At 37.6% G+C, this 128533-nt stretch overlaps 4 protein-coding genes across 6 annotated transcripts; all 4 read left to right on the top strand.

Moving 5' to 3' along the window:
• Window positions 1–737: 737 nt before the first annotated feature.
• Window positions 738–37268, top strand: CTSS (cathepsin S). The gene is made up of 8 exons (XM_057745810.1): window positions 738–879; window positions 1818–1944; window positions 7786–7908; window positions 9353–9502; window positions 11730–11957; window positions 12970–13135; window positions 14006–14108; window positions 36550–37268. The coding sequence occupies exons 1-8, from the start codon at window positions 854–856 to the stop codon at window positions 36647–36649; spliced, it is 1023 nt and encodes a 340-aa protein (XP_057601793.1). The 5' UTR covers window positions 738–853; the 3' UTR covers window positions 36650–37268.
• Window positions 37269–48361: 11093 nt separating this feature from the next.
• On the top strand, window positions 48362–65092 carry HORMAD1 (HORMA domain containing 1). Its single transcript, XM_057749313.1, has 14 exons — window positions 48362–48394; window positions 49499–49643; window positions 51027–51090; window positions 51523–51559; window positions 53171–53191; window positions 53456–53482; window positions 55144–55211; window positions 56852–57003; window positions 58159–58418; window positions 59890–59956; window positions 60036–60112; window positions 60830–60913; window positions 62933–63004; window positions 64401–65092. Exons 1-14 carry the CDS (start codon window positions 48362–48364, stop codon window positions 64476–64478), a joined length of 1185 nt encoding a protein of 394 aa, XP_057605296.1. The 3' UTR covers window positions 64479–65092.
• A 1206-nt stretch (window positions 65093–66298) lies between these two features.
• Window positions 66299–99843, top strand: GOLPH3L (golgi phosphoprotein 3 like). 3 transcript variants are annotated; one of them, XM_057722357.1, is made up of 6 exons: window positions 66299–66446; window positions 66909–67045; window positions 68286–68480; window positions 85342–85473; window positions 86674–86788; window positions 97637–99843. In XM_057722357.1, the coding sequence occupies exons 3-6, from the start codon at window positions 68298–68300 to the stop codon at window positions 98062–98064; spliced, it is 858 nt and encodes a 285-aa protein (XP_057578340.1). In that variant the 5' UTR covers window positions 66299–66446; window positions 66909–67045; window positions 68286–68297; the 3' UTR covers window positions 98065–99843. The 3 variants fall into 3 exon arrangements, with proteins under 3 accessions (XP_057578340.1, XP_057578331.1, XP_057578348.1); XM_057722348.1 differs by lacking the exon at window positions 66909–67045; XM_057722365.1 differs by lacking the exons at window positions 66909–67045; window positions 85342–85473.
• A 14245-nt stretch (window positions 99844–114088) lies between these two features.
• ENSA (endosulfine alpha) lies at window positions 114089–121008 on the top strand. The gene is made up of 4 exons (XM_057722334.1): window positions 114089–114286; window positions 115951–116076; window positions 117345–117511; window positions 120252–121008. Exons 1-4 carry the CDS (start codon window positions 114230–114232, stop codon window positions 120265–120267), a joined length of 366 nt encoding a protein of 121 aa, XP_057578317.1. The 5' UTR covers window positions 114089–114229; the 3' UTR covers window positions 120268–121008.
• The last annotated feature ends 7525 nt before the right edge of the window (window positions 121009–128533 follow it).

The following is a 128533-nucleotide window of genomic DNA, read 5'->3' as shown; positions in this document are numbered from 1 at the left end:
GTAATGATATTGTGTCTCCATAAATTTATATCTGTATGTGTATTAAGCTTTATTTATAATATATTTAGTAATTCAATATAAATATAACAATTTCAATAAAAACTGACAGAATTTTTCAGGACGCTTGATAAACTGATTTTTAAAATGCATATGGAAAAGTTAACAGGCACAAAATGTTAAGACAACTTTGGAAAAGAAGAACAAACATAGTAGTGGCAGGGGTGACTTATCCTGTTAGACATCAAGGCATATTCAAAGCTATTTTTTTTTAATTTCAAAGCTATTTTAATTAAAACATGTGGTATTGAAGGGGCAATGGATAAAAGAACAGATCAGTGAGCTCAGAAACTGACCTACGTAGAAATGGGAATTCTCATTTGGGTGAGAATTAGACAACACATCATGGATGAGTTGTGTTAAAGAGAGTAAGATAGTTTTTCCTAGGAAATCATGGAGGAAACTGGGATTTCAGGAACTTAATTCTAATTTCTTCATAACTAAATTTTTCCATCTGAAAAATTGGTGTTTTTAGGTTAAGTGAATGATCAAAATGATGAGCGATTAAAGGATAAACCTGTACTGGTGTTATTTTGCTGAGTTTGTTCTATTGATCTCCTCTACTGGGGGCTCTTTTTGATGCTTTACTGTACCCACCTTGTTTCCAAAACCACAGGGAGAGAGCCGGAGGTAGCAGATCTAGTTAGATTTTAAATGAAACTGAAATGAAAGTCCACTTCCTCATTGTGGATACCTCATGTGACAAGTTCCAATTTCTTTTTAAAGTCACTTTAACTGAAGTCTCTTTGCTGCCTTCGAAATCTTTGGAGAGAGCCCACCATCAAGCATTCTTAGAATGGGAGCACCTGCTGCTTCTATCATGTATGTACTATGTGTTTTTTTTCTCCTACTTGCTCCTTAAATCCTTCATTTGCTTTTTTAGCTTGCTCTGCCTGCCAGGTTTTACATCGTTTGTTTCAGGAAGTAAACTAAAAATCATTGTCGCTCAATTTGCCTCTTCTTTTTTTGACTGAAGTTAATCTATTTTTGAAAAGTTAATGTCTGTTTGAACATCTAAAGCCCGAGGCTGACACATAGCTTTCTTTGGAATATAATTTGAAGATTTACATGGTTACAAATCCAGCTGTTTTGAATTAAAAAGAAGTGGAAAAGAAAGTAGAATCCAATTTGAGGGAGTTAGTCACTAACTTTTTGTTAAAGTCTCTTTGTATTCAATGTAGAAGTTATGTTTCCCAAAGTAGTTAACTACGTCTCTTGAAATAGATATTTTTAGGGGAAAAAAAGGTAAAAAGATAAAATGATCCAAGGATGTGAAAGCAGTACACAGGAGTTGTCTTTTAACTATCTCTGAAGGTTGTGGATAGACCAGTCCAGTTAAGAAGAGCTTGTGTATGCAGAAATTATGAAGATAAACTAATTTTTCAAAGGTTTGCCTTCTAAAGGATTTTTTTCTTTGCGGGGCTTGGGGTTAGATTTGTTGTCAAATCCTGTAAAGTCCCTGCTTCCTCACCTCCACATCCCCCCAACCTTGGATGTAAATTTGGTTTACCAAATATGAGGAAGTTTTTTGAAAATCACTTTTAAAGTGCTACTAAGAATTGGAAGTGGTATTTCAGACAAAAATGTGCAGTTATTCTCTGTCACTATATAATCCAGAAAGTTTCCTGCATAATTCTGCTTTGTAATATTCCGTCACTTTGACAGACTCTGCATGGCTACTTTTTGTTGTGAAAAAAAAAATATGGTCACAATAGATGCAGCGAACAGCTAATCTTCCTCTGTTCCCTTTCCTTTAACAGGATGAAAACGCTGGTGTGGGTGCTCCTGCTGTGCTCCTCTGCAATGGCACAACTGCACCAAGACCCCACCCTGGACCATCACTGGGATCTCTGGAAGAAAACCTATGGGAAACAATACAAGGAAAAGGTAGATGGGTTGCCACTTGAACAATTTGCTTTTACTCATGCACTTTCCATATTCTGACAAGTAGTGTTTTTTTTTTATTTATTTTTTTATTTTTTGGGGGGTACACCAAGTTCAATCATCTGTTTTTATACACATATCCCCGTATTCCCTCCCTTCCTTGACTCCTCAAGTTGTGTTTTTGATAAATGTTACACACTCTTTTCTTGCCAGATTCTACTCTTGGTACTAGAGATACATCATGAAACAAAACAAAGTTCCTGTTTTTATGGAGCTTATATCCGAAAAGGAGAGACAGGAAAGAAGGAAATTAATAAGCAGATATATAATATGATGCAGGCAGTAGAGAAAAATAAAGCAAGGCGTGGGGGGTTGGAAGGGTCCTGGGTGATGGCTGTGAGGGGTTAGGAGTGATTACTTTACACATATGACAGAACGGTCAGGGAAGGCCTCATATAAGGTGACATTTGCGCAGAGGACTGATAGAAGCCAGGGACTAAGCAAAGTTGATAACTGGAGCGCAGGTCCCAAGCCAAGAGGGTAAGAGTGCATGTTTGAAGAACAAAAAAGCCTGTTTCAGTCCCTCACACAGATAAGCACCGGTAGATGTTATTTCTAGACTCTCACTTCCCACTTTGAATGTTTGTTTTTATTTCAAGACATACTTTTTTTTTTAGGCGCTTTATTGGAATATAATTGCTTTACACTCTTGTACCAGTTTTAGAGGTACACCAAAGTGAATCAGCTGTATTTATACATATATCCCCATATTCCCTCCCTCCCTCGACTCCCCCTCACCCTCCCCATCCCGGCTCTCTGAGGCATCACCCATCACCAAGTTGATCTCCCTTTGTTATACAGCAACTTCCCACTAGCTATCTATTTTACAGTTGGTAGTATATATATGTCTATGCTACTCTCTCACTTTGTCCCAGCTTCCCCTCACCCCCCGACCCCCCAACCTCGTGTCCTCCAGTACATTCTCTGCATCTACATCCTTATTCTTGTCTTGTCACTGGGTTCATCAGTACAACTTTTTTTTTTTTTTTAGATCCCGTATATATGAGTTAGCATACAATGTTTGTTTTTCTCTTTCTGGCTTACTTCACTCTGTATGACAGACTCTAGGTCTATCTACCTCATTACATAGAGCTCCATTTCATTCCTTTTGATAGGTGAGTAATATTCCATTGTATATATATGCCACATCTTCTTTATCCATTTATTTGTTGATGGGCATTTAGGTTGCTTCCATGTCCTGGCTATTGTAAATAGTGCTGCAATAAACATTACGGTACTTTTTTTTGGATTATGGTTTTCTCTGGGTATATGCCAGGAGTGGGATTACTGGGTCATATGGTAGTTCTATTTTCAGTTTTTGAAGGAACCTCCAAACTGTTTTCCATAGTGGCTGTACCAACTTACATTCCCATCAACAGTGCAGGAGAGTTCCCTTTTCTCCACACCCTCTCCAAAATTTATTGTTTCTAGATTTTTTGATGATGGTCATTCTGACTGGTGTGAGGTGATACCTCATTGTGGCTTTGACTTGCATTTCTCTGATGATTAGTGACAAAGCATACTTCTTGATTGATTTTAAGACCTTAACCCTGGTGATTCAAATAACCACATCCTATAGCTGTATAATATTTTTGAGTTTTTCAGCAAGGATTATGTTTTTACCTATTTGATGTATGATTTTTGTATAAAAATGCTGAATTATTTTCTTTCTTTCGTTCTTTGTGCTGGGTCTCAGTTGCAGCAGTTGTGCTCCTTAGTTGCAGCTTGAGGCTCTTTAGTTGCAGCACGTGGGCACCTTAGTTGTGGCAGGCAGGCTCCTTAGTTGTGGCATGCAAACTCTTAGTTGCGGTGTGCATGTGGGATGTAGTTCCCTGACCCGGGATTGAACCTGTGCCCCCTGCATTGAAAGCCCAGAGTCTTAACCACTGCGCCACCAGGGAAGTCCCTGAGTTGTTTTCTTAGTAGTGATGAATTTCACCCTCACCCACTCCCCTTTAGCACCAGACCTGTAATTTCAATGTTAACTAGAGTTAGATGTGCAGTTAGCATCACTACCTGGTTAAATGAATGTTATCTCACTTTTTAATGATTCCAGTCCATCAGGAGGAATGAAAATGACTTTAGATTAGTATCCTACCATTAAAATGTATCTCAAAGTTCTCTTGTTTTTTTCCTTTCCTATACTTCGTTAGATTTATTTTTTTCTTTATTTTTTCACTCTAGTGGTTTGGAAGTATATCTGCACATTTCCGTTACTGGGGTAACAGTAAAATCTTGCTCCAAGACAGAGGGACTGCATCCAGACTCACTACCTAGAACCAGGCCCTAGGCCTGGGTTTTAACACTCAATAAAATGATGCAGAAAAGAGTTGTTGCTGACTACTCATTGGGCTACAGCTTGTCGTAAACTATGGCCTTGGGAGTAGGGGTGAGGGTCAGTGATTCTAGGAGGCACCATGTACATTGTATTCTATGTAAACAAAGCTCCTGGAGGGCAACAGAATCAATAGGCTGAATATGAATTCACTCTGGATAAAATTAAGATAATAGGACCAAAATTATTTTTAAAACTATGTATAATGGAATAACATCTACATGAATGAACAAGAAATTGTGAAATGTATTAGAAATCCAATGAGAAATCTCAGAAATGAAAAAAATATAGTCGTTGAAATAAGAACTCAATACAAAGGGGTAAACTCCAGACTGGAAAGAGCTGGATAGAATCAGCATCTGGAAGGTAGTACTGAGGCATTCACCAAGAAGGCAGCACACGAGAATAAAAAGGAAAAACTGAAAGAGATGAAAGAGAGTTTGAGTCTCCAAAATCCATCTGATGGAATGGTGGAGAAGCAATATTTGAAGAGATACCGGTTGAAAATCTTCCAGATGTGAAAAAAATGTTCCTGAGTCTTCCAGTCAAAAGTGCTTTCCAATTAAAAGTACCCAGGAGAGGAAAATAAAGAAACCCATACCCACGAACATGTCATGAAGCTGCAAAACATCATAGAGAAAGAGGAAAATCACAAAAGTTACCAAAGTTAAAAACATTGTAACAACTAGACTGGCAACTGACCTGTAATCTGCAATAACAGATACCAGAAGACAATGGAGAAATATCTTCAAATAACTGAAGAAAAAGAGCTAGAAATTTATAATCAGCTAAACTATTTTTCAAGTGAGGGTAAAAAAGAAGACATTTTTATTTATTTATTTATTTATTTATTTATTTATTTTTTATTTTTTGAGGTACACCGGGTTCAATCATCTGTATTTATACACATATTTCCGTATTCCCTCCCTCCCTCGACTCCCCCCCACCCTTCCCGTCCCAGTCCTCTAAGGCATCATCCATCCTCGAGTTGAACTCCCTTTGTTATACAGCAACTTCCCACTGGCTATCTATTTTACAGTTGGTAGTATATATATGTCTATGCTACTCTCTCACTTTGTCCCAGCTTCCCCTTCACCCCCAGCCCCCCCAAACCTCGAGTTTTCCAGTCCATTCTCTGCATCTGTGTCCTTGTTCTTGTCTTGTCACTGAGTTCATCAGTACCATTTTTAGATTCCGTATATGTGAGTTAGTATACAATATTTGTCTTTCTCTTTCTGACTTACTTCACTCTGTATGACAGACTCTAGGTCTATCCACCTCATTACATATGGCTCCATCTCATTCCTTTTTATAGCTGAGTAATATTCCATTGTATATATATGCCACATCTTCTGTATCCATTCATTTGTTGATGGGCATTTAGGTTGCGTCCATGTCCTGGCTATTGTAAACAGTGCTGCAATAAACATGATGGTACATGTTTCTTTTGGGATTATGGTTTTCTTTGGGTATATGCCCAGTAGTAGCATTACTGGATCATATGGTAGTTCTATTTTTAGTTTTTTAAGGAACCTCCATATTGTTTTCCATACTGGCTATACCAACTTACATTCCCACCAACAGTGCAGGAGAGTTCCCTTTTCTCCACACCCTCGCCAACATTTGTTGTTTCCAGATTTTGTGATGATGGCCATTCTGATCGGTGTGAGGTGATACCTCATTGTGGCTTTGACTTGCATTTCTCTGATGATTAGGGATGTTGAGCATCTTTTCATGTGTTTGTTGGCCATCTGTATGTCTTCTTTGGAGAAATGTCTATTTAGGTCTTCTGCCCATTTGTGGATTGGGTAATATGCTTTTTTGGTATTAAGCTGCATGAGCTGCTTGTATATTTTGGAGGTTAATCCTTTGTCCGTTGTTTCATAGGCAAGTATTTTTTCCCATTCTGAGGGTTGCCTTCTAGTCTTATTTATGGTTTCTTTTGCTGTGCAAAAGCTTTTAAGTTTCATGAGGTCCAATTTGTTTATTCTTGATTTTATTTCCATGATTCTAGGAGGTGGGTCCAAAAGGATCTTGCTTTGATGGATGTCATAGAGTGTTCTGCCTATGTTTTCCTCTAGGAGTTTGATAGTGCCTGGCCTTACATGTAGGTCTTTAATCCATTTGGAGTTTATTTTTGTGTATGGTGTTAGGAAGTGTTCTCATTTCATCCTTTTACATGTAGCTGTCCAATTGTCCCAGCACCACTTATTGAAGAGGCTGTCTTTTTTCCATTGTATATTGTTGCCTCCTTTGTCAAAGATAAGGTGCCCATATGTGTTTGGGCTTACCACTGAGTTCTCTATTCTATTCCATTGATCTTCCTTTCTATTTTTGTGCCAGTACCATACTGTCTTGATCACTATGGCCTTGTAGTATAGTTTGAAGTCAGGAAGGCTGATTCCACCAACTCCATTTTTCCTTCTCAAGATTGCTTTGGCTATTCGGGGTCTTTTGCATTTCCATACAAATCGTAAGATTTCTTGTTCTAGCTCTGTGAAAAATGCCATTGGTAATTTGATCGGAATTGCATCGAATCTGTAAATTGCTTTGGGTAGTACAGTCATTTTCACTATGTTGATTCTTCCAGTCCAGGAACATGGTATGTCCCTCCATCTGTTTGTGTCGTCTTTGATTTCTTTCATCAGTGTCTTAAAGTTTTCTGCATACAGGTCTTTTGCCTCCTTAGGCAGGTTTATTCCTAGGTATTATCTTCTTTTTGTTGCAATGGTGAATGGGAGAGTTTCCTTCATTTCTCTTTCTGCTCTTCCGTTGTTAGTGTATAGGAATGCAAGAGATTTCTGCGCATTAATTTTGTATCCTGCTACTTTACTAAACTCATCAATTAGTGCTAGCAGTTTTCTGGTAGAGTCTTTAGGGTTTTCTATGTATACTATGATGTCATCTGCAAAGTGTGACAGTTTTACTTCTTTTTTTCCAATTTGGATTCCTTTTATTTCATTTCCTTCTCTGATTGCTGTGGCTAAAACTTCCAAAACTATGTTGAATAATAATGGTGAGAGTGGACACCCTTGTCTTGTTCCTGTTCTTACAGGGAATTCTTTCAGTTTTTCCCCATTTAGAATGATGTTGGAAGAAGACATTTTTAAAAGGCCTATAATGATTAAGTGAGTTTATCACTTACAAAGGATATACTTCAACAAACTGCAATTAAAAAAAAAACTTTTTAGCATATTGAAGAAGTTCATTGTGTATATCTAAAATGATATTAATCATCATCAGAGCAATTAAGAGGAAGAGTTAAGACTAGTGTGCAATTTTACCAGTTATATTGGATATAATCATTTATTTGCATACTCCCAGATAGATCCACATTTAATAGAATGCTTCATATTATGTTTGTGTTCATTATTGAACACATTTGTACAGGATTCAGATTAACAATGTTCTTTTTCCTTATATTTTATTTTTTTATCCTTATATTTTAGAATGAGGAAGTAGCACGGCGTCTCATTTGGGAAAAGAATCTAAAAACTGTGATGCTTCACAACCTGGAGCATTCAATGGGAATGCATTCATATGATCTAGGCATGAACCACCTGGGAGACATGGTAGGTAAATTATAAATAATCCTATTTGCATCTCTGGGTAAACAGGATTTCTGCCTCCCCAAAGGCAATTTGAAGGTAAACAAGAAAGGAGTGTTATCTATATGTGTGTAAAATTAGAAAACAGAATTTAAGGACATTAGAAGTTGTACAGATTCCTTATTTGGTCCTACTGTGATCGCTTTGCTTAACAAATCCCTTCTTTATAGGAATACTTTAAACTCACAGACCACTATTACTTTTATTTTTAAAATTCTAGAAAGCATCACCTAAAGGCTACTCACAATATTTTAGAATAAGTTACCATAGTTATGTAAGTCGAAATTGATAATTTAATGTTGTCCACCTCCTTTCTTAATAGGGGAGTGTGGGTATTTAATATCACAAATAATCTCCCATTAGTTTTTAGATTCTGTTCTACCCTACAAAACTTTTTCACTGTGGCCAAAATTAAGAATCATAGTACCCCTTGGAAAGGAACACCATAAGTAGATTAAATGCAGGAATCTCTTTTATAATTCTTTCTCACAAGGAAAACCAGTTTGGTCCATTTTTTAGAGAACACTTTTATAAAATTCTGCCTTGTTTTGAACCAAAAACCTGCCTCTCTGTAACTTCCAGTTTTTATCATTTTCTTCTTCTTCTTCTTCCCAATGCCTAACTGGGATGTTAACAGCAAAGTGTAAGACTAAAGAGACCCAGCTAATTCACCTACCAGATAGTTACCTATGTTAGTCCTAACTACCACTAGTTTTTCTCAGTTGTTAAATAAAAGGGTGAGTCAAAAATTATCTGCACTCTGGTTATATTAAAACTTCTGTTGGCCACAATGTCTTATCAGCGCTTTCTGTTCAAGGCTACTATCTCCCCAGTCACTGCTGTGCAGCTGTGATCATGTTACATCAGTTCATCTGTAACTGCGATGCAAGCAAAAATGGATGTCCCACTTGTGATTTGCAAGAAAGAAGAGCAGCGTGCAGTGATTCATTTTTTGTGATGTGAGGGTGCGCACGTCCCCATACTTCTGCCCGCACTGTTGACACTCTGCAAAAACTTCATTTTGAGGTGTTAAAGCATCCTCCCTATAGTCCTGATCTTGCTCCATCAGACTTTCACCTGTTTGGTCCCCTGAAAGCAGCCCTATGAGGACAAAGATTCACTTCTGATGAAGAAGTGAAGACAGCAGTGAATTCATGGCTCACAGCTCAGCCTAAAACATTTTTTAATGAGGGAATATGAAAGCTTGTTGACAGATGGACAAAGTGTATTGAAAAGCAAAGAGATTATGTCAAAAAATGATGTATTTGTCTTTTCTAAAAGTTAATTAAAATAAGTCTACCACCAGAGTGAGGATAATTTTTGACTCACTCTCGTATATTCAGTTATAATTATCAGCATATTGAAAAGACAGATATAAGTGAAATGAGCTATCTATGTATCTTTGTAGACCAGTGAAGAAGTGATATCTTTGATGAGTTCCCTGAGAGTTCCCAGCCAATGGCAGAGAAATGTCACTTCCAAGTCAAACCCTAATCAGAAATTGCCTGATTATCTGGACTGGAGAGAGAAGGGATGTGTTACTGAAGTGAAATACCAGGTGAGTATTATCATCCCAGGCCTCTGTACTCCAGGTAGAGATCTCTCTTCCTTAAGTACTCAGTCTAGCTACATAATTTGGCAGTGAATCTCATAGTCTCTTACGTTACTTTTTTTTTTTGGCTGCGTTGGGTCTTCGTTGCTGTGCAAGGGCTTTCTCTAGTTGTGGCGAGCAGGGGCTACTCTTCGTTGCAGTGCATGGGCTTCTCATGGCGGTGGCTTCTCTTGTTGTGAAGCACTGGCTCTAGGCACTCGGGCTTCAGTGGTTGCACACACTGGCTCAGTAGTTGTGGCGCAAGGACTTAGTTGCTCCGCGGCATGTGGGCGGCATGTGGGATCTTCCCGGACCAGGGCTCAAACTCGTGTCCCCTGCATTGGCAGGCAGATTCTTAACCACTGTACCACCAGGGAAGTCCCCCATAGGTTCTAAGTGTTTGCTGTTCTTGTCTTCCCAACAACATTGTGAGCTCCTGGAGGGCCAGGACCACATATCACACTTTTTGTATTCCCTACAGTGCAGAGAACACCAATGGTTAGAGCCACACTAGACTAAGCAAAAAACTGTGAACTAAGCAAATAGGTCTTTAAGACAGATTTCTAGTGTTCATGTTATTCGTCAGCTGCACTGGACACTCCACCAAGTCAATTACTTGAGAAATAGTGTCGTGTGTGAAAGAATTTCAATCAGGAGATTTATTCCTCCACCTCACTTATGAATTTCAGGGTTAAAGGAGAGGAGAAAACTAGAGCTAAGAGTGGCCTGTAAATGGTGCCGGTCAAGTTAATTCATGACTAGGCTTACATTATTAGAGTAAGAAATATGGGCTTTATAAATTTGCTCCTATGTTTTTGTATTTCCTTTAATTTGCTTGTAAAAAAAAAAAGCTACAAAAATTCTACATTAGGGACTTCCCTAGTGGCTCAGCGATTAGGACTGCACTCCCAATGCAGGGGGCCCAGGTTCGATCTCTGGTCAGGGAACTAGATCCTGCATGCGGCAACGAAGATCCTGCGTGCTGCAACGAAGACCCAGGGCAGCCAAATAAATAAATAAATTTTTTTAATCATTAAAAAAAAGAATATAGAATGTTTTTAAAAAATCCGAAATTAGTTATGGATAACTAAGGATAAAACCTTGGAGGTTGGGATAAGGGAGAAGAATCAGTGTCCTGAGTAGCTGCCCCAGGTTGTGACCAAAGAAGAATATAAAAATTAAGAAGTGAATGATGCTGCTAATCTCTTATTCTTTTTTACCTAGATATTTTTCTTTCAACTAGTTTTGGGTTTCTTACTGGAGCCTCCTAAAATAAAAGTTTGAGAAGACCCCATAAACTACATATCTAGTGTTAACTATAAATAATTTAATGAAATCCTTTCTCTGAGTGCTTGCATTTTAATGGGTGATTTTGCTTGGACCAAAAGCAAATTGAATTTGCTTCCTTCCAGTAGAGACCAAAGTAGGATAAGGGGAGGAGAGAGAGAGAGCAATCATGATATGACTTAAAATATTCTGCACCTTTTTTTTTCAAACTGTACAAGGTCTCTTTAATGCCAAAACCTTTGCTTTTTAAAAAAAATCTTTATTGGACTATAATTGCTTTACCGTATTTGTTAGTTTCTGCTGTACAACAAAGTGAATCAGCTATATGTATATATATATCCCCATATCCCCTCCCTCTTGAGCCTCCCTCCCACCCTCCCTATGCCACCCCCTTAGGTCTTTTTAAACTAAAGCAGCTTTGTGTTTTTCTGTTTGTTTGTGCGTCCCTGTAAAATATCTTATGACCAAAAAAATTCTAAAGCAAAAAATGTCTGAAAAATGCTAACCTTGTGATTGAGGCATCATTTGGCAGGAGGAAGGGTATTTTAGGTCAAGGGAATCATCCCAGTTCCTCTCAAAATCACTTAACTGTTAGCATTTTTCTCCCTTACTATGGGATGTAAATAGCTGGGATTTGGTACAGTAAGTACTGTTTCTTAATATGTCTGAATATGGCAATTTTGCTCTGAGCTCAGCCATTCGTAAATATTTATTAAGGTTAGACCTTGCCCAGAGAACGATAAAGTGTTTAGTCTTCATTGCCCCTAAGGGAAGAGGAAACTGTTGTCGGGGGAGCTGTTCCTGGAATTGCTGAAAGTGCTGACATGTTGGAAGCTGCCCAGTGGGTGTCACGGAAGTCATCCTTACTGACTCTATGATTGCCCTTGTGACTTTGTCTCTGTTTTAGGGCTCTTGTGGTGCTTGCTGGGCTTTCAGTGCTGTGGGAGCCCTGGAAGCACAAGTGAAGCTGAAAACAGGAAAGCTGGTGTCTCTGAGTGCACAGAACCTGGTGGATTGCTCAACTGAAAAATATGGGAATAAAGGCTGCAATGGTGGCTTCATGACAGAGGCTTTCCAATACATCATTGATAACAACGGCATCGATTCAGAAGCTTCCTATCCCTACAGAGCCATGGTGTGCCACAAGCAAACTTTTTGTGCTGCCCTTTGACCTTATGCTATCCTTCCAACTCACTGTACTAAACTTATCATCAAGCCAATTTGCTTGAGAAGCAGGGTTGCATGGTGTGTATGTGTTGTGCGGGGTGGGGGGGGAACGAACTTTGATCAAGACTTCTTAAATTCTCGAGAGTTATGCAGCAGCCTTCTTAATTTATCAATGGCACGATGATTTTTTAAACAAGCAAGCAGAGTTGATGCTTAAAAATGGATTTGCAGCAACGCTTCCTTAAAATTCCTTCTGTATATCTGTCTGGTATTTAAACTTTTTTGTCCCACAACCTCCTATGCTCAGATCTTCAACCACACACTTCTTCTACCTACTAAAAAGCTAAATAATGCTCTCCTCTTCCTTGCAGGTTCATCACACGTTTTGTTAAATGATATAAGCAATATATCCATATGACAGAAAATTTAGAAGAGATAAAAAATATCACTTAAAAACCTCCTATCTTAACCACTATTATTTTGAATATTTCTTTCAAGGTCTTTTTCCTTTTAAGCATTTTTAAAACATACTTGTATATACAACAAACATGAATTTGTAACCTCTCGTTTCTCACTCGAAGTAAGGTGTTTTTAAACCAATATTTAAACTGCAGATCGTCTTGTAGATATTATACCATCAAAAAGATTTTAAAGCTCTAGTCTAGAATCTTGATGTAGTATTCCCCAACAATCCACCTTAGAGTCTGAGAGACACTACCCCGGCAACTTCTGCGCACATGAAAATGTACACAATTTAAAACAATAGAATAGTTCTGTATTTCTTCTGTTATTGGTGAAATATAGAACTATTAGGGTTTGGAAGATTTTACTTTTCTTTCTCTAAAAGGAAGAAGGAGACTTAGACACTTGAAAAAGACTAAATGAGGAAAGAAAACATATTTGAAATCCAGATTAGGATACTGTCGATTTATAAAGGAAGTCGAAGTACACTTTTGATCTGATTTATTCTTTTTCCACAGGATGGAAAGTGCCGGTATGATGAAAAAAATCGAGCTGCCACGTGTTCAAGATATATTGAACTTCCCTTCGGCAGTGAAGAGGCCTTAAAAGAAGCTGTGGCCAATAAAGGACCTGTGTCTGTTGCTATAGATGCGAGCCATTCTACTTTCTTCCTCTACAGGAGTGGTAAAAACCCAGACATGTTATCCTCATGCTTTTTACTGCCTTTGCACTGTAAGAAAGAATATTCTCCTTCCCCATCACTATGCTTCTGATTGCTTAGATTAGGTTAAACGGAATCCTCTACCTCGTATCATTTCGTGTACATATTTTTATATCCAGATCTAATTAGTAAAGTAATACTTGTCAAAATTTACCAAGACTACATGGCAGGTACTATGCTAAATTCTTTCTGTGTATTAGCTTGTTTAATCCTTATAATAACCCTATTTTACAGATGAAAAAACTAAGTCTTAGACAGGTTAACTTGCCTAAAGTCATACAGTCTGCAAGTGGTCAGCTGGGATTAGAAACCGTGCTGCCTGCATTCAAAGCCTGAGCTCCCAGCTGCTGTAGGCTCCGTGGAGTGTAGGTGCACCGCAGCAGGGTACAAGGAGGATGCCCACACACAGTAGAACATTGTATTAGACAAACTAGAAGGTTATCATCTTTTTTTTTCTTTTTAAACCTCACCTTAAAGATCATTTAATATAGTAAGGGATGAAAATGTATAGAACAATTTAGGAATATATACAAAGAAATACAATAACATAAGTTAAAAAATAATTAGAAAAAGGTGACAGTTCATCAAAGATTATTTCTGAGGGAACTATGATTAGACTGATGCCAAACTTGGCCAAAAAAATCAAAAACCAAACAAACAAAAAACCGTGACAAATATAGGCGTTGATGGCAAAGAATGATGAACTCTAAATAGTTTAAACATGAGAGCATATGTTCCTGACATATATCCAAAGCAGTCTAATAAAATAGCATTTTCAAATGTCCTTCATTGCCACACATTACTCTTTTTCTCTAAGCATATTTTATTTTCAGGTGTCTACTATGACCCCTCCTGCACTCAGACTGTGAATCATGGTGTACTAGTGGTTGGCTATGGTAACCTTAAAGGGAGAGACTACTGGCTTGTGAAAAACAGGTAATGTACTCACACTTTAATCTATACTTAAGTCAAATCAGGAATTTGAGGGAGCCTCAACAAATGCTTTCTTGTGATTATGATGTGATCATCATGATACTGAAAATGGTGAGTATTTATAGCTTCTTATAAAGTGACACTCTAAATTGCTCAGAATTCATCATTTCCTGTTCTGCGGTCAGCACTTTGTTTTCATGATTAATCTTCTACGATACCTCTCTGATCATTCATTGTCAGTCTCCTTTATGAATACCCGTTCCTCTGCTTAACCCCCAGCTGTTGGTCTTTCCTCCAGGGCTCCGTCCTCTGCCCTTTACTCTTCTTATTCTACATCTTTGTTGGATACAGTCATTCTATTCTTATGATTTCAGCTATAACTATATACTGATGGCTTTCGAGTCTCTAGCTCTAGCTCTGACCTCTGCCCTGAACTTCAAACTTACTTATCTGACACTTGCACTTCCATGTATCTTAGTTTCTCCAAACTCAACATGTCCAGGAAACCCAGGACCCTACCTACCATTTCGTTCCTTCTCAGAACTTCCCATCTCACTAAAAGGCAACACCACACCACACAGTTACCCTATTAGATACTACGGATTTGTCTTAGATCCTCTAGACCTAATCAAGCAACAAGTCGAACTAATTTTACCTCATTATCTGTCCTTGATTCTGCCCCCTCTCCATTTCTTCTATTATTGTTCCAGTTCAGACATCTCTTACCTGGACTACCCCTGTAGCCTTATAACTAGTCTCCTTTACTCTTTTTTTTTTAAAGAAAACTTTAAAAAATTATTTTATATAATTTTTAAAGGTTACTTTCCATTTACAGTTATTGGAAAATACTGGCTATGTTCCCCAGCTTGTACAATACATCCTTGAGCCTGTCTTACACCCAATAGCTAGTACCACCTGCTCCCCCTCCCCATGGGCAACCCCCGACGTTTGTTCTCTACATCTGTGTCTGCTTCCTTTGTGTTATACTCACTAGTGTATTGTATTTTTTAGATTCTACATATAAGCGATGTCATACAGTATTTATTTTTCTCTGACTTATTTCGTTTATCATAATGTCCTCCAAGTCCATCCATGTTGCTGCACATGGCAAAATTTCATGCTTTTTTATGGCTAAGTAAAAAAGGCATAAAAATATGGCTTTACATGTGTGTGATATATATATATATATCTCTCACATTTTCTTCATCCATTTATCTGCTGTTGGACACTTAGGTCGTTTCCATGTCTTGGCAATTGTAAATAATCCTGCTATGAACATTAAGGTGCATGTATCTTTTTGAATTAGTGTTTTTGTTTTTTCAAATATATACCCAGGCCTCCTTTACTGTTTTTTTTTTCTTTCTTCCTCTCCCCGCCCACCCGCTGGCTCCTCACGTCCTTTACTCTTAAGTCTGTCTGTTATACTGCTTCCAATCCAGTTTGTCTAATTTAAGTCTGGGCTTATTCCTATTATACGTAGTACCATTCAGTATAAGATGAATGTTCTCTAGTAGAAAAGACGAGTCGCCTGTTTGGTCTCTACCTGCCTTGCCAGCCTCCGTTCCTGGCACTTGCTCACACTTTTCATTCTAGTTATATTGAAACAGAGACAGTTATAGTTCCCATACATATCATTTTATTTTTAATATCTTCATAACTTGGTGATGCTGGCCCCTCATCCTTTCTCCTCACTTGGTATTCCTCCTTACCCTTCAAAACCAGCTCAGGCATTATCTATACCAGAAAGTTTTCCCTAAATCCTTGGGCTGGGCAACATGTCTTTTTTCCTATGCTCCTAAAATGTCCTATGCATACTGGAGTATTTTACACATTATATTTAAGTTGTATGTTCACCTATCACTCCCATATCCTGTACATGCCTTTGGGGCAGAAATTGTGTCTTGTCTTTGAATCCTCAGCACAGTATGAGGCACCTAACAGACACTCAACACAGGAATTCACTGACATCCATTCAACCCATAAACAAAAGTAATATAGCATCCAGAGGGAAAAAGAGAGGATATGTGAAGAGTGGAGACTAAAACGGGTTTGAAGTTTCTCCTTGTATTAGTTTTCCAGGGCTCCCATAACAAAGTAGCACGAACTGAGTGGCTTAAACAACAGAAATTTATTGTCACACAGTTCTAGAGACTAGAAGTCAGAAGGGCTGTGAGGAAGACAATTTTCAATGCCTTTCCGCTAGCTTCGGAAGGTTTGGTGGCAATCTCTGGCTTTCCTTGGCTTGTAGAAGCATCACCTGTTCTCTGCCTTTATTTCCACATGAATTCTCCCTATGTGTATGTGTGCTTCTGTCCAGTTTTCCCTTTTTATAAGACATTGGTCATATTAGATTAGGGCTCGCCCTAATGACCTCATCTTGGCTAATTATATCTGCAATGATTCTATTTCCAAATAATGTCACATTCTGAAGTACTGGGGATTAGGATTCCAACATATGAATTTGGAAGGGACATAATTCAACCCATAACCCCCCTCAAATCTTTACTGGAAGTACCTAGTCTACAAATCATAAATAAACAAACAAAAAGGTACTTTCCTACGTTTTTCACATTGTGGCCCACAAAGATGGTAATATTTGCATGGCCCACTGGGAAAGTAGTTGAGGGGATTAACATCTTGGTTCATTTGTAATCCGTTCACAGCACTGATCAGCTTGGTTCTAGACCAGTGATAACTTTTTTAAATGGAGCAGTACTTTTTCTCTCTCTCTCTCACACGCACATACACGAAAGTGAGTCAAAAATTATCCGCTCTCTGGTTATATTAAAACTTCTATAAATTCTACAGCCAGAGTGCGGATAGTTTTTGACTCACCCCTATATATATATCTCCTGTTTACTCCCTACAGTAGATATTCTAAATTCTCTTCTCTATTGAAGTTTCTTCTTGAAGATCATATATCTTTTAGGGTTTTAATTCAAAACCTCTTCTCAGCACTTATTAATTAACAAGCATTTACTAGACATCTACAATATGACAGACATTATCTAGGCCATGGAAATACAAAAATTAATAAGAAATCATCATCCTATCCTGTAGGGGCTCACAGTCCACTCGGGAATTAGATGTATTTTTAAACAACAAAATACAACACATCATGGTATAGTATGTCTAAATGGCTGTGGGGGCCATGGAGGAGGAGATGCCTAACTGCCTAAAGCTCCACAGGGAAGGCACTACTTACACAAGTTTTCAGATGAATGGAATTGCTCATATGTTGGAGGAGGGAAATCAGTTGCTCCATGACCCAAGAAGGATATTCAGTGGCACAGAAATGTGAGAGATGTCTCTGCTTTATAAACTCTCTACTGCATTTATTTCTGTGACATCTATGACATCCCACTTTCCTGGCTCGTTTTGCTATGTGAGCTTTAGCCTCATTACTTACATTGTTTTCTTCCACCTGTCCCTTATGCTCTAGCTCTAGCTATGCCAAAGCTAACTCATCTGATCTTTGAGCTTCATCTATTGCCATTATGTGCATGGTCCCAGTTCACAATTTCTAAAAATTACCTTTCTACTAAGCAGCAGATTTTTATGTCCAACTTCCAACTTTAGCTCTACTTTAAAAATCAAAATTCCCTACCCAACCTACCCTACCACCACTCACAACACACACACATACATTCTCTCTCTCTCTCATTCGACATATCTGAAATCAAATTCCCCCGCCCCATGTCGACTCACCCTAAATCCCCCATCCATGAAAATGATTTTAGAATTAGTTCAAGGGAAAATTATTCTCTATTTTGAGTAATATATCACAATCTTCAGATCATCAAAGCCTTGATATCGTCTTGGGCTCTTCCTTCTCTCCATAAACCCACACAGCCCTGTCCTTTAGGCCTCTGAATCCTATGTTATATGTATTTTCTCTTATCCATTCCTAATGACATTATATAATTCAGATTCTATTCTCACCCAGCTATGGAAGTATCTTCTTAAAATATATATCATCCAAACCCATGGTCAAAATTCTAAATAGGCTACCATTTTCATCAAAATAAAGTCCAGACTCCTGGCCAGGCATTCGAGGGTCTCCACTCAGTAGCTTCCAACATAGCCTTCTAGACTTTTCTTCACTATATTCTCATGTACCCATACTCACACTCTGGCCACAGCAAACTACTTTCTCATCATTCCCTAAGTTTAGAGACACTTAGCTATTTCTAATTTGTTACTTATGCCATTTCATTTGTCTGAAATGCCCTTAAAGCCCATTGCTCCCTATGGAAACCCCACCGTCTGAGGTGAAACGGGCACCCTCATGCATCCTAGTGTAAGGGTACATTTTTACAATCCTTCTTGAAAGCAATTTGATTATATGAATCAAGAACTTTTTAACTGTTCATATTCTTCTTCCAATTATTTCCAGTTCTTGGAATCTGTATGAAGAAAATATCCTAAATTTGGGGAAAACTTCATACCTGATTTATGTAAATTGTGGCATTCTTCTTCTTTAATAGTGAAAACTAGCAAGGAACCAAAAATGCCTAACAATAAAGATAGTGTTAAATAAACTATGACATAATCAGTCCATGTATTAGAAATTACGTTTATTCAGACCATTATTAATAACCTAATAAAATACTTGGAATATATGTTTAAATGGAGAAATACATACATAAATACAATATTTCTATATAGTATAAGTATTAAGTTTAAAATAGTATACCCCATTTCTCTGATATATGTTATACTAAAGGACCAGAAGGAATTCTACCAAATGTTAATAATAGTTGTCTTTGTTCTACCTTTATGTGTTTTCAAAATTGTCTTTAACAAACCACTCATTACTTTTAAAATGAAAAAACAAAAAACAACTCATTAAAAAATCCTATTCCTTCTTCAAAACCTACCTCAAATGCTATCTTCCCTACCCCATGCATTTACTCAGAATTGTTTCTCTAACTTCTAACCTTTAGCAATACTTTATAAATTCTATTACAGTATTTAACAAATTGTGCCTTCTGTTACTGCTATTTCTATAAATTAGGCTCCTTTTACTAAACTATAAACTCCTCAAAGGTAGAACAGTTTCTTGTTCATTTTTGCATCTTTGTTTGTACACTGATTCAACATATATTGACTACCTACCAAGTGCCAAGCACAGTGCTAGGTAATGAAAAATACAGCCTTTATATCATCCTTCAATATACTCATAGTTTAAAATCTAGAAAACAAGGAAGTCAGGAAACAGGTAGGTACATGTACAGACCATCGCAATAGAATGTAATAAATGCTAAGATGGAGGTACTCATTCGCTGCAGTGGAAGCACAGAAGAAGAGTACATGGCCTAGCCTAGGGAGCGTGGGAAGGCCTTTCAGCTAGATGATTTGAGTGAATCTTGAAGGACGAGAAGGAAATAGCCAGACGGGAAAGGGCAATCAGAATAGAGGAAGGTAAATGTGCCAAAGTCCAGAACTGAGAGAAAATAAATGAGTTAAGGGAACTACATGTTCTTTTATAAACATTGTAGTGTAAGGAGCCTGTTAGAGAGAGAGGTGAGATAGGAAGGGAACAAATTATGAACAACCACAGCGATTGCTGGGACTAAATCCCAACAAGGACAGATTGGACATGGTCATGAATTCCAGACTCCACAGAGGCTGACTCAGACAAAACCTTCTTATATCATCAAATTTGTTCTTAATGATTTTTTTTTTAATTTTTTCTATTTATTTATTTATTTTGGTTGCATTGGGTCTTCATCGCTGCTTGCGGGCTTCTTCTAGTTGCAGCGAGCCGGGGCTACTCTTCGTTGTGGTACGTGGGCCTCTCAGTGAGGTGGCTTCTCTTGTTGTGGAGTACGGGGTCTAGGCACATGGGCTTCAATAGTTGCAGCACATCGGCTCAGTAGTTGTGGCTCACGGGCTTAGTGGTTTCGTGGCATGTGGGATCTTACCAGAGCAGGGCTCAAACCTGTGTCCCCTGCATTGGCAGGCGGATTCTTACCCACTGTGCCACCAGGGAAGTCCAATGATTTCTTAAAAGGTTATACTCTATGTCATTCTATGTCATTTCCAATGCTTAAGTAAAAGAATGTGGAGTCTTCCTCTATTTGGTCTCTTCTTTTTTATCTTCCTTTTGTTTATACTTAATCTTTTTTGGTATGTATATAACACTGATCCATGTCCCTGAATTTGTGTCCCTTTCTGGGCATGCATATTTAGCTTCTTTTTATAACACACTATAGCATAGTAAGTAAAAGCATTAACTTTGAAGCCAGGCAGACCTTGCCTAGAATCTTAGCCCCTTTATCGTCTGTGTGAACTTAAACAGGTTATTTAGTATCTATAACTTTCAATTTTCCCATTTGTAAAATGGGAGTAATAGTTTCAAGATTACAATAAGGATTAAACAAGATAATGTATGTAAAACACTTAGCACTTAGTGTCTGGCACATATGTCCAATAAATCATAGTTATTATTTTTATTATTATTCCTTCTTTGAATCTCTATAAAGAGAATACAGTCTGATGTAGAGAACTATGCCCTCAGTAACATCCCAACCGTAAATACAGTTATAAGTTTTGCAGAATGCTCTCATAATGTCTAGCAATATAGGCAAATGATTTAATACCAAAGCATAACTGAGTAAAAATTATTTTATGGGGGCCAAAATAATGCAAAATACCTGATTATACAACCCTCTGATGGTTCGACTTAATCTAGGAATAAAACTAGAGCATCTAAGTGAGGAATGATGAAGTACATCTCCCCAAATGTTAGGCAGTAGAGATTTTGAGGTTAAACTGCCTGAGAATATCTTTAAGTATTTGGCTAGATTATGTTGCCAATGATGGGCAGGTCCATAAATTTAGAAAGCTAGCTGAGCTAGAGATACAACTGCTATGTACTTAGAAAGTTCAGGATCCTAATAAGGACACATACTTGATCAGAAGGCCACCCCAATCTAAGGGACTGTCCACAAGACAGACCAAGATTGTCTTTGCCAAAAAGAAAGGGAAGAGTTTAATTTGATATATAGATCAGTGAGTAATGAAGGCTCCACAGTTATTGGGCATAAGACAACTTTGGCCTGAGGGAAAAAATTAAAAGTGTTACCTATGTGCCTGTTAGAACCTTAAACACATGCACGCACGCAAACATACACACCAAAAAACTAAGTAAGCACCCAGGATGCCTTTAAGCAATAGCTGGTGAACTCTCTAAGATAAACAGTTGCAAAATAGATGGGCCTCTAGGTAATGCAGTAAGTTGATGGATTAGGTTGGGGGTGTATGCAGAAATGACTCCTCTTCATCCAAAAGTGGCATTAAGGTTATTAAAATATAAGTTAGAGGAAAGAATATATTCCATTTTCCCTCACTGAAAACTGTTGTCTGATCTTTCAAGAGAGCCTGATCTTAAAGTAGAGTTAGGGTACACATTTCATACTAAACCTTATAGGAATCTATATTAAATTCATACATACTGCCTCTTCTCCATGGAATCAAAGGCTGAAAAAAGATTTAAAAAGAAAAAAGTTATAACCTAGTGATTTTTCTTAGAGATTTCTCTATAAAGAGATTAAGAATGTGCGCATTGATTTATAACTCAGAACAGGTATTTATTACACCACTTCACTGAAATCACTCGTGCCGAGATTGCCACTCACTTCCATTTTGCCTCGTTAAACAGTTTTCAAGTCACATCTCACCTGCCCTCTTAACATTTGATGTATAATTACTCTCTCCTTTCCGAAACACTTTCTTTATTCGCCTTTCAGGGGACCACATTCTCCTGGTTTTCTTTCTACTCTACTTCTCAGTCTCCTGAGTTCCTTAGTTCCTTTTTTTACTTCTTATTGCTAAATATTAGACTTCCCAGGCCTCAGTTCCCCGCCTCCCTCTGCTCACTCCTTAGGTGATCTCATTTAGTCTCCTGGTCTTAAACACCATGTATGTGCTGATGACTCTCACCTTTGTATTTTTAGCCCTAATCTCTCCCCTGAGCTCCAGACTCCATGTCCAGCAGTCTACCATTTGACCTCTCCACTTGCGTGTCTATAGGCCTCTTCGACTTAACATGTTCAAAATAGCACTCTTGACTCCTTGCTACTGTCTCAATTTTCCCCATTTTGGTAAATGCCAACAGCATTTACCCCAGGCCAAAACATTGGAGCCATCTTTTCTTTCTTCATATGCTACCCTACATCTAAGCTATCAGCAAATCTGGTCATTTCTACCATCATTAAATTATCCCAAATCTTATCATTTCTCAACAGCTGTACTGTTACCACTCTAGTTCAAGCCACCCTTCATCTCTTTTTGTCTATTGCAGTAAATCTTCCAACTGATAGTCACTTTCCCTCTTTTTTTGCCTATAGTCACAGTAGCCATTATGATCTTTTTTTAAATAAGAAAGTAGATTTTATTACTGTCCTACTCCAAACCCTCTAATGGCTTTCCTTCCAATTCATAATAAAACTCATGGCCGGGAAAAGTGTGGCATTACCTGGTATCAGCCTGCCTCTCCAACCACCTCTCCAATTGCTCTCCTCTCTCTCACTCAGATCTAGGAACACTAGCCTTGTTGCTGTTTCTCCGACACACCAAGCTTATTCCCAGCTTTTTCCCAGGTCTTTGCATCACTTGCACTTTCACTTTACTTAGATCTTTGCTTAAATATTTCCTCAGATAAGCATCCCCTGACTACACGATCTAAAATGTAGCCCTGGGGAATTCCCTGGAGGTCCAGCGGTTGGGACTCTGCGCTTTCACTGCTAGGCCCAGGGTTCAATCCCTGGTTGGGGAACTAAGATCCTGATAGTCACCCAGCATGGCCAAAAAATAAAATAAAATAAAATAAAATTTAAAAAATTTTTAAAATAAAATATAGCCGTGACTTCCAATATCCTGTATCCCCTTACCCTTTATTTTTCTTTCACATCATATCATATCATACCATATATTATGCATTTCTTTGTTTATTATATGTTCCTCTTATAGAATGTATAGGCTGTAAAAAGACTTTGTCTACCTTGTTTACCTCCATAAACTTATGCCTAGAATAGTGTCTGGAACAGCCTAAGAAGTTCAAGGCTGCAATTTATTTCAAAGGAAACTGGCACATATTTTAGAAGGAATATCTAATAAGTCAGTAGTCTATAATGCAGGGAGAAGGTAGGGGGACCAGCCCTCCTGCTTTGTCACCGAATAAGGAGTTTCCCAGGCCACAGGACTTTTTTTTTTAACTTTATTTATTTATTTATTATTTGGGGGGGGCGGGTAACACCAAGTTCAATCATCTGTTTTTATACACATATCCCCTGGACTTTATTTTTAAAATCAGGACAATCCTAGACAAAGTGAAACTGTTGGTCACCCTAGAAAAATACTACATATTTTTAAAGGGGATGGACTCCACTTGAGTCCAATCAGATGGACTTATACTTGGATAACAACAAAAATAGCTACCTCTACTTGTTGAGCATTTACTATAGACACTGTGCAAGCACTTTAAATACATTTTCTCATTTAATTTTTTTAAAGAACTTTTATAGAGATACAGTTAACAGACAATAAACTGCATATATTTAGAGTGTACAATTTGGTATCCCAAACTCCCAATTCATCCCCCCCCCAACCCACCCCGCTTTCCCCACTTGGTGTCCATATGTTTGTTCTCTACATCTCTGTCTCTATTTCTGCCTTGCAAATTGGTTGATCTGTACCATTTTTCTATAGTCCACATATGTGTTAATATATGATATTTGTTTTTCTATTTCTGACTCACTTCACCCTGTATGACAGTCTCTAGGTCCATCCATGTCTCTACAAATGTCCCAGTTTCATTGCTTTTTACAGCTGAGTAATATTCCATTGTATATATGTACCACATCTTTTTTATCCATTCATCTGTTGATGGACATTTAGGTTGCTTCCATGTCCTGGCTATTGTAAATAGTGCTGCAGTGAACATTGGAGTGCATGTGTCGTTTTGAATTATGGTGTTCTCTGGGTATATGCCCAGCAGTGGGATTACTGGGTCATATGGTAGTTCTACTTTTAGTTTTTCAAGGAACCTCCATACTGTTCTCCGTAGTGGCTGTATCAGTTTACATTCCCACCAACAGTGCAAGAGTGTTCCCTTTTCTCCACACCCTCTCCAGCATTTATTGTTTGTAGATTTTGTGATGATGCCCATTCTAACCGGTGTGAGGTGATACCTCATTGTAGTTTTGATTTGCATTTCTCTAATAATTAGCGATGTTGAGCAGCTTTACATGTGCCTCTTGGCCATCCGTACGTCTTCTTTGGAGAAATGCCTATTTAGGTCTTCTGCCCATTTTTTGATTGGGTTGTTTGTTTTTTTGATATTGAGCTGCATGAGCTGTTTATATATTTTGGAGATGAATCCTTTGTCTGTTGATTTGTTTGTAAATATTTTCTCCCATTCTGAGGGCTGTCTTTTCGTCTTGCTTAGAGTTTCCTTTACTGTGCAGAAGCTTTGAAGTTTCATTAGGTCCCACTTATTTATTTTTGTTTTTATTTCCATTACTCTAGGGGGTGGATCAAAAAAGATCTTGCTGTTATTTACGTCAAAGAGTGTTCTTCCTATGTTTTCCTCTAGGAGTTTTATAGCGTTTGGCCTTACGTTTAGGTCTTTAATCTATTTTGACTTTATTTTTGTGTATGGTGTTAAAGAGTGTTCTAATTTCATTCTTTTACATGTAGCTGACCAATTTTCCCAGCATCACTTATTGAAGGGGATGCCTTTTCTCCATTGTATATCCTTGCCTCCTTTGTCATAGATTAGTTGACTGCAGTTTATCTCTTGGCTTTCTATCCTGTTCCATTGATCTATACTTCTGTTTTTGTGCCAGTACCATACTGCCTTGATCACTGTAGCCTTGTAGTATAGCCTGAAGTCAGGAACCCTGATTCCACCAACTCCATCTTTCCCTCTCAAGATTGCTTTGGCTATTTGGGGTCTTTTGCGTTTCCATACAAATCGTAAAATTTCTCGTTCTAGTTCTGTGAAAAATGCCATTGGTAATTTGATCGGGATTGCATTGAATCTGTAAATTGCTTTCGGTAGTATAGTCATTTTCACAATGTTAATTCTTCCAATCCAAGAACATGGTATGTCCCTCCATCTGTTTGTGTCATCTTTGATTTCTTTCATCAGTGTCCTATAATTTTCTGACTACAGGTCTTTCACCTCCTTAGTTAGGTTTATTCCTAGGTATTTTATTCTTTTTGTTGCAGTGGTGAATGGGATTAATTCCTTAATTTCTCTTTCTGATCTTTCATTGTTAGTGTATAGAAATGCAAGAGATGTCTGTGTGTTAATTTTGTATCCTGCAACTTTACCAAATTCATTGATTAGCTCAAGTAGTTTTCTGGTGGCCTCTTTAGGATTTTCTACGTATGGTATCATGTCATCTGCAAACAGTGACAGTTTTACTTCTTCGTTTCCAATTTGGATTCCTTTTATTTCTTTTTCTTCTCTGATTGCTGTGAGAAGGATTTCCAAAACTATGTTGAATAGTAGTGGTGAGAGTGGACATTCTTATCTTGTTCCTGATCTTAGAGGGAATGCTTCAGTTTTTCACCATTGAGAATGATGTATGCTATGGGTTTGTCATATATGGCCTTTATTATGCTGAGGTAGGTTCCCTCTATGTCTACCTTCTGGAGAGTTTTTATCATAAATGGGTGTTGAATTTTGACAAAAGCTTTTTCTACATCTATTGAAATGATCATGTGGTTTTTATCTTTCAATTTGTTAATATGGTGTATCATATTGATTGATTTGTGTATATTGAAGAATCCTTGCATTCCAGGGATAAACCACAGTTGATCATGGTGTATGATCCTTTTAATGTGTTGTTGGGTTCTTTTTTTTTAAATTATTTTTTTGGGGGTACACCAAGTTCAATCATCTGTTTTTATACACATATCCCTGTATTCCCTCCCTCCCTCGACTCCCCCCCACCCTTGCCGTCCCAGTCCTCTAAGGCATCATCCATCCTCGAGTTGAACTCCCTTTGTTATACAGCAACTTCCCACTGGCTATCTATTTTACAGTTGGTAGTATATATATGTCTATGCTACTCTCTCACTTCATCTCAGCTTCCCCTTCACCCCCCCACCCCCCCAAACCTCGAGTTCTCCAGTCCATTCTCTGCATCTACGTCCTTGTTCTTGTCTTGTCACTGAGTTCATCAATACCATTTTTAGATTCCATATATGTGAGTTAGCATACAATATTTGTCTTTCTCTTTCTGACTTACTTCACTCTGTATGACAGACTCTAGGTCTATCCACCTCATTACATATAGCTCCATCTCATCCCTTTTTATAGCTGAGTAATATTCCATTGTATATATATGCCACATCTTCTTTATCCATTCATTTGTTGATGGGCATTTAGGTTGCTTCCATGTCCTGGCTATTGTAAACAGTGCTGCAATAAACATTATGGTACATGTTTCTTTTGGGATTATGGTTTTTTTTGGGTATATGCCCAGGAGTGGGATTATTGGATCATATAGTACTTCTATTTGTAGTGTTTTAAGGAACCTCCAAATTGTTTTCCATAGTGACTGTACCAACTTACATTCCCACCAACAGTGCAGGAGAGTTCCCTTTTCTCCACACCCTCACCAACATTTGTTGTTTCCAGATTTTGTGATGATGGCCATTCTGATCGGTGTGAGGTGATACCTCATTGTGGCTTTGACTTGCATTTCTCTGATGATTAGGGATGTTGAGCATCTTTTCATGTGTTTGTTGGCCATCTGTATGTCTTCTTTGGAGAAATGTCTATTTAGGTCTTCTGCCCATTTGTGGATTGGGTTATTTGCTTTTTTGGTATTAAGCTGCATGAGCTGCTTGTATATTTTGGAGGTTAATCCTTTGTCCATTGTTTCGTTGGCAACTATTTTTTCCCATTCTGAGGGTTGCCTTCTAGTCTTATTTATGGTTTCTTTTGCTGTGCAAAAGCTTTTAAGTTTCATGAGGTCCAATTTGTTTATTCTTGATTTTATTTCCATGATTCTAGGAGGTGGGTCCAAAAGGATCTTGCTTTGATGGATGTCATAGAGTGTTCTGCCTATGTTTTCCTCTAGGAGTTTGATAGTGCCTGGCCTTACATGTAGGTCTTTAATCCACTTTGAGTTTATTTTTGTGTATGGTGTTAGGAAGTGTTCTAATTTCCTTCTTTGACATGTAGCTGTCCAATTGTCCCAGCACCACTTATTGAAGAGGCTGTCTTTTCCCCATTGTATATTCGTGCCTCCTTTGTCAAAGATAAGGTGCCCATATGTGTTTGGGCTTACTTCTGAGTTCTCTATTCTATTCTATTGATCTTCCTTTCTATTTTTGTGCCAGTACCATACTGTCTTGATCATTATGGCCTTATGGTATAGTTTGAAGTTAGGAAGCCTAATTCCACCAACTCCATTTTTCCTTCTCAAGATTGCTTTGGCTATTCAGGGTCTTTTGCATTTCCATACAAATCGTAAGATTTCTTGTTCTAGCTCTGTGAAAAATGCCATTGGTAATTTAATAGGGATTTCACTGAGTCTGTAAATTGCGTTGGGTAGTACAGTCATTTTCACAATGTTGATTCTTCCAATCCAGGAACATGGTATGTCCCTCCATCTGTTTGTGTCATCTTTGATTTCTTTCATCAGTGTCTTAAAGTTTTCTGCATACAAGTCTTTTGCCTCCTTAGGCAGGTTTATTCCTAGGTATTTTCTTCTTTTTGTTGCAATGGTGAATGGGAGAGTTTCCTTAATTTCTCTTTCTGCTCTTCCGTTGTTAGTGTATAGGAATGCAAGAGATTTCTGTGCATTAATTTTGTATCCTGCTACTTTACTAAACTCATCAATTAGTGCTAGCAGTTTTCTGGTAGAGTCTTTAGGGTTTTCTATATATAATATCATGTCATCTGCAGAGTGACAATTTTACTTCTTTTTTTCCAATTTGGATTCCTTTTATTTCTTTTTCTTCTCTGATTGCTGTGGCTAAAACTTCCAAAACTATGCTGAATAATAATGGTGAGAGTGGACACCCTTCTCTTGTTCCTGTCCTTACAGGGAATTCTTTCAGTTTTTCCCCACTTAGAATGATGTTGGCTTTTGGTTTGTCATATATGGCTTTTATTATGTTGAGGTAATTTCCTTCTATGCCCATTTTCTGGAGAGCTTTTTATCATAAATGGATGTTGAATTTTGTCAAAAGCTTTTCCTGCATCTATTGAGATTATCATATGGTTTTTATCCTTCAATTTGTTGATATGATGTATCACATTGATTGATTTGCATATATTGAAGAATCCTTGCATCCCAGGGAAAAATCCCACTTGATCATGGTGTATGATCTTTTTAATGTGCTGTTGGAGTCTGTTAGCTAGTATTTTGTTGAGGATTTTTGCATCTATATTTATCAGTGATATTGGTCTGTAATTTTCTTTTTTTGTGACATCTTTGCCTGGTTTGGTATCAGGGTGATGGTGGCCTCGTAGAATGAGTTTGGGAGTGTTCCTCCTTCTGCAATATTTTGGAAGAGTTTGAGAAGGATAGGTGTTAGCTCTTCTCGAAATGTTTGATAGAATTCACCCATGAGTCCATCTGGCCCTGGGCTTTTGTTTGTTGGGAGATTTTTAATCACTGCCTCAATTTCTGTACTTGTGATTGGTCTGTTCATAGTTTCTATTTCTTCCTGGTTCAGTCTTGGAAGATTGTATTTTTCTAAGAATGTATCCATTTCTTCCAGGTTATCCAATTTATTGGCATATAGTTGCTTGTAGTAGTCTCTCATGATCTTTTGTATTTCTGTGGTGTCCGTTGTTACTTCTCCTTTTTCATTTCTAATTCTCTTGATTTGCATCTTCTCCCTTTTTTTCTTGACGAGTCTGGCTAATGGTTTATTAATTTTGTTAATCTTCTCAAAGAACCAGCTTTTAGTTTTATTAATTTTTGCTATTGCTTCCTTCCTTTCTTTTTCATTTATTTCTGCTCTGATCTTTATGATTTCTTTCCTTCTGCTCACTTTGGGGTTTCTTTGTTCTTCTTTTTCTAATTGTTTTAGGTGTAAGGTTAGATTGTTTATTCGATATTTTTCTTGTTTCTTCAGGTAGGACTGTATTGCTATAAACTTCCCTCTTAGAACTGCTTTTGCTGCGTCCCATAGGTTTTGGGTTGTTGTGTTTTCATTGTCGTTTGTTTCTAGATATTTTTTGATTTCCTCTTTGATTTCTTTAGTGATTTATTGGTTGTTTAAGAGTGAATTGTTTAGCCTCCATGTGTTTGTATTTTTTGCAGTTGTTTTCCTGTAATTGATATCTAGTCTCATGGCATTGTGATCTGAGAAGATGCTTGATATGATTTCAATTTTCTTGAATTTGCCAAGGTTTGATTTGTGACCCAAGATGTGATCTATCCTGGAAAATGTTCCATGTGCACTTGAGAAGAAAGTGTATTCTGTCATTTTTGGATGGAATGTCCTATAAATATCAATTAAGTCGAGGTGGTCTAATGTGTCATTTAAAGCTTATGTGTCTTTATTTCTTTTCTGTTTGGATGATCTGTCCATTGATGTAAGTGGGGTGTTCAAGTCTCCCACTATTATTGTGTTCCTGTCGATGTCCCCTTTTATGGCTTGCCTTAGGTAGTGAGGTGCTCCTATGTTGGGGGCATAGATATTTACCATTGTGATATGTTCTTCTTGGATGGATCCCTTGATCATTAGGTAGTGTCCTTCCTTGTCTCTTGTAATAGTCTTTACTTTCAAGTCTAGTTTGTCTGATATGAGTATTGCTACTCCAGCTTTCTTTTGACTTCCATTTGCATAAATATCTTTTTCCATCCCTTTACTTTCAGTCTATGTGTATCCCTTGGTCTGAAGTGGGTTTCTTGTAGGCAGCATATAGAAGGGTCTTGTTTTTGTATCCATTCAGCCAGTCTGTGTCTTTTGGTTGGAGCATTTAATCCATTGACATTTAAGGTGATTATTGACATGTGTGTTCCAATTACCATTTTCTTAATTGTTTTGGGTTTGTATTTGTAGGTGTTTTCCTTTTCTTGTGTTTCCTACTTAGAGAAGTTCCTTTAGCACTTGTTGTAAGGCTGGTTTGGTGGTGCTGAATTCTCTTAACTTTTGCTTGTCTGGAAAGCTTTTGATTTCTCCCTCAAATCTGAATGAGATTCTTGCTGGGTAGAGTATTCTTGGCTGTAGATGTCTCTCTTTCAGGACTTTCAGTATATCCTGCCATTCCCTTCTGGCCTGCAGAGTTTCTGTAGAAAGGTCAGCTGTTATCCTTATGGGTTTTCCTTTATATTGTTGTTGGATTCTGTTGGCTAGTATTTTGTTAAGGATTTTTGCATCTAAATTCATCAGTGATATTGGTCTGTAATTTGCCTTTTTTGTAGTATCTTTGTCTGGTTTTGGTATCAGCATGATGGTGGCCTCATAAAATGAGTTTGGGAGTGTTCCTTCCTCTGCAATTTTTTGGAAGAGCTTGAGAAGGATGGGTGTTAGCTCTTTTCTAAATGTTTGATAAAATTCACCTGTGAAGACTCTGGTCCTGGACTTTTGTTTGTTGGGAGATTTTAAATCAGTTTCAATTTCATTACTTGTGATTGGTCTGTTCATATTTTCTATTTCTTCCTGATTCAGTCTTGGAAGGTTATACCTTTCTAAGAATCTGTCCATTTCATCCAGGTTGTCCATTTTATTGGCATATAGTTGCTTGTAGTAGTCTCTTATGGTGCTTTATATTTCTGCAGTGTCCATTGTAACTTCTCCTGTTTCATTTCTAGTTTTATGGATTTGAGTCCTCTCCCTCTTTTTCTTGATGAGTCTTGCTAGAGGTTTATCAATTTTATTTATCTTCTCAAAGAACCAGCTTTTAGTTTTATTGATTTTTGCTGTTGTTTTCTTTGTTTCTCTTTCATTTATTTCTGCTCTGATCTTTAGGATTTCTCTCCATCTACTAACTCTGGGTTTTGTTTGCTCTTCTTTCTCTAGTTTCTTTAGGTGTAAGGTTAGGTTGTTTATTTGGGATTTTTCTTGTTTCTTGAGGTAGGATGGTATTGCTATAAAATTCCCTCTTAGAACTGCCTTTGCTGCATCCCGTAGGTTTTGGATCATTGTGTTTTCATTGTCATTTGTCTCTAGGTATTTTTTGATTTCCTCTTTGATTTCTCCAGTGATCTCTTGGTTGTTTAGTAGTGTACTGTTTAGCCTCCATGTGTTTGTGTTCTTTACAGTATTTTTCCTGTAATTGATTTCTAATCTCATAGCGTTGTGGTCAGCAAAGATGCTTGATACGATTTCAATTTTCTTGAATTTACCAAGGCTTGATTTATGACCCAAAATGTGATCCATCCTGGAGAATGTTCTATGTGCACTGGAGAAGAACGTGTAATCTGCTGTTTTTGGATGTAATGTCCTATGGATATCTATTAAGTCAAGCTGATTTATTGTGTCATTTAAAGCTTGTGTTTCCTTCTTAATTTTCTGTGTGGATGACCTGTCCATTGGTGTAAGTGGGGTGTTAAAGTCCCCCACTATGATTGTGTTACTGTCGATTTCCTCTTTCATAGTTGTTATTATTTGCCTTATGTATTGAGGTGCTCCTATATTGGGTGCATATATATTTATAATTGTTATCTCTTTTTCTTGGATTGATCCCTCAATCTTTATGTAGTGTCCTTTCTTGTCTCCTGTAACATTTTTTATTTTAAAGTCTATTTTATCTGATATGAGTATTGCTACTCCAGCTTTCTTTTGATTTCCATTTGCATGGAATATCTTTTCCATCCCCTCACTTTCAGTCTGTATGTGTCCCTAGGTCTGAAGTGGGTCTCTTGGAGACAGCATATATTTGGGTCTTGTTTTTGTATCCATTCAGCCAGTCTGTGTCTTTTGGTTGGTGCATTTAGTCCATTTACATTCAAGGTAATGATCAAGATGTATGCTCCTATTACCATTTTCTTAATTGTTTTGTTTTTATTTTTGTAGGTCCTTTTCTTCTCTTATGTTTCCCACTTAGAGAAGTTTCTTTAGCATTTATTGTAGGGCTGTTTTGGTGGTGCTGAATTCTCTTAGCTCTTGCTTGTCTGTAAAACTTTTGATTTCTCCATCGAATCTGAATGAGGTCCTTGCTGGGTAGAGTATTCTTGGTTGTAGGTTCTTCTCTTTCATCACTTTAAATATATCTTGTCACTCCCTTCTGGCTTGCAGAGTTTCTGCTGAGAAATCAGCTGTTAACCTTATGGAGGTTCCCTTGTATGTTATTTGTCATTTTTCGCTTGTTGCTTTTAATAACTTTTCTCTGTCTTTAATTTTTGTCAGTTTGACTACTATGTGTCTTGGTGTGTTTCTCCTTGGGTTTCTCCTGCCTGGGACTCTGCGCTTCCTGGACTTGGGTAGCTACTTCCTTTCCCATGTTAGGGAAGATTTCAACTATAATCTCTTCCAATATTTTCTTGGGTCCTTTCTCTCTCTCTTCTTCTTCTGGGACTCCTATAATGCAAATGTTGGTGCATTTAACGTTGTCCCAGAGGTCTCTTAGGCTGTCTTCAGTTCTTTTCATTCTTTTCTGCATCAGTGATGATCACCATTCTGTCTTCCAGGTCACTTATTCGCCCTTCTGCCTCAGTTAATCTGCTCTTGGTTTCTTCTAGTGTATTTTTCATTTCAGTTATTGTGTTGCATATCTCTGTTTGTTTGTTCTTTAATTCTTCTAGGTCTTTGGTAAGCTTTTCTTGCAACTTTTTGATCTTTGCGTCCAGTCTTTTTTCATAGTCCTGGATCATCTTCACCATCATCATTCTGAATTCTTTTTCTGGAAGGGTGCCTATCTCCTCTTCCTTTAGTTGTTTTTCTGGCATTTTATATTGTCCCTTCATCTAGTACAAAGTCTTTAGCCTTTTCATTTTCTCTGTCTTTCTGTGGCTGTGGTTTTCAGTTCCACAAGATGAAATACTGCTGACACTGCTTGATTCTGCTGTCTGCCCTCTTGTGGAGGAAGCTGTCTAGGAGGCTCGTGGGTGCTTCCTGATGGGAGGGACTGATGGTGAGTTGGGCTGGGTGGGCGGAGCTCAGTGACACTTTAATCTGCTTGTCTGCCAATGGGTGGGGCTGTGTTCCCACCCTGGTGGTCATTTTGCCTGAGGCGACCCAGCACTGGAGCTTACTGGCTCTTTGGTGGGGCTAATGGCAGACTCTGGGGGGGCTCACGCCAATGAGCACTTCTCAGAACCCCTGCCACAAGTGCCCCTGTCTCCTTGGTGAGCCACAGCTTCCCCCCACCTCTGCAGGCAACTCTCCAACACCAGCAGGTAGGTCTGGTTCAGTCTCCTATGGGGTCACTGCTCCTTCCCCCTGGGTCCTGGTGAGCACACTTTTTTGTGAGCCCTCCAAGAATGGAGTCTCTGTTTCCCCTAGTCCTGTGGAGGTCCTGCAATCAAATCCCACTGACTTTCAAAGTCTGATTCTCTGGGCATTCCTCCTCCCATTGCTGGACTCCCAGGTTAGGAAGCCTGACATGGGGCTCAGAACCCTCACTTTAGTGGGTGGACTTCTGCAGTATAACTGTTCTCCAGATTGTTAGTCACCCACCCAGCATTTATGGGATTTGATTTTAACGCGATTGCACCCCTCCTACCATCTCATTGCGGCTTCTCCTTTGTCTCTGGATGTGGGGTGTTTTTTTTGGTGCGTTCCAGTGTCTTTCTGTCGATGATTGTTCAGCAGTTAGTTGTAATTCCGGTGCTCTTGCAAGAGGGAGTGAGCGCACGTCCTCCTACTCCACCATCTTGATTGTTGTTGCCTTTCTCATTTCATTTTTAAGGTAATCTATGAAATAGGCATTTTATCCCCATAACACAGAATAGGAAACTCCTGATACCAAGAGAGTTAAAAAACTCGCCCAAAGTTGAACACTTTGAGTGAAAGGGCTATACAGTTAATAAAAATAAACAACTTCACAAGCACTGGAATGAGAGTTTGGAACTGACCTTGTACAGTTCTGAAGACAAGAATTTGTCCTCAAATATTTACTTAGCTTGAGATTTTCAGCTGTATTTTTTAAAGGAGGGTTAGCAGTACTCAGCCAAAAAGAGGTCTGGGATCTTCTACAAAGTTCGGGACAGTTGATCTTGTCCAGATACCGAATGGGATCTGGGACTCCTAGATCTCACTGACTGAGTTCATATTACTACAAATAAGAGCCTCAATTCAACTTTCATCACCAGTACTTAGGTCTAAACTCAGCTCACCTAAAATTTTTTACCTATTTTTTTTAAGCAGTGAGATAACTATATAGTCAGATATAACAAGATACTAATTATATAAGATCCTGGATGTTCTGGTTTGAGTTTCATTCCCCATACTACCTGACTCACAGGAAGAATGTAGACACAGGGAGAGTATAAAAGTGTAGGCCTTGGAATAAAACAGTCCTAGATTTGAACACTTGCTTCACAATTAACCATCTGTGTGACTTTGGGCAAGCCATTTTACTTCTGCCTGTTTTTCTCTTTAGTAAAAAGATGATAAAACCTACCTCACAGGAGGATGATTAAATGAGATAATATATCTTAAGCTGCTTAGCACAGAGTAAGTGCTCAATAAGTAGTAGCTATTGATATTAATAATAGCTCAGCCAGAATTCATTATTGCTTTTGCCTATCAAACTGGCTACTAAAAAGCACTGCACCCATTGATGAGAGGTGACAGTGGAGTCTGGATCTTATTCTCAAGGTGAGGCGTTAAAGGAGTTAAAGCAGGGGAGTGGCAATAAATGAAAGGAATCAAAATCGGAGCCCAGGGAATTCCCTGGAGTTCCAGTGATTATGACTCATTGCTTTCACTGCTGAGGGCCTGGGTTCAATTGCTGGTCTGGGAACAAAGATAAAAAAAGGAGTCCATAAGAGAGTTTAAGAAAGAGTGACCAGAGAGAAAAGAGAACATCAGGACACAGCAGTATCTTAAAGCCAAGAGAGAAGTGAGGTGCGAGTGGACAACTGTGTTAAATGGTACAAGAGAGAGAACTAAGATCTGAAAGTCCAGTGAATGGCCTATTGAAGCACAGCCATTTTAAATTATGCCACTTGTCTTCTTCCAATAAACCATTTCTTAGTTTCTCCAGTGCATACAAAAACACAACCTTCCTTTGAGTCCTGAGCAAAAATTTGCAATGGTTTCCATTTACTTATGGATTTAAACAAGTTCCTCAGTCTGCTGTTCTAAGCTCTGCACAATATGGCCCCAAAGCAACTTTCTATCTTCTTTTCCCACTGCTCCCCTAAAGATGTTCAATTTTCCTTTCAACTAAATTTCTTGCTGCTCTCCAAATACAAATACAGTTTTTCATGCTTTTAGTTGTATCCTAGTTATAGCACAATTCATACACAATATGAATTCTGCCTCATATTATAATTATTTGTACACCTACAATTATAAAATCTCAGAACTATAAAGAACTTCACAAGTCATTTCTCTTACAAGAATTTTGTCAATTTTTTCACTAGTATGTGAAAAAGGGAGAGAAAAGAATACTTTGTGTGAATCTTTCATAAATCTAAATTTATTTGACTCAAAGGACTATCCTTAAATTAGAGATTATGTCCCCTTAAGTTTTGTTTTTGGTGTTATAATGTCTTTTCTTTTACAATATGATGGTGATAATAAAGGTTTTTTTTTAATGTCTGTACTCGCTAACTTAAAAACTGGTAACTTTATGTCAATCTACAAAATTTTTTGAAATTCTCAAAGTCCATGAAATGAAAAAGCGAAGAACCATTGGTGTCCTCTAACCCTTATCTGACCCACGAATTCCCCCTGCAACATCTCTGACAAGTTATGTAAATCTCTGATTGAACACTTCCAGTGCCAGGGAGCTCATCTCCTCCCAAGGTAGCATACTCCATTTTTTACAGCTTTAACTGTGAGCAAGGCTTATCTTATCTCATCTCCACTTCCAGGTCAAAAAAGGTGGTTGAGAGCTGCTCTTTTTGAGAATCCCCTGCCCTATGCCCTTTTCCATAGTGGTCTCTCAAAAATATTTCCTAATTGACACTCTCTAAAGAAATTGAAGTTTGATAGGAAATCATCACCTATGATCCTATTACGCAAAAACATTTAAAGATGGGGTCTTGGAAAGGATAATAAAACTCTTTCTCTGCAGAAGTAGGAGGATTTAAAGGTTTGGGATGGACCTTATATTGTTTTCCTTAGGTATTAAATCTGTTCATTAATATAACATTAAAACCTACCAAAGCATCCTGTGAAAATTGCCTAAAAGCCCTGGGGGAAATTATTATATTATTTTGTTCTAATTTTGTTTTATAGCTTTTCATATACAATCACTTTAGGAGAAAAGCAATCTAAGAGATAAAAAGTTGATAATGTGATCTGATTATATTCATTTGTAATTTTGTTACTTCTTTTTCTAAAGCTGGGGCCTCAACTTTGGTGACCAAGGATACATACGGATGGCAAGAAATAGTGGAAATCACTGTGGGATTGCTAATTTTCCCTCTTACCCGGAAATCTAGAGGATCTCTTTGTTTTATAACAATTCAAGGAAGAAGAAACACTTTCTCACAATTTAATTTTACATGCTGTAACCAGTAGAAATGTGTGTCATGATCAATGCATATTTACTGTACTAACAGAAAATATAGTTTGATTTATCTACTTTTTTAACTTTGCAGATCTTGGGAAAAAGTTTGCTAAGTAAATGAATAATGCACTATAGATATAACTGTATGAAAATTCATCAACCTGAGACAATCTGTCGTGTTTGTCATTGTCTTATTTTATTTGTCGTTTTAAGTCCCCTGATATCCTGTTGAAACTTGATGGCATATAGATGCTTAATAAATATCTGTCTTTTCAACTTTGTATCATTACCACATACTATTCTTTTCTTATTCTTAGGTAACTATTGCAGTCAATCATGAGAATATAAATTGTAGGATCCTGGTGATATGCTATGGCAACTTTAATGGAAGAAACTATTAGGTTATTAATGTCCTGAGGTTGTACCTTTGTACATAAAAGGACTCAGTAATTTTTAAAAAATAAATGGTGTCAAAGTAGACACATGCTTAAGAGACTGTTTTCAAGCACTCTGTAATAATTATTTTAATCAACAATAAATATATTAATTCAGATTATTTTTACCTAGTCATTAGTAATTTGGCCAGTACCTTTTGGGGGCAAATAATTAGTCAATCTAAAAAAATAACCAAACTGCGTTTCTTTAAAAATATTCCATTACTCATATTTTTATGAGCAATTCAAATAGATATTCCTCACAACTGCTCTAGATTAGTAGACAGGTTCTGAAGAAGTAGCAGGAATTTTAAATTTTATAAGTTCATGTCTATGACATGAGAAATGTATGGGATGATGTCATTAGTATATCTTAAACTGAACTTAAACTAATTTCACTATCTTTAGTTCCCTTTCCACAAAGTACATTTTTTTCCTTTTTTTTTAAGCTCTTTATTGGAATATAATTGCTTTACACTCTTCTACCAGTTTTTGAGGTACACCAAAGTCAATCAGCTGTATTTATACATATATCCCCATATCCCCTCCCTCCTGCAGCTCCCTCCTACCCTGCCTGTCCTGGCCCTCTAAAGCATCACCCATCAAGTTGATCTCCCTTTGTTATACAGCAACTTCCCACTAGCTATCTATTTAACATTTGATAGTGTATATATGTCTATGTTACTCTCTCACTTCATCCCAGCTTCCCCTTCACCGCCCCCCCCCCCAGCCCCGTGTCCTCAAGTCCATTCTCTACATCTGCATCTCCACTCTTGCCCTGTCACTGGGTTCATCAGTACCATTTCTTCAGATTCCAAATATATGAATTAGCATATGGTATTTGTTTTTCTCTTTCTGGCTTACTTGACTCTGTATGACAGTTTCTAGGTCTATCCACCTCATTACATATAGTTCAATTTCATTCCTTTTTATGGCTGAGTAATATTCCATTGTGTGTATGTGCCACATCTTCTTTATCCATTCATTTGTTGATGGGCATTTAGGTTGCTTCCATGTCCTGGCTATTGTAAATAGTGCTGCAATGAACATTATGGTACATGTTTCCTTTGGATTATGGTGTTCTCCGGGTATATGCCCAGTAGTGGGATTACTGGATCATATGGTGGTTCCATTTTTGGTTTTTTAAGGAACCTCCAAACTGTTTTCCATAGTGGCTATACCAACTTACATTCCCACCAACAGTGCAGGAGAGTTCCCTTTCTCCACACCCTCGCCAACATTTATTGTTTCTAGATGTTTTGATGATGGCCATTCTGATCAGTGTGAGGTGATACCTCATTGTGGCTTTGGCTTGCATTTCTCTGATGATTAGTGATGTTGAGCATCTTTTCATGTGTTTGTTGGCCATCTGTATGTCTTCTTTGGAGAAATGTCTATTTAGGTCTTCTGCCCATTTGTGGATTGGGTTATTTGCTTTTTTGGTATTAAGCTGCATGAGCTGCTTGTATATTTTGGAGGTTAATCCTTTGTCCATTGCTTCATTGGCAAGTATTTTCTCCCATTCTGAGGGTTGCCTTCTTGTCTTGTTTATGGTTTCTTTCACTGTGCAAAAGATTTTAAGTTTCATGAGGTCCCATTTGTTTATTCTTGATTTTATTTCCATGATTCTAGGAGGTGGGTCCAAAAGGATCTTGCTTTGATGGCTGTCATAGCGTGTTCTGCCTATGTTTTCCTCTAGGAGTTTGATAGTGTCTGGCCTTACATGTAGGTCTTTCATCCATTTTGAGTTTATTTTTGTGTATGGTGTTAGGAAGTGTTCTAATTTCATCCTTTTACATGTTGCTGTCCAGTTTTCCCAGCATCACTTATTGAAAAGGCTGTCTTTTTTCTATTGTATGTTCTTGCCTCCTTTGTCAAAGATAAGCTGCCCAGATGTGCTTGGGCTTACCTCTGAGTTCTCTATTCTGTTCCATCAATCTGCCTTTCTATTTTTGTGCCAGTACCATACTGTCTTGATCACTGTGGCCTTGTAGTATAGTTTGAAGTCAGGAAGCCTAATTCCACCAACTCCGTCTTTCCTTCTCAAGATTGCTTTGGCTGTTCGGGGTCTTTTGCGTTTCACAAAGTACATTTTAAAGAACAAGAATTGCTCGCTATAAAAACATGGTAATAATATACGACTATCATCAAAAGTGTAGGGAAACGTAATTTAAAAATATTCAGTTAGAAAAAAAGTATTTCGTTGGTTAGTCTTTAATTTTTATTTTGCCCACAATTTTTCAAGCACTGTAAATGGAACAAAAACATAGGTTCTTAACCTTTGTCAATCTGATTAAGCCTATGGACACCTTCTCAGAATAATGTTTTTAAATCCATAAAATAAAACACATAGGATTACAAAGTGTGGTGAATATTGAAATACCGCTATTAAATTTTCTGAATATAAATTTGTGTAGAGTAATGGTGGAGGAATTGGTAGAGGTAAGCAGGACACCAAGCCTTATAATGCAGGAAGCAATGTTTATTGTACCGGTACAGGCCCAGTGGATTCACATCCAAAGACTGAGCCCCGAACCAAAGGAGAGCTTCTCCTTTTATAGACCAGTTCCTGTGCTTTTGGGAGCCTATAGCTATGTTTATCTATGCAGAAGCAATGTATAGAAGCCAGAGTGCATATGTAGTTTTTCCTTATCTCCTTGACCCAGATGTTTGCACTGCCCCTGGCAGGGTCTTGTGAAAGAGGCCATAAGTTATTTATTCCCTGGGGCTTGCATTTTCCTATGTTTGCCTTGTCCTTCCCTGTTTTTGTTATTAACCTGCCTCAGTAATAAACATACTTCTTTAAAAATGCATTAAATAACAAGTTAATAACTATCTTAAATTTGAAATAGTGACAAGTATAAATGATATTTGAAGATACCTGAAAAAACTGTAATGTGATGTGAAAATATGAGTTTTAGTGATAGAATTACAAGTATTGCTAATATTATTGTGGTTTATGGACTTTGTTCAGATTTGAAGGAAATGCTTTCGCTTAGAGGTTAATGAAAATAAAGATATTATCTTTTTTCCCCATAAAAATCCACAAATTTTCTGATTCTATCCATGGACCCTTTAGGAATCTGTGGATCCCAGGTGAAGAACCTCTGAACTAGCAAGTAGAATAATGAAATATTTAACAAAAGTCTTTATTGTATGTCTAACATAAGGGGAAATTTTAAGTCATGAGTAATTTCAAATTTACAGAAATAAAAAGCCTTTTTTTAAAAAATAAAAAGTTTACACAAAAAATAAAATAAAAAGTTTAAATCAAAAAAAATTTAAGAAAAATCTTATTCTGAAAATTGTATATTGGGTGACTTGAAGAAAACAGAAAGAAGGATACTAGCTAGAAGATACTACAGCAAGTATACATGTGATGATAAAACCCTGGGCAAATTTAGTCACTGTGAGAAAAGGAAAAAATTAAAAACGAATCAAAAACAAAGAGCAAATCTGGGAGTCATCATAGAAGTTGACAAAGCTTTTAACTAGATAAAAAAGGTAAAGAAACAAGAGGAATTAAACATTCCAGAGCTGGACAATTCCATTAAAAACATACAAGAAAAATATGAAGACAGAGACTTACTTCTTTGGAAAAAAATATTCTTCTCTTACTCTTATCTAGATGAGAATCTTGATGATCCTTCAAATATGCATATGTACTTTAACTTACCAGAGGGACTATATAAATCTGAAGGTCTTTTTTTAAAATACATTTTTATTGGAGTATAATAGCTTCACAATGCTGTTAGTTTCTACTGCACAACAACGTGAATCAGCCATATTTATACATATATCCCCATATCCCCTCCCTTTAGAACATGTCTGTCTTTAAAACAAAAATAAAAGCAGTCCTTAAAGGACACAACTGTTCAAGATGAATCAATGTATCTTTGCTGATGCCTCCCGCCCCACTACCAACCTTCAATTCATCCTTCAACCAACAGCCAGAGTGAGCCTTTAAAAATATAAATTAGATAATATCTTTCCCAATTGTAACCACTCAATAGCTCCCATTATACCTGAAACAAAACACAAATTCCTTAACACTGACTGTTAAATTCCATATATCCTGGCTTCCCGGTCTCACCTGGAGCCAGTTTTATGTATTCGCTGTGCTTTTGCCATACTGGCCTTCCTTCAGTCTCTGAAGCACTTCCTACTTTAGCACTTTTACAGGTATTGTTTTCTCTGCCCAAACTACTTCCCCTGCACCCCACTTCTGGTTGTAACTCAAATGTTACTTCCTCAGAGAGGTCTTCCATGATCCACCTTCCCATCTAAGTTAAGTTTCCCCGCCTTTGACTTTCTCATTAAATCTGGTGCTTTTCTGTCATAACACATATCAAATTGTAATTATATGTGTATTTATATACTTATTTATATAACATCTCTCTCCTTCATTAGATTGTAAGGTCAAGGAGGGCAGAAATCATGACACTTTGTATCTAGAATGTAGCATAGTGCCTGCCTTATTTGTTGAAAGAAAAAATGAATGAGTGATGAATGAATACAAAAGAATGACCAGTACATTGTAAGTGTTAAGAGTAAAAATATGTCCTAGTTCTTTCATAGTTATGGAACACCAACACTTTTGGAAACTATTTTAAAACTTCTGTTAAAATTTAAAGGAACCCATTATTCCATACTTCCTTTCCCTTCCTCCCTCTCTCTTTCCTGCCCCTACCAGGCCTGTACTTTGATCTGGATTTTGTTCCTCTCTGCTCCCTGCTTCACCAAGATAAAGATAATAAACAAGATTGCTTTAATAAAAACAATGTTACACTTTTATAATATTTGAGTAGCTGTCAGTTCCTGAGGGTTTTTTTTTTTAATTTAATTTTTAGAACTAATATATTCACACGGCTCAAAAATCAAAAAGTATTGTAGGGGAAGAAAAAAATCTTTTCCTACTATCCTCCTGGGTTCTCCAGCTGGAGCCCTGTAAATTGGATTGACGAAAGGCAGATTAACAAGATAAAAGCATACACATTTATTTGATATAAGTTTACATGACATGCGAGCCTTTGAAAGGAAATGAAGACTGGAAGAAACAGTTAAACTTGGGCGTTTTTACACTAGGTTTGATGATGAGTGGAAAGTCCTGGGAAAATGTCATAGGAAAAACAGGATGAGCCAGGGGTGGTAAACTCGGGGGAAGTTAGCAAGGCCTGATAAGTTCAGAAATGTTCAGGAGCATCCCTCGTCTTTGGAGATAAGGATGCTCCTTTCCTCCATGTATAGGGAGGGCACTACTCACATGAGGGTCTTATGACCTGCTTCAGAGGAGAAGGGGGGAGGCCAGAGAATCCTTCCAGCACCTGCTGTTTCTATGAACTTCTTCAGGGGGAAAGGAACAGAAAAAAAGCGTCCTTTCTATACCTGCCATTCCTCAAATTCCTTCAACTTAAAATACTCAATATGCCAAGATGCCATATTTTGGGATAGCATGTTCTGAACTCTGTCAGTATATAATAGTCATTTCTCATTATTTGCAGTAGTTATTGGCAAATAATACCATGAACAATGAACTATCAAATACAGAACTATTGTTTCTAGAGGAAATTCAGGGTTAGATTCCTATAAGACCCTGGTCACAACATTTTCATCAACTGGTTAATACATAAGCTTCTTTTATGTATGTTTCTGTTTAAAGACACCTAATTTAATATATTTTGTTGATTCATTAATATTGAACCCACAGCCAACAGCCTGGACAAAGCTTACCTAACGTATTTTCTCTGTAAGGCACATCACAATTTTCTCATGTTTAGGAACACTAGACAGAATCAACATTAGACAGAGCCAGCACTATCTATTTTAAACAGCAAAATCACCCCCCCCCCAAAAAAAAAGACACAAAAATGCAAAAAACATGGTACTAAACGGACCTCAAAAAGGACACTTGTTTACAATATGAAAGCTGAAACAAGAAGGCAGAGCATCAACTTGTCCAACTTCACTAAAGAAGAAAAGTCAGTACAAGTCAGCACCTGGATAAGAAATCACCTATGCAGACATTGTCAATTCTCCTAAGGGCCCATTTATTTATTCCTGAAAGTCATTTGTTCTCCCATAAGTGCCCCTCTGCCCTGCCCTATCCCCTATTAAGATGGCATATAAACTTCAAATTCTAACCACATCCTTGAGTCACATTTCTTTATAAATTCCCATGCAAACATATATAATTAAAATCTGGGTGTTGTTTTTTTCTGTTTTTTTCTATTGCCAATCTAACTGCTGTCAGTTTAATTTTCAGACCTCAAGTACTAGACCCAAGAGGGCAGAGGAAAAGCTTTTCCTCCCTAACAACTTCAAATAGCAAATAAATTGTATAAATAAATTGTATAAAAATTGATCCATAGTACATAGATATGTGTTTGTTGGCAGTGCTTGTGTAATGTAATCAAGAATTTATCAATTTCTAGACAACAAAAATGCTATGTTCCCCACAGTACCTAGCAGCTATTATTAAGCAATTCAGAGGTATATTCAAAATGGTAGTATGATTAACACTATGCATTGTTGAAGAATGTTTTATAGTGAATATCTGTAAAACCTGAACATCCTAGTCTCTTAATATTTTAAAAAGCATTAATAGTTTTAAGTCAGGGATGTCCCTGGTGGTCCAGTGGCTAAGACCCTGAGCTCCCAATGCAGGGGGCCTGGGTTCGATCCCTAGTCAGGGAATTAGATTCCACATGCCTCAACTGAGACTTTGCATGCCACAACTAAAGATCCTGCACACTGCAACGAAGATCCTGCATGCCACAACTAAGACCCAGTGCGGCAAATAAATAATGTTCTTTAAAAATAGTTTTAAATTAATGATAATTCTTTTAGCTGTCTCTTCTAGTATTTACCTTCTGATATATTTGTACTGATATTTTTTGACTTAATTTTAAGTCAAAATTGTGTAATCTATATACGAGGGTGAGTCAAAAGTTATCTGCACTCTGACTGTAGAATTTATTTTAATTAACTTTTAGAAAAGACAAATACATCTTTTTTCAGCATAATCTCCTTACTTTTCAATACACTTTGTCCATCTGTCAACAAGCTTTCATATTCCCTCATTAAAAAATGTTTTAGACTGAGCTGCGAGCCATGAATGCACTGCTGTCTTCACTTCTTCATCAGAAGTGAATCTGGGGGACGTCCTAGGTGGTGCAGTGGTTAAGAATCTGCTTGCCAATGCAAGGGACACGGGTTCGATCCCTGTTCCAGGAAGATCCCACATGCCTCGGAACAACTAAGTCTGTGTGCCACAACTACTGAACCTGTGCTCTAGAGCCCATGAGCTACAACTACTGAAGCCAGCATGCCTAGAGCCTGTGCTCCACAATAAGAGAAGCCACCACACTGAGAAGCCTGCGCACTGCAAAGAACAGCCCCCACTCACCACAACTAGAGAAAGCCTGCACCCAGCCGCAAAGACCCAACACAGCCAATAAATAAATAAATAAGTAAATAAATTTATTAAAAAAAAGAAAAGAGCCAACAGAAGTTTTAATACAACCAGAGTGCGGATAAATGGTAGTTGATATTTTAGATCACTTACACCAACACCACCCATTTCTCTACTCTCCTCCTCAAAATACAGTCAGTGATACAGTTGGTTAAATCAGTTGGATATTGCATTGAAGGAGTTCAGAACACACCACCCCCAAATATGCCACTCTGGTGTATTGACTACTTTGAGTTAAAGGCACATGAAAAACAGCAGCTGCAAGGACATTCTGACGTTCCTTCTCTTAAAAGCAGGAGATCAAATTTCCATTGAAAGATGTCCTTCCTATTTCAGAAGGAAAGAGACATTCTCATCACCAAGGACATGCAGTCAAGGCGAAGATAAATCTGTACAAACTGTTAAACAAACCCTTATCTTCCTAGTCATTTCTCCACTCATTTAACTACCCCAGCCTGATTCCCTTTGCCTAGTCACATTTTCACAGTTTACTATTTGCCCAATTCAATATATAAGCATTCAACTCTGCTTCTTTGGGTCTTCACGTTTCTTGTGACGACTCCCAAGTACATGTAAAAATATATATAATTAAAACTTGTATGTTTTCTGCTGTTAATCTGCCTTCTGGCAGTTTAATTCGTAGGCCCAGCCAGAGACCCTAAGGAGGTAGAGGAGAGATTATTCTTCCCCTACAGCATTATTATGATTCTATCATTCACAAATAGCTCTTTTTTTTTAATTTTCACTTTCTTTTTATTTATTTATTTTTAATTTATTTATTTATTATTTTTTAGGGGGTACACCAAGTTCAATCATCTGTTTTAATACACATCCCCGTATTCCCTCCCTCCTTCAACTCCCCCCCACCCTCCCTCGAGTCCCCTCCACCCTCCCCATCCCAGTCCTCTAAGGCATCTTCCATCCTCGAGTTGGACTCCCTTTGTTATACAACAACTTCCCACTGGCTATCTATTTTACAGTTGGTAGTATATATATGTCTGTGCTACTCTCTCACTTCATCTCAGCTTCCCCTTTACCCCCCACCCCCCCCCAAACCTCGAGTTCTCCAGTCCATTCTCTGCATCTGCGTCCTTGTTCTTGCCACTGAGTTCATCAGTACCATTTTTAGATTCCGTATATGTGAGTTAGCATACAGTATTTATCTTTCTCTTTCTGACTTACTTCACTCTGTATGACAGACTCTAGGTCTATCCACCTCATTACATATAGCTCCATCTCATCCCTTTTTATAGCTGAGTAATATTCCATTGTATATATATGCCACATCTTCTTTATCCATTCATTTGTTGATGGGCATTTAGGTTGCTTCCATGTCCTGGCTAAAAATAGCTCATTTTCATTTTTGTTTTTTGTATAGTTCTTAATGACTCAAAATAAATTTAATATGAGGAACTATATCATAAACTTAATATGTCATCATTAGGTGATCTAGTGACTCCCTGTCTGCCAGCACTGAAATTACTTGTGATCTCATCTCAGGAAGCCAATGTGATCTAAGCTGGTTTTCTCATCTCTAAAATAGGTGTAATACTTGTGTCATCCTCAGAAGGTTCTTGGAAGAAGCAAAGTAAAGGTAACATAGAAGAATGAGGTAGTGAATGTAAAAGCTCTTTGTAAACTGTTGACCTGGAACAAACAGACTGCCAGATATTTTTCCAGCAGAAATGAGTTTATTTGGGATCATCAGAAAATCGCAGATCTGGGTCTGAAACCTGGGCCAGCCACGTGGAATTCCTTGCAGAGCACAGGAAGGAGAATGCTTTTATAGAGAGAAAAAGGAAGTTGGTAAACAAAGAGTCTATGGCTTTTCTTTGCCTGAATCCTTGCCAGGAAAGAAGAGGAGCCTTTCCTGTTGGGCTCTGCTCTGTCAGGGCATGAGAACTCTCCATTCAGATCCCCCAACTCTATTTAATTTAGGTTTCTGTTTAATTATTTACAAAACTTTAAGTGTAAGGGAAATATAAAGCAAAATAATTAGACCAGGGGATTTTTCACTATTTTTGACCATGGAAACAGGGTTCTGGTCTTCCGTCGTCTCCTAACTGACCCTGGAAAAATCATTTCATATCTGGGGTGGCTGTTTTCTCACTGGTAATGCAGACATGTCAAAGTTTATGAATGATTAATACATGTCTACACTACTAACACAACTTACTTGCACATATAACAATCTGCAAACTAAGAAGTTTGTGTTACTAGACAATCTCCAACTACCTACCAGCTCTGAGTTTATTATTTCGCTTCTAAATGAGACATTAAGTATAGTCAAGCTATCACTGTCCCTACAGACTTAGCACGGTAGAAACATCTAAGTAGGAAACCTGCTAGAGAAGCTGGTTTCCTGAAGACAGGACACTGTAAAGCGGGAATGCAATATGTGGTAGATCCCATAACAAAACCAAAAGTTAGAAAACAATCAGAAATTAATATGATTAATTAAATGGCCGTTGAGAACACTTTGGTCACTGTAATAAGACTATGTATATTGGGAAAGCTTAGCACATGCAACTAACCTTCCCCTGCTGGCATGTGGCTTTTGTGGCTGAGACGACGCCATCGGGCTTTCGGGTTTCCCAGCGCGCTTTGCTGCTGCTCTTGGCGGGAAAGGTGACCTCGACCGGGGGTCAAAAGGCTACTGTCTCGCCCCCGCGGGCAACCGTTGAAGGAAGGCGCATGCGCATCGGGCAAAGCGCTTGCCCCGTAGTGCTGCTCTCCTGGTCGCTGTCGCCGGACCCTCAGACTTTATGTAATATACGTTTGTTTCATTTTTGTTTTCTTTCTTTCCTTTTATCCCCCTTTCCTGTTATTTTTTGCTTTTTAATGTCTTTTTCTGTTACCCCCCCCCCCCCCACCTACTTTTAAGTTTCTTAAGGTTTTAATGGTGAAACCTTCGGGGGAGGAGGAAAATGTATACCTACTTATTTTTCACAGAGGTTCTTGAGAATAGGTGAACTCTGGCATCCAGTCCAGGCCTTATCGGGATAAATTTAAATGTTTACAGTAAATAGACTCTCCTGTGAATTCTTCTAGATGAATTGTCTGGTTAAGGGAAATGAAATTGGGACCAAAAAAACTGAAACATTTCAAAATATCAAAGAATATTTTGACATTCTTAGAATCAGATTCTTTGAGTCAGATTTTTTGGACTTGATTCTCAGAAATGAGAATCTGAGAATCAGAATCAGTCCAAAAAAATCTAGAATATTTTCTGTTGCTCTTTTATGGTTGTTCCACAGAGTAGGACAATATGTTATATCCAGAGCCATGCTCAGGTTCAGGGAAGGAAAGTTACCTGATTTGGTCATTTTGAAACTACAAGTTTAAAACAAAAATTAAAAGATTACTTTAAAGAATTTGGCAGGGGCAGTTTTTCATTACCTACCTGTGCAATGTTGTCAATGTTTGAATACTGTGAAGTGAAGAAAAATAGATTATGCTTTTTTAAAAAGGTCTTTTAAAGAGCGTTCTTAATAACCCTTTTATGTGAGGCTTGCTAGTCAAATGGCTTAAAATCAGCACTTTACTCAAAAGAGTTCTGTAGCAAAATGAATCTCTGTTTTCAAGGATTTTATTTTAAGTTAAAAAAATACTCTCATTTAGTCACATAAAATTCTTTCTGACTTTACATGTAGTAAACTAGAGATTAAAAATAAGATCTGAATGTTAAAGCTTGTATTTGTGTCACAAGGTTGAATTAAAGAAAATACTTTATCAGAGGATGGCCACTGCACAGTTGGACAGAACTTCCTTGGTATGATTTCTTGTGGTTTTTTAAATATAATCTTGTATTTTAATATGGCTAATTTTATTGTTTCTTGAAGTCTCAACTGTTTTTATGTTTGAGTCGACTCTTTGAGGATTTTAATGATATCAGTAAACTCAATGTGTTAAGAAATGAAGATATTTGCTAAACTAATTTGAATTAATGGAGAATTCTATTGGATGCTCGATGCATTGCATTAAATTGCTGGTTCAAATTCTTTACATAAGGTATCAATGAATGCTATTATGTTGCTTTGATGAAATTATCTCTAGTAGCAGTCCACTCCTAGAAAATGAATTTTTATGCCCCACAGATAAAATTGTCTTCTCTTCACAGATCTTGGATTACAGTTAACCTGTGTTAAACCCAGTGACTAAAGAGAAAATCAGTGTTATCTATCCATGTATTATGCAGTTACAGTTAACTTGCAAGGGGATTTCTAACACAATTCTTAAGCACTTTTTGCATGTTACGTTTGGGCTTCTGCACTGGAAACACCCTCACATTTTAGAAGCCACCCTGATTTTGGGGGGATTACTAATCACTATGGTTAAGAATTCTTTGGGAAAGTATCATGCTTATGGTAAAAGCATTAATAAAAGCATTTTTAAAAAATAAATTTATTTATCTTTTATTTATTTATTTGTTTGTTTATTTATTGTATTGGCTGTGCTGGGTCTTTGTTGCTGCATGTGGGCTTTCTCTAGTTGTGGCGAACAGGGGCTACTCTTCACTGTGGTGTGCAGACTTCTCACTGAGGTGGCCTCTCTTGTTGTAGAACACGGGCTCTAGAACACGTGGGCTTCAGTAGTTGCGGCACATGGGCTCAATAGTTGTGGCTCACGGGCTCTAGAGCACAGACTCAATAGTTGTGGTGCACAGACTTAGTTGCTCTGCGGCATGTGGTATCTTCTTGGGGCAGGGATTGAACCCATGTCCCCTGCATTGACAGGTGGATTCTTACCCACTGCGCCACCTAGGAAGTCCTAGTAATAGCATTTTTATGGTAAAAAATTAGATCTACTTTTAAGTTCAGGAAGACTGTATTTTTAGTAAATCTAATTTAAATGTTTTAATTTCCCTTGAATTTAGAGTGCATTGGTATTTCCCAATAAGATATCAACTGAGCATCAGTCTTTAGTGTTAGTGAAGAGGCTCCTAGCAATTTCAGTATCCTGCATCACGTATTTGAGAGGAATATTTCCAGAATGTGCTTATGGAACAAGATATCTAGATGGTAATATAATGTTTAAAGACTTTCTTTTTTTTAAACATGTTGTTTTTATTTTGGCTTGCTCTGAAATGGTAATTTTTGACTTAGAGATTTTGTTTTTATAATAACAGCTTTATTGAGATATGAATTGTATATCTAACAATTCACTCTTCACTCAAAGTGCACAATTCATTGATTTTGGGTATATTCACCACATTCAGTTTTTGAACATTTCATCACCTTAAAAGGAAACCCCATACCCATTACGTCACTCTCCACTTCCGCTACTTCCCAGTCCTAGGCAACCACCAATCTGCTTTCTGTCTTTATGGATTTGCCTATCTAAACATTTCATATAAATGAAATCATACAATATGTGGTCCTTTGTGACTAGCTTCTTTCACTTCACATAATGTTTTTAAGATTCATCTATTTTGTAGCATGGATTAGTACTTTTTTTTAATCGCTGAGTAATATTCCATTATGTGAATATACCACATTTTATTTATCCACTCATCAGCAGATGAACATTGGGTTGTTTCCGCTTTTTGGCTGTTATACATAATACCACATTCATGTACAAGTTTTTGTGTGGACATCTAAGTGATTTTTTTTTAAGTATATTCAATACCTTTGAAAGCACTTAATCATAAAAATTTCCCTCAATCTCTCAAATATAATATCACCTGACATTATTCTTATAATAATGAAGTAAATAGTAAAAACATCCTATTATTTATAGCCTCCTACAGTGGTAGTGTATATTCTTGTGTTATTTTAAAGAAGTAAAAGTAATACAGCCAGTTTATACTATAACTTATTGCCTAGCACATAATGTATACCTAACGTTGTGCATCAACTTGGTTGGCAATATGTTAAACACCATGTTATGTACAATATCTTGTTAGTTCACTTTACAGAACTATGAGTTAGATGTTATTCCTATTTTTCCAATAAGGAACCTAAGACTGAGAGATCTCAGTCCTTTCCACTTTATTACTTGTTGCTTCCTTGCAGGGCTCTATCTGATAGCCTGTTAACTTCTTGGCCTTTTACAAGTATTTTACTGGGACAAAGGTCCATAGCAAATATTCTAAGACTTTTGGATAACAATGGCATGAAAGCGTTATATCTAAGCGTTCTATAGCTTTTAAAATGAAAAAATTTTTCTACCCATCAACATGCATCCTAATCATTACGATGCCATTTTAAAATAAGGATGAAAAGATTATTGGTTTCCATGTAACCTTTCTTTTTTAAATTATATTAACATCGATCATCTGGAAGTTCATTGCCATTAATAATAAACCTGTAATACACAGCTGAAGAAAATAATCTACATTTAAATTTCTAGTTGTTTACTAATCTTAATTAGCTGTGTATTTATATCATTATTTTTGCATTTAGATCTTTGTGTCAGAATTCTAAAAGAAGATAAAAATTGTCCAGGATCTACACAGTTAGTGAAGTGGTAAGTAAAATACCTAATGAAAGAAAATTATTTTTTCTTAAATCACATATTTTTGTACCTTGGATACCCTTACGTGTTTAACCCAGTTTTAGTGATTCCCTCTTTAACCCCGGCTACCATTTTTGAAGGTCTTTGGATTTTTGCATTAAATATTTCCTTTATTTCATGCTCCATGTGAGCAAGCTTCATTTTCCTATTATTGTTTCTCACAAATAGCTGTCAGATATTTTCTATCTTCCTTTCCTTCCGTCTCCTATTGACATTTTATATTTCTGCCACATTGTTTTGTTGTATTATTTTAAGCTGGTTAATAAGAAGGGAGCTTTAATAATAAAATTGTGTACTATTTAGTAATGAGATAATATGGTGACTTATTAAAAGAACTATTTTCTGGAAGTGCATTCAGTCTAAAAATGAATCCTTATTTTTTAGGATGTTAGGATGCTATGATGCTTTGCAGAAAAAATATGTAAGTCAGTATCTCTTTATCCTTTTTTCCTACAGTTTATACTCCACAAATGCAACAGCAGTTACATGTAGTAAAGAATTAATTTAAACTAACTTGGGCATAGGCCAGTCCGAAGCTGAAAATTTGAGTATTTTAAAGACTGATATTCAACTCATTTAAAGCTAACAGAATTAATGCTTAACAAATTTTGCCAGGCCAGTTTTGGTTGTTAACACTCATTTGTATGTAAGTTAATAATACATATTAACTTACAAAAACTTAATGAATGAAAATTGTGACAAGCTTTCTGTGTACTTACTTAGCTTATATTTGTATCAACATACAGAAAAAATTACGAAAAAGATAAAATTTTATCCATGGTCACCAGCCTCCCTCATTAAGACATTATGTGTTTAATATTCATTAAATATTGAGTGCCTGGTCTGTGCTTGGCACATATTCTATGTAGGAGCTGGGTAAGCTAACAATGGTCAACAAGACAAGGAGGGTCCCTTCTATAATGGGAAAAATAGTAAAATAGGGAAATTAGATAACATCCAATAGTGTTAAATGCCTTAACATTTTAAGAAAAAGTATGTGGCAAATGGAGAGGTGGGGTAACTTTAGATAGGGTAGTCTGAGGAGCTTCTCTGAGGTGATATTTAAGCTGAGACTTGAATTAGAAGAAACTAGCAAGGCATTGATTTGGGGAGAGTATTCCTGACAGAGCAGCAAATGCAAAGAGTTGGAGGGGAGTTTGGAGAGTTCAAGGAATAAAAAGAAAGCCAGAACAATTGCAGCGTGATGAGCAGTGCAAGAGAGTGGCAGGGGATGAACCTGTGGTGATAGGGCTAGAGCATTCAGGGCTATGTAGGTAAAGAGTTTGGATTTTATTTTAGGTGTAAATAAAAGCCATTTGAAGGTTTTGAGTAGAAATGTAACATCATTTGATTTATATTCTAAATTAAAAGAAAAATCACTCTGCTATTTAGAGAATGTACTGTAGAAGGAGAATAAGATTGGAATTAAGGAGAATCGCACTTAATCCATTACTGCAGTACTGATGAAAAATAATGGTGGCTTAGACCAGGATGGCAAAAGAGAAAAATGAAAAGATTCAGGATTTATCTGGCAGAACCCCAATCAGACTTGTTGATGGATTGGTTCTGGAGTAAAAGGAAAAGATCCAAATCAAGGATGACTCAGATTTTGGCAGATTGGTTGATTTCCTGTGACTCTCTATTCCTATGGTCTCCAAAGCCTCTTCCCTTTACTAAATGAGCAGAGCCCTAAACTCTCTTTTTCTCTTTTCAAAATCAGTTCTCATATTGGTAAGATCTAATGTGTTATTTTACAATACATATTTTCCTTGTAACTGGCAGTAATGCCCCTGTTTGCTGAAGTCAGTGATATGAATTTCAACCTTCAGTAAGTCAACTAGAAATAGATATTTTGGGAAACAGAGAAGGGTATCTGAGGTATTGCTTTAGCTGCATCATGTGAAGTCTGTTTAATGCAAGATTATTTTTATTAGGAATAAATGTTGAAATAGGACAAAGAATTCTTACAATCCATTATGCAAAAATATTTTACAGAATAAAAGTAAAATTTTTGTTCTTTGTTATATTTCAGCTAAGGATGGTTGTTCTAGCTGTAAGTATTTTTAAGTTGTATGTTCTTTTTAAAAGACTGTCAAATTCAGCCTTGCTTAATTAAATAACACTAAAACCATCTATTGATTATGCCACTTGATACTAACTACTGATTTATTCAATGAAAAAAAGTAACTAATATTTTGAGGGGGTCGTTTTGTATTTTGTTTTACTGAATTCATTTAATATTTTAGTCTAAACATCCAGTTTAGTTCTCCTAGAATACTTAGCCTTATATAACTCAATTGTAAATTATTTTTAATAGGTATATACCAATCCAGAAGACCCTCAGGTAAGTATGCTTAAGTTAGTAAAGAAACATAATGTCTCTAATATCTATAAGTAACATAAAAGTATAATATAATAATATCCAATGCTTTTAATTGTGCTTTTATCAATGCACTTTCACATGTATTTTCACATTTGAACCTCATAAAGACTTTTTTGAGATAAGACAGGGCTTGCTTTGTATCTGATTTACTTGTATGGCAGCCAGTTTTACATGTAGGTCATGACTATACCTAGATTATTCCATTAAGCTCATTTTAATTAAAATATATATAGTTTGCAAAAAAAAAACAAAGACAGGGCTTGTATTGTTATCTTTAAATAATTAATATACTTACTACAAGAGAGATTATGTGACTGATCCTAGGCCACAAGGACATAAACCATTAGAAATAACTTAAATCTCCTGACTTCCGGTTCTCTACAATATTTTTTAATTATATTCTTTTTATAGAATTATAAAAGATTTGAGTTTGAGAAAAATAAGATACTCATCCTTAATCTCTGGATATTCACCCCAATCCAGTCACATCTACCTGTTCATCTGACAATTAAAGGAAAGAAAGGGTTATCAGAAATGAAAGGAAAAAGCAGAAGACACGAAACAAAAGGGAAAGATCTACTGAGTGCTTACTATTCTTAGGCTCTGTTCTTTGGGGTTTCATGTGCATTATCTCATTTATTCATCAAAACCATCATGAGGTAATATATCATTATCATCTTCTCTTGATAAATGAGGAAACCTAGATACAAGGTTTCTTGTCTAAGGTCATGGTGGCAGAAGCAGAATTTGGACCTAAGAAGGCCAGTTCATGATCTGAGTGCTTACCCATTACACTATAGCTGTTACAATATAGTGTCTCATTCAGTCATGGAGAAGCAGATTTTTAAAAAAGAAAGAGAAAGCTAACGCCATCTCTAAGTGAGCAATGGAATATAAAGAAAGCAATTCAAGAGAGCTGGGAATGTCTTTTCTTTGATACTACAAATTAAGCCTACAATTAATGCTTAATATATGTCCATGGTGACAAAATCATATGGGCAAAGGCTGTGAATTAGTTGATTGGTCAGAAACTAACTGTTTAGAAAATGTACACTTATTTTCAGATTTTTTATAGTTGCACATTTTTTCTTTCAGTAAAAGAGCAACATTGTTGATGCACTCATATTTATTGAATGCTTAGTGTGCCAGGTACTTTACTAAGAGCTCTACATAATCTATCCCATTTGATAAATATTCTTAGGCACCAATGAGATGAGTACTATTTTCAACCCCTTTTATTAGCTGGGGAAACTGAGACTTAGAAGGCTTAAATGACTTGCTTGCGGATACCATACAGCAAGGAGTTAAGCCCTGTGCTTAGGCATTCTGTTAGAGGAAGAGATGTACTGCTTCCCTTACCTGCCTGCTAAGGAGTTCCTTCCCTCTGTTATGTAAAACATATGTTGCAGTGTGTGGAGGAATAACTGTCTCTCCAACACTGAAGCCCCAAATCCCAGACCCTGGGAATTGACTATTAGGACTGGAAAGTTTCAATGGATGAATAGGGGTTAACATGCAGAAAAAATTATTTAAAAAATGGTGAGTCATACAAAAGCTATATATAGCTACTTGTCCACCAGTACTGTATATCAGATTCATAACTGTGGTATTTTCTATTTAAGACGATTTCAGAATGTTACCAATTTAAATTCAAGTACAGCAGTAAAGGACCAATCATGGACTTCATAAGGTATTGTTCTATACTTTTCCTTTTGTATTACAGATTACCACTTGTTCATGTTAATATTATATACCTAAACTTCAGGAATAATTCTGAAACTTCTCAAACATCCCCAATTAACCATCAAGGATACAAAATATCCTTGGAGTGGCTGCAAGCCAGAATTCTGTGGCTAATTATATACGAGGGCGAGTCAAAAATTACCCAGTTATATTAAAACTTCTGTTGGTCATACTGTCTTATCAGCTCTTTCCTTTCAAGGCTACTGACTCCCCAGTCACTGCTGTGCAGGTGTGAATGTTGTTACATCAGTTCATTTGTAACTGTGGTGGGAGCAATAATGGATGCCCCACTTGTGATTTGCATGAAGGAAGAGCAGCGTGCAGTGATTCGTTTTTTTGTGGTTTGAAGGTATGCATGTCCAAACACTTCTGCCCACACTGTCAACACTCTGCAGAAACTTTGTTTTGAGGTGTTAAAGCATCCTCCCTATGGTCCTGATCTTGCTCCCTCAGACATTCACCTGTTTGGTCCCGTGAAAGCAGCCCTATGAGGATGAAGATTCGCTTCTAATGAAGGAGTGAAGAGAGTGGTGCATTCATGGCTTGCAGCTCAGCCTAAAACATTTTTTTAATGAGGGAATACAAAAGCTTGTTGACAGATGGAGAAAGCGTATTGAAAAGCAAGGAAATTATGTTGAAAAAAGATGTATTTATCTTTTCTAAAAGTTAATTAAAATAAATTCTATAGCCAGAGTGCAGATAATTTTTGACTCACCCTCATACTATTTTAATTATGAAACAGAGCCAAAGAGTAGGAAAGCTATTGTATGCTTGTTATTAGAAATACAATAAAAATCCATCCTTTGTTTCCTTTAAACATCTTATATAAAATGCATATTAATTTAATATATGTAGATTAGTTTATAATAATACTAACAGTGATATTAAATTTTTATAAGTGGCATTAAAACAGAGTATGCCGAGACCAGCTCGGCGACTCGAGGTGAGTGACGGGTGCCGCAAGCTTGAAGAAGACACAGACACAGACTGAAGAGAAAAGTGGGACCGGGGGGCTCAAGACCTCTCGGATCAAGAGCCCCGCTGACTCATCCCAGGCTGCTTTTATTGAGTTCGTGGGCTAACATTCTCAGGTTACACTCATAAACAGTCAAAGGCCTCACATGATTGAGGCAATTATCTTTGTTTACTTCCTGGGTCCGAGTTGAGCAGGTGTGGATTTGAGCTGGGGGTGGAGAGCAAAACAGCCCTGGGGGCAGGAGACCTCTCTCAGATATTAGGGGTCTGTGCCCCACCCGTGTTGGCCCCTCTGCGACTGTGCCTGTCTTAGGTTGTTCCTCCTCTGAGGAATCTTACCCGTCTTTGGCTAACCAGCCATCCTTCAGGACCAAACAGGGTGATATTAGTCTCCACGCCCCGCACCCTCAGCTCCTCCACTGCTCAAGAATCCCATCGCTCGGCCCACATCAAAAAGGTTCCCGAATGTCTTCCCACAAGAGTATATTGTAATTTTTAACTTAACAACTTAATGCTTTAATAGGAGTAAGAATCTCAAGTAGTAAAACGTAAAGTTATGTTATTAGAAGCTATGGGTGTCATAAAAGAAATTAACGTGTGGTTCTCTTCTAGTAAAAACCAAAGCAGTGAATCTAGTATATCATCTGCTGACACCAAGAAAGCAAGTATTCTTCTCATTCGCAAGATTTATATTCTAATGCAAAATCTGGAACCTTTACCTAATGATGTTTGTTTGACCATGAAACTTTTTTACTATGATGAAGGTACTATTTTCAGTTCCTAGTTGGTACCTGTATATTTTCTTATTATTGAAACAGTCGGTATCCACCCCAAATGTTTTTAAGCACCTAAACTGTTAGATATTTTTTGAAATTATAAAATTTACATTTAATATCAGTATTTGAAAAAATACATACAGCTTCTCCAGTGACATGAACATGTCCAAGTTCAACCTCACTCATAACTAAAGAAATAAAGCAATGAGATACCATTTTTTCACTTATTAGATCAGTAAAACTTGTAAAATCATTATTGGCAAGGGTGTGGGGGGAAGCAGGTACTTAGTATACTCTTGAAGGAATGTATATAGGTGCCATATAACATTTTAAGAGGGTGGTTTGGCAGTATCAAATTTTTAAGTGCATTTTCTCTTTAATCCAGAAATTCCATAGCTAGAAAAGCACCTTGGGAATATACTTAGGCAAATATGCAAGGTTATATGTTTATGAGATTTTCATTATTGTATTGGTTAAACTAGGAACAAACTGGAAACAACCTTGAGTGTCTTTTATTGGAGGACTGAGTAAATAAATTATGGTGCATCAATCTAATAGAATGCTGTGCAAGGTATTTAAAAGAATGTGCTGATAAATTGTTATTCAAAAAATATTAAACACAGATTAAAAAGTGGTGTTAAAAACAGCTAGGTACTGAATAGTATGACCTTGAGTTTTCTAAGGCGATATATATATTTATTATATTATATAAATATATAAAATATTATATATTTTACATGCATAGTATCTTCTAGAAGAACATAAAGCATCAACAATAATAACTAACATTTATTGAATATTTACACTGTGCCAGTTCTGTTCTGAGCATTTTACAGACTTTAATACCACAGTGACACTATGAGGTAGGTACTAGTATTTTCCCCACTTGACAGATAAGGAAACCAAATCAAGGATGACAAATAGTTTCCTCAAGGTCACATAGCCAGTCAAGTGTAGGGAAAAAAGTTTCCCTTTAAGGAATAAAATAGGAACTTGGATATAGTAGGAGAGTGATTTTTACTTTTTATTATATGTTCTTCTATACTATTTGAAATTTCTTTAATCTGCATATATTTTATAATAAAAATTAATATATTTTCTTCAGTTTCATGAACAGCACAGTTTATACTTACTTTTCTGCAGTTACACCCCCAGATTACCAACCTCCCGGTTTTAAGGATGGTGATTGTGAAGGAGTGATATTTGAAGGGGAGCCTATATACTTAAATGTGGGAGAAGTCCCAACACCTTTTCACACCTTCAAAATAAAAGTGACCACTGAGAAAGAACGAATGGAAAATATTGATTCAGCTATATTATCACCAAAAGAATTAAAAATACCACTTCAAAAAATTATCACGGACAAAGATGATTTAGAAGATGAACAGGAGCATTATATAAGTGTAAGTGTATTTAAAGAGTTTTGAAGTACAATAGTAATGAATGTTTGATTCATTTCTGAGGACTTTAATAGCTATAAATATTTATTATAATCATAAACTCAAGTTCGGAAGGGACCTTAAAGAGGATTTAGGTTTGTGGTTTTAAAACTTTTTACCTGGGTGCAAACAACATTATTCTCAGAAATTTAAAAACACAACTACTTGAATGAAGTAGGGAATGGTCCTGGAGGCCCAGTCACTCACCACCTCACCTGTCCTCCTGGTGGACTCTGAGGAAACCTTTTGGTCTGGAGCATAATTTGAAAACCACGGAATTCCCTGGTAGTCCAGTAGTTAAGACTCAGCATTTCCTCTGCTGGGGCCTGGGTTCAGTCCCATGGTGGGGCCAAAGAAAAAAAAAAAGAAAAGAAAAAAAGACCACTGAACTACTCCAATCCCCCAATTAATGCTGGAATCTTTTCTACAATACAACACCACTACTAAGTGCTCATGCTTGAATTTCTTCAGAGTCTGGAACGTCAGTGTCCTGCAGCAGCCTGGAAGTTCCTGGAAGGCAGGAAAAGTGTCTTATTCATTTTCGTAATCCTCCCGTACCTAGCACTTAGATTTACAGAATGCATTCTCAGTATTGGTTGAATGAATGGATGAATTGAAGTATAAAAAAGGCTTTTTTTGTTATAACCTCACTCCCAGAAAATCTTTTATCATTAATATAATTGTTCTTTAACCTCATCTTTGTTGTTTTCTCATCTCATTTTATTCTAAATTATGACCGCATTTCTTATATATACAGAGACTGACTATTCTGATTTAGGCTCTGTGGCCACATCCTTACAACAGAAAATTCAATTTTCAACCAATTCAGTCAAAGAAGAAGGAATCTTCCTAAAACCTAAATCTCAATCTTACTTTATAAACAAAGATTGCTGGGATTTATGAAGCATTTTTTTTAATATTTAAAGCTCTTTGACATATGTCATGAAGGGAATAATAATTATAAAGTAGACATTAAATCTTTGCTATTTCTACCATACCATAACTGTGCTATCCTTCCTCAACTCCCTGAAGAGGGTTGGGCATGTTCAGAGTTTATGCTAATATCTGTAGAGAAATTCTGGAGCTACAGAAGTGGTAGCTTGTTGTGTGACCATGTCTAATTCAGTGCTCTCAAACAATAGTAGGATCTAAAGGTTCTTAGAACTATCATACATTTTTGAGAAAGTTGTATATTTTTATCATCCTCCTTAAAGTAACCTTGCAAAGTAAAGAAAAACAGGATTTTATATTTGGATAAATAAGTTGCCTTATTATAGTAATTATAGGGCAACTTTATTTCTAGCAAATGTAAGGTCATTGTAGTTATGTTATATTTAACCTTCACATAAAACAAATTTGTTCATAAATACTTCTACCTAGTTGTTTTAGTTTCTTTTTGAAATGTGTCCATTTTTTCCTTCATGTAATTATATAGGATGATTTTGACATTGAAACTAAAATGGAAGAGCAGAAAAAAAAACCTGGATCTTATGAACTTGGAGGTGAGGAGTTAATGAAAATGTAAATTAATTCACTTCCAATTCAATATTACCATTTTAACTCTTTTTTTTTTTTTAACAGAACCAAATTTAGTTTGTGAGGAAGATGAAATTATGAGGTCTAAAGAAAGTCCAGATCTTTCAATTTCTTATTCTCAGGTATAAATTTGATAGTTCTATCTCACTTCTAATTTGATTTTTTTCAAAAGATAGGTACTTATATGCTTATTTAGTTTTTTCTCAGAATTTCTTATATCCTAGGTCTTTTAGAAGAAAATTAGGTATTAAGAATGCTTATGAACAAAATCTGAGAATTATATGTTGAGAAGTTTTGAGTATGTTATTGATTGATTTGTTTAGTAATGAACCTAAATCCTGTTCAGAGAATCTCAGAGCTAAATAAAATTCTAAGCAATTATTAACTCCACCACCCTTTGTATTTACAAATGGACTATACAATACACTTTTGTTGCCTTGGAGCAGAACATGTTTAATTTTGTTTTCTATATACAGTAAAATCCTGAAATAATATTTAGATAAAATAAACTTGAAAATAATGGGACTGATGATTGTCTGCCTTCCTTTGCACAGCCCTTTTCCAATAGGGGTGGGCTGAAGTTCTTACCTTCTGGAAGAGTGGTGCCTATTGATAATTTGGGACTTTCTCAATTCAGTGAATGGTCAGTTGTGTACAGTGTCAGTTTCACTATCTCTACCTTTGCACTTTTTATGACAGTAAGAACCAACGCAAAATTATTGGTTTTCATTAACTCAACATAGCAAGACCCTAAATTTTATGTGATTGAATTTTTGACCCCCATTATTGTTATGAAAAACTTATACTATTTTATGTGGTTTTGTGTAATTATTTTCTAGGTTGAGCAGTTAGTCAGTAAAACATCTGAACTTGATGTGTCTGAAAGCAAAACAAGAAGCGGAAAAGTCTTTCAGAATAAAATGGTAAAAGCCTCGCTCTAGATTTGTTTTCCATTCTAACCTTGTAATTTCCCCCCATATTTGAGTTTATTTTGCTTTTAATACTTCATTTTGGAAGTATTGGACCAACATTTAATAAGCACACACTATGTGTCAGGTAGTTTACTAGGTGCTGGAGATATAACATACTCTTAGCTGGAAGTCTAGTAATTGAAGGTCAACAAGCAGTGATAATAGGGCCATGGTAGCAGTCTGAATAGGCTACATAGAGGCACAAAGGAAAGAATGGTTAATTTCACTGAAGGTAGGGTAGAGAGAGGAATCCAGGAAAGGCTTTGAGAAGTGATGCCATCACCCAGACTCTCAAGGAAATTTCCTAGAATGCCAGAGTGTTCCCATGTTCTATCTTGTACATGGATTATCTTGTTAATAAGACATTAAAAATGACTGTTTCATGGGACTTCCCTGGTGGTCCAGTGGGTAAGACACTGTGCTCCCAATGCAGGGGGCCTGGGTTCAATCCCTGGTCGGGGACCTAGATCCCACATGCATGCAGCAACCAAGAAGCCCACATGCCACAACTAAAAGATTCTGCATGCTGCAACTAAGACCCAGTGCAGACGAAAAAAAAAAATGACTGTTTTATGTATATCTTACATAAAGTGAATCTCTTGTTTTTAAGGGAAAAAAAACAATTGCTTTATTTTAGTTTTTGGTATGAGTTGTACTAAACTGAAATTTGCATTTTATTTTAGACCTTTAAATTACTCTCAAAGGTTCAAAGGTGAAGAAAAAGCGTTCTGTAAAATGTGTAAGATATTATACCCAAAATTGGGGAAAAAATAGCACACTCTAACAGTGGTATGTTGGAGCATTTCTTTCCAACTCTTTATTCAGTGACATCTTGTTGGTAGCTTGAAATTGGACATGATGAGAGTATTCATAGCATGGAAATCAGCAAATGCTTCAACTCAGGATTCATTTCTCCCAGAGAACTGGTTGTTAGATATTTACCAGAACACCACTGATGATAGTGCCATTTTTAGGTGTCCTTTTTTCACACATTCTCAACAGGAAGTTAGAACTGGCAGAAGGCAGCATTTAAACTATTGTGCTGAGTAAAGCAAGACATAGAAGAATTTAAATGTTCTTCATAGGCAGCTTCCTAGTCAGCTTCCTATCCTTTACTCCACCAAAGTACTCCTGCTTTTGAGAATAATGGCTGAATTATGGTTAGAAAAGGGCAGGAAATGAAAACATTTAATAATATATATACTAAGGAAGTTATCATTGAAAAGTTCATTTCAAGCATCAGGAAATAAGTATGTACTTTTAGAGAATAATACTATGACAGCTAATAATTTGTCACCATCTAATATTCATTTTAAAAACTGCATATGTAGCATTATTCACAATAGCCGAAAGGTGGTAAAAAAAAAAAAAACTAAATGTCTGTAACAGATGAATGAACAAATAAAATATTATACATCCATACAGTAGACTATTATTATTCAGCCATAAAAAGGAATGAAGTACCAGTACATGCTACAACTTGGATGAACCTTGAAAACATTATGCTAAGTGAAAGAACACAGTCTCTCTCTCTTTCTCTCTCTCTCTGTCTCTCTCTCTCTCTCTTTCACACACACACACACACACACACCCCACACACACCCCACACACACACATACACACAACATATTATATGGTTCCATTTATATGAAAGTCCAGATTAGGGATGTCTATAGAAACAGAAATTCTTAATGCTGGGGGAATAGGGGCGTGATAACTATATGGGTACAGGAACTCTTTTTGGAGGATGAAAGTGCTCTAAAATTGACTGTGGTGATGATTGCATAACTGTGAATATACTTAAAACCATTGGATTTGGTACACTTTTAAATGGATGAATTGTATGGTATATGAATTATATCTCAGTAAAGTTGTTTTTTTAAAAACTGCATATGGCTGCCTGTGGTTGAAAAATCATGTTGGTTGTTCTTTGAGAAATAACCAGTTAGTAATTATTCTGTCTTTGTGGAGGCTAATGGAAATCAACAAGTAAAATCTTCTAAGGAAAATCGGAAGAGAAGTCAGCTTGAATTCGGGAAAACAGTAAGTCATAATAATATATAGGCTGAATAAAATGGCATATATCAGAATATCATTACTATGTATTAAATTTAATGATAACTGTGATAATACTCCTGGGTATACCTCAGAGCTCTGGCATCCAAATCTTGTTTAAATATATTTGATTCTTAAAAATGGGGTGATTTTAAAATAAAATATGCTATGTTGGTTTATTAATTTTTCCATGTAAACACTTATTATCTTAGTCCATAAATGATTTGAAATAGTTGGAGGAATTTATAAAATAAAAATCAGTGTCAGGAAAAATATGAATAGAATGAGAAGATGAAGGTACAAGAATATTCAGGCCATTTTATTTATATAGAATTAAAATTGGGCCATAGATTTGATCTGAGCTTTCTGGAGATCAAAACTAATGTAGAAAAGATAAATTACCAAATCCACATGTTCTCTAAAATTATTGCATCTCCTCCTTGTACCTTAGAAGAAAGAAAATTTTCCCGACCTAAATCCTATAATAGTTGTCATATTTGGAACCTTATTTTACCAAATCAGATAATGTATTTGTCATTTCTGAGATATTTATATTTTTTAACCAGAATTTTTATTGTTAGTAGTAGGTTTAAATTAGATAAATGAAAACTTAAGATTATTTTAAAAAATCAAATGTTAAAGGGGTAATCTCAAAAATATACTAGTTGGTTAATACTGTTTTCAATTTATATATCTTAAGAAGGGAATGGAATAACCTGACATTTCATTTCATTAATATATTAGGTTCTTTAATTTTTTCCCCAATGTATTAAGCCTTGATTTTTTTCTGCAAAATCACAATCCAATTTGTATCATTAGTGCATTTTACCAGAAAAATAAAAGTTTGATAACTCAGAATTTTGTTAGCAATTTTCCTAATTCATCCTCCCATTCATTCAAGGGTGCGTTGAATTCCTAAAATCTGTCAGGCACTGCTAAGCACCATGATACGTGATCAAAAAACAAAATATGATTTAAATCTTACATGATGCCAAAGTGGAATGTTTTTCTATTTGCAGTTCATTTTTTAATCTTTCCCTCCTCATTCCCCTCAAAATATTTTACTATTTTGAGGACATAATGTCAAATCTCTCTTCCTAACTACTCCAGTGTCCCTAATGAAAACATTATACTTTGCAAGGCTATACTTTCAACAGCCATCAGGAGATATAAATATGTCAATAATAAAATTTACCCTACTTTCAAAGAACCCAGCTTTCTATCTTAGTACAAAATGGTATGCTAGTTATAATTTTTTAAAAGAAAGAGGAAAGGAAAGAAGGAAGGAAAAAAGGAAAGAACCTCAGAGACATGAAAAAGCTCGAAAATTAAAGACATTTAAACTGGAAGGTACCTATTCTTAGTAGTTGTTTTCTTTTGACAGATTCTTCATCACTTTGATTCTTCTGGTCGAGAGTCAGTGCCAAAAAGAAGAAAGTTTAGTGAACCAAAGGGAAATTAATAAAAAAAATTTTTTTCTGCATGTTTGCAAAGTTCTTCACAACATTTAAACTAAAGGACACTATATTACTTTTTTAAGGTGTTTGCCTTACCTCTGAAAACTTACATATAGTCTTCAGCAGTTAGTACACTAAGATTAAACCTTAGCTGACTATCATATTGTGATCCTTAATCTTATCTGACATGAATTCAGGAGAACTTTTGAATAAAAACAAAGTACCAGTGTCATAATTTCTTCTGTTAATTATCTACTCAATATTGATCTATCTTCCATTTTGGCAGACACTTCCTTTAAACATATATTAACTTTTAAGGCCCTCTAAAGCCATTTCCTAAAGTAAATAATGTTTATTTTGGTATTAAATTTTGATAGAGATTCACTTTTTACTTACGTTAAAACTATACAGTTTAACTGGCTATGTTTGTCATTATGTTGTTATTAAAACAATGTTCTTCAGTACTTTGATATGGTGTATTAACATGATAATATATAATGTAAAATTAAAATTAAAAATTGGTGCTTTACCTTTTTTAACATTTTTTTACTACAAGACAAAATGACGATTTTTAAAGTCTGGCATTTTTGGCAGCATAAATAAAATATTGTTCAGCATCTAGACTTTCATGGCTTCTAATTTTTATTTAAATAGCAGAAAATGTTTAGGCAGTAATTTTGAGATCATTTCATTAGATATTACTTTGCAAACGTTGAACATGCTTGCTAGAACTTTTGAGTGGTAGTGTGAAAGATACTGTGCTTTTAGTGAGAAACCTGGGACCTGGTTCCAGACTTGATTGTTTTCTGTGCTCTAGAAAAGGAAGGCTTAAAAGCTGATCTGGGGCTTCCTGGGTGGCGCAGTGGTTAAGAATCCGCCTGCCAAAGCAGAGGTCACGGAGTTCGATCCCAGCTCCAGGAAGACCCCACATGCCGCGGAGCAACTAAGCTCGTGTGCCGAAAAAAAAAAAAACTTGGTCTGTTTGCCTCTTGCACTTTCAGCAGCCATATCCTAAAAACATACATTATCCACGGGCTTACCAGTAACAAGCACTAATAGAGAAATTTTAGTATGAATGCTATGGTAGAAATGTGCCTGTCCCGTTTAAAGTAAACCAAATAAACGTCCACAAGCTGACCCAGATCAGGTTTTTCCTGAACAGGAAAGTTAGGGATAAGCTAATTGTCAAAAACAACCAATTTTTATTTTATTTTATTTTATTGTTTTTTGTTTTTTTTTGGGGGGGGGGGTACACCAAGTTCAATCATCTGTTTTTATACACATATCCCCGTATTCCCTCCCTCCCTTGACTCCCCCCCACCCTCCCCGTCCCAGTCCTCTAAGGCATCATCCATCCTCGAGTTGAACTCCCTTTGTTATACAACAACTTCCCACTGGCTATCTATGTTTATGTATTGGACCCCAACCCATCTCACCTAATTGCCCCAGTATACACTGCTACAGTAACACCTGCTACACTGAGATTGACCAACAGAAACCTTTGTAGATCGGCAGCTGGTGATAGCTCACTGAACGCTTTGATTGGCCGCTTTAATGCGGGTGGGGAGGGCAGCCCTCTTTCCCCTCTCTGCCAAGGTTCCTTCATTGGATTGACCAGCTGTCAGGTTGAACCCAAACCTGCCTCCTTTTGGTGGTGTTTGTCTGGATCGCAACACAATAGCGGGGGGGAGAGCCTCCCCTCGTAAGCTCCGATTGGCTGAACTCAACCTTGGAGGTTTCTGATTGGTCCAATGAAGAAACACCAAGATAGGTTGCCTAGTGATCCTGAGGAAGCTGATGTGTTATTCCTTCTTTGCATCGAAGGATCAGGAAGTTTGTTCTCTCTGCGTGGCTGAGAAGTTTTTCACCTACTAGGACGGGGGTCGGGGGGGGTGGGGGTGGGGACAGGTGCCCCCCTAAAACAGAGCGCAAGCTACAACCTGAATTTGGCCGTAACGCAGGACTAACGTCAGGTAAGCAACGGGAGAAATATCAATAATTTCTAACGTCCCCCCCCCCCAAAAAAAAAGCCTTCAAATCTTTTTATTTTATGGGAAGAGGGAGGTTTTTATTTATTTACGTTTGGGGCCATTGGGGTTTTTTTTCAAATAGGGTTTTTAACTAGTAAATGTCCAGGGGCAATTAATTCCTCAAAGAAAACGCCCCTTTATTTTTTTGCCCTGAAGATTTAAAGTTTCTTGGTTTGGATTAGGAAGTAAGCCCTATTCACCGTGCCAGATAGGGTTAGTGCCCTTAAGCATTTATTTCATGGTTCTCTTCCTCTTTCACTCTTCTTCCCGCCTCCCACCAAGAATTATTTGAAATATATCCTTGTACAAAGAATCTTTTGTAAGTCACTTCATTTGTATTTCTATTTTAAATGTTCACATGCATTTCTGAGTATTCATTTTAATCAGTATATATTTATCGAGCAGTTACAACGTTAAAGACATTGTGCTAGTTGCTATGGAGAATATAAAAACCCAAGAAGACAATATCCCTGCCCTCAAGAAGTTTACAGTTGAGAGACAGCCATACCAAAAGAAAGACTATAATAAATACTTTAAAGGAAGTAAGTATAAATAAAGTTGTGTGAAAGTACAGCTGAGGGAGAGACCTATTCTGGCTATGGGACATAGGGGCAATGGAGAAGCAGATTCACTGAAGACTCTACAGTGGGTCCTCAGTAGGACTTTGAAGAACGGGTAGAATTTAGAGAGGAAGGGAAAAGGGAGAGAACTCCAGCCTGTACAAAGGAGAGGTGGAAGGGATGGACATGTTTGAGAAATGGTTTAACAGTACATAATTGGGAGTAGTGGGAAATATTGCTAGAAGATAGAATGAGATCCAGTCACAGAGGCTTTTGAATGCATTCTTTTGATCTTGAAAAAGCTATTTTCAGTGATTGCTGATTTAAAATATTTATTGTATTTCATCTTAAAAGCTGGCATTTAGATTTATCTAAAGTATGCTAACTTTAAAGTTTGTTACATATGGTAGTGCAATTTCTCTTACTGTAGATTTTTAAAACAACTGTGGTGCATGGTGTAAAAACGGCTCGTGCTCTGATTTTTTTTGTACTTGAGAAAGAATTTGCTAATCTTTTAACATTCTCTTGCCAGTACTTTTTGTTGTCAGCTGTTTGTGTATTTGCAAGATGGCTAGCCTAGGATAGAGATGAAAGTTTTCTAGCTATATGGAATTACTACACATCATCTTCTGAGTGTTATTCTGTAGATTGGTGATCTCCAAAGTGAGTGCATGAAATGAGTCATTAGGGTTTGGGAAGGAAATATTAGAACATATATTTCCATTTAGTTTTTCTTAGTGTGTGTGTGGTTTTTTTTTTTTTTACTATATTTTGTATGTTTTATAATGAACCATTGAATGTTTATAGAAATTGTGTATGAATTACTGTATGCTCTTTGGGGCTGGATGCTTACAGTTTTTTGCTGTACCATCTTACTTGGGGAGAATCCACTTTGTGAAAGGAATCACAACGATGGACATTCCCTCCTGGGTTATAGGTTATGCACAAGAAATCAGCAGGCTTAAAAGATGGTCCTTTCTACTGGTCTTTAGAATTACTGATTTGATTTCTTGTCACTGCCTCCAGTGGAGTTCAACCTGTTGTACTTTGGAAAAGATATTGTGTTATACACCTAATTTTTTCTGGTCATTACTCCTTCCTTTCTTTATCTAAGTTTGTAAATATTTCTTATCTGTATACATTTTTAGTATGCGTGTATGAATATCTAAGTGTTTATTTACATCAGCACACATATAGATATTTTTTTCATCACCCCCTCCAGAAAGAGGTGAGAATGACCACTTTAACTCACCGAGCCCGTCGTACTGAAGTAGGGAAGAACTCTGAAAAGAAGGTGGAAAGTGAGGAAGACACTAATCAAGACAGAAGTCTAGACAATGAGGACACTGGAGATTCTAAGGATATCCGCCTCACCCTTATGGAAGAAGTATTGCTCCTGGGACTAAAAGATAAAGAGGTAATGCAGTTGGGTTTGCTAGGCTGTCTCAAAGACTTAAATACTGGAATGTGTTTAGGAAGTAATCTGATAAAATATTTTCATTAATGCTAAATTGGTCTTAGAATTGTGCTTCAGCCATTTGGGGGAGGGGGAGTGTGGGAGGCTGGCTGATACTTGGAGGGTAAAATCCAGAAGTATAATAACTTGAAGTATAATTACAAAATTACTCCAAAATTTTAGAAGACATAAAACAGTGTAAAGTGTTTGTAGTTGTAGTTTCCCAAGTGAGATTGATGGTGAAATAACCTCTTATTAAACTAAGAAAGAGGGCCCACACATTGAAGTCTTCTTGAGCTTTGGGGAGAAAAGACTTAAAGTCTTTTAAAAGACAAGGAACGTGTGTGATTAGCTGTCTTACAAAAATAAACGGGTAGATTTCTTATAATACAGTAAGTATAACTTTTATTCTATTCTGTGGATCTTTATTTTTATTTATTTTATGTTTTTTTTTTTTTTAGTAGTTTTGGACAGGCAGAACAGCTATTTATTTTGTAATATTTATTTATTTATTTGTGTGACTGCATGGGGTCTTAGTTGAGGCATGCAGGATCTTCGTTGCAGCATGCGGGATCTTCGTTGTAGCATGCAGGATCTTCGTTGCAGCATGCAGGTTGTTCGTTGCTACCTACGGAATCTTCGTTGAGGCATGTGGGATCTTTAGTTGCAGCATGTGAGCTTTTAGTTGCAGCATGTGGGATCTAGTTGCCTGACCAGGGATCAAACCCAGACCCCCTGCACTGGGAGCGCAGAGTCTTAACCACTCGACCACCAGGGAATTCCCTCTATTCTGTGGATCTGTGGAAGTTAAATATCAACAATTGATGAGAATTATTTTAGAAATGTTTTTAAATTAGTTACAGCTTTCGCTTTTTTTCTAATTTGTCCCTCATTAACAGAACATCTATTTTATAATGAAATTAGTCTTCAGATAGCAAGTCTTGTAATACAACCAAATATTTTCTTGGCTTTTCTACTAGTAGTATACATTATCCTTCACTTGTAATTTACTTGTAGTGTTTTCCCATCACTTTCTTCCTTTATGAAGAGGTTATAAAGATATACACATAGGGATTTCCCTGGCGGTTCAGTGGTTAAGACTTCATGCTTCCAAAGCTGGGGGCATGGGTTTGATCCCTGGTTGGGGAACTAAGATCCCACATGCTGCACAGTGTGTCCAGAAAAAAAAAAAGGATGTACAAATAATGTTTTAAACAATCTACTTCCTTTTCAAGAAGACTTTGGTAAATACAAAAAGAGGTGTATTTATTATTGGCTTCACTTTTGAAAACTAATCAAATTAAAATGTTACTTTATATTTAAAAAATACTAAATGTGGCTTTGATAATTGTTCTTAGAAATGATTTGGTTATATACATCTAGTAATATCTCTTCTTTTCTACATTGACTCCTCAATTGAAGAATACCCTTCTTTTATTTTATTTTTTCTTTATCACTTCTCCCTTCTCTGTTTTTTGTCATGTCAGATTACCAACTTGAACAAAAATTATAAGACTCGTTATAGCCTGTGTATTATTAAAACTAATTTTAGAGACATGCCCATGTGTACCTGGCCAAGATGCAAATATATCATAAAATCTTGCCCAGAAGTGTGTTTTCCTTTTTGCTGAGAAAGTTGGTGAGGTTCTAGTTTTATAAAAGTCAAATAAATGAAAAAGCAAAACTGACTCTCTAAGAGAAAGTCAGAGTAGGTCTGAAGATTAGATGGTATAAATGTTATTTTGAGATGTTTACAGAGTGTGTAGGAAACATTCACTCACTATGAAAGACGAGCATATTAGATCAAAAAAGCTGTTTTGTTTGTTTTAGTTTTGAATAGGAATGATTAATTTCCTGCTGAACCTAGATACTGGAATTTTCGTTTCTGCTCTGTAGCTAAACTGCCTTTGGACTTGTCTTTGTATGTTTCTGAATTTATAATAGTTAATATAAACTTAAGGAAATAGGATAAAAAAATTAAGGTGCTTGTTTAGAACTATGATCATAGTGGGTATTCAACATATTGATGAAATACTGTACAAAGATGGGCAGATAATATCCACGTTTTGAATTGTTCTAATTGTATTTTTTGAGATAGCTGACAAAAATTAAGTTTTTAGCTTTCAGTTGTCTCAGAATGAGAAATGATAAATCCTTAGGCGTACATAAATAACAGAGGTCAAACACTCTAATTTATTAAAGTAGTAATAGTTGTTCCAAAATGCCAGTTACATAACTTTCTCTAAAAGTACTACATTGATTTCCAGCTCAACTTATTTTTCTTCTTCTCTCAAACTACTTGTTGATTTTATTTAATCAATATTTAATGTGGTTAGCATTATACAAATACTAAGGTAAATATAAAATATATAATATATTGTCCCTGTCCTCAAGAAATTTGCATTCTAGCTGGGGAAACAAGATATACATCTTTCTAAAAATTAAGTAACTCAAAGCTCCATCACCAGCAGAATGGATAAAAATGAATCATTCAATCAGGGAAGAGCCAACACCCAAAGCTGGGGCTCAGACACACTGCCTGGGAAGCAAGACATGGGGCACGCCGACCCCAGTGGACTTTCCTGGACACCCAGCAGGGACTGAACCCCTGACCCACTCAGGGCGCAGGCTCAAGCATCCTGTTGCATGATTACAGGAAAGGGTCACCAGAGAAGGCTGGAGACTTGGCGACATTCAGGTCACACATGGGAAGTTATCTCATGAACTGCACAATTCTTCCCTTTGGCAGAACCACAAACAATCTAAAGTTCTAATTAGACATTTAAAACTTATTGAATAGATTAAATTTAAAATAAATAAAAATTAAAAACATTAAAAAAATGAATCATTCATTTATTTAAATGAGTAAAATATATTTTCTATATAGAATGAGAATGAACATTGTCACAAAACATGTATGATTCTCATATAATGTCCACTAAAGGAAGCCAGACACAAAAGAATACATATTGTATGATTACATGTACATACATATTGTACGATTGTAAAATTCAAAAAACTAAACTGTGGTGTTTGGGGTTGCATATTTAGGTGGTAAAACATACAGAAAACCAAGAAGGGGATTACCATAGTTGTTAGGCTAGTAGTTACTATTTTGTGAGGGATAGGGGAGGAGGAGAGTATTAGTGATTAGAAAAGAGCATGAAGGGGCTTTCTGGGTGCTGACAGTTTTCTGTTTTTCTACTTGGGGAAAGTTTCATGGATATGCACTTAGGGATAAATCATTGAGCATTTCACTTTTGTGTACTCTTCTATGTGTGTATTATGTTTCACAATTCAAAAGGTTTTTTTTTAACTAAATTTTTTAATAGATTTATTTATTTATTGGCTGCATTGGGTCTTCGTTGCTGCACATGGGCTTTCTCTAGTTGCGGTGAGCAGGGGGCTACTCTTTCTTGTGGTGCACAGGCTTCTCAGTGCAGAGGCTTCTCTTGTTTTAGAGTACGGGCTCTAGGCATGTGGGCTTCAGTAGTTGTGGCACATGGACTCAATAGTTGTGGCTCGCGGGCTCTAGAGCAAAGTCTCAGTAAGTTGTGGCTCACGGGCTTAGTTGCTCCGCAGCACGTGGGATCTTCCCGGATCAGGGATCGAACCTGTGTCCCCTGCATTGGCAGGTGGATTCTTAACCACTGTGCCACCAAGGAAGTCTCAAAAGATTTGTAAAGCAGTAAACAACAATTAAAAACAGCAAGTTTTTCCAAGTTAGGACAGTAAGAGCAGGGGAAGTTGGTGGGAGGAGAGATCACCGTGAGTTGGAATAATCTGGGGAAGAGCAGAAGGTAGTAAAACCAGCTGGGTCTTTAAGAATGGATAGGATTTACATAAATGGAAGAAGGGAACACATTCTGGATGAATGAGCAAAGGTATCATGAGCTTGATAAATTTGGGAGATAGTTGAGTAGCAGTATGACTGAAGTAGATGGTGTTCTTAGAAAACAGTGAAATTCAAAATTGACAAATTAGACTCAGAACAGAGTAGGAATGATTTTGAGTACCAGGTGAGACTTTTAGACTCTTTCAAGTAAAACGGGATCAGCCTAGTGAAAACAGCAATGCCCATTTCATTTTTGTGTCCAATTGAAGGATAATTTTGCTCTATGTTCTTTGTGAGTATATGTTTTGGTATGTATGTAATTTATTGTTTTTACATGGTTTATTTGTGACATGTCAAAAAAAAAAAATCCTAAAGGTTAACCTTTGCATCCCAAAGTCCCAAAGTTAACTTTTGCTGAAGATTTTCATAAAACTTTCTGTACAGAACCTTAGGCTGCAGTTTTTTTTAATTACATGTTCCAAAAAGCCTGTAAGCAGAAGATAACATAATGTTTCAAGAACTGTAGGCCTAGAAAAAAATGACAGTAGGTCATATAGTCAAATTGCTTGTGAAATATTAGTCATCCTTTCTTAAGATTCTTCTAAGGAGTAGCTGCCACAGACTGGTTTAAAATATTAAGCTTCATTATCTTGATTATTTCATTGAAATAATGAAGAAATTTAAATATATGTTGAAGAATCTAACCTTTCAAGTATGTTTCAAATTAGATGTTACCTCAGTTCAATAACACTGACCTCAACTGAGAAAATTAAACTTGAGCACCGCATGACCAAAGTAAAATAGATGTATTTCCTATTGAAATCAAGATGCTGTTTATTTGTCATTATTGCCTTTGTTAGGAGTTTTGATATAGATGTTAGTATTGATTCATGGCAGTTAAGGCTTTAATTAAATTGCTAATATATTTCAAACTTTTCCTTTATGAAAATCTTTATAATTAAGTTACCTATAAGAGGAGTGAACCTACTAAGGCTTCTGACTTTAGGCCATAATCTTTTAAATTTGGACAGTGTTTTTTAACCTCTTCCCTTCCTTAAAAAGCTCTTGCTTAATTAATAATGTCATTTATTGAGTACTTATTATGCACTGTGACATAAAAGCTTTTCACCATATTTCTAATGTCACTGGAGTAAAAATTGACAAGAAGTATTGTTCATTGGTATTGTGGAAATATATTTTCATTCATTTGTTTAGTCACCAAAAATTTACTGAATGTCTCATATGTGTCAAGTGCTGAATATTAGAAGAGAACAAAAACAATAGTCCCTGCTTTTGAGATTATTTATAGTCTGGTGGCCTGGGAGTGGCTGGAGAAGTTAGGAGGAGGGTCAGGAAAGTCAGCAGAGTGTTGGGATACAGTGTAATATAGGCATAACTGTGTTCTGAATACTGAGGGAACAAAGAAGAATGATACCTAACTTGGATGGGTGTGGAAAGTAGTAGGTGGGAGAGGGAAGGAAAAGAGACACTGGGAAAGACTTCTGGGACATGATAACTCTTAACCTGAATTCTGAAGATGAGCAAGAGTTAGTCTGTGAAGAGAGATGGTTTCTAGGGAAAAAAGAACATTAGCAGGATGTTTGTAATAATTTCAGTGATTTGCAACTGGGGTAACCACAAATATTTGAAAGCATTCCGTCTCCTTTAAATGAACTCAGATCTTTTGAAACAAGTACCAGAGCTGGACATCCAGTTGTGTGTTTTATTGTTTAACTTTTCAAAAATTGTGAAGTATAAAAGACTCAGATGTAGAGAACAGACTTGAGGACATGGCAGGGGTGGGTAGGAGAAGCTGAGACAAAGTAAGAGAGTAGCATTGACATATATACACTACCAAATATAAAGTAGATGGCTAGTGGAAAGCAACAGCATAACACAGGGAGATCAACTCGATGATTGGTGATAACCTAGAGGGGTGGGATGGAGGGGATGTGGGGATATATGTGTAAATACAGCTGATTCACTTTGTTGTATAGCGGCCGAAAGTAGCACAACAGTGTAAAGCAATTATACTCCAATAAAGATCTGGGGGGAAAATTGTGAAGTATAGCATATCCAAAAAAGTATAAAACACATATGTAAAATTTAACAAGTAATTTTAAAGCAAACACTCATGTAACCACCATCAATAGAACATTGTCAGCATCCTATAGGCATCATCTTGTGCCCTTCCCTAATCACATGCCTATTTTTAAACTTTGTGTTTTGGGGTTAATACTGTCATGTATTCTTTTGTTCAATATGTTTGAAATTCATCCATGTTGTTGCATATAATTTAATTCAGTTCATGGCAATATAGTATTTCACTGTATGAATATATGACCATTCATTCTACTGGTAAGTGGAATTCAGGAGTCCATTATAAATAGTGCTGCTAACAATATTCTTGTACTTACCAGTTATGTTCTTTCAAATGTCACTATTCATACATATAGAAAAATGATCAATCAAACTGAATAAAACTTTCATTTTAAATTATAAAATATGTTAATGCTAAGCTTCTTCAAGCTTACTTATGATCCTTCATCAGTTATAATTTACTCGTAATTTATTAGTGATGGGAGATTGGAAGTGCAAACTTTTTTAAAGATGGTAAAAAAATCTCAGTGAACAGTAGGTTAAAAAAACCAGTCACAGTAAGTCAGTACACAATTTGTGGATGAATGGCTATAGATGGAGAAAATTGCTCCTCTTTGAAAGTTGCTCAGTCCTAAAACATTTTATTAAAATCAAAAGATTAAAAGTGTAATTTATAATTTAGGTCATGAACTGGTCTTTTAGTTTCCTGATTGCACAAAATGAAAAATAAATCTCTTGTCACTACTATTGCCATTGTGAATATGACAAGTGTATCAGAAGGACTTGTTTGTCAGGTTTTGTGGTTTTTATTAATACAGGCTGTTATTAAAAAAATTGTTTTGCCTTTTTTTTTTAATATCTAGTCATATAACCCCAAATAATTATTTACTGTTGGTACAAAAGGAAATAAACTGGGAGACAAGAGTCCTGTTTTAACAGCAGGAAAATATAGTTTAAGCTATTTCATTGAAATCCTGCCTCTCTGTATGCTCCCCAACCCCAAGTGAACACTGTTTTCTTCTAAAATATCTGGTATTGATGTTAAGACAAAACCCACCCGCTTAAATTTGGACTTTTGTCGGTAACCATTGACTCTATAAACTTGAGATGAGCCATTTCATCTCTTTTGTCTCCCTCTTTATATTTTATTAGTATAACAGAGCTTTCAAAACATTTTGTACTTTCTCTTGCTTGATCTTGCAAAGCAAATATTATCCTTTCTTTATGGGAGTCAAAGTTAAACTGGCCAATAAATTGTGGAATTTATGTTCAAACATAAATTCTTTGTTGTTACCATGGGTATTACATTTAACATCCTAAAGTTATAACATTTTAATTTGAATTTATACCAACTTAACTTGAATAAAATAGAAAAACTCTGCTTCTGTATAGCTCCATCCCACCCCTTTTAGTTATTGATGTTACAGAATTACATCTTTATACATTTTGTGCCCCAAAACTTAAACTAATTGTGATACATTAGTCTTTTTAATTATGTACAAAACAGAATGTAAAGAACCAAAGTTATACTCTTACTCACTTTTAGACTAATATTTTAAAGTATATTAGTCTCCAAAAAAAAGTATATACCTTATTGGAAAAAAATAAAGTGTATTAGTCTCAAATCTTGTAGAAAACAAAAAGTGGTGTTACAAACCATTTTTACTATAATACTAGCTTTTGTAATTGCCTATATGTTTACCTTTACTGACATATTTATTTCTTCATACTGCTTTGGGTTACTGTCCAGTGTCCTTTCATTTTTACCAGTAGGATTCCCTGAAGCATTTCTTGCAGGGCAGGCCTGGTGGCAAGGGACTCTCTGAGCTTTTGTTTATCTGGGAATGTCTTTTTTTTTTTTTAATTAATTAACTTATTGGCTGTGTTGGGTCTTCCTTGCTGCACACGGGCTTTCTCTAGTTGCAGTGAGCAGGGGCTACTCTTCTTTGCCGTGGCTCCTCTTGTGGAGCACAGGCTTCAGGTGCATGGGCTTCAGTAGTTGCAGCACATGGGCTCAATAGTTGTGGCACATGGGCTTAGTTGCTCCACGGTATGTGGGATCTTTCTGGAGCAGGGATCAAACCCATGTCCCCTGCATTGGCAGGTGGATTCTTAACCACTGTGCCACCTAGGAAGCCCCGATCTGGGAATGTCTTAATTTATCCTTCACTTTTGAAAGATAGTTTTGCCAGATATAGAATTCTTGGTTGACAGATGTTTTTGGGGTTTGTTTTGTTTTGTTTTTTTTCTTTTAGCACTTTGAGTGTATCAGCGCATTGCCTTCTGGCCTCCAAAGTTTCTGATGAGAAAATTGTTGATACTCTTATTGAGGATTTCTTATGGGGGACAAGCAGCTTATCTTCTGTTGCTTTCAAAATTCTCTCTTTGTCTTTGACTTTCAACAGTTTGATTTTAATATGACTCTGTGCATTTCTTTGAGTTCAACCTATTTGGAGTTCATTGAGCTTTTGGATGTTTATATGTATATCTTTCATCAAACTTGGGAAGTTTTTGGCCAGTATTTCTTCAAAAAAATCTCTCTGCCCCTTTTGCTCTCTCTTCTTCTGTAAGGCCCAAAGTGTGTATGTTCATTCACTTTTGTTGATATCCCACAGTTCCCTGGAATCTGTTCATTATTCTTCAATCTTTTTTCTTTCTGATCCTCAGACTCAATAATTTCAATTTGTCCTGTCTCCAAGTTTATTAATTCTTCTGTCTGCTCAAATCTGCCTTTGAATCCCTCTAGTAAATTTTTTTTATTTCAATTATTATACTGTCAGCTCTAGAATTCCTTCTTGGTTTCTTTTTAGGTTTGCTGCCTCTTTACTAATATTTCCATTTTGTTCATACATCATTTCCCTGACTTTCTTCACATCTTCCTTTAGTTCTTTGGGAATCTTTAAGATAGTTGTTTTAAAGTCTTTGGCTACTAGGTCTGCCATCTGGTCTTTCTGGGACAGTTTCTGTTAGGATTTCTTTTTTTTCCTTTGAGTGGGCATACTGAACTCATCCTTTATATGTCTTATGATATTTTTGGCTGAAAATTGGACGTTTGAATCTAATGATACGGTAACTCTGGAAATCAAGTTATGCCCCTTACCCAGAGTTTGCTGTTTTTGTTTTGTTTTGTTTTTATTTTTTCAGTTTTATTTGGGTATAACTGACAAAATTGTAAAATATTTAAAGTATGCAACATGGTGATTTGATATATGTATGCATTGCGATAAGATTTCCCCCCATCCATCACTTTTGTGTTTTGTGTGTGTGTGAGAGAGAAAGAGAACGTTTACAATCTACTCTCTAAGCATATTTCAGTTATACAATACAGTATTATCAGATAAACATCACCATGTATAAAATAAATATTTACTGGAACAGCACAGGGAACTATATTCAGTACCTATAATAACCTGTAATAGAAAAGAATCAGAAAAAAAGAATGTATCTATCTATACCTATCTAGCTATATCTATATCTCTCTATCTAACCGAATCTCTTTGTTGAATACCTGAAACTAACACAATATTGTAAATCAATACTACTAAAAAAAAAATAGATAGCAATACAGTGTTATTGGGATTTCCCTGGTAGTGCAGTGATTAAGAATCTACCTGCCAATGCAGGGGACATGGGTTCAATCCCTGGTCCAGGAAGATGTGTATATTTTGTGTATGTTTGGAAATGTTTTTAGAAAACGGTGTTGGGTCATGTTTTCTTAATCCACATGATTCCACTTTAGGCAATATTCTATTGACTTCCTGTTATGAAAGATTATGAAATTACCTCTCTCACAGTTTCTTTTACCTCTACTCCCCAATATTTTATGAAAATTTATAGTGTATACATTCTGTTCTATAATTTACACAAAGCTGTTCTATGAAGGAAAGCCCCAAAACTAGGGTGGGGGAAGAAGCAGATGGGAAAATTGGTAGGTATGAAAGAAAATATGTATATTGTATATATAAAGAAAAATCTGGTTTTACAAACACCAAAATGATAATAGGATGATAGAATTTATGAGCAATTTTTATTTTATTTTTAAAAACTCCTTTTACAAGAATAGCATTATCAAAAATTTCAACATGTATAATCTTTGATTCAAAAATTTCTTCTAGGAATTTATTCAACAAAAATACACATACAAATGAATATTTCTTTATAGCATTTTTTTTATAATGGAAAAAAAATTGTAAGCAACCCAAACATACATCAGTAAGGGCTTGGATAGATAAACTATAGTGCATCTAAAATGCAATACTATGCAGCCATAACAGTGATTGAGGTAGTTCTGTGTTTAGTTATGTGGAAATATATCCCAAATAATGATTAAGTGGAAAAGTTGCCACTCAATATGATCTTATTTCTGTATGTAATATTAACAAATATATAATAGACTGTGTATATAAAATCTAGAAATATCCACTCAACTGTTATGTGGAGGTAATAAGATTATAGGAGACTTTTGCTTTCTAAATTATACATTTCTAAAATATGATCTTTCTTTTCTTTCTTTTTTTTTTTTTTGACAATCATATATTACATTTATAATCAAGACAAAACAAAGTCTACTATCCAAACATCTCATTCTGCCAATTCTCCAATATTCTCTGTTGGTCATGAAGTAGTGTGCAATTTTGTTTTTTTAGTAGATCCTAAAATTTTTCTTTTTCTCTTTTCCCTCATATATATAACCTTTGGTAATTAAATTTAATGATTGAGTGGTGAATTTCAGTATGCATGTGCTAGATCACCCTGCATACTAAAGCTCTGGCCCTTTAACACAGAATCTTTATTATACATGGTTTGAGAATTTACCAAGATAGTGCAATATATTTAGAGGAAACTGTACCTTAAAGTTATTATAATTTTAAAAACTCTCATGTATTTTTATACTTTTTTCTATTATGACATATGATTCAATAAAAACAAAGTTAAAAAAACTTATTTGAAGAGTTTTATGTAATATGAGATAGTATGACGGGAAAGTGTGATATTGAAAAACATACAGTTTGTACATCCTGGTCTGCATTTTTTCTTTATTTGCAGTGCTTCTATAGTTCTGTTGACAATCTGACATCATTGTTACTGAAACAGAAGTTATATGGTCAGGCAGAAATGAAAAAACGAGGAAAAGCTTCCTCTAATTGCTTTAATACTGGCTGAAATGTTTGCACATCTGTTGAGATTCATAAAGTCACCAGGAGTATATAAAAGTTATGCCTAAGTAAATTATGTATTCCAAAGTAAAGTTACTGTTTAACCTTAATTAGGCAGCTAATTTATATAAAACCAAGTATTAATTGGGGGATGTGGGGGGAGGCTTACTCCCTCCTTAAAAAGGAGTTATGAGTATTACTCCTGAAGTAGCCATGAGGCAGGCAGTGGAGAGAACTAATCCCAGCTTTGAGTCTAAGATCAGGCCCTCAGGAAATTTGGATATGTGTAGGGATGCTTATGATTCAAGCTGAGCTTTTTCCAGGTTAACATATTTACTTTCAATCATAAATTTATGCTTTCAAAAAACATTTAGTGAGAAATACTGTATATCAATCATGTACTCTCTCCCTAAGGAATTTATAGTCTACTGAGGACAAACAGTTGGTTGCAATGTGATATAATAAATGATAGGGGAGAAGTAGACACACACACACACACACACACACACACATGCATGCACCCCCAGGTGAGGAACCTAGCCCATAGGGTGGAGTGGAGGGAAAGATAATGTTAGAGAAGGTTCATGGAAGATGTGACCCTTGTACTCAATCCTTAAGAACAAGGAGGGGTTGAATAAAAAAGATATTGATTCTTCTATACAGAGAGAACTGTGTGTGCAAAGGCCAGTAGGCAAAAATGAAGCCTTAAGAGTACTTGAAATGGTTCCAGAAAGCTGGGGCATAGTGTTCTAGGGGAAAGAAGTCACAGAGAGACTAGTAAGCAGCCTCCTGGTTTAAGTACTATGTACTAAGAAATTTGGATTTGACTGTGTGGGAGGAGCATTTGAAAGATTTTTTTTTTCAGATCTTTTATTGAGATATAATTGACATACAATAAACTGCATATGTTTAAAGCGTACAATTTGATTTTTTTTGCATTCAGATCTTTTTTTTCTTTAAGAACTTTTATTGAGATATAGTTGACATACAATAAACTGCATATACTTAAAGCATACAATTTGATATTTTTTTTCTTACTAGTAATGTATATATGGCAATCCCAATCTCCCAATTCATCCCACTCCAACCCCCCCCTTCTCCTCTTGGTGTTCATATGTTTGTTCTCTACATCTGTGTCTCTATTTCTGCCTTGCAAACTGGTTGATCTGTACCATTTTTCTAGATTCTGCATATATAAACTACTGTATGATATTTGTTTTTCTCTTTCTGACTTACTTCACTCTGTATGACAGTCTCTAGGTCCATCCATGTCTCTATAAATGTCCTCATTTTGTTCCTTTTTACGGCTGAGTAATATTCCATTGTATATATTTACCACATCTTCATTATCCATTCATCCATTGATGGACATTTAGGTTGCTTCCCTGACCTGGCTGTTGTAAATAGTGCTGCAGTGAACATTGGGGTGCATGTGTCTTTTTGAATTATGGTGTTCTCTGGGTATATGCCCAGCAGTGGGATTGTTGGGTCATATGGTAACTCTATTTTTAGTTTTTTAAGGAACCTCCATACTGTTCTCCATAGTGGCTGTGTCAATTTACATTCCCACCAACAGTGCAAGAGCATTCCCTTTTCTCCACACCCTCTCCAGCATTTATTGTTTGTAGATTTTCTGATGATGCCCATTCTGACTGGTGTGAGGTGATACCTCATTGTAGTTTTGATTTGCATTTCTCTAATCATTAGTGATGTTGAGCAGCTTTTCATGTGCCTCTTGGCCATCTGTATGTCTTCTTTGGAGAAATGCCTATTTAGGTCTTCTGCCCATTTTTTGATTGGGTTGTTTGTTTTTTTGATATTGAGCTGGATAAACTGTTTTTGTATTTTGGAGATGAATCCTTTGTCTGTTGATTCATTTGCAAATATTTTCTCCCATTCTGAGGGTTATCTGTTCGTACTGTTTATAGTTTCCTTTGCTGTACCAAAGCTTTTAAGTTTGATTAGGTCCCACTTGTTTATTTTTGTTTTTATTTCCTTTATGCTAGGAGGTGAGTCAAAAAAGATCTTGCTGTGATTTATGTTGAAAGATTTTTAAGCAGAGGGGAAGGGAGTTATATGATTAGATTTGAGCTTAAAGATCATCCTACTATGAGCAAAATGGATTTAGAAGACCTCTACTTCTGGCAGTATAGTGGTAAAACAATTTTTAATGTATTGTTGGGCCTTTGGAATGTAAAGGAAATCTTCAGGGCCCCCAAACACCGAAATTAAAATCCTAGACTTGAGTAATGAATTGGGAGATTGGAATACCAAATTGTACATTCTAAATATATGCTGTTTATTGTCTGTTAACTGTATATCAATAAAAGTTCTTAAAAAAAGTACACAGGGTCACAAAACTAAAACAAACAAAGAAACAAACAAACAAACATGAAAACCAGATTGCTCTGGGGCAAATTACCAAATTAGTCCAGAGATTCAGGAATTAGGTGGTCAGGAATAAACTTTTGGGCTGAAATAAAATGGAGAACCTAGATTTAAATGTGGTCCCTGTTGTGTGGCAGTCTCCCAGTCCTGCCATGCCTTACTGTCAGCAGAAGCAAATGCAAATCTTCCTCTTTAGGGGAAGATACCTCAATTAGGCCTCCAGAATCTCATAGATTCAAAAAAAAAAGGGAAATGTGGACTCTTCAAATATCATCAAACATACAAAGAAAAATACACCCACGAGAAAGAATCAGCAGAAATAAACAAATAATAGGTCATTCAAGGACGGACCTTAGATATTAAAATGATCAAACAATATGAAGTACCTATGATATTACAATAGCCAGGACATGGAAGCAACCTAAATGTCCATCAACAGATGAATGGATAAAAAAGATGTGGTACATATATACAATGGAATATTACTCAGCTGTAAAAAACAATGAAACTGGGGCATTTATAGAGACATGGATGGACCTAGAGATTGTCATACAAAGTGAAGTGAGAAAGAGAAAAACAAATATCGTATATTAACACATACATGCGGAATATAGAAAAATGGTACAAATCAACCGGTTTGCAAGGCAGAAATAGAGACACAGATGTAGAGAACAAACATATGGACACCAAGTGGGGAAAGCGGGGTGGGTTGGGGGGGAATGAATTGGGAGATTGAGATACCAGATTTTACACTCTAAATATATGCAGTTTATTGTATGTTAACTGTATCTCAATGAAAGTTCTTTAAACAAAAAAGAAATAAAAGAATCACAAAATGAACAAGAAGAAATGATCACAAATGACCAGGCAAATGTGAAAAATAACTAAATAAAACTTTTAGAGATGAAAAATAGTTGAAAGCAAAATCTCAAGGTTAGTTTGACGTATTAAATATAGATGGAGAGAGTAAATTGGAAGCCAGATTAGAATTAACTCTTGAGAAAACAATATAGAGGCAAAGGAAATGGAAACTATAAAGGAGAGATTAAAAAGCACGGAGGTTAGGATAAGAAAGATTGAAAGAAAGAAAAAAGGAAATGGAAGAAAGCCAAAATTCTTAGAGATAAGAATGGAAAGTTTTCGAGAAGTAAGAAATGAACCTACAGAGACAGGAAGCATATACCAAACAGGATATGTAAATTCACACAGTCATGTTGTAGTCAAACTGCAAAACACCAAGAGAGAAGACCTTAAAGGACCAAAGAAAAAAGACAAATCGCCTACCACAATCAATAAGAATGATACATTTCTCACTACAACACTGGAGGCTAGAAGAGGAGGGCACAATATCTTCATTGTGATAAAGAGAAAACTATCAACCTAGAATTTTATGTCCAGATAAACAATATTTTAAAAACAATGGTAAAATAAAGACATTTCAGATAAACAAAAGACAGTTTGCCTCCAACAGACATTCACTTAAGGAAATTCTACCTTAGGAAGAAGGAAAATGGTACCAGAAAGGAGGTCTGAGATGCAAGAAGGAATGGTGAGCAAAGAAGTTGGTAAGCATCTGAGTAAATCTAAACAAGTGCTGCCTGTATGAAATGGTGATGCTAATAATGATGTCTAATTTGTGAGGTTAAAAAAGGATAAAACATTGGCTAACTAGGAGAGGGATTGATATATTGATTTGTTTTAAAAATAAATTAGATCTTGTATTAATTTTGAATTAATTATCATGTTAAAATTTCAAAGATAACTTCCTTAAGAAAAGTGAATGTATAACTTCCAAATCAATAAAGAGGAAAACTGGAATTTTTAAAAGATGTTTAATTCTTTGTCACTATTTAGCTTTGTGACCTCTATCATGTTACATAGCCTCCATAAGCCTTAGTTTCCTCATCTTTAAAATTTGGATAATAGTAGTACCTCCCTTATGGGATTGTTGTGAAGATGTAATCATATAATGCATGCAAAAAAGCTTAGTGCAAATCTACTACATAGTAAGTATTCAGTAAATATTAGACATTACTGTTATTAATAGTGACTTCTTCTTGGTGATGCTTTAAAGACACACTAGAATCTGCCAACATCACGCCGAGGTTCTCTCCAATGAGAGGGATTGTTACCCACAAAGATAGCTAAAGAGTGTTAAACAGTTCTGATAACACTGATGGGTCTTCCTTGTGTTAATCATAACTCCTTGCTCAGGACCTTCAAAATTTAATATTGCCTTTCAGTAAAAAGTTCAGGGCATCAAGGCTTTCCACAGCCTAGCCCAGCCAACTTGATCTCATGAGTTCTCTTTAAATTCTTGAGTTAAATCTCTAAACATATTTGAGGTCTCCTTCCTTGACACTTTTGCTTAGAACGCCCTTTTGAAGAATAGGTAGAATTTGGATGACTTCCTTCATCTGGAAAAGCATCCCTCTCTGCTAAATTCAATCTGTTCTTCAAACCCCAGCTCAAGTCCCTTAAGAGTTCTTGACTACTCTAGCCCAAAAGTGATTTGTAATTTGAAAAACTATCATCTAAACCAAACTTCCTATAGTAATTTATGCCTGTCTCTTCTACTCCATTTTCAATTGAGCTTTTTTTTAAAATTTTATCTTATCACAGAAAACTTTCCTGGGGTTTGCATGGTCTTTCCAGCTACATTTTCAGCTTCTTAAGACAGTGGCTATTAATTATATATCTTTGTATTCCCTATAGTCCTAGGGAAGAGAAGCTAACATTTAAGTGCCTATGATATACCAGGCACTATACTAAATGGTTTCTTATATATATCTCACTTTTCCTCACAATAAACTTAAAAAGATATCAATGCCCCCATTTTACAGATGAGGACATTGCACTTGAAAAAGGTTAAGTAACATACCCAAGGCACTTAACTAGTCAGTAGCAGAGCTGACTATACCACCCATCAAAATAGCTTGCAACTAATACATATCTTGGAGGCGTAAAAGGCTCAAATGATTTATACATTTTTCTACTTGACTTATTTGTATCCTACACTGGAATTTAGAATGTCACTGGAAACAGATTTCAAAGAAGACAAAAGTCTCAAAAATTAAAATTTGGCATGCCAATTATTAACTAACAGCCAAACGATAGGAATTCACAAAGAGCTTGAAGTTAGATGGAAAATCATACTTTGTGGGGGTTTAGATTAAGGGAATTAAAGAGATTTTTTGTTGTTGTTTATTCTGTACTTTGCTTTGAGTTTGTGTAATGTGATGTGAAATGAATCACACAACAAAGTGGACCGTTCTTTGGGTGCTTGCTGCAAGTCCATATCCCTTTCAGAACATTCTTTCTCTTCTCTTTTCCTCTTTCCTAGGGTTACACATCTTTCTGGAATGACTGCATATCATCTGGCCTGCGAGGGGGCATCCTGATAGAGCTGGCCATGAGAGGTCGAATCTATCTAGAACCCCCCACCATGCGCAAGAAGCGACTACTAGACAGAAAGGTAGAGCATCCTCTGTGAACATCCTCTTATGAAAGGGCAGATACCAACAGTCCGTTTTGGAGGAGTAGGAAGATTTGGGTAGTAAGACAATATAAATATTATTTATTCAGTTGTCCCATTGTCTAACTGGTTTAATTATCCCGTAGCAGAGAGAGAAATCCAAGTATCCATGGTCTAAAGAGTTACAAGAAGTTCATGAATTTGTCTCCCTTTTTTATGCAGAAAAATCACATTTAGGATAGTGTTGATTATTTTTCTCTGCATATCTGTAGCTATAATATTATGAAATAGAGTATTATATATGAGGAGGCAAGCATGTGGGTCAGCTGCAGTCTTTATTTAACTCTGGTCATCCTCAGATAACCATTCAATTTCCCTCCTTCCAATTATTTTGCAAGTTCTCTCTAGCATATGAGCTATACCACTGTCTCCATTTTCTTACTACTCATTTTTTTCACTCAACATCACTGTCATACTCAGCACTCTACTGAAACTACAATCTTAGGTGTCACCAGTTAATTTTCAGGCTTCAATTTATTTTTCTCCTTTAACCTATATGTGGCATTTGACACTTTTGACTACCTCCTACTTGAAACTTTCTCTGTTCTTGACCTTTGTTATATTACATCCTCTTGCTTCTCTGGCTGTATCCTAGTTCCTTTACTTCGCCATTCCTTAACATCTAAGTCTCCGTTTGTATCACTTTGTATAAGTGTGTATCCTTTTGGAGATATCATTTACCTTTACAGTTTCATCTATCAACCTCATGATATATTAACACCCAAATTTCTAGGTCTGTCTTCTTTTTCCACGCCTAGGAACATAGTTAACTATTGTCCAGACATTTCAACTTGGCTATCCCATGTCAGTTAAAACCAAACTTAATCAACTTTTCCTGACTTTCCTAGCTTTACTAATTGTTTCACAAGTTGGTTTTCCAGGCTCACAGGGTTATTATTGAATCGTTGCTCCATTATCATTTATATCTAGTTTATAATTGGGGCCCACTTCGAATGTTATTTTTATCTCCCTCCTATCACCTCATACTAGATTTTAAATTTTTTGAGGACAGAGACAGTATGTTATGCTGCTTTGCATTTCCTGTGATACTTAACCAATGATATAGGTATAGCATACTGAATGATTTTAATTTGAATGAAGTAAATGAACCAGGGTCTCTTGTTTCTTCCTTTCTGAAAGGTACTGCTAAAGTCAGACAGCCCAACAGGTGATGTTTTACTGGATGAAACTCTCAAACACATCAAAGCAACTGAACCCACAGAAACTGTCCAAACATGGATAGAACTACTCACTGGTAAGGTGACTCAGAATGAGTTTAAAAATCCCACATTTTACAGTCTTTATCCTATTCTTAAGGTCAGGAGAGGAAGTATAGAAATTCAGGGTGCTGAGTAAGATATATATGGCTCACTGTTTAACTGTACTAATGAGGGACAAAAAAGGCATGATTAACCAGTACATAAAGTTTTCCAAAGCTTCACCTTACCTCTGTCCACCTCAAAAGCTAACAAGAATTTTTTTAATATCTGTGTTGATGTGTAATTCACATACTGTGCAATTGACCCATTGAAAGTATACAATGAAATGGATTTTAGTATATACACACAATTGTGCAACCATCATCACAGCCTAAGTTTAGAACATTTTCACCATCCCCAAAATAAACCCCATACACATAGCAGTTTTCCCCACATTTCCCCAACCCTCCTGCCCAGCTCCAGTCAACCACTAATCTACGTTCTATCTCTGTAGATTTGCCTGTTCTGGATATTTCATATAAATGAAATCATACAACTTACGTTTTTTTTGTGACTGGCATCTGAGGATAATATTTTCAAGGTTCTTCCATGTTGTGGCATGTATCAGCACTTCATTCCTTTTTTTCTCAAGGGCAAGTTCAAAAACTTTAATATGAATAACTAAGCCTATGGCAAAAAGTTTAGGAGAATATTCCACAGGGCACTTTGAGGTCACAGCCAGTGTCACCTTCTGGAACAGTGTTTTTTTTAATTGAAGTTTTTATTGAGGCATTTGCATATTCACATGCAGTTGTAAGAAATAATACAGAGAGAGCCGTTTATATGCTTTGTCCAGAATCCTCCACTGGTAACATTTCTCAAAATTTTAGCATATGACAACCAGGTATTAAAATTAATACAATCCATCAATCTTATTAGAATTTCCCCAGTTTTTTTTGTTTGTTTGTTTTGTTTGTTTTGATTTGGGCACACTGCATGGCATGCAGAATCTTAGTCCCCCAACCAGGGATTGAACCCATGCCCCCTGCAATGGAAGCGTGGAGTCTTAACTACTGGACCACCAGGGAGGTCCCAAGAATTTCCCCAGTTTTATTTGACTCCTTTTTATTGCCAAATAATATTTCATTGTATGGTTATACAACTTTATTTATTCATCAGTTGTTGGACATTTGATTTATTTCCACTTTTTAGCTATTATGAATAGTGCTGCTATGAACATTCATAGACAAGTTTTTGTGTGGACATGTTTTAACTTTGGAGGTGTATATAGTTAACTTTCTTACTGTGGTAAAATATACATATTTATTATCTTAATCATAAGTGTACAATTCAGTGACATTAAATATAGACACAGTGTTGTATAACCATCACCTCTCTCTACACTCAAAGCTTTCACAATATCCAAGACATCCCTCTTCCTCCTTCCCCTCATTCCCTGGCAATTTCTCATCTACTTTCTGTCTCTATGAATTTGCCTATTCTAACTCATATAAGTGGAATCATGCAATATTTGCCCTTCTGTGTCTGGCTTATTTCACTAAGCATGTTTTCAAGGTCCATTCATCTTATAGCATACATCAAAATCTCATTCCTTTTTATGGTTGAATAATATTCTATTGTGTGTGTATACCACATTTTGTTCATTTCATCTGTTGTTGGACACTTGGGTGTTTCCATCTTTTGGCTATTGTGGATAATGCTGCTATGAACATTGTTGTACATGTATCTGTTCAAGTCACTGCTTTCCATTCTTTTGGATGTATACCTTGGAGTAGAATTACTGGGTCATGTGATAGTTCAGTGTTTTGAGAAACCACCGAACCGTTTTCTACAGAGGCTGCACTCTTTTACATTCTTACCAGCCATGCGTGAGGGTTCCAGTTTCTCCACATCCTCATCAGCACTTTTTATTTTCTAATTTTTGTTTTGTTTTGAATTATAGCCATCCTAGTAGGTATGAAATGGTATCTCACTGTGGTTTTGATTTGCATTTCCCTAATGATTAATGATGTTGAGCATCTTTTCATGGGCCATTTGTATACCTTCTTTGGAGAAATGTCTATTCTAAAGTCCTTTGCCCATTTTTTAATTAATTAATTAATTTGGCTGCACAGGGTCTTAGTTGCAGCAGGTGGGCTCCTTAGTTGCAGCTCACTGGCTCCTTGGTTGTGGCATGCGAACTCTTAGTTGCAGCATGCACGTGGAATCTAGTTCCCTGACCAGGAATAGAACCTGGGCCCCAGAGCAGAGTCTTAACCACTGCGCCACCAGGGAAGTCCCCTTTGTCCATTTTTTAATTGGCTTTTGTTGTTGTTGAGTTTTAGAAGCTCTTTCTATATTCTAGATAGTAATCTCTTAGCAGATATATAATTTGCAAATATTTTCTCTCATTCTGTAAATTATCTCTTCACTTTATTGATAGTAACCCTTGATGCACAAAAGTTCTTAATTTTGATGAAGTCTAATTTATTTACTTGTTGCCTGTACTTTTGATGTCATAATCATGAAGTCTTTGCCAAACCTAATGTCATAAAGATTTTCCCCAATGCTTTCTTCTAAGAGTTTTACAATTTTAGTTCTTAAATTTGGCTCTTTGATCCTTTTTGATTTAATATTTTTTTGTATATGATGTAAGGTAAAGGTTCAACTTCATTCTTTTGCATGTGGATATGCAGTTTCCCAGAACCATTTGTTTTAAAGATACTAGTCTCTCTCCCTTGAATAGTCTTGGCAGCCTCGTTGAAAATCACTTGACCATATCCATGATGGTTTATTTCTGGGCTCTCTATTCTATTGCATTAATCTGCATGTTTGTCCTTATGCCAATACCATACTATTTTACTTACTATTGCTTTGTGGTAAGTTTTGAAGTTGGGAAAGTATGAGTCCACTAACTGTATTCTTTTTCAAAGTTACTTTGGCTGTTCTGGGTCCCTTGCAATTCCATATGAATTTGAGGATCTGCTTTCCACATCTATGGAAAAAGCTGTTAGAATTTGATAGGGATTGTGTTGAACCTGTAGATCTCTTTGGGTGGTATTGCCATTTTGACAGTGTTAAGTCTTCCTGTCCATTAAAGAGGCTCAGGCTATCTGTCCATTATTTAGGTCATCTTCAGTTTCTTTCAGCAGTGTTTTATAGTTTTCAGTGTACAAATCTTTCACCTTGCTCGTTAGACTTATTCCTAAATATTTAATTTTCTTAGACATTATCATAAATGGGATTGCTTTCTTAATTTCATTTTCATATTATTCATTTCTGATTTTTCTATGTTCATCTTATACCCTGCAATTTAGCTGAGTTTATTATTAGCTGTAGTAGCTTTTTGTGTATTTGGCGGGGGGGATTTCTATGTATAGGATCATGTCATCTGCAAACAGGTAGTTTCAGTTTTTCCTTTCCAATTTAGATGCCTTTTTTTCTTTCTTGTATACTAGCTCTGGCTAGAACTTCCAGTAAATTGTCAAATAGCAGTGGTGAAAGCAGGCATCCTTGTCTTTCTGGTTGCTTGACCTTTGGGGATCTTTCAGTGTTTTACCATATGATATTAGCCATGAGGTTTTCATAAATATTCTTTATCATGTTGAGGAATTTTTCTTTTATTCCTAGTTTCCTAGGAGTTTTTATCATGAAAAGGTGTTTGTTTTTCTCAAGTTGCTTTTCTGAGTCAAGTGAGATGATCATGTGAGGTTTTTTTTCATTCTATTAAATGATGTTACATTGTTTGATTTTTTAATTGAGATATAATTGTCATAAACATTATATTAGTTTCAGGTGCACATCATATTTTAATAATAGCCATCCTGACATGTGTAGTGATATCTCACTATGGTTTTTTTTTTAATATTTTTAATTAATTAATTAATTGATTAATTACTTTTAAAGTTTATTGGCTGCATTAGGTCTTTGTTGCTGTGCATGGACTTTCTGTAGTTGCAGCAAGTGGGGGCTACTCTTCATTGCGGTGTGCCAGCTTCTTATTACAGTGGCTTCTCTTGTTGTGAAGCACGGGCTCTAGGCGCACAGGCTTCGGTAGTTGCAGAGCATGGGTTCAGTAGTTACGGGTCGCGGGCTCTAGAGCACAGGCTCAGTAGCTGTGGCACATGGACTTAGTTGCTCCACGGCATGTGGGATCTTTCCAGACCAGGGCTTGAACCTGTGTCCCCTGCATTGGCAGGCGGATTCTTAACCACTGCACCACCAGAGAAGCCCTCACTGTGGTTTTTGTTTGTCTGTTTGTTTGCTGCATTGGGTTTTTGTTGCTGTTCGCGGGCTTTTTGTGGTTGCGGCAAGCAGGGCTACTCTTCGTTGTGGTTCGGCCTTCTCACTGCAGTGGCTTCTCTTGTTGCAGAGCACAGGCTCTAGGCACACAGGCTTCGGTAGTTGCAGGGCATGGGTTCGGTAGTTACGGGTCACAGGCTCTAGAGCACAGGCTCAGTAGTTGTGGCACATGGACTTAGTTGCTCCAACGCATGTGGATCTTCCTCTACCAGGGCTAGAATCCATGTCCCCTGCATTGGCAGGCGGATTCTTAACCACTGTGCCACCTAGGAAGTCCCTTAATTTCACTTTTGAAGGACACTCTTCTGGATATAGAATTCTCAGGTGAAAGATTTTTTTCTTTCAGCTCTTTGAATATATCAGCCCTCTGCCTTCTAGCCTCCAAAGTTTCTGATGAGAAGTCTGATGATAATCTTATTGAAGATACCTTGTGTGTGACAACTCATTTCTGTCTTCCTACTTTCAAGATTCTTTATCTTTGTAAACTACGTATAGTAAATGCTGGAGAGGGTGTGGAGGAAAAGGAACCCTCCTACACTATTGGTAGGAATGTAAATTGGTGCAGCCACTATGGAGAAACAGTATGGAGTTTCCTTAAAAAAACTAAAAATACAGTTACCATACAATCCACCAGTCACATTCCTGGGCATACACCCAAGAAAACTTTAATTCAGAAAGATACATGCATCCCAGTGTTCATAGCAGCACTATTTACAATAGCCAATATATGGAAGCAACCTAAATGTCCATTAATATTACTCAGTCATAAAAAATGAAGTAATGCCATCTGTATCAATGTGGATGGACCTAGAGATTATCGTATTAAGTGAAGTAACTCAGACAGAGAAAGACAAATATCATATGATATCACATATGTGGAATCTAAAAAAAAAATGATACATGTGAACTATTTACAAAATAGAAACAGACTCACAGACATAGAGAACAAACTTATGGTTATCAAAGTGGATAGAGGAGGCAGGGTCAGGGGGAAATAAATTAGGAGTTTGGGATTAACATATACACACTATTATATATAAAATAGATAAACAACAAGGACCTACTGTATAGCACAGGGAACTTTATTCAATATATTGTAATAATATATAATGGAAAAGAATCTTACAATAACCTATAATGGAAAAGAATCTTAAAAAAGAATATGTGTGTGTGTGTGTGTGTGTGTGTGTAACTGAACCACTGTGCTGTACACCTAAAACTAACACAACATTGTAAATTAACTACACTTCAGTTTAAAAAATGGTTAAAAAAAGATTATCTTTGACTTTCAATAGTTTGATTATAATGTGTCTCAGGTGGATGTTTTAGTCAATGTTGAGCTCATTAAGCTTCTTAGATTTGTAGATTCATGTCTTTCATGAAATTTGGAAAGTTTTCAGCCATTATTTTTTCAAATATTTTTTCTTCCCTTTTTTTTCTCTCTTCTCCTCTGGGATTCCTACAATGCAAATACTGGTCCATTTGATGGTGTCTCACAGGTGCCTTAGGCTCCATTCACTTTTTTTGTTGTTGTTCCCCAGACTTTATTACTTCAGTTGTCCTATCTTCAAGTTTTGCTAATTCTTTCTTCTGCCTGCTTAAATCTATTTTTGAACCCGTATAGCATATTCTCCGCTATAGTTATTGTATTTAAGCTCCAGATTTTCTTCTTGGTTCCTTTTTATAATTTCTGTCTCTTTATTGGTATTCTAATTTTGTTCATACATCATTTTCCTGCCTTTGTCCATGTCTTCCTTTAGCTGTTTACTAAAGGAAGCATTGTAAAGGAACATCTTTAAGACAGTTCTTGTCAAGTCTTTTCCTAGTAAACTTGACATCTGGGCTTCCTCAAGTACAAATTACATCCTTTTCTTTTGTTCCTTTGAATGGGCCATACCTTTCTCTTTCTTTATGTGCCTTGTGATTTTTGTTGTTGTTGTTGTTGAACACTGGGCATTTAAATCTTATAATGTGGTAACTCTGGAAATCAGATTTTCCCCATTGCCCAGGCTTTGCTGTGTTGTTGTTTTGTTTTGTTTGTTTGTTTTATTGTTGTATGGTGTCTCTATGTTGTGGATCCAACTGAGGTGAAAACTTCAGATCTCAGGTCTTTTCTGAGGTTACACCTCTTCTTGAGCAAGCACAGTGGCTTTCTAAAATAATGTGTACATGCAGTTGTTTTTCAGTGTAGAAAAAAAAAAAAAAAGGGTTCTCTTTTAAATCCCCTGGAAGCTGCTTCAGCTGGTGAGGATTGGAACAAGAGCAGCCTTTAGTTGCATGTCAGCCATCAGAAGCTGCAATCCATAATCAGAACACTGATCCTGATATTTCAAAGACAAGGTCCTTATTGCCCACCCTGACTCCAGCAAGCTACACCAAAACCACAGATTGCTGTCCCCACAGCTGCCTAGCATAGGGCTGGGGGCTGGGAACTAGTAGTCACTACTGCACTGAAGGCTGAAATTGACTGATATTAACCACAGTTTGCCAGGCTAGCCTTTCCCTGGAACCTATAAGTGTTCATAGAAACTCCAGGGTTCCTAAAATAGTTGTTTCAAATAGATTCTACTAGTATAATTATTGTCTGGGTGGAGAGATGAATTTCCGGTGCTTGCTACTCTGCCATTGTCCCAGATGTAATATCTCAATGATTAACATTTTAAAGACCCTTATTAACTATATCCAGTTTTTCATTATGGCTCTTTCAAATGCTATTTTTGTGTCCCCACTTTCATCCCATACTAGATTGTAAATTTCTTGAGGACAGGAGTAGGGACTGTTTTTCAAACTTGCTATACTGTTTTACAGTCTCACCACCAGTGTGTGAGCGTTTCAGTTCCTCCACATCCTCATAAATACTTGTTATTCTCTATCTTTGTAATTTTATTTTAGCCATCCTAGTGAGTATATAGTGGTATCACATTGTGATTTTTATTTGCACTCCCCTAATGACTAATGATGTTAAGCATCTTGATATGTGCTTACTGGCCATTTGTATATCTTCTTTGAAGAATTGTCTATTCAAATCCTTTGCCCATTTTAAAATTGGATTTGCTTTTTACTACTGAGTTGTACTTTTAAAATATGTTCTAAATACAAATCTTCTCAGATACACGATTTGCAAAATTTTTGTCCAATTCTGTGGGTTGTCTTTTTAGTTTCTTGATTGTGTCCTTTGAAGTGGAAAAGTTTTTGATTTTTATACGTTTCAACTAATCTTTTTTTTTCTTTTGCTGCTTGTAATTTTGTTATAATATCTAAAAAAACCATTGCCTAACCCAACATCATAAAAGTTTATTCCCATATTTTCTTCTAAGAGTTATATAGCTTTAGCTCTTTCATTTATGCCTGTTATCCTTTTTGAGTTAATTGTTGTATATGGTGTGAGGTAGGGCTCGAATGTCATTCTTTTGCATGAGGACATATATACAGTTGTCCTACCACTATTGTTAAAAAGACTGTTTCATCCATGAATTGTCATGGTACCATTGTCAGAAATCATTTGACCATAAATATATGGGTTTATTTCTGGTCTCTTACACTGATCTGTATGTCTGTCATTATGCCAGTACTACACTTCTTGATTGTTGTAGTTTTATAGTAATTTTGAAATCAAGAAGTGTGAGTCTTCTGTGCTTTGTTCTTTTTCAGGATTATTTTGGCCATTCTGGGTCCTTTGCATTTCCATATGAATTTTGGGATCAGCTTGTCACTTTCTGCAATAAAGCAAGCTAGGATTTTGGTAGAGATTGTGTTGAATCTGTAAATCAATTTGGGAAATATTGCTATCTTAATAATATTGAGTCTTGCAGTACATGAACATGGGATATCTTTTTGTTTATTTAGATCTTATTTAATTTCTTTCAACAATATTTTGTAATTTTCAGTATACATGTCTTGTACTATTTTTGTTAAATTTATTCCTAAGTATTTTCTTTTTGATGCTGTTGTAAATGCAGATGTTTTCTTTATTTTCAGGTTGTTCATTGATAACATATAGAAATTAAGTTGATTTTTGAGTATTACTGCAACCTTGCTGAACTTGTTTATTAGCTGTAATACTTTTAAAGTAGATTTCTTAGATTTTTCTGTACATAAGATCATGTCATCTGAAAATAAATAGTTCAACTTGTTCCTGTCTAATCTGGATGCCTTTTATTTCTTTTTCTTATCTAATTACCCTGGCTAGAAACCTTCAGTACAGTGCTGAATAGGAGTGATGAGAATGGCCTTCCTTGTCTTATCCCTGATCTTAGAAGGACAACTTTCAGTCTTTCCCCATTAAGTATTATGCTAGCTGTGTGTTTTTCACAAATTCCCTCTATCAAGTTGAGAAAGTTTCTGTTTATTCCTAGCTTGTGGAGTTTTTTTATCATGTAATGGTGTTGGATTTTATCAGATGCTTTTTGTGTGTCTATTGAGATAATCATTTGGTTTTTGGTTTTTATTCTATTGACATGACATATTACTTGATTTGTGTATTCTAAAGCAACCTTGCATTTCTGGTTTAAGTCCCCCTGATCATATTACATAGTTTGGAGGGGGGAGCGGTTTTGGTTTCTTTGTTTGTTTTTTCCTTTGGCCATGCGGTGCAGCTTGCAGGATCTTCATTCACCAACCAGGGATTAAACCCAGACCCTCAGCAGTGAAAACAAGGAGTCTTAACCATTGGACCACCAGGGAATTCCCTACATAGTCTTTATTACATGTTGCTAGAATTGTTTACTAGTATTTTGTTCAGTATTTTTGTACCTATATTCATAAGGTATATTAGTCTATAGTTTTTTTGTGAAGTCTTTGTCTCATTTTAGTATCAGAGTAATAATTACTGTGTAGACTAAGGAAGTGTTCCCTCCTCTTCCTCTTCTTCTTTTTTTAAGTGTTTGTGAAGGATTGGCTTTAATTCTTCATTAGTGTTTGGTAGCATTACCAGTAAAGCCACATCTTGACCACATTTTCTTTTTTGTTTTTTAGCTGTGGTGGGTCTTCACTGATGCACGCAGGCTGTCTCTAGTTATGGCGAGCAGAGGCTACTCTTTGTTGTGGTGCGTGGGCTTTTCATGCAGTGGCTTCTCTTATTGTGGAGCACAGGCTGTAGGCATGTGGGCTTCAGTAGTTGCAGCACGAGGGCTCAGTGGTTGTGGCACAAGGGCTCAGTAGTTCTGGCACACAGGCTTAGTTGTTCCACAGCATGTGGGATCTTCCCAGCACAAGGCTTCAACCTGTGTCCCCTGTATTGGCAGGTGGATTGTTAACCACTACGCCACCAGGGAAGTCCCATTGATCACACTTTACTTTGAGGGAAGTTTTAAAGTTACTATTCAATCTATTTACTTGTTATAGCTCTATTCAGATTCTCCCTTCTTGTTGAGTTGGTTTAGGTAATTTGTGTGTTTCAAGGAATTTATCCATTCTTCTAGGTTGTCTAATTTGTTGGCATACTGTTTTTCTTTTCTTTTCTTTTTTAATAAAGTTATTTATTTATTTATTGGCTGCTTTGGGTCTTCATTGACGCACACAGGCTTTCTCTAGTTGCAGCAAGCGGGGGCTACTCTTCGTTGCAGCACACAGGCTTCTTATTGCGGTGACTCTTCTTGTTGCAGAGCACGGGCTCTAGGCGCACAGGCTTCAGTAGTTGTGGTACTCAGGCTCAGTAGTTGTGGCTTGAGGGCTCTAGAGCACAGGCTCAGTAGTTGTGGCACATGGGCTTAGTTGCTCCGCAGCACGTGGGATCTTCCTGGACCAGCATGTGAGATCTTCCTGGACCAGCACTCGAACCCATGTCCCCTGCATTGGCAGGCAGATTCTTAACTACTGAGCCACGAGGGAAGTCCGGCATACTGTCTTTCACAGTATTTCCTTGTAACCCTTTTTATTTTTGTAAGGTCAGTAGTGATGTCTCCACTTTCACTCTTAATTTTAGTAATTTTGAGTCTTCTCTCTTTTTTCCTTGGTCATTCTAGGTTTGTCAATTTTTTTTTAATCTTTTCATTGAACCAAGTTTTGATTTTATTGATTTTTCTCTGTTGTTTTCATTTTCTCTATTTCCTCTCTAATCTTTATTATTTCTTTTATTCTGCTTGCTTTGGGTTTAGTGTGATCTTTTTTTCTAGTTTTTTAAGATAGAATGTTAGGTTATTGATTTGACATCTCCTTTTCTAATATAGCATTTGGATCATAAATTTCCCTTTTCACACTGCTTTCAGCTGCATCCCATAAGTTTTGGTATGTTGTGGGGTATTTTTCATTCAACTGAAAAGTATTTTTTAAATTTTCCTTGTGATTTCTTCTTTGATTCATTGGTTATTTCAGAGTGTGTTGTTTAATTTCCACATATTTTTAATTTCCCAAATTTCCTTTTGTTATTAATTTCTAGTTTAATTCCATTGTGATTGGAGAGCATACTTTGTGTGTTTTCAGTCCTTTTAAATTTATTAAGGCTTGTTTTATGGCCTAGCATATGGTTTATCCTGGAGAATGTTTCACATGCACTTGAGAAGAATGTGCATTCTACTGTTATAGGGTAGAATATTCTATAGATGTCTTCTTTGGTCTAGTTGATTTATAGTGTTATTCAAGCCTTCTATTTATTTTTCCCATAGGTGAGACCTGGAACCCTTTCAAGTTACAGTACCAGCTGAGAAATGTAAGAGAGAGAATTGCAAAGAACCTAGTAGAGAAGGGTATTCTAACCACTGAAAAGCAGAATTTTCTCCTATTTGACATGACTACTCATCCAGTGACCAATACAACAGAGAAGCAGCGACTAGTGAAAAAACTTCAAGATAGTGTCCTAGAACGGTGGGTAAATGATCCTCAGCGTATGGACAAGCGAACACTAGCACTGCTGGTGCTAGCCCACTCCTCCGACGTGCTAGAGAATGTCTTCTCCTCTCTGACAGATGACAAGTATGATCTGGCAATGAATCGAGCCAAGGACCTAGTGGAACTGGACCCTGAGGTAGAGGGGACAAAGCACAGTGCCACAGAGATGATCTGGGCTGTGCTGGCAGCCTTTAATAAATCCTAAAGCCAGCAGGTGGGTTTCTCCTTTTCCCTTGCTGTCCAGTGACTGTCAGAGACAACATCATCGAGTTTTATGTGATGAGATGTTTTGCATCATTTTTTTTTCCTTCTCTTGAATCAAACCTGTTATTTGGGGAAAGCAACTTCAGGGCTCCTCCATAGACCATGACTATTATAAGCAGACTTTATACTTCCACTCCAGAGATGAATAAACTGGGTGAACCAACACACACCCAATAAACTTTTTCTCTCATTTCTCAGTTTACTTCCATCCAATGTACTTTTGGATTAGCAGGAATATCTAAGATCTGGATTTCTCTAGCCACAGAATGTGAATGAGATAGAGCAAACCATTTATCACATTTTTTAAAGTTTGTTTTCTATCTTAAATATATGTTTTCAGTCTATCTCTCAGGCTCTGCTAAGTAATGTAGCTTGTTGAAGTAACCATCTCTTTGAATAAGGGGCAATGGAAACAAAACTAATTTTTGGAGCAGATGGTCTCTGGGATATAAATGCATATCCCGCTAGTGATTTTCTCATCTTTCGTTTTCTAACCTAGTGAGAATATTCCAGTGTGATCACCTGGTTCTCACGGTCCTAGTACCAGAAATATATTCTCTGTTCTCTCTCAGCATTGTCCTACTCCATCATTCATTAGAACAGAAGTCTAAAAGAAAAAAGGGTCTCTCTCAACCACCTCCTTCACGCAGTCAGCAATTCAATTTGCAAAGAAGGGAGGTGGCATCAGAATTTCCACTCTTTAGTACTTGACTATCCTGATTCCTCCAGACTACTTTAAATGTCCCTACTCTGACTGAATTTAGGGAGCTGTAAATTCCGATTGCTGAATAGCAGCATCCTGAGTCCAGACGATATATATAAACTCTAGATCTTCTGGTTCCCTATTTTGTCTTCCTACATAAATTGATAGATTCTGTCTATATTTAAGGGTTCTGGAAGTAGTTTTATCTATATTTAATCCACAGATATCTTCCTAGTCATTAGTCCTGTCTCAATACAATGTCTGTCTAACCAAATTGCTAAAACATTTTTTAATTCAGTAGTGAATGCAAAAAGGAACTTATTAAGTAAAATCCTATTTAGAAGGGCAATTAGATGTTAAAAGCATCCCCACATAAAGTCCAGTATTTGGGAATATAAAGACAACAGACACCAAACTGTGCTAATGTCAAGCATTTGTTATGCTGATGATTTTAATGGATCTTGCCTCTTGACAACTACAGAGAAACGGGCTATCAAAGGGCTAATACAGATGACCCAGACCTGATATCAGATCTTCCTGATCAGAAGTAATTAAATGAATGATTGTAATTTTCATCTCCTCGCCTAAACCTGTCTAGCTCCACAAAATTCACCAACTCAATTAACTTTCTTTTTTCACTTTAGATATCACTTAGGTGACCAGAGATATAAATTTTAAAGTGAAACAAATTCTTAAATGTGAGGCTGAGTAGAGATTCAGTCTGGCTCTCTCAAAAAAGTATAAAAACCAGTCCATGGATGTCTCTACCTGACTTAGTTTTTCTTTCCATTTGAACAATTCGGCATGAATTGAAACCAGGTTTTCCTGTGGCAAGTTTCAGCCTGATTGGGGGAGTAGAAGTTAAGTTCTTTCTAGCAACTCTTGGTCAGTGTTTATTTTTATATTGTATATCAATAAGATGAAGATGCCTTCAGTTTGAATCTACATAATGTTCACTGCAAAATACCTTTTCATTTAATGTATATGGCCTTCACGTTTCTGTACAATAAAGATCAATTATTGTCTCTCTGGTGTGTCTCTGTGCAGTTTTACAACTTCAGTAATTTTAACTGGAAATAAAAACATTTCACACAAGGCCAGTAACTCCCCCCTTTACACTAGGATACCAGCCTCTGTTTCATCCTGTGTGGAAAATTAGGGATACACAAATATTATAATTGTAATATATAAATACTGGAGGGCAGGGCATGTTAAGTCTAACCCAAACACCAGCTAGTATAAAGTCTGAATAGTGTCTCCACTCAAGCAAAATAAGTTACCCAATTATACCATTATTACCATGAAGAGAATGAGTATATTTTGTCCTATTAATAACTACTTGCAAGTGACAAATAGTTACTGAGGAGCTGAAAGTCTTAAGTTCCAAGTGTAGGTAACATACCTAACTATAACAGAGTTGACGTGAAAAGAAAGATAATTGAGCTTGTAATTGGCTTGTTGTTCTTCACTTCTTTTATAATGTCTACAGCATAAGGGACAATAAGAAATGTATTTACTAGGATTGTATATACTTCCTTGTTATTTTTGTTTATGTTTTTATTTTTTTATTTTTATTTTTGGCACACAGGCTTAGTTGCTCCGCGGCATGTGGGATCTTCCTGGAGCTGGGATCGAACCCGTGACCTCTTCATTGGCAGGCAGATTCTTAACCACTGCGCCACCTAGGAAGCCCCTTCCTTGTTATTTTTATTTCAGACAAAATATTGTTCCCATAAGTCATCCTTTATAACAGTGTTTCTCAAAATGTGGTGCATCTGGGGCTTCCTAGGTGGCACAGTGGCTAAGAATCCACCTACCAATGCAGGGGACACAGGTTAGATCCCTGCTCCAGGAAGATCCCACATGCTGTGGAGCAACTAAGCCCATGCACCACAACTATTGAGCCTGCACTCTAGAGCCAGTGAGCCACAACTAGTGAGCCTGTGTGCCACAAACACTGAAGCCCACACGCCTAGAGTCTTTGCTCTGCAACAAGAGAAACCATCTCGATGAGGAGCCCATGCACCACAATGAAGAGTAGCTGCACTCCCTGCTCACTGCAGCTAGAGAAAACCCACGTGCAGCAACGAAGACCCACCCAGTGCAGCAAATAAATTAATTAAAAAAAAAAAAGTGGTGCATCAAAATAACCTTTGTGGGGGTGAATACTTTACCAAAATATACGTTCCTAGTAAATCAGTGTCTAGGGTTGGGGGCTTAGGAAGCTGCATTTTAAACAGTCTCTAAAAGCCTATGTTAAAATTTGAGAACACTGCTTTATGTTTTATTGCCTATAATTCATTCATTGAAAAAATATTGAGTACTTACAGAGTAACTGGCACTTGCTAGGTGTGACAATAAAAAATTGGACACAATTTCGGCTCCCAAGAACTCACATTTAAGTGGGCAAATAAGATACTTTGTGATAAATGCTCAAATAGAAGTATAAACTTAATTTTTAGAAGCACAAGAAGTAGCATTCTTCCTGGGAACATTAGAAAAGACTTAGAGGAGTTATATTTATTTATTATAGTGGCTTTCATGTATTGAGTGCTTTTCTTGTAAGTACTATGCTGACCACTTCATAATTTTCTCATTTATTCCTCACAACTCTAAAAAACCACAGAAGATTATTTTAAAGAAAATCCAGAAAGGTAGTGAGGCTTGCCTAAGGACACTGTGCAGAGCTTGAGTTCATCCACAGGCTTTTAACCTCTATTCTCTCCTGCCTCCATTTAAACTCAATCTTGAAGAATCTTCTCGCATTGAAAAGGAACAGCTGAGGATATTCTGGGCTAGGGAAACAAAATGCAAAATGTACAAAATAATTTGTTATGTGCTAGAATTTCATGAATGTGTGCTTTTCATATCTCTCTCTCTCTCAAAAGAGATGGTTCTAAGATAATATATTCAAGTTGTAGACTAAAGGGTTTTTGAAACTAGCAAATTACCTATTTTTGTTTGCCTTCATTGATTCCTTCTCTGATGCTTTTCTTTTTTTAAAATATTTAGTTAGTTAGTTAGTTGCACTGGGTCTTAGTTGCAGCAGGTGGGCTCCTTAGTTGTGGCATGTGAACTCTTAGTTGCGGCATGCATGTGAGATCTAGTTCCCTGAAAAGGGATTGAATCCGGGCTTTCTGCATTGGGAGCACAGAATCTTCTCCACTGAGCCACCAGGGAAGTCCCTGATGCTTTTCTTATATAAAAATTTTCTGACATATCATCTTCCTTCTCCCTTAATAACTTCTTTTAACACTTCTTACAGGGCAAGTGTGCTGGACATAGATTCTCTCAGTTTTTGTCTGAGAAAGTCTTTGTTTATCCTTCACTTCTGAAGGATAATTTTATTGGATATAGAATTCTAGGTTGATGGGTGGTTTTTTGTTTTTGTTTTGCAACACTTTAAATATTTCACTCTACTCTCTTTCTTGCATGAGTGTTTTCTAATACCAAATTTTAACAAAACTATAAAGAGAATTCTAATTGAAAGATTTTAAAAAATGTTCTTTCTCTTTTCCATACAGCTAAAATGCATAGATTATATATTCCTATAATTTCTAAAATAATGTGTTTTATTCCCTAAAGAATAAAAATAATTGTTTTAATGCTGAAATAAGTTAGGTGGAATGGATTTTTTATATTTTCCTATTACCTATTACATGTGTACATGTATCTTTGTTCCTGTGTCCCCAGTTCTTCTCAAGGCCTTGGTCTGTCTTCCTTTTCTTCTTAGTGAGTTCCAGGTGTGTACATAATTTGGAAAGAGACAGACTAGACATGACTTCTTATCTATAAGTGAGAAAGGGAGCCATCCTTCCCAGAAAGCAATAAAATTCTCATGGAATGCAGGTCAGAAAAGCACGGGTCACTTCCTGGTAGAAATCTCCTTTTTCTAGCAGCCCAACTCACTGCTGTTAGTTTTTCTTTACATTCCAGACTGCAAAAGAGTAGATTCAACTTGGGTGGAAGGTGGGGAGCAAATACTCCATAAGAACTCTTCAAATAGACATGTTTTATGTAGATTTTTCTTCCCTGAATATCAGTTATCTGCCCACCACTTTGTTTTTCTCAACTAAGTGAACCTCCCCAAGAATAAAAGCATGTTTTATCTGAACTTACTTTAGAAACTTAGCTAGGAATCTAAAGGCTTCTGCCCTTTCAGAAGCATGTTTCTGCCACATAAGCAAGCCCAGCAGATGTGTCATTCTCCTGATCTGATGGGAAAAAATTCAAAGCCAAAGTTTTTCTCACATTTCAGAGATGTTGAGATCCCACTCCTAATCTAAAGATGAGTACTTCTTCACATATTTCTGGATGTTTAAAGCCATAACACCTCAAAATACTTATGGGTTGGCCTTAATAATATATATATTTTTTAAACTTAAAAAAAAAAAAAAATTCTTCCCCCCAGCTTTTCTTGAACTCCCAAGTGGAGGCCAGAAAGGTCTTAGATAACTTAGTTTAAACTGATTTATATTAAACTAAATTGGATTCCTTTCATTTGAGAGCAGGGAGGAAGAGATGTTTATGATCAAAGGGGAAGACTAGAGAAGGTAACAGAATAGTTGACTAGATTCTTAACATTATGAACATTTAAAAGACGGAATAAATACTTTTTATTTTTAAATGTTTGTGTTTTAAAAATTAGATGACAATTCAGTCTTTCACTTCTCTACTCCATCTTACTCTTCACATTAGATACCTTTTAAAACTTTTTATGGAATCATAACCAGAGAAAAATGCATAAGTAAAAATAAGTAAAAATGTATGACTCAATAATGAATAGTGAGCATTCCCACGTAACCAGCACCCCAGTGAAGAAACAAAACATTACCAGCTCCCCAAAAGCCCCCTTCATGCCCTCTCCCAGTCACTATAGCCCTTCCTAAAGCTAACCACAATCCTGACTTTTAATACAATAGATTGGTTTTGCTTTTGAACATTATATAAATGAAATCATACAATATTTATTTTTTGTGACTGTTGATTATTTTATTTTGAATATTTGGGTTGTTCTAGTTTGGAGCAATTATAAATAGAGCTGCTATGAACACATGTTTTTGGTGAACGTGAAAATGCATTTCACTTGGATATATGTACCTAGGAGTGGAATTGCTGGGCCATAGGGTTTGAATTACATTTAGCTTTATTATATAGTGCCACCAGTTTTCCAAAGTATGGTTGTACCAATTTATACTCCCACCAGCCATGCTGCAGAGCTTTTAAATTGTTGTCATAAATCTGGGGCACCTAATTGGGCTGAACACATATCTGAACAAATGAAGGCCACAGTTAATTCCTGTGACAATGCTTTAATTTACAGAAACTGGACTTCTTCAGTAGGCGTCAGTGCGTCTCTGTACACTCTGAAAATATTTACAATATTTTTGCATACATGCATGTGTGTATACATGCACTTTGGGGAGAGAAGAAACACAGCTTGCTTTAGATTCTCAAAGGTCAGATTTTCCATGCTTTGGAAAACTGGTGGCAGTGTGTACTAAAGCAAAACATAATCCAGGCCTTCTCTCTCTCTCTCTCTCTCTCTCTCTCTCTCACACACACATACACACACATACACACACACACACACACACACACACATGTTAAGAATGACTGCTCTATGGGTGCCCAGCAATCGAGTTTGCTTGCTATTAGCAAACTGTTCTACATTGGTTATTGTGCGTTGACATAGACAGTCTGAATAGCCAGGTTTTCTGTAGTTAACAGAGAAGGATTAGCACCGTTAACCACTTAATTTTCCTTTTATTTTTAGCAGGTTAAAATCCTTTATTAAAAAATAGCTTCATAATGTTTTGATAACTACATATTTTGATAACTTTTTATAACAGCTTTATTGAGATACAATGCACATACCATATAATACACCTGTATTCAAAGTGAATAATTTGATGTTTTTTTTAGTATTCACAGCATCATGCTATCACCACAATCAATTTTAGAACATGTCACCACCCTAGAAAAAACCCATACCCATTAGCAGTCATTCCCCTTTCCCCTTAGTCCTAGGCAAACACTAATGTACTTTCTGTATCTGCAGATTTGCCTATTCTGGACATTTCATATAACTGGAATCATACAATACGTGTCTCTTGTAACTCCTTTCACTTAGCATAATGTTTTCAAGGTTCATCCATGCTGCTGGATATATCAGTGCTTCACTTATTTTTATTGCCAAATAATATTCCACTGTTTAGAAATACCACATTTTAGGACTTCCCTGGTGGTCCAGTGGTGTCCAGAACAAAAATCTATATTTCTTCTCCTAAAGCTCCTACTTTAGATGCCCCCATATTTGTAGATGGTACCAATATTCACCTAGTTGCTCAGGCCAACAGCTTTAAAGTTATCCTGGATTCTCATAACAGCAAATTCCATCGGTTGTACCTTCAAAATTCCGCATCCAAACATTTTCCACCTTCTCTGTAGCTACTACCTCCTCGTCTAAGCCACTGTCATCTCTCCTCTGAACTGTTATAAAAGCCTAACTGGTGTCCTGCTGCTGCTTCCACTCCTGTTCCCACAGAGTGGCCAAAGGGACCCATTTAATGCTTGTATCAACTTGTGTCACACCTGTGCTCACCATCTCATGGCTGCCCATCACACACAAAACAAAAGCCAAAGCACCAAAAGCAACCTGCTCCCTGCCTACATCTCCTCTTTTACTCTGGCTCTAGCTACATTAACCTTCTTGCTGTTTCTCAAATACACTAAAAACACACACCCCTGCTTCAGGAGCTTTGCATCTGCTGTTCGTTCTTTGCCTAGACCAGCTTTCCTTCTGGTAGCTGCTTAGCTTACTCCCCCCCTCGCTCCGATCTCTGCTCCAATAGCTCAGGTCCTCCCTAATCCAAAGTATCACCTCCTCCCACCCACTCACAAATAGAACAGTTACTGAGCGCATCTTATACCCCAGAAATTGTGCTAGTTTTTGTGAAACCCCATTCTTTTTTTAATCAGCTTTACTCTCATTCGAAGTTCCACCCTTCCTAATGCTCAGCAGTTTAGCTGTCTCAAGGGTAAATGTGTAATTTGAATCATTCCCTTAGCAATCATAATTTTTATACATTACACTTAAGCAGAGCTTGGAGTTAGAAATAGCTTGTATCAGAAAGATACAAGTTTTTTTCAAAAGAACTTGCTTATCTTTTAGATATTTAAAATAATCTCTAAACACAATCAGGATATATTTTCACCATATTTGCCCAGATCTGATTTGACACATAGTTTCCATTTTCTTTCTCCATATGACCTAGTTTAAACTTAATCTGCCTTCTTTTATCCCTTCCCTATATGTATGAAATTGCTCCATATTTCAACTGGTTACCAAGTTCTGTCAGTCTAAGTTCTTAATAAGTCTCATTCCTCCATGCCCTCCCATCCCTAATGCCACTGCCCCTTGGAGTCATTAAACCTTGGAAATTACCAGTGGTTGGTAATCCTGGGAAAAACATGCAAATTGTCTTCTACACTCCTTTTTAAACCTCTTTTTATTATCCACTCACATCCCTGAAGCAGGTGAAATTTAAATGGGGGGCGGGGGGGTGGTATTTGCTGTAGCTAATATTTGTTTTTGCTTGTTTGGGCTTCAGCTCTTTATTAAAGGTAATATACACACATAAAAGTACACATATCATAAGTGTACAGCTCAGTTTTCGCAAACTGAAAATATCCACGTAACTGAGACAGGCTGGGACCTGGGACCTGGGACCCTTTGCTGCAGTGCTTGCACCTGGACAAACGTCTCCTTGAGCAAAAAAATACAAAGAAACTATAAGGGACTAAAAATGACTGTGTGTATGTGCAGTTGGGGGCAAATTATGAACAACAAGATAATATAGAAGGACCAAAACCCAACGGCCACTTCTGAGGAGCCAGGAGCTAAAGCAGGGTACCTGCAGCACACACCCTGCACCCAGCACCACCGAGGGGGTGGGCAGACCACCGGAGCCCCTTTGGCCGGTCCCTAGACCTACCCCTACCCTCACGCCATATAAGGAACCGGCTCGCCCACCCGACCCCACCCTCAGGGAGTGAGCAAGGGAACCTGTTACTTGTGTTTGCTCCCTCGTGCTGCAGCACATGTCCCAATAAAGCCTTGCCCGAATTTCTTGTCTGGCCTCTTATCAATGTCTATTGATTAAGGAGTCCTAGAACCTTGGTCAGTAACATAACCAACACCAAGACTGAGAAACAGAACACTACTAGTGCTTGAGAAACCCCGCCTTGTGCTCCCTTCCCATCACTACCCTCCAATGGTAACTGCTCGCCTGACTTCTAACAACACTGACCAGTTTTACCTTAACAGCGTTTTTCAAATAAATGGAAAAACCTTAGGTGGGGGAATGTTTGAGGAAAAGCACATATTAGAAGCCTGAAACGAAAATGAAAAGAAGCTGGAAAGGAGAGGTCTTGACCATCTAAAAGGAAGAAAAAGGAGGAGAAGAAGGGAGATGAGAGGAGGAAGACAGAGAAAGGAAGAAGGGAGGGAGAGAAAGTACAAGTTTTAAGAGAAAGAATCATGCTATCTGGTTCGCTGGCCAAGAAACCCAACAGTGATCCTCTTCTTAGGCTTGCCTTCTCCTTTGCCCTGCCAGCCTCCCACCTCTTCCTACCCACCCCCAACCCAGTGACATGATTTTAGGGTTGAAAACCCTCTGCTCCAACCTCCCTCACAAGTCTTTAGGTGGCATATTACATTTAATTAATGATATTCTTTTGGGTTAAAATTGCCCTCTTTTGGCCGAATACTTTCAAAATACAAATACTACAACAAAGAGTAAGCTACTATCGGTGGCTGACATATAATAGGTGCTATGTAAATTTTCTTCTTTCTCTGTGATTTTCTCTAGGGGCTTCTGTGGGTCAATACTTCACAGTGTAGCTGTAAAGCTAATCTGATTACTTAACCCAGTTTTAAAATGGCAACTGATAATCTTGATTTGGTATCTTTTGGATAATATATTTGCACTTTAACCAGGAACTTCAATGCAGTGTAAGGCAGAGGTGAGATATTTATGAGAAGAGAGGCTTTTCTGTTCTCAGGGGAAAAAATAATTTAAAAAAAACTTTGAAATGGGCAAAAACATTACAGAGTAATGTCTAGAGGAGTCTTTGGCATAATCTGATCTATGCCTTTCATTGTCTTTGAACTATTTTACAATTTGTAAATTGAGAAGACTGATGGCAATGCAAATGATTCTTATACCTAGAGAGGCAATGGAATTTTGGCCAGTGAGATAAAATTTCCACCCTGTGAAAACGATAACTCCAAACATATCTTATGCCCTGTAGATATTGGTCAATTTTATATCTATTAGCAATTTCAGCATTCTTAATTGCCTACATATGTGTCTGTCTTCAGATTCTCTTTTGAACCACTTTAACATCTTACTAGTTCCCTCATTTGTATGAGTTATGACTTTAGTTTTTTGAAAATTATATTTAACACTGTGTTATTCCAATCACGTAGGCTACACTTAAGGCCAGCCCTAAGAGTATAAATTTGTAAAAGAGACAAGGAGAGGATAGAGCTTGGTTAATTCCTTAGTATTCTCAGTCTGGCCCCTCAGAGAGTATTAATGGCATGTGTCTTAAACCCAGATATTTCTGCAGTTTCACTCTTCCCCCACCCCCGCTCCAGCCACGCTGCGCAGCAGTGGGATCTTAGCTCCCTCGACCTAAGGGATCGACCAGGGATGGAACCCATACCCATGTCCCCTGCACTGGGAGCATGGAGTCAACCACTGGACTGCCAGGGAAGTCCCCAGTTTCACTTTTGATAATGGCCATTCTTCTGTAGAAACTTGCCTAAGCACTGATGAATTTTACAGTGCTATTCCAAGATATTTCACCTCTCATACTCTGAAAAGATTTAGATCTTCCCCTGAAAAATTCAAACATAAACAAAAGACCAAAAGACTAGGAATAAACAAGAAGTTCAGGTCCTCTTCTCTCCTCACTTTCCCCCTCCAATCTGCTCTTCTCCCTGTATTTGCTTTTCTGTAAATGGCATCACCCTTTACTCAGGAATTTAAGATTCATCCTTAGCTCTCTTTCACCTTCATTCCCCACAACCAATATCATTTGTCTCTTCGGCTCCTCTCCATTCACACGGCCCTGACTTGGATCAGGCCTTTCAAGTCTTGCCTGAATTACAGCAACCCTGGAGTCTCCCTCTCCAATTCAGTCCAATCGCCACATGGCTACCACAGTTATATCTTTCCAAATCCCAAATCTAGCAATACCATTTCCCTGCTTGAAATCAGAGGTTCCCCCTTTGTCTTCATGAAACCCCACTTCAGCATGCCTTACAAGTCTCCCCAGGACCCCAGCAACCTGAACAGCCTCATGTCTTGCCACTCTACAGGGGTTCCAGGTCAGCCTTATTTGCAGTCTCTCCTTAGGGAGCTTTTTAAAAATATAGATTTCCAGGCCACAGCCCAGAGATGCTGATTCAATTGGGGTGAAAGAGGGCTGAGGAAATGTGTATTTTTATCAAGTTCCCTGGGAACATCTAATCAACTGAGTCTGAGAACCAAGGATCTGGTACATGGAGTTTCTTATGGCTCTATGTCTTTTCATATGAGGCTCCTTCTGCTTGAAAAGGGCTTCTCCATCCTTCTTTTTTTTTTTTTTAACCTTGAGTATTCCTATACTTTCTTCAAATGTCATCTCCTCCAAGAAGGTGCTTTTAATAGTCTTCACCAGTGTAAACTGTCTTTATCTCTTATCTTCTTACTCATCTGTGAACAACCTGAAGGCAGGGACTGACCTTTATCTTTGCACCCATCCATGGTGCCTGAAAATGAGCAAGAACTTGCAGGGCCTTCTTAGGGACAGATCCCACTATGTCCCTCGCCTCTTGCTGGATGAAAAGCTTTAGCCTCCTAGGCCTTCCCTGAGTTCCAAACAGCAAACTTAATCAAGAAAAGTGAGAAAATGCAGAAACAAAGGAAATCAGTCAAGCAAGACAAAATAATAATAGTTTAGCCATAAAACAAAGTCAAGGACCTTTAGTTCCTCCTCAAGGGCTATGGATAATATTCTGAGTCATATCCTTGAGTTGTTTTTCAGATACTAAAACCCCTACCAGGCAGAGAAAGTTAACTGCATGCTGACCACCAGACCAGGTGGAACCAGAAGGTTGATGACTGAGATTCCCAAAACATCACCCTGCTATCTCACCATCACCACTTAGAGAATTGTGTTCCAGCTGATCACACACCATATGACCCTCCCTCACAATGGTTTTAAAACTCTTCTCTGAAAGCCATGGGGGGTAGGGAGGTTTGCGTCTTTTGAACACTAACTATCCATACGCCTGTGTTGCAATAAACACTGTGCTTTCCTTCTTCACAACCCAGTGTCAGTATATAGGCTTTGCTGTACATCCCAAGCACAGCAGACCCAAGTTTGGTTTGGTAACATGCCCAGCATAAAACATAACACATAATGAGTGCTCAATGAAATTTGCTGGATGAAAGATGAGTCTTGCTGGGCTAGCAGGATCTCACTCCCTCTAGAAACTCTTGCTATAGCTTCTCTCTCCTCAGTCAGGAGTCAATCACCCTCTAATCTTTTATAAGATAGAGTGGTCCTCCTTTCCTCCCCACTGCTGCTAATCTCCAACTTTCCCATTCATCCTCATAGTCCCAGTTTAGGGTCTCTAACATCTAAAACATTCCTTGACCAGCTCAGCCAGAAATGACCTTTGAAACACTTATAAATACAACTTCTTTGGTAAGTGTCATACATTACCTAATATTATAGCTACTTCCACACAATGTGGTGCCTTATATACTTAAATACACATGTTGGTAACCTATAGCTCATTCCCAACATATAGGTTGCAGACACCCTGTCTTAACCACCTTCCCTATCATGCTCTGGGACTTCAAATTTTGTGACTTCACATTTGCTTGATTATATTAACAGAGACTGCTGTAGCCATACCTGGCACCAATTATAATTATTATAGACTAGAGCTCATCATAACCTACAATGTCTCCACCTTCCTAGATACAGACTGAAATTTCCCTCTCACTGCGACTTCCTAGTCATCTGCCTCTCGGTCATTCCCACCAAATCTGAGCTTCATCTGTCTCATAACCAGTTCTTTAATTCCTTTCTACTCCTCCCAGTTCATCAGTCTCATTCTGTCTATCTTAAAAAGCCTAGATGCCACAGTCAGCTATTTCAACAAACTGGCACACCATTCTAGACTTCCTCATTGTCCTCCCTCCACTGTTCCTTCTTTACCAGTCCTTCGTCCTGGTTAATTGACTCAGGCTGTGTGTTTTCTCCATTCCAAGGCAGTCAGGAGTTACTGACCAAAGTCACAGCCATGCTGATTAGGATTACTGCACATTCACTGTTATCTAATCTCAGGTAGATCTTTCTTACAATTTTGCATCATTGCCATTTTCTTTTTCTTTTTTTTTTTTTTCATTGCCATTTTCTATAGCAGAGTTTCTATCCAATTTTTCCTAGATCTTCTATCCCTCCCCATCATCCTTTTTATTCTCAAAAGATCAACCTCAGAAAAGCAAGTCCATTCAATGTGACTTCCCTAAATATTTAGGCACTTCAAAATCTGTTCACTTCCCCTCCCATTCTTCCTTTTTGGTTGCCAAAGCCAACCTGTCTGCCTCTCTCCCTCTGGACCTAATGATCTCCTCTAAAACTTTTTTTTTTTAATTGAAGTTTAGTTGATTTACAATGTTGTGTTAGTTTCAGGTATACAGTACAGTGATTCAGTTATACACATATATTTAGTATTTATATTCAGTATATAACTGAAAATATATATTCTTTTTTCAGATTCTTTTCCCTTATATGTTATTACAAACCATTGAGTATAGTTCCCTGTGCTATACAGTAAGTCCTTGTTGGTTATCTATTTTATATATAGTAGTGTGTATATGTTAGTCCCAAACTCCCTCCCTCACCTTTCTTCCTCTTTGATATCCATGTTTGTTTTCTATGAGACTTTAATTATTTATCTCCTCTTTAAAATAGATAATTACATTTTTAATTTTTCTCTCTCAATTAGCCCTTCCCCTTTTCTTAAAACATGCTTAAATCTTGCCTACTCTTCAAAAAAGAAAATCCTCTGCTGCTTCCTCTTCAATTCATTGCCCTCATTCCTTTCTTTGCTTTGTTAAATATTGCTACCACCTGTTCACTCTTTAACCACTTGCAATTAGCTTTTGTCCCCTCCAACTTTAACTTCTCTGTCACTTCTCTCTTGGTTCTTCTCCTTACCACTCTGATCATTTGTCTCTGTGTCCCTTGCCAACTTTTCCCCAGGTTTTTGTTTCTGTCTTGGGACCTCTTTTTTTTTTCTCCTACTTTCTCCTTTGGTGATCCCATCTAATTCCACAACTTTACTTACATTTATGTGAAGAAGTCCAAATTTTACTCATATTTGGCTTCTACTTTTATCCCAAACTCCAGATCTGTATTTTCTAGAACACTAAAATTTAGATATGGAGATCTCAGAGGTCATTCATCCTAAGTCTTCATTGCCTAGATATCTCCACTGAATGGCTCACTGGCTTTTAAAAAGTCAATGTTTTCAAAATTGAACACCTCATTTTCTATCTAATTCCATTTCCAAATTGACTCCCCCTCTTGAATTCGTTTCTACAAACAGTCACCTTGAGGCACATGGTCTCCTCATTCCCTATATTAAATCAGCTGCTATCTAGTAGACTCCATTGCCACAGACTCTCTCAGTTAGGTTCACTTGTTTCCTATTCTAAACGATCACGTTTCTAGTTTAAATCCTAATTATCTCCCACCAAGAGTACTGCTGTGGACTCCTGGCTGGACTGTCCACCTCTACTATCTTTCTGCTTGGAATTCTGAATGATTTTTATTCATTACCACTAAATTAATCTTCCTAATGAACGGTTCTGATCTGCCACTCTCTGGCTTAAAACCTTAAAATCTCTCTCCTGGATAACTAAATTATTCACTAGTTCCTTATCCTGGCATTCAGAGTCCTCTATGTTCTGGACTCAATTCTATTTTTCTAGCCTTCATGCTGACCCCATCACCTAGAATACCCATCTTTCACCTTTACCTGGCAAACTCCTAAATTCTTTAAAGCTGATTTCAAATACCCACCTCCCTCACGAAGTCTTTTTGGGGGGGCGGGGACCCTAAACTGAATATGAACCTTCCTTTGAACGCCTATACCACTTTATTAATACCTTTATTTCAACGCTCACCAGATGTTGCCTTGTATGATAATAACCTGTGTATTCTATGCTTCTCGAACTTTTCCATTAGAAGTGTACCTAAATTATACAGGAAAATGAACAAACAGCCCCCAAGGCTATATATCACAATAGGCTGCCTGGAAATTTAAAATTTAATATGAATTTCAAGTGTTATTAGTATTAGACTCTTTTAATATAAAAATGTCTTGTTTTTTGACTAACATTCTAGAAAGATGTGCCTATTTAATCTTGAGGATTTAGGGTGCACACAGTGAAAACCCTCCCCACAAGTCCACTAAACCTTCTATGGCAGAGACTGCCTTACTACACATGTACCCCCTGTAAAACTAACAGCACCACCTTCAAACAGACACTCAAAAAATATTATTGAACTGTGACTCAGAATATGTTAGCAAGTCTTTACTAAATGTTTACCAGGTACCTAGACCTGTACTGTTTCAAGGAGCTCAGTCTCCATGGGATGGCCGTGAACAAGTGAAAAACTGTACTAAGAGTTAAATTATGAAACATAAGCCATTTGTGTTCTGTAAGACGACTCAGTCTCTCCATTCCACACCCCAAGTGACACGCTGGAATAGTGTGGAGTACCACTTTAAAGTCCACTCTGACCTCCAAATTATTTTCTGGTGATTGAAAATTTTCTAACACTGCGCAAATCTTAATCCTCTTCACCTGGAAGTAAAAGGTTTCCATCCTTTCGCTCTCCAGTGTGATGCTCAGCAAAGCCCCTTGGGCGCGGGGCGGTGGAGCCAAAGGAAGTCTGACCCCACCAAAGGAGCAGAGATGCCGAAGCTACCAGCGCCACCCCCTAACATCCCCCACGGGCTTCCAATTGGTCCCTGTGGCTCACTCTCATTCCAGGTTGGCGTTCCAACTTGCCCGTCGCCTCCACAGAACCCACATTTAGCCAGCAACTATTGGTAGGTCGTTACGTCATTGCCCTGTCTACCCCGCTTTCATTGGCTCCCATAGGAAGGGGCGGTCGCAACGTCACAGGCAAGGGCCGCCATTTTGACTGAGCAACCCTAGTGACAGGAGCCGAAGAAGCAGCGCAGGTTGTCCCGTTTCCCCTCCCCCTTCCCTTCTCCGGTGGACTTCCCGGGTCCCTTACACTCCACAGTCCCGGCCCCGCCATGTCCCAGAAACAAGAAGAGGAGAACCCTGTGGAGGAGACCGGCGAGGAGAAGCAGGTGAAATGGAGGGGGTGCGGTGGGCGAGCTGGGGGCGACCGTGATGGGGCGGGAGACGGTCTCCCACCAGTGCGGATTGGTCGCCATGGTCTCGGGCTCTGCAGGGGTTGGCCACTTCTTGCGTCATGCAGGGTGAGCGTCTACGAGGCCTGCTGTTTTGGCTCTGGTTAGTTGGGTGGATTGTCAATCAGCGCAATACCCTTCCTGATTGGCCAGTAGACCTACCGCTCAACCCATTGAAGCTGTGCTGTCATTGGCCGAGCCTGGGCGCCGGGCGGGTGTTTGGAAAGACTGGGTGAATGAAAGGGGGTAGGTGGTCTCGGCATGAGATGTGTGTTAGTAGGGGGTAAAAATGACCCAACCACTAGGCTGAGGCTCGCATTCTGAATCCTCAGAAAGATACAGGTCGAGGCGAAGACGTTTAAAAAGGACCAGCACTGGGGGCAGGGAGGAGAGTAATTATTATCATGGCTAGTTTAAGGCGGCAACTTTTTCAAAGAGGCCTGTTTTGACTGCTGGAGATGGTTTGTTGCCCACCTTCAAAGAGGACCTTACAAAATCGAAGAGGACTAGAGTTCCAAACAGAATAATGGAGGTTAAACCTAGAAAAGACGCCGAGAGAGACGTGACAAGAAAGACGCCACCATATTTCCCCCAGACTTCCAAGGTAGTGGGACTTATTTCACCCGCAGTGCTGTGATGAAAACATGCCAACCTCTTTATGAGTTTGTATTTGACTTAAAACATTTAGTACTGGACTCGGGTTCACGAAATACACCTGGTGTTTTATCAGTGCCAGGTTTTCGAGGGAAGGGAATGTAATTCCACTAAAAAGAGCCACAAACTGGCTTCATGTGCTTTTTTTAAAAATCACTAAAGAAAAGGGCAGCAGGGCTCACAGAAAGCAAGCAGAGAGTAACAACAGCAATAAGAGCCCCTGCAAGTTAATTGAGCTCTTGGCATGTTCCCCAAACTTCCATCACTAGGGAAGGTGTTGATTTTTTGACAAAGCTGGTGGGTAAATACTAGTGAACCTACTGTATCTTAATTTTCCTGAGGTTAAAAACAGTGTCATTTTAATCTGTTTACCTGTCACCTTTCTGCTACAATGTTTATGAAAGCAGTGCTGTCCCAATACTAAGGTGGAGATTTCTGGAGAAGGCCATATAGCTAGCCTGCTCCATAGAGAGACTTATGAGATGACTAGCGTAGGAGGGAACATCTCAGCAGAGTTATCCCCCTTGATTTCCCATTTGACCTGTACTGTGTTTTAGGGACAGCTGGGGAACTTTCCTACTAATTTTGTATCACCAGAAGCCCTGCCGGCCTTTTTCTCTGTCTTTCCTAGCGTTTGTTCTGAGTAAGCTATCACTTGCTCTTTGATTAAAGTATTGTGTTTAGGTATTACCTTTAACCTAATACAGGTCACTGGGGTGGTTCCCTGGGTGTAGTGTGAGAAGCAACTTATCTTTTCTTCTCACAATACAGTCATCTTGAGCTCTAGGGCTTTGAACAAAGGTCTAGCTTTATTTAAGAGCAGAGTGGAAATAGCATGTTTACAAATGGGTAGATCTCTAGGCAAAGGTAATAGTATAAAAGTTATCAGATATTAGAAGCAGTTGCTTCTCAGTGTTTAATTTTATTGGCCCATTTGTTTTCTCCAGGACACACAGGAGAAAGAAGGTATTCTCCCTGAGAGAGCCGAGGAGGCAAAGCTAAAGGCCAAATATCCAAGCCTAGGACAAAAGCCTGGAGGCTCCGACTTCCTCATGAAGAGACTCCAGAAAGGGGTATGGGGCACAATCTCTTACCCTCTTACTTTGGAGCCAAAGGGGGCCTTCGGGATGAGATCTGTGGAACTTCTGCTGAACACTGATATGAAGGTTTTGTTGTTGGGCAGTAGTAGAGAAAAATTAGAAACTTGTGAAAAGCAAGGCAAGTACTGTAAATCCCTGAAATGGTATCAGTTATCTTCTGACTTCCCATGTAGGATATTAAGGCTTAATGTAGGGGCATTTGGGTATGGGGTTGGGGAAGTGAGGGAGATGTTAGAGTATGGAATGCTGACAGGCTCCAGACATTTGCCTGTTTGGCTGGTGGGCGTTTAGGACTGCACATTTAGGATTAGAGCTAAATTTGGGGGTGCATCTGTCCTACAGTTTTCCTCAAGTGGAAATGAATAGTAGGTATCTTCAGACTGTTGAAGTTAGTACCATCCATTGAATATGCTCCTTGAAGAGACTTATTTTTCCTGTCCCGAGTGGTCCTCCTCCCAAGGGAGAGAGTACCTTCATAGCCATCTAGCTCCTGATGAGGTTTCTCCGTCCTCAGAGGTACCCAAAGCTGACTGAGGGATTGTGTGTCATTAACCTGCAGTGTGTTTCTCTATGTGGATGAAATAGAGAGGGAAGCAGATCCCTGTGGAGAATCCCAGTTACTGAGTCTTAGTCACAGATGATGATGGGATGCTGATGTGCAGTTTACCTTGCTGTAAGCAAGGCAGGCGTGGGCAGGCTGTCACAGCCATGGAACATGTGTGGGAGTGGTTGGAGTCAGAGGAAAGTACATTCTTCTGAGGAACAAGCCCAGTTTCTATTCATAGTCTGAGAGAATAATTTTTAATTTTGAGGTTGTTAGCTTGAGGTTGACCTCCTGCTGATAGCCCCGGATTGGCCCTCCTGTGCCTCTTATTCATTTCTGTTTCCCCAGCACCAAGCCCATTGGAGGATAATAGGTCCTCATGAGCCTTTGTGAACAAACCAGTAATCTGGTCGAACCCTCCTGTACTCATGGGGCTACAAAAGATGTGGGCACAAAGGGTGCAGGAGCTATCTCTTTCCTAGCTAGGAAACTGCTTACATACCTGAAAAAGTCAGAACACATTGGGGAGAAGACATACGTAAATGTAATTAATGCTAAGCTCTGTATGCAGGAGGCTAATCCAAAAAAGACTTGAAAGATCTGAGCGTGGAGGCAAGTTTATAGTGGATGTGAGTCTCCTTGTTTTTGAGGAAGACCAGAGGTCTTCACTCACCTAAACCTCTCCCTTGTTTCTTAGCAAAAGTACTTTGACTCAGGAGACTACAACATGGCCAAAGCCAAGATGAAGAATAAGCAGCTGCCAAGTGCAGGACCAGACAAGAACCTGGTGACTGGAGACCACATCCCCACCCCACAGGATCTGCCCCAGAGAAAGTCCTCACTCGTCACCAGCAAGCTTGCGGGGTAACCTGGGCCCCCTTCTGCTCCCCTTCCTCACCCACTGGACTTCTATATGTCATAGGCAGGGATGGAATGGGCACCTGGTGATATCTTCTCAGCTTGCTAGCCAGAAAGGACTGTGATTCTTCTGGGGGCTGCTGAGAAGGTGATGTGGGCCGAAAGGAGGCACCGAGTTCATTTCTTTGGTTAAATTGAGATTTCCACACCCTCATGTAGCCCAGGTAGGGGCTCAGAAATAGGAGACTAGGATTGGATAAAGCTGCAAACTCTCTTTTTCTTTCATATGAGAAACAGGGAAGATGTGATTTCTCCTTTTGGAAGAGAATATCCCAAAATTTGTTAGGCTAAGCCTTGGGAATAATGTGACAGGTTTAACATTCCAAGGCTAACCTGACATGGTTGGGAAAGGTAGATTAAATGAGATCCGTTTTCTGTGCTTTAAGTGTTTTGTCCCTTGGGCTGCTATTGCTTCATGTTTCCGTTATGGCAGGTTTAGAGAATCCTCAAAAGAAAAAGGGATTTGCTTGCCTAAAGCTGTACTGCCCACTTAACCTCGTTTACTCAGTGTCTTTTATAGTTTGCCCTGGCTCTTAAATAATGTAAAGATTGGAGGATATTATTCACATAAAATGGGCACCTTCTCTCTCTCTTCCAACATGTTGCTTTTTGAAAGTATCATGGGATAGTGAAAAGAACACTGGATTAGGAGTCAAGATATCTGGGTTCCAGTTCCACTCAGTCTAGGCAGAACTGATACGTAACCTTGGTCAAGTCATCTAACCTCTCTGGATTTCTATTTCCTCATCTGTAAAACAGAGTTGAATATAGATAAGATTGATTCTGATTCTAAAATGCTGAAAAAAAACTGTGTTACTCATTGAAAAACCAAAAGTGAGGAAGGCCCATAGATGAGCCTACAGAGGGGAGCTATTTGAAGACTACACGGGGAGAGAAGTTGAGATATGGGGGTTATAAATTCAGGCAAGAGGGCCTCATCAGTATCATGGTCTTGAGGGTCAAGAAAAAAAATTCTGAGCTAGCCATGAAAGCTCCTGCCTCTGCGCTCACCTGCTTTCCTACAGTCTGGGCCCTTGCCACTAAAAAGCTGCTCTGGCAGCCAAGCTGTGGGCCTGAAGAAACAAGCTCAGTCATGCACATATGGAGTCCCACGTCTCAGATGTTGTCAGCTGCCAGGTGTATTGTTAGGAAGACAGAAGGAAAGGGATGAACTGAGCAAGCCTCCGGGGCTCAGTGCTACTGCAGGGCTGGAGCGGCAGGTTCTCAGGAGATGAATCACCCTGGAGGAAACTGGGGAGGGTGGTTAGGGAGAAAGAGAAGGAGCACTGAGAAATCTCTGCCTTCCTAGAGCTCAGTAACCCAGCTCCTGTGCTCTGAGAAGTAGCAACGCTGATCGTGAACCAGGTGGAAGAAAGGGGCTGCAGGTGGCCAGCATCGTCAATCTAGTTATCACTGGCTTGACCGGAATCTTACTGAACGCAGCCTGCTCTGACAGAGGGCCAGGGTGAGAACTAGCCGTTCAAGAGAGGAAGATTCTATAATCTTCTCTTGCCCTCTCAGCTCACCAGTTCTGATGTGCCATACATCTGACCTGATGAGAACGACTGATGAACTTGCTAGTGCACGTGTTAGGGGTTGGGGGTGTGTCTGTACTTCTTTCCTGACCAGCCATTCACTTTTCAGGCCATCACTCAGATTGGATAGGAAAAGGCTGGTGAGGAAGGAATGGAGAGAGCAGGATCCCATGATTCCCCGGCCCCCAAACTCCTTGACTGTCACTTGTAATTGTATATAATTTTTGTGTTTCTTGCTCCATTTCCTCATGCTGTCTTCCTTAGTCTAAAGTCCATGTGGGAAGGGGAAAATGCCGAACATCCTTGTATAGTTTCCTCAACTGTCTCAGACATGTTGTACATAGATATGTCATGTTATTATATATATAAATATATATATAATTTTGTACGTTTTCTTCATCTCCGATCTTCTCGAATTTTGTACTCTTTTTCTTTTCTGTCTGAGCTGCTTTCTCTATTGGTCAGTATGAATCCTCAAGACTGAGGTCACAGTGAATCTGGTTTTTAGGAAGGAATAGAAAAACTAGGGAAATCAGAAAAACTTGGTCTCTCTCTCCACCTGGTTGTCTTCAAGGCTAAGAAAACAAAGAAACAAGCTACATTCTGTATATGCCACCTGTTTCCGCAGCGTGAAGTACATAGCTTCCATGGCAAAGAAGGGTCATTTCAAAATCCAAATCCAGATTGCTTTGATTAAACCTAGATTATTAAGTCCACTCAAAACAACATGTGTGTTGTCTGGCCCTGACCTCCATGCAGTTGCCACCTCATCACTGGGTGCCCCCTGTCTGTCTCCACTGCTGCAAGTGGCTCTGGCCATGCCTCTGAAACCAAGCCTGCTCTGAGCCAGGCTGCTTACACCCCTGAAAACCTCCAGTTACTTTGATCTTGTCTAAAGAATTTTTTTTTCTGTCTTTGTTTTTGTCTGTCTTTGTCCAAAAAGACAGAGAACACTTTGTCTTATAGACAGGAAAAGACTGAAATTCTCTCTTTTTTTTAAACAACTCTCTGGATAGGATTGAGACATGTGCCAGGTAGCCCTAAAGATTGTTAAGTGTGGAAGAGTGATGGGGTAGAGACTGGGGTGGAACTTAGGGTTTCTTCCCTTACTACTTGACAGTGTTTTCTTTTTCTTCTGTGTTCGTCCGCAGTGGCCAAGTTGAATGATGCTGCCCGGGGCTCCGCCAGATCCTGAGACGCTGCCCCCCTGGGTCCTGTGCTGGCTCCTGCCCCTCCCTGCTTTTGCAGCCAGGGGTCAGGAGGTGGCTCGGGCGCGGGCTGGAGAGGCAGAAGCCCCTGCCCGTCGGTGTCCCAGCGCATGGAGCCCCTTGGGCTGAGCACCAAGACCTTGAACCTTTTTTGTTTCTCCTTTTTTTCCAAATAATTGTTGGGAGACATCTCAGTGAAATCCTGGGGGTGGGGGTGGGGGGGGTGGTTGAGAGGGTGGAGTGGGAGATTTAGGGGGAGATGCATTAGGGCTTGGAGCTGATAAAAAACATTCTTGACTATCCTCCTTCTTAACCATGTGGCTGGTGTGGGGTGGGTGTGAGCGAGAAGTAAAGTGGACTAAAGATGAGGGGTTCTAACCCAGCTCTGCAGAAGCATGCCCTGTTCGCTTGGATGTGGCTGGGGACCTGGCGTCAGGTAAAGGAAACTGTCTGAATATGAAAGATGCAGACAACTCGTCTGCTTGTGCAGAGCAAGCTGAGAACGCAGTGTTAATTGTTCATAAAAAAAAAAAAAGTGCTGTCCTAGAAACAGATTTGCTGTGGGAAGAAGAGCAGTGAGTGTGGGAGAAAGGGGCCATGAGCGTGGGGAGCCCCACAGAGCCCGGGGGACTTTTTCAGTATTTGAAATAAAAAACAAAAAAAAGAAGACCCACACACACAAAAAAACCCAACCCAGAAATACTCTGAAGCAGTCGGTGTGTTTTATTGGGGATTGGGGAAAGGGAAGAAAACGGGGCTGCAGACACCATTCAAGGGGAGAAGCTGGTGTGGGGCCCTGAGTTTCTAAGGAACAGGAACCCTTGGTATGGGATGTGTCTAGCTTCCCCGTTTCCGTCATTGAGAGAGAGGGGAGAGGGATGTGGGCATATAAACCAGGACTTTTCCTGACTCCTGTCCATGCCACTGTTTCTGTAGCTGTAACAAAAGATGCGGCCACCTCAGGTTTTGACTCACAACATGAGAGGTTTGCCGTATTTGATCTAAATGGTTTATTGACACCTAAAGCTTTGTCCAGACGAAGCATAAAAGGAAGCCTCCTTTTCCCTTTTAGTCTTCCACTCCTTCACAAGTCTGTGAAGGAGAAATGTGACCTCTGTAGTGATAAGCCGAAAGGAACTCAAGCCTTTCTGCTAGTGGCCAGCAGGGGGCAGAGTCACTTCTTTCCTCATGATGTCCTAAACAACGGTGGCTGGAATCCTGCCCCTGTGAGTGTCACATACAAAAGAAACGTTGCCGAAGGAGAAACAAACTCACACTTGTTTCCTCTCACACTCACATCAGTCTACCATGTGTGAGGATGGAAACTTGCACGTCTGCCCAAGTTTGATGAGAATTTATCATGATATTTTCCCAAATGTGATTGGCTTCTCAAATGAGTATGCATCATGGAAGATAAAGAGGGTCCAGGAGACATGGGTATTCCAGAGAGAGCTCTATCATAGTGAGGGGGAGGAGTACTTCTGAACTAGAGAAGGAATCTTGTTCTCAGTATCTGACACATTCTTCTTAATCAGAAACTTTCCCAATAAGTTTTCGGCTGCTTAGGATGTTACTGACTCGCTGTCTCCTGATTTAGCCAGGGGCTTGTGATGCCTGCTAACCATCAGCCTTTCTGAACAGCTTGCTAGAGCCAGGTGGTTTGGAGATATATTAAAGAAAGGCATTACCTACCTTTGTGGGATTTATTGTCTAACTGGAAGAAAATATATGAAAGAGCTCATATACTTCAAAAGGTATAAACCTAATATCTTTCTTTTTCATACAGAGAACATTTTAAATTTTTACTTAGCAATTGGAGCCATTTTTCTCTGGTCTCCAGGTTTGGGGGTTGTTTTTAGACACTTTTTTTTTTGGCTGTGAGTCATGTGGGATCTTTGTTCCCCAACCAGGGATTGAACCCATGCCCCCTGTATTGGAAATGCGGAGTCTTAACCACTGGACTGCCAGGGACTTCCCTAAACTCTATGTCTTAAACTTAGGAGGTACACATGAGTGTTTACTGTGGTGAGTCTTCACATCCTTATTCCCCTTAAACCAGTCCCATAACTTCTTTTTGAGCATGTTGTCCCTAGTTTGTGTTTTGCCAGGTGGCTGCAGTTGGAAAATGTCAGCAGGGCCCAAGATGTGGAATCATCTAGTTAGTACAGTTTCACTTAATATACAGGTAGGAGAAGTTGACATAGAAATAAGTTACTTATAATGTGGCAGTGCTAGTTTACTGAAGAGCTTGAATTAATATCTAGGCTTTTATATGATTTTTCCATTATTCGTGGCTTCCCAGGCCCTTAGATTTAAGCTGTAGCCTTAGGAATCCTGGAGTGCCAAGAAATGTTCATTGCTATCTCTATTTCAGTTTAAAACTTGCCGTTCCTGTTCCTTCACTCCCATGCTATAGGGCTAGGCAGTCAGGGAAGACTGATTCTACAGTGTTTCAAATAGCTGTTCCTGCCCATTATTTTAGCTTGGTGTTTTGGTTTTTTTAACATTATTTTTTTGGCCTCTTTATTTTTTAAATAGTTCTTTATTTTTGGCTGCATTGGGTCTTCGTTGCTATGCACGGGCTTTCTCTAGTTGTGGCGAGCAGCGGCTACTCTTCATTGCGGCACACAGGCTTCTCAGTGCAGTGGCTTCTCATTGCAGAGCACAAGCTCTAAGTGAGCAGGCTTCAGTAGTTGTGGCACACGGGCTACACGGGCTCAGTAGTTGTGGCTCTCGGACTCTAGAGCACAGGCTTAGTAGTTGTGGCTCGCGGGCTTAGTTGCTCCAAGGCATGTGGGATCTTCCCAGACCAGGGATCAAACCCGTGTCGCCTGCATTGGCAGGCACATTCTTAACAACTGTGCCACCAGGGAAGTCCAGCTTGGTGTTTTCTAAAATCTTTATCCCAAAGACTGAATTCAAGGGTTCTTCCACTCCTCCAACATGGTTGAGTGGTAATTGTGCTGACAAGCCTCTCAGTTGAGCCATCTGATATGCAGGGTGGCAGGGATGAAGTCACTATTATTATTGTCCAGCAGCATTTATTTTAAGCTGATGTGGCCCTAGCATGGAAAACACAGGCAAAAGAAAAATAGCTCAGAGAACTGCCACCAAAGACAGTCAGCCAGTGGCACCCACACTAGCAGCCCTCGGGTATATAATGCCCTCTTTGGCCTTGAGGGAGGTTAACAAGGAAAGGGAAGATCTCTTCCTTGGAAGCTGAGGCATTACAATGGCATACAAATAAAAGCAAATTCATGTACGATCCCACGTGGCATGCCGGATCTTAATTCCCTGACCAGGGATCCAACCCGTGCCCCCTGCAGTGGAAGCGTGGAGTCTTAACCACTGGACTGCCAGGAAAGTCTCCAAATTTGTGTAGTTCTAAGCAGAATTCCCAGGAGCTAAGAGGCGGGTCAAGAAATGAGTTGTTAGCTGAATTTTCATAGAGATGGGTGACTTACTAATAAAGATAAGATGAGGCCTCCCATGCTTGGGCAGCAATATTTTAATTCACAAGTAATTGTTGAACTTTAACTTTGCGATTGGAAATATTAGCAGTTCTTGGGGAGATAAACAATGTAAGAGATGGTGTCTGCCCTGGAAGAACTTGAAGCCTCATTGAGACAACACTTTTATGTATCACAAAAGACAGGGGTAAAAATTCTGAGAAGGGAAAATTCAATGGGCTGGACTCATTAGGTAAATATTAGTGGAAGAAATGGAAATTGAACTGGGCCTTAAAAGATAGGTAGCATTAAATCATCTAGTTCAATCATTAGTTAATAAGTGCCTACAATATGCGAGGCATTGTGCTAAAATATAAATACATGTGGGTGCTACGAAGAGTAGCCCCCGCTCACCACAACTAGAGAGAGCCCGCGTGCAGCAACGAAGACCCAACACAGCCAATAAATAAATAAATTTATTTTAAAAAATTAAAAACTGAAAAATAAATGATATATGGGTGCTTCTTTCAAGGAGACTCCACTCTGGTGGGGAACCTACACATGAGGAAATTGTATTACAGTGTTAAACTTGCAGCAGTAGAAGTCTGTCTACACAGAGGCATAGGGACAAGTATTTCATAGTAATTGCATCTAGCCCATTGCTATGTACTTAATTTACATCATTTCATTTAGTCCTCAGAACAATTCTACGAAGTAGGTAGTCTTAGTATTGCCATTATACAGATGAGAAAACTACATCTGAAACTTGGCCAAATCACACAGCTCCTGAGAGTGGAGGCAGGATTCCACTGGCTGCAGTGGAGTGGGGGAAAGAGTAATCAGGAGGTGTTTCCACTGTTGGGCCTGGTTCAGTCCCTGGTCAGGGAACTAAGGTCTCGCAAGAAGTGTGGCTCGGCTACAAAAACAAAACAAAAAAGTGATCAGGAAAGGTTTCGTGGAGCAAATTCTGAAGGAGGACCAGGATTTCTCCAGAAAGGTAAGGTGAGAAAGGGCATGTTGGTAGAGGGACCAACACTTCGAGAAGGATGAGGCAATGTGGAATCGGTGGTGATTCTGCAGTAGCAGTATCAAGTGAGTCTGGGGAGTAACTGGAGACCAAGCCAGAAAGGCAGACAGAAGGATATGGCTTGCAGGCAGATACAGGAACCACTGAGGGGATTACAAAGAAGAAATCTGTTCAGTTCTGTGTTTTAGGTAGGTCACTGCCAGATCGTGTGGAGAAGGAATTTAAAGGTGATAGATTTAGTGGTGGACTGGTTCTAGTGTCAAGTTGCCTGGTTTTAATAACTTGGGACAAGTTTCTTAAGCTCTCTTTGCTTTGGTTTACTTATTTTGTAAAATAGGAATGATGTAGTACCCACTGTAAAGGATTGTTGTGATGATTAAACAAGATAAAGCATGTAAAGCCCTTATTTCAGGGACTACAACAGCACCTAAGAGATGGTTCCCACCCCCAGGGAGCTTACACTGTGGGGATATAGTAAAGATAGGTAGACTGACAATTATTAGAATACAAGGATTCAGCACTAAGATAGGGATAAGCGCAGAATGCTCCGGAAGCATAGAGTAAGGGCACACACCTAATTTGGGCAGGTGGGAGGTGAGCAGTCAGAAAAATCCTTTCACAGAAAGTACCTTCTATTACAATAGCCAGGTCGTGAAAGCAACCTAAATGTCCATCAACAGATGAATGGATAAAGAAGATGTGGTACATATATACAATGGAATATCACTTGGCCATAAAAAGGAACGAAATTGGGACATTTGTAGAGACATGGATGGACCTAGAGACTGTCATACAGAGTGAAGTGAGTCAGAAAGAGAAACACAAATATCATATATTAACGCATATATGCAATATATAGAAAAATGGTACAGATCAACTGGGTTTCAAGGCAGAAACAGAGACACAGATGTAGAGAACAGACATATGGACACCAAGCGGAGAAAGCAGGGAGGGTTGGAGTGGGATGAATTGGGAGACTGAGATTGCCATATATACATTACTAATAAGAAAAAATATCAAATTGTACACTTTAAATACATGCAGTTTATTGTATGTCAATTATATCTCAATAAAAGTTCTTAAAAAAAAGAAGTACCTTCTAAGCTGAAATATGAGGGAGTAGTAGGACTTAGGGAAAGGGGTTAGATTGGGAAAGGGAGTCTTGCAGGTGGAAGGAAGAGTATGTGAAAAGATGCAGAGGTTTTACATTCTGGAAACTTAAAATAATTGGGAGTATCTGTAGCATAGCATGCGAGGAACAAGGCCAAACATGGGGGGAAGGAAGCAAGAGTTAGTTCACAAAGGGACCTTTAGACTTTATCCTGGAGGCAATGTGAAGCTGCTGAATAAAGACTTTGAGCAAAGAAATGACATGATCAGATTTGCTCCTTAGAATAATCTTTCTAATTGCAGTGTCAGGAAGAGATTAGAGAGGGTAAAATGGATGAATTAGGCTGTTAATGGGGTGGAAAAATTGGGAAGGGGTAAGTCTACTGTGAAGAGGAAAATGGTGAATTTTAAAGTAACAATGAAACACCTAAGTGGAGAATTCTGTACTACACTTAGTAACCTGTTACCATGGGTTAGCTGAGTTACAAGTGAGACAGACTGTGTGTTGCTACAGTACTGTAAGCTAGATATGATCAGAAAATAAAGAAGGCAATGAGAGTGGGGATGAAGAAGAGTGAACAGATTCAAGAGATATATGAGAAGTACAATCAGTAGACCTTGATGTGGGGGGTGGGACTTGGGAAAAGACAGGACTCTAGTAAAAAATTCCGAGACTCCTGGCCTGAGTTACTGGGTAAATGATGATGCCATAATCCAGAGGGAATACAGCTGGGAGAGTAAGTTTAGCAAGGAAGACAGTGAGTTCAGTTTTGCGGAAGAGTTGATACGAGGTGCCTAGAGGACATCCGAAAGTAGGTTACTAGTAAGTTACTGGATTTATGAGTCTAGAAGTTGGAAAAAAAAAGTCAGAATAGGAGATATAGATTGTGTAGACTTCAAGATATACTAGTAAAGTCATGGACGTGAAAGTATATAGAGCAGAAAGACTGAAGAACTGACCCTGATGAAGGCTAACATCTGAAGGGAATAGAGAAAAGGCCCCAACAAAACAGGAGAATCAGGAAGATGTCGTGCCCAAGGACAGGGTTTAATGGAGAAAATCAGTTAATAGTGTAAAATGCTATTAGAAGTTAAGTTTAAAAATGAGACTATCTCACCTGTGTAGTAAAAAGTGCCCCCAAATTTCAGGAAAGCAGTGTGCCAAAATCACGAATAACTATTTGTCAGGATTATGGTTTAAGGGGTGTGTGTGTGTGTGTGTGTGTGTGTGTGTGTGTGTGTGTCCACTCTGTACTTTTCAGGATTTTGGCAACGAGCATGTATTTGATCATTAGAGGTAATTTTAATTTTCTAAAAACAAGAATAAGATCACAAAATGTTTTTTAAAAATGGACTAAAAGGTGTCCATTTGATTTGCCAGTTAATAACTTTTTTGAGACCAGTTTCAGTGGATTGGTAGAGGTATAATCTTGCTTGTAAAACTAACTGGTATATGAAGGCTTTGTTGTTTGTTGTTTTTTAGGATCATTTTGGAATGACAGGCATGTACATTTACCAGGTAAAAGGAACAAGTAAAAGTTAGAAGCTCGGTAGAGAACAGCGATAACCAAAAAGCAGAGTTCCAAAAAGAAACGGGGTGGGGGGGAGTGGAGACAAGAGCTCAGGTGGATGTGGTTAATTAAACAATAGTTCAGCAAAAATTTATTGCACACTTACTCTGTGCCAACCACTACACAGGTGAGGTGCTGAGGTTAGTCTAGTTCGCAAGTCAGCAGAGTAAGAAACTGGTCTAAAACAGGAGGATATATACCTCATCCTGCTTGAGACTCAAGATGAAGATATAACAATGGGTAAACTCACAGCTGTTTGTGAATAGGGGTAGGTAATTGATGGCAGTCCTTGTCTGACAGCTTCCTTGTTCTTTGTGGAACAGGATGTGAAGTTGCTACTTGAGAGTTACACGGAGGTGGGAGTTAGGGGGCTTAAGAAGAGTGGCCATAGTGTTGGAGAGAAGATGAAAGGGAAGGAGGATGAAAGAGAGATGACAAAGAATACTATGTAAAAGAGTTAGTTAACAATGTTGAGGGTCTAACAGAAGCTATGAATGTGTAATCCTTGGAATGCGTCATCCATTGTAATGGTATCAATCCAAGTATTTCTACTGTTTTCTCTAGCAACACCCAGCTACCTGGGTACAAGAGCAGAGAAGGTGTATTATTGTGTAGATCCTGGATCATGATTTGTAGACAGATGAGGAGGATTGACAAGGGAACAAGGGGATTGAAAGTGCTGGTGAAAGGAGGAGTCCACCCGGTTCAGACTAGGTAAGAAGGTAGGCTCAGGAAGGTATGACAAACTCTGGTCAAGAGAAATCTTGATAAGGTCAAAGAGCAGATGATTTCGAAATGAAAGAAGTGATAAAGCTGGAAGCTCAGGACATGGTGTCAGAATGATTTTGGAGTTTAAGACTTCAGAGTTGGAACTCTCGCATGTAATGACAAGGGCAATAGGAACAGCTGTTTTATGTGGAGTAAAGGTAAAGATCGTTGGAGTGTTAAGGCGCTAGAGGAGTTTCCATATCCAACTGCCAGGGTAGGTGGCTCATGTGTTTGAGGTTTTGTTCTCTCTTATTAAACCCAACTGTATTTTTTTTTAGAAAAGGAAAATTGAAGTGTCTA

Source organism: Hippopotamus amphibius, chromosome 1 (assembly GCF_030028045.1).
Source record: "Hippopotamus amphibius kiboko isolate mHipAmp2 chromosome 1, mHipAmp2.hap2, whole genome shotgun sequence".
NCBI lineage: Eukaryota > Metazoa > Chordata > Mammalia > Artiodactyla > Hippopotamidae > Hippopotamus > Hippopotamus amphibius.
Note: the sequence above shows the minus strand (reverse complement) of the source record. Positions and strands in the feature narration are given on the sequence as shown.

Bases quoted from the DNA above. Each gene is read 5' to 3' on its own strand.
- HORMAD1 (XM_057749313.1), top strand. From the start codon at position 48,362: ATGGCCACTGCACAGTTGGACAGAACTTCCTTG. The intron at 53,192-53,455 runs GTAAGTATTTTT...TATTTTTAATAG, and splicing joins TAAGGATGGTTGTTCTAGCT to GTATATACCAATCCAGAAGA. The intron at 63,005-64,400 runs GTAAGTCATAAT...TTCTTTTGACAG, and splicing joins AGCTTGAATTCGGGAAAACA to ATTCTTCATCACTTTGATTC.
- ENSA (XM_057722334.1), top strand. From the start codon at position 114,230: ATGTCCCAGAAACAAGAAGAGGAGAACCCTGTGGAGGAGACCGGCGAG. The intron at 114,287-115,950 runs GTGAAATGGAGG...TGTTTTCTCCAG, and splicing joins AGACCGGCGAGGAGAAGCAG to GACACACAGGAGAAAGAAGG. The intron at 116,077-117,344 runs GTATGGGGCACA...CTTGTTTCTTAG, and splicing joins TGAAGAGACTCCAGAAAGGG to CAAAAGTACTTTGACTCAGG.
- CTSS (XM_057745810.1), top strand. From the start codon at position 854: ATGGGAGCACCTGCTGCTTCTATCAT. The intron at 1,945-7,785 runs GTAGATGGGTTG...CTTATATTTTAG, and splicing joins GGAAACAATACAAGGAAAAG to AATGAGGAAGTAGCACGGCG. The intron at 7,909-9,352 runs GTAGGTAAATTA...GTATCTTTGTAG, and splicing joins TGAACCACCTGGGAGACATG to ACCAGTGAAGAAGTGATATC.
- GOLPH3L (XM_057722348.1), top strand. From the start codon at position 68,298: ATGACCACTTTAACTCACCGAGCCCGTCGTACTGAAGTAGGGAAGAAC. The intron at 68,481-85,341 runs GTAATGCAGTTG...CCTCTTTCCTAG, and splicing joins TGGGACTAAAAGATAAAGAG to GGTTACACATCTTTCTGGAA. The intron at 85,474-86,673 runs GTAGAGCATCCT...CCTTTCTGAAAG, and splicing joins AGCGACTACTAGACAGAAAG to GTACTGCTAAAGTCAGACAG.